At 42.9% G+C, this 144179-nt stretch overlaps 1 protein-coding gene across 2 annotated transcripts; it reads right to left on the reverse strand.

The window, feature by feature from the left end:
- Window positions 1-56050: 56050 nt before the first annotated feature.
- Window positions 56051-104109, reverse strand: CWC22 (CWC22 spliceosome associated protein homolog). Of its 2 annotated transcripts, none has more exons than XM_044426992.1 (20): window positions 104021-104109; window positions 101841-101965; window positions 97493-97560; window positions 95761-95877; window positions 94973-95212; window positions 93896-94024; window positions 89319-89487; window positions 87189-87242; window positions 85330-85465; window positions 85033-85239; window positions 84866-84928; window positions 84150-84257; window positions 81132-81213; window positions 80027-80087; window positions 74105-74182; window positions 73605-73757; window positions 73090-73217; window positions 64725-64826; window positions 63826-64046; window positions 56051-58183 (listed from the first exon to the last, which is right to left on the reverse strand). In XM_044426992.1, exons 2-20 carry the CDS (start codon window positions 101865-101867, stop codon window positions 57648-57650), a joined length of 2679 nt encoding a protein of 892 aa, XP_044282927.1. In that variant the 5' UTR covers window positions 101868-101965; window positions 104021-104109; the 3' UTR covers window positions 56051-57647. The 2 variants fall into 2 exon arrangements, with proteins under 2 accessions (XP_044282927.1, XP_044282928.1); XM_044426993.1 differs by lacking the exon at window positions 104021-104109 and adding an exon at window positions 103070-103284.
- Between the last annotated feature and the right edge of the window lie 40070 nt (window positions 104110-144179).

Below are 144179 nucleotides of genomic sequence, written 5' to 3' on the forward strand. Positions count from 1 at the left end.
CAGGGAAAGAGTGAGGCTGCAAATCCTGCTTGATCTCTCATAGGTTGTTGATACCATCAACCCTGGAATCCTTCTGCATCTGCTCCATGGATTGGGTACCACAGATACCATCATACATGGTTTCAGTCTACCTCACAGGAATAACATCACAGAGTAAAACTGGTTAACTCTTCCTCAGTCCTTTGACAATTAAGCTACAGAATTCTGCAGTGTACAATCTTTTCCCCACTGCTGTTTAACATCTATCTTAAGCTGCTGGAAGTGGTTATTAGGGGATTTGGAAATGTCATCAGTATGCTAATGACACACAGCTCTAGCTCCCTGTGATATCTGAATCAGATGAGGCTACACAAGTCCTGAATCAATACCTAGACTCAGATGGGCTGAATGAGGACCTAATAAACTTGGGCTGAATCCTGGTGAAAGCTCATGGTGAATGATTTGCAAGTGCATGTGGCTGGTCCATTGTCTGTTCTGGATGGGGTAGCACTACCTTAGAAAGATTAGGTTCCTCATCCAGGGGGTACATCTGCCTGCATAGCTATACATCGAGTCAGCATGTCACATCACCTTTGCTAAACTAGAAAGGTGTGGGCCTGCAGCTGTATGGGTAACCACATCTGGAAGGGGAGCAGGACTCAATGACCTTATTATGCCCCTTCCAACTCCTCTTCTCTTCTCCTGGACCCTTGGAGTGCTCCAGCTTTGAATAGTATGCCAGCTACAGGTTCTTGTAGTCATCACTGGCATGCTACTACCGAGCACATCCTGGCCACAATGGAACAGGTGCTAGTAACCTCAGACTGGATTGCTGCAACACACTGTATGTCAGGCTGCCCTTAAAACATCTGGAAACTGCAGCTAGGGTAGAATGCAGCAGCTCCATAGTTAGCAGGAACGGCCCCTTTTCAGTAGGCAACTGAGGGAACTACACTGGCTGCCTACTAGGTTTAAAGATGTTGTTAGTGTAAAGCCCAAAACAATGTGGTACTGAGATCAGCAGGACCAGCATGCCCAGTCCCTGGAGTCATCAGATGAGTTCTTGTGGTTGTGTATGAAGCTGAGGACAAGCTGAAGTCCACTCAGAGAAGAACCTTTAGTGCCTAAGGAACTCCCTGCCAGCTGATGTCAGGCTAGAATCAAACTTTGTTTTGGTTTCAGCACAAAATGAAAGCATTTTTATTTGAACAAGAGTTCTCTAATGATGGGTTTTAGTTCTGTAATCATAATTGCCTTTTATTGTTCACTGCTCAGATATTTTACGGACGCAAATGGATGAATAAACTGCATCAGTAAACACACATACAGAGGGAGAAAGAGAGTGACAGCAATCAGCAATATGCTATTCTACACTGGTCTGAAAATATTGGCTCTATACTCTGCCTTTTAAACTATCTATCAGTAAAGAGCCACAATATTCTCTCAGAATTAATAAATCTATGTTGAATGGAGCTAGAAGTGATAGAAAAAATATCTTTTGCTCACATGTTTTTAAAGGTATGTCCAACTCTTAAACTGAACACACGCAAGGGAGAGACTTAATGGGGAAACAAACAAAACAAAACGCAGTTGATGCTCACTGTGGGAACTGAGAATTACTCAGATTGCTAACTTTCACCTGGGGCATGAACTAGGAAGGAAATGCATCAGCATTCTAAAAAATTAGGTCTGAGAGAGCAAACTTATTTAGGTCCCACAGCAGCTGCGCTGTAGGGATTTGGATTGAAATCCATCATTATCTTTCAGTTAATACCCTTTCATGGACCACTGAGTGGTCATATGGTGTTTACCAACCCTGGACACTTAAACCCACTTGAACAGCCTTTGTGCTATAATTTGTACCTCAATACAATCAGATTACTTCTAATCTAGACGATTTGTGTCCTTTATGAGGACAGATCAACCCTAATCCTTAGAGACCTAAAGCACAGTTTTCAGTTTTTCCATTTTATGGCAGAGAGGACGAACAAGTATTTCTTCATGACCATGCTGCTGATGCTTTAGTTTTAAGTCTCTGGCTCAAACTAAGCAAAATGAAAGTGTTCATTTCACAAAGCTGTATGCACGACAATGCAAGCTACATTTATTTGGAGGATTTTTTAAAAGCAGATTGCTTAATATTGTTCTAATTATATTTATCTCATGCTTAGCAAAAACAATGGTACTATCCAGTTCACATAAGAGATGTTCAAACCAAAGCAGAGTACAGTACACAAACATTTTTATACTGCTGCATTTAGTGAATAAAAGTGATTGAGTTAAAGTCAACATTTGTGTGAATGTGCATTGAGCAAAACCTTCAAATACAAGCTGATTGGATCTGAGCTATCAGGAACTGATGAAGGAAGACGGATTCTTAGGGATGTGGCTGATATCTCAATGAAAATGCTGACACAGTGCACAACTACTAGGAATAAGGCAAAGTCCAACTTGGCATAATTGGGAAATGTATCAAAAATAGAACTACCAAGACCATACTCCCATTAGACAAATCTTTGGTATGACCACACTTAGTATATTGTGTACAGTTCTGGTAGCCACACCTCAAAGCTGTATTACACAGCTGGAAAACTAAGAGGACTACTCAACTGACCAGGGCTTTGGAGCAACTCTCCTAAGAAGAAAGATTAAAACAGCTGACATGGATTAGCTTAAAAAAAAATAAGGAAGGAAAGAGATGACAAAACCGTTCAAAATTATGCATGGTGTAGAAAAAGTGACATTTTTCTCCCTCGTCCAACAATGCTAGAGGCTGGGGTTATCCCATGAAGTTGATTCATGGGAGATTTAGGACAGATAAAGAGAAGCACTTCTTCATACAGCTAATAGTTAAATGGTGGGATTCACTGCCACAGAAAGTAGTCATGATACCAATGCGGACAGTTTTTAAAAGGGACCAGACAAATTCATGGGGCTATAAATGGCCATTAGTTTTAATAGCTAGATGTTACCCCTAGTATCAGATTCAGTGTGCCTATGTACACTAGTTGCTGAGGCACATGGGTGGAAAGGTACTGCTGCATACAGATCCTGCCTGTCTGATCCTGTAGGCAGCTGGCTGTCCACTGCGTGAACAGAAAACTGGACTAAAGAAAGAGCCTTTTGGCTTAATGGGTGGGATTGGAATCTAATAAATACATATGCTTTTGTTTTGACTCATACAAGGAGCTTGTTGCAACCCACAGAGTTTGTGGCATTTTCTGTTTGAACTGGTGGCCCTTTCAGATTCACAGGATTCACGAATTGGTTCTTTGGGTAATGTGACTGATGTGCACAAGCTTGTTATGAGTGATCAGCATGAAGGAAAACTGCTCTGCACATGCTCAGCAACACTCAGTTTTAGAATATCATCAGTGCAGTGTATAAAACAGATAATAAACCTACTAGGTCAAAGGGATAGCTGGTTCCATGGACACGTACTCTTGTAGGATGCTACCCACTCTCCAGTGAAGTAAGTTAACAAAATGAGCCCCAATTTTAATAGAACTGGACTTGGCAGAAGGACTTTTAATCACTGCAACACCAAAAAAGAACTGAGATTATGGACTCAATTGTGTGAACACAGTATTGCTTATCATACAAAAGAGACGGTGTTTATGAAGTTTGGATTATTCAGTTCCGAGGGTAATGAAATGGAAACAAACAACAATCAAGAAAGCTACTGAAGCTATATATACACACATATCCCACAAACAGACATACAGGGTCTTTGTTTGCTTAGAACATAAGACCTTGAGTTTATAATATAATCAAGTGACAGAAAGCTCATAAAGGCAAGGTTGTAGGAGACAGAATGTGCTACTCAACAAATAAACTATGCCTGGGATCCAGAGATGACAACACACATGCTCACACATCCCTTCTATGAAAGGGGCAATAGCCTCTTGCACCTAATTCTGAAACAATGCAACTAGACTTGACATTATTCAGCATTAAAAGGTCTATGAATAGTGCTTGCAAGTGCCAGACACAAAGCTGGCTCAGTGGAGAAGTTGCAGTTACTGTGCTCAGCCAGTGACAATTCACATATTTCCAAGGTCACAAAGAGCCCTGTCCATTTAGAAAGAGATTGCACTTACCGCCCTGGCAAGCATGCCCAGAAGAGGGACTTGGCCCACTGCTGCTCCCCCGAGCCCAGTGCTGGGCTTGCCATCCCCTCCCCAGCTGCGTCTAGCTGCTCCTTGCTTCACCATGCTATGCAAAACCCAAGATGCAATGTCTCTCTTCCTAAAGGAGCATCCATGGTTCCAGTTTGTGTGTGGCATGGCACATCTGGCCACAGCCAACCATGGGAGTGCTGTGCTGCAGGACGGGGACCTGGGTTTGGTGGAGTGGGGACAGTGGGTGGCAGCTGGCTTTAATTTGGGCAGTGCAGCTGGGAGTACGCATGAGTGTCAGCTCAGATGCTGGGCTGCCCTGGAGGCTTGCTTTTGGGTAGGAGGAAGGGAAGGACCACTTGACAGCCCCCTCCTCTTGGACTGATTCCCTGCACCTGCACCCAACCATGACCACCAGCTAAAGGGAATCACACATCCTATTCATGGGGCAATGACAGTATGACCGATACACAGCAGTAGTTAATTCAAGAGAGCAAGATGGGAAAGTGAACTGAAGAGCTGATTTAAGTGACGTGGGGTGGGTCACTTGACTGCATACTCTGGAATGATCTGGGTGAGAAATTAATTGGCTTACTTCCTCTAAAATGTAAATTCCAGCTATTATTCCTCTGTCATCTATAATTAACAGCCTGGCATGTGCACATTTTTGGGATGGTGGAAATCCTCTTTTTTGGTGATGCAGAAGAGGCCAGTTCATCCATACCTGGATTTTGGTTACACTGACACCACTGAAGTTAAAACTTCACAATAAATGTGAAATAGGTTAATGAATATAAATATCTTAAAACGTGGCTGAAGAGGCAGTGGAATCATAATACTGCAATAAAAGCATAGAGAAGATCTGTAATAGCGTCTTTAAGATGAAAACTAATATGTGACAAATGCATAATTAAACTTAATGTTCATTGTACAGTTCTACCACAAAGCATACAATCATGGACTTTTAACACAGACTACCATAAAAAGACAAGAGCATTTAAAATACGGATTAATAACATTAATAATCTCAGGATGGTATTAATATCATGAACTATTTCTTGAATAATTTAATAAATATTAAAGAGAATGTATAAAGAGCCAGAAACTATAAACTAGAATATTTTGGTGATATAAGAGAAATGAAAAATATAGGCTGTTGCAACTGATTATACAAGAAACAATAAAAGGGAAAATTCGAAGAAGAAGAATGGTGCAGCTGAAAAGACTCCAGGAATAGGTTCAGGTAACAGAGTATCACTGTTTAGAGAAGCCTCATAGAAAGACTGTTTAGCCATGATAATGTTCAACATCTGGTAGGAGAAAAACAAGGAGAAAGAGAAGTGGACAAGGAAGAAGAGGAAGCAAGAGTGTTTGTTTTTCAATTTTTATGAAAAAGCCCATATTAGCATGCTTTATGGAAGGAACTCTCCTTTAATAAAAATATTAAGCCTTTATAAAAGACCTCTTCTTTAGTCACTAATAATTACAATTCAATTCAAATTACAATTTAATTCAATTTAAGTACTAACAGGATCATACACACCATGAACAAACAAACCAAACTTTCCCTTGGGCAACAATTAAAATTGTTTTTCTTTAGAAATATGTTTTCTTTTTTTTTCTTTTCTAATTATATTGATTTATCTCATTTCTATAGTGCTGAATAGCCACAGCTTTCCAGGCATTTCACAATAGTTCCTAAAATAAGATCATATTAGCTTCCATACACCCTGAAGTGCCTGATCCTGCCTAATTTTGAAAGCTAAGCAGGGTTAGGCCTGGTTAGAATCTGGATGGGTGACCTATGGTTTTATGATTACTGTTGTAAATTGCCAAAAGAGCTTGGGGTATGGGCTGTATACCCATATAATAATGATACTATAATAAAACAACCATAAAATTAGTCCAAAATACAAATTTTTAAAACAGTTACTAAAATATGATACAGAATAGACTTGCTCAAAACACAGGTGCCCCAGTCATGACATTCAATATCCTCAGATGTCTTTAAATGCCTCAGCCAGAGGGCTAGCTTAACCCAGCACCAAAAGGATGACAGAGTGGGTGCTAGGCAGGCCTTGGTGGAGCGATCATTCCACCACAGGGGGGTCACACCACCAATGAGAAAGGCTTCCCTCTTGCAGCCATCTTCTGAGCTTCCTTCAAAGGTGGTACACAGAGGAAGGTCCCAGGAGTTGATCAAGGTGTCCATGCAGATTGTAGCTACATCACCTGGAGTTTACCAGAGTGTAGATAACTGAAACTGGGCCATCTCTGTCCAGATATGGCCAAAGCTGGACCTCCAGTCAAAGCTGATAGAAGGCACTTGTGCTACTTAACCTCAAGAGACAAAGAGGAGGATCCCCTGAGCTATGAACCTGTGTCTTTGGGGAGGTGCAACCCCACCTAGAATAGGGTGAACACTCTCCATCCAGGCAAAGGAACCACCAGCTCATAGCAACTAAGTCTCATCTGGATTGAGTTTCAGTTTATTACCCTTTATCCAGTCAGGCACTGGTACTAACATAACAGGAACGTTACACAGGTACAGAGGTAAAGCCTGGAATGGTTGGGGATAGAGAAAGGGCAGAGACACATGCATTGTGTAATAACATGCAAGCAAATGCTCTTAAAATGTTCCTTATATTCAAAAGGTGGGGATAATGTAGCGATCTGCACAGTGGAAGGACGGAACGAGTTGCAGCTAGTACAAAGACATGACAGACTGGAAATAATTTTCCAAGTGGAAAGAAAGTGAGCTTAGATTCTAGCAGCAAGATCCCTGTATGTTTACTCCAAAGGAAGTCTCACTGAGCTTAGTGCAGCTTACTTCCAGATAATTGCACATAAGATTGAAGCTTGATCATCTGGCTAAGCTTATTTGACTCATTACACAGCATCAAACCTCCAATCCTGCCAATGATAAGGGTAGGGGAGCTGGCTGGAGGTCCCAATCCCCATAAAGCTGACCAGACCTAGAAAATCCTTTTGACACCCCCTTCTTATGAAACCCCAAAGTGTTACAACAACCTCACAGTTTTGCAACAACAAGTCTACATCTCACGTTAGAAGTCTGTTTATTGGTGCTAGTTTAAAATGATGATACAAGACAGCTAAACCTTCAATACCTATCAAAAATTTACATTTGGAAGAACATTTTGATGTGCAAATACTGCACTTTTTGCCAAAGAAATGTAAGAATATGATCAGGCTAAAGTATAACAAGAAATGACAGACTTGTTTCACATGTTACACTCGCGCAGTGCACACTGGTAAATGAGTCACACGTTCTCTGTTTTATGCTTCATGTTGATGCGGGAAATGGAAACTCATGATTCTTTGCTGTGGAATACCTGTACTGTACACCCCTAAGAGTCATGTATCATTCTGCAGGTGTCACAGGCAGGTTTCTACTTCTCTTATTAAAAAGGAATAGTAAGAGCAGTAGAGGAAGGGCGACCAACAAGGAACTAATCAAATACAGGCAGTGCAAAAGACAAGGAAGTACAAAAGGAGGTGCAAAAGACAGGGAACTAATCAGATCCAAACAAAGAAAAAGCAAAATGTCGCGTTTAACTTTGCAACCTACTTAGGTTTCAATAAAGTTGTGGCCCGCTTAATCCCATTTTTTTGGTGTCTGCATCTTTCTCCTTACAGCAGCAAGCAAAATATCTGCTTTGACAATGCAATCTATTTAGCTTACATGTCTAAAGGAAAGGCTTGTACTTTTAGAAGGATCAAGCAGATTTGCACACTCTAAGAGCGATGCAAGGACAAAAGTATATTGCTGGCTCCCTCTTCTAAAATTAAAATTTAGCAAATGAAAAACTACAAAACTCATTAACTCCATACATACAGATTAGCTACATATAGCCTCAGGCAATGAGATCTTGTTTTACCAATTCCAATTGTCAGTACCAAGTGAACAAAAAGTGCTAACTAAATAACAGATCAGTATTGTTCTGTCTTAACAACATTGCCTGGGTTCAGAAAGAGCTGAAACATAGGTTTTCATTTACTCTGAACCCAGCTATACTAATAAACTATGGTTGGTTAACTATGAACCAATCACAGTTTACAATCCATTTACAAACTATCACTTCCTTTCATGTTCTATTTGTGATTAATCAACCATAGTTAGCTGCACTAGCTTCAGATGACTGGACAAGCCACAATTCAACAAGAACACACACTTAACACATATACAACCTTTGAGTGTAGGTTATTGAGTCATCTGAATCCATTCAGTGTCTTGTTTTCAGCACTTGGTTAAGATTTTCTTTACTATTTGCTAACACATAATAGGGCTTTTTAGTTTTTTTTGAATCAAGTCCTTGTAGTCCTATTGTTTTTAATTTGCTTCCAAACAGTTTGAAATTTTTTAAGGTAAGTTTTATATGCATTTGATGTTGCTGTGAGGCACCCAAAGACCTCTGGCGATTTGGCAGTATGGCAATTAATGAGTGAATCTGCCTGCTTCATGTCACTGAGACATTCAGTCAGGTCACACTCAAAATGTCTTGAGCAGCACACGGGGGGGGGGGGGGATCCGTACAGCCATGCCATGCAGCAACTCCAATGTGTGAGAGCTGGCTGTTGGCATCACCCGCGCCATAAGAATCCTGCGACCAATCCATGCAGTTATAAACTCTCGAACAGGGGAGAAACAGTATGGTGCAGTGGTTAGAGTGCTGGAGTATTTATTTATTTATTTATAACATTTCTCTGCTGCACCCATCGCTGAAGCCTCGGGGCGGCTCACAAGGAAAATAAATAAAGCATAGACCAATATTAAAAATTTGGAGTTCTCAGCGATAATATAAAACCATTAAATAAAACGCAGATTAACAATTAAAATATTGTTTAAATAAAAAGGTCTTGGCCTGACGCTGAAAAACAAATAACGACGGCACCAGACCTCTCTGGGGAGCACATTCCATAGGTGGGGCGCCACCGCAGAGAAGGCCCTCCTTCAGGTACTCACTCTCCTAATTTCCCTCACAGAGTAGGGCTGGGGAGACGCAGGCTGAAATTCCAAAGCTCATTAAATAACCTCAGGCATATTTTTCTCTCTCAGTCTATCATCCCTCACAGGATTGCTGTGAGGATTAAATGGGAAAGGGCAACCACATATGTCACCTATAGAATAGGTGGGATATACATGTAGTATACATGTAATAAATGAAATAAAACATTACAGGTACAGCATGGAAATGCTAAACCTTTCAAACCCTTCGAGTCTAAGCAAGAATCACCTCACAAAGAAAACATCTTAGCAAGTATCTCTGTGATAAGAGGTCATGCAGAAACTGAGCAACACTCAACCACTATTCATATTTCACTTTACCCCCAGCAATGAATTATTTTGCATGGGGAAAACATTTGTGCATGTGTGGATGTTCTTCCTATTTCCATGAATTTCCATCAGAAATCTGCAGCAGACATTTAGGAACACAGGATACTGCCACATACACATCAGCCCATTAATAGGGTGCCCAGTGTCCTCTTTTACATAATTTATGCAAAGGGCTGCCCTGACCCAGGCCACCTTTGAAATAAAGAACTGTAAAAAGGGAGCGTGTTAATGGGGCTGAAGCTGCCCATCAACTGCCAGCATCTGGAAGGCAGATCACACAGGCATGCCAAGTCTTCCACACAATGGTGAGATTTTAGTGTATTTCCATTTAAAGTAATAGAAACAATAATCATTCTAAATTGGAATCGACACATACACATTAGCATCCACAAATGCTATGCAAAGCGATGACCTCTGCTGTTCTCTGTTTCGGTGCTGTCTTTTCTCTCTGTTGGCGACTTTTCAGGAGCCATTCCCATCAGTCCACCTGGTTCGGTATTGCTGATAATGACTTGCACTGGTTCTTCAGGATATTATGCAGAAGTCTCCATGAGCCCAAGCTGGAGATGCCAGAAGCTGAACCTGGGACCTTTCACATGCAGAGCACACAGTCTATCATTGAGCTACAGCCCTTCCATGGCAGTTCCCCACACTTCTGAGAAACCTCCAGCTGCTCACACTTTCTCCAGTTATCCTTGCCATTGCTTTGTAGGCAACTAGCGATCTCAGACTGGAATTTATGGATCACTGATTTCCTTTACCTTTATTGCAGGCAAGAAAGTAAGAAAAGAAAAGCTAATTTGGGAGCGTGGATGACTCAGAATTACAAACCACTACAAGCCAGACCACCCTCTCCTCTCTGTGGGAAATGCTGACTTCTCCCTGAACATCCCAGAGCATCTCCAATTAACTGGGAGGTGTGAGCTCATTCTAGCTTTCCACTTCATTAAGCCATGTATCATTTTTTCAACATAGGCACTGTAAAGCTATAAATCATGTAAGACAGAATGGGAACTAATTAAAGGGTCAGCTAAGCATATAATTTTGAATTGCTACAGATCAGAAAAATAGCCAAAATATACAACATTTTACAGAAAATACTGTATTCTTATGAAGAATCTCTCAAACAGCTATTTTCTCTGCCTGCTACAGGTCAGTCACAGTATTTTCAGCTACAGTGGAAGGTACATGGTTGGCAAGTTCCAAGCTCTGGAATACTAAACCAGAGTCACAGTAGTAGAAGTTGTAGCCAATATGAATAATAACTTTTAGCTGCATCTGTTTGTGTTATTTTGCACTAGAAAAAAGGGTACCATCTCAGACTTGTTGGACAGATATTCAGTATTGTCTTTAGTGCTTTCCCTTTAAGTATGGAAGACCAGCCCTTTCATGAGGCAGCTGCTTTGGGTTGTCATGAAAGGGGAGCAAATTGTTTGTTACGGTATTAGTGCGAGGAAGAGCTGCTTCTGAGATTTTCTATCTCTGCTGCCCAAATAACTTGGCTATTCATGGGTTGTGTGTCTCACACCCTGAGTAAGGGAGTGCTCTATTTGCTCTTCTACTTCAGTAAGGAAAATGTCCTTGGCTGGCCCTTCCTTGCCTACCCCTTTCAAGCGTGCTTTTCAAGAGAGGAGAACTCTCTAACAACTTTCATGGCCCACCTTCCTTGATTCCATGCACGGGGAGATGAACTTTAATACAACAGGAGAGAAATATGAGCATGTCCTGGTAGCCTTAACTTGTGCCAAATAATGTATTAGGCTGAGTTCATCCTATTCCACAACACTGTATCATGACACCCAGTATCTACATGCTATGGCTGCTGCCCACCACATGTAAAATTGTCAAGGACATTGTCAGCATTTTAACAGGGGCATTTCGAAGTGTTTGAGTGCTTACAAGCATCTTCAAGCAGAGAAGCACACAGCTTACAGCATGGCACAAGCCTGACAACAGGTCCCATTCACCTTAACTATTTAGGACAAGAACCACCAATGACTCAACCTCTGATAGTGTTCCAAAGCATTCTGGGGCACAGGGAAAAGACAGATTACAGCAGGCACTCAAAGCCTTGGAAGACCTATATTTTCCCTGTAAGGATTCTGAGACTTGTAATATTCCCAATGTGAATCATTCATTAACATTCTAGGAACACCTGTTGCTGTATTCAGTTAAGTTGCTCAGCTTGGGAGGCCAGAAGACGAGAGGGAGATGTATGAGAGCTGGTGCAGTGTAGTGGTTAAAAGCATGGGACTAGGATTCAGGAGATCTGGGTTCTAGTCCCAACTCAGCTATGGAGCTCACTGGGTGAGTTTGTGCCAGTCACAAATGCTCAGCAGAATCTACTTCACAGGGTTGTTGTTGTGAGGATAAGACTGAGAGTATGAAGTAAAATATGTAAGCCACCACTGCTGTGAGCTTTCCTTCCACCTGGGGAAAACTAATGTGGATATAAATATAATAAAATTAAGATGCTCTGTGAACACCTCCAAGCCTTTGCAAGTTATCAGATTGGGCATTTGCCAAAGCTCTGTGCTTTTTATATCAAGTACTGAAATGCTTGTGCGTGCTTAAAAAATTGTGAGTCATCACACACATCTGAAACACATAATCAAATAGAGCATCTCTTGCTGTAACTGCAGATTGATTCCACCATATAAACATGCTGCACATACAAAAACAAGCACACTGGGGAGAAGCGGGGAATATTCAATCCCCACCACTACCTACTTTCCAACTCAGGATAAGAAAAACATGCACTTTTCCTGAGGCTATTTGTTTCAACTCACATGGCAAAAGTAGCACTGCAGAGTTCAGGCCAGTGAGAGAAAGCACATGAGCGCCTCTGAATGGGTATATTCGCACACAACAGAAATACTATAATATGTGCATGTGCTCAAACACAAGCACTGGGGTTCACAATTTTTATTCTCCCTCTTGCCGGTAAAAATCTGGTTTCCAAAACATGAATATGGCATTGGTTTTGTTTTGATTTTAAGTATGGTCCAGAGTAATGTCTGAAGACACATCAGACAACCAGCATGTTGAAGCTAAGCAAGTCGGGGGCTGGCCTGAGCTTGTAGGGGAGACCACCTGGGAACCATACATAGCTTTCCTTGAGTTCCACAATGGGAGAAAGGTGGGATACAAATATAATAATGAATAAGTAAATTAATGAAAGGAAAATTGATACACACACACACCTGAAAGCTCAGAGTAAATGTGTAAACTGAGAAGCATGGCAAATTCTACAGGAATCTGTAGGAACAACCGGTGCCTTATGTACGGATATGAATTTCACAGTAAGAACATCTGAACAGCTATTGGAAGGACTGAGGAAGCATTCCCCTCCTGGTATTACTTATTTACATTTCTGCTAGCAGTTGTCTGCAAAATGTAAAGCCCTTCATGATGCATGTTTTTTAAAGATTAAAAAATGGCAAATCAAAGAACACTCTGCAGCAAGCAGGACAATGCTGAAACTCACATCATTTTTACTGCAGTATTCCCTCCAGCACCAGTCCTTAGAACAGGATAAGCACCGATAACAAAATCACTCCCTTCAAATGACGGCTTTGTTTAGATCAAGAAGGTAAACATGGGGGAACAGTTGCTATGCACCCCAAAAACATTCCTTCATCCATGCTGAACAATTTTAATCTAAGAGGCCATCAATTTATACAAGGAATCCTGATACACATGACAACTTTTCCACCAATATATCACCAAAAAGGCAAAACAGAAAAGGTGCTACGTACAGCACAAGGTCCTGCATTTAACAAACTTGGCAATGCTAGTCTACTACCAAATCATATCCTTCTGCAGCTCTTGATCAAATTAAAGATGGTTACAGCTAATTCAAGGCAGCTTGCAATATTATTATCACTGAAAGTTGATAAACAAGAAAGCTATTCCAAGGCACTTTCCTCTATTCAGTCCAAACATGAGCTCCTTCAACAACCAGCTTTCCCTCCATCCCATCCTAATACATGTATCACATGTAAACATTAAACAAAGAATACGTCCTTAAAAAAGCATGACCTGCATGCAGACATTCAAAGTTCCTCCACTCAAGCCTCAGTAATTCCTTGCATGGGCAGGCCACCAAATCAGGAAGGGATGGCTTCATGTGACTTTTAAACCTAGGATTGCAGACAACTTAGTCCCAACAAGCCAGGATCACAAAACAGCTTCACACCAGGCTTTGTTGTTAGAATGCAAACCCTGGCTTCTTTGGATTAGTTCTAGTTGCATTTCAGTCTTTCCTCAGAATTTCTACAAGCCAGATAGGGAGTAGAGGTGTACTGACTTGCAAACACACGCATGGAGAATTAAATTCTAGTTCATAACTTTTTTTTTCATCTGCTGCCCAAACACCTGTCAAGATGGGCAAATATTCTGCTTCAGAAACTGCTCTAGGCCTGGCTATAGCAGAGCAAATCATCAGGAGATAGAACAGAATCGTCAGCAATATGTAATTTGTGGGCAGAAATCTTGGAAAGTGATTTTGGTGTGGAATTGACATTACTACAAGTACAAAAAGTGCTCCTATTTTTGTCTGAAATGCTGGAGGCAATGAAGTACCTTGGTACCCCAACTTTCTCCCACCATGAGCTCAAAGTGATATAAGTGGGGTTCCAAATGGTCTCCCAGAAAATTACAAGCTCCTGACCTGCTTCAGAATGGCAATGTAGCATCCACCTTTGGATCATGCATTGTGATCCCTTTTGCCAAATGAGTAAAACGCTCAGGTGACCAGGCAAAATCACTCATCCCAGGCCCTGATGCCCCTCTAATTAATATAAATGTGTGTAGACACACTAGCAAAGGGCAGGAGGCACTAGTATCTTTAAGCAATCATTTGCAAAGTTGGTAACTAAAGACAAAATCTCAAATTACTTACTACAGGATTGCCCTCTATTAAGAAAGATGGGGAAAAGGGACATGTTTTCATTCTCTGTTCAGTAGTATACAAATACACCAGAAATTTATCAGAATTGATCTCGGTCTGTTGATCTGCCCAGCGCTTACACATTTCCACATAATATGTAAAGTTACAATGTTCCTGCTTGTCAAAGCAGGCCTGCCATCTGTGCTCTCTATGAAATCAATGGAAGTTCTACTGGATGTAATATTTTCACGTTCCTGCCCCACCCCCGTATGCCCCTTTTTGATCTCCCCAAGGCCAAGATGCACCCTCGGGGAGGCAGCCTGAGTGGTTCTTTCCAGAAGGAAAGAACAGCTTGAGGCAGGCAGGGGAGGGCTTGGCCTTTGGAATTCCACTGCCTCAGAGCTGGGGATCCTGAGAATCCTATGACCACCAGGCAACACTGGAAGGCCAAAGGATTATGCCTTGAATTGACTGATATTTAATGAATAATTGAAGAGAAAATGGAATAACAATGGGATATTTAGTCCCATGTGGAGAAATGAGGGCCAAAATTGTTGTATTGGTTTTATCCTTGATAATCATCAATAATAGAAATTTTGTAAAGGTTTCTCTATTACAAAAATATTTTTTAAAAAAGTGATACTCTGGTTGTTTAACAGATTATGAGTTGTATCCAGTGTTAGGCCTACTTAAGGTAGACCTATTAGAATAAATGGAATTTAAGTTAGACTAACATTAGACACAACCCTATTTATGACCATGAAATCAAATCCTGTAATAAATTTGAAGCACTGGACAGAGTAAGTCTACTATGTCAACAGGGATGAAGAAGAGAGAAATAAAATATCCAAGTGGAAACAGCATTCTCTCCCATTTGTTATGGAATCTACACCATCCAAACATCCAAAACAGCTTAGACGAACAGTGACTTTAAGTGCATAAAGTAGAAAAAGAATGTGGAAGAGTCCACCCATATTTATGGCAGATTATAGTAATACTTAACACCTTAAAGAGTTATCCTGAGGGCATTATAACAATGTTACTGAATTGACAGTATTGCTAATTGCTGGAACTGAAGCGCTCAGATTGGTTTACAAGGGTTATATATCTACAAACCTCAGCAGCTCAAGTTCTCTAATGCATTTTTAACATGTAAATGAGTAAGTTGTCTATAAAAGGCACGGTCAGTTTTTGCAGCTGATGCTTAAGAAAAATCACAGCTCCACACAGAATGTGTAACAGCTCTGTTAAGGGCCCCATGCTAGCTGTGCAATAAAATGCAACTTCTTTTGAGAATAAACAATCATGGCAAAAATTCTGCAGGAAAAGGTTCATGTCACAGGAAAACAGACAATTAAAATATGAAAGCTAGTGGAATTAATTAGTGTTGGGATGGTTAGTTTTGGCACAAGGAATTCTCTGTAAAACTATTAAGGCTTCCCTATACTGTAAGCCATCCCAAGACATTCTGTAAGGAATGGGATAGAAAAGCCTTTAATAAATTAATAAAATAAACAAACAATTTTTTAAAAAGTAAACCATAATCATTATTACCCATAGCTTTAAGTCACACGTTTTAGAAGAAGTGCTAAAGGACTAGGCATTGTTGTATCCCGATTTTTTTTCTTTTGGGTACAAATGATTTTGTCCTTGTGATTCCATTGCTTACCTTCACTTACTTATTATGAATTTAAAATGTATATACATGACAATATTTATTTATTTGACTTGTACTCTGCCTTTCTACCCAAAATGGTGCAGGTTACAGTAAGGGCAGCTTACAATCACAATCAGCTTACAATATAGCTTGATAAAAAAGAAGAATAAAACAATACACTGACCACAATCTTAAAAACAATGGAAGCAAAAACAGCCTTCTGCCCAGCAGATGCACTTACACACTAAAAGCCCTCTGGAATAAAATGATCTTCACTAAAGAGGTTAAAGAGGAGAGGGGAACCTGGACTCCCTCAGCAGTAAGCGGCCATTTTGCATTACCACTAAGCACATCTCTGAAGGGGGCAGTGAAAGACCGGCTCTGCAGATAATTTTAAGATCTAGGCAGGCTCACAAGAAAGAGAGAAGCTTTTCAGGCAGCCTGGTCCCAAGCCATATATGGCTACACAGGTTATAAAGCAAACTTTTCTTGACGAATACCAAGAAGATGTATTTAGATCCGGAGCTGAGTTCAAATGCAATTGTTCATGCTAAACCAAACAAAATTAAATATCTCAAATAAACTTCTTCACATTCTGTTAAAAGCAAAGAGTACGAGTCAGCAAAAGCCCATTTAATTCCCACTAATCTCAGTGAGAGTTCAGCATGTGCTTTAGAAATTAATGGGTCTAAACAACTGGATTGTTCGTTTTCAAAAAGTAACACAGACAAGCTTATGTTCAATTACAAATAAACTTTGATTCAGGAGTACAGCCAAATTAGAAAGGAATAACAGATTTACATGACTAGCTCATCTAATAGTTAGCTGCTTTCTCACACAAGACTAAAGTTATTTGTTCTTTCAACTCTCTGTGCATTCTAACACAGTGATGAGAATGCTAAGCTAATAGCCCCAGATGGAAAGAAACAGTGATTCTACTGTGAAATTTCTCTTCCAAAATTAAAGCTGAAAATATTTTTAGGGTGGGGGTGAGAAGAGTTCTCTGGCTACCGAGGAATCTTTTGTTCTGTTATAAACTTGACCAAATGAACTTCACTGTGCTGCAAATGCACACTATTCATTCTAGTGAAGATGGCTGTGGACTATACTGATGGAGTAATGTTACATTCATTTCACTTTGCAATACTCAGATAGCAAGGGAGATTGTTTATCTGTCCCATGGGTCACCCTAAGCAGTGGTACAGTGCTATACTTTTTCAGTCACTATCTATTCAAACCAGTTGAATTTTTTAAAAGGGGTATTATCAATATACTGAAGACACTTGGGTCTATTTTTATGTTTTCAAAAAAATCACAAAAGCTGTGTTAAAATGGAAAACAAGTCCTGATGGCAACTCTTTTAACTAGGCAAGTAAGAGCCTTTTCAGGCAGGTATGCATTACAGATAGCAAAAATAGTAAATGTTTCAAATACCTAAGGTTTTTCAAAAATTTCATAGATCCTACTGTCCCTATGTGTGAATATGGAGAGAGAGCCTTGTTAATAGTTTTTCCCTTCCTGTGGCTGAGCATATGTACAACTTCAAGGTTCTCTCTTCAGGGCCAACCCAAGACATACCTACAAGTTAAGATGGCAACCGGTCCTCATTCAACATGCCTGAAAAGTAATTCTAACCTCAATCTTAGCCAATGGAATGTCTTTCATCACGCCAGAAGCAGCAGGTTGTTTAGGAGGACCAGGTCACATTCTCTGCCTTTTTAAATAATTGTAAGCAACCTTCAGGTTAATGGGAAAATGTGGTTTATAGTTTTTAATGGATGGACTCTAACAGTGTTCATCCACCAGTGGAATAATACCCAAAATTAGGAGCAGACATGCTGGGGAGGGGAGGACAGGGAGGTCCCACTGCATGAGAAAAAGTCTACTTTTGCACTGTTGCATGGGACCCATAATGGTTACCATTAAGGTTAAGTCTGATGTACATACACTCAAGAAACTAAGTGAGAACACTGTGTTCTGCTTTACCAAGTAAATACCAATGATAAATTGATTATATTTTTCAGAAGGCTTGAGCTAGATTCAGAATTTAAAGGATGTAGCTTTATTGATGGCAGACATGTTCACTTAAAATTTTCAGGAAACAAAACACAGCCATTGATTTTAATGCACCCTAAAAGGGATCAGAAAAGTACAAGAGAATTTGAGCATGAAAATGATGTTGCAACTGTGACACCTTTCTTGTGAATAAACAACACTGGCCTCATCTTTGCAATTTAACTAGCATATATTATTATTATTATTATTATTATTATTATTATTATTATAACATTTCTATGCCGCCCCTTGCCGAAACCTCGGGGCGGCTTACAACATATTAGAGCAAACCTCTTACTGAAGTTTCATACCCAATTACATGCTACCATTAGCAAACTTTTACTAGATGAAGAGTTCCATCCACGAAGTCAAACATCCATTTCAGTTGGGATGCCAGTGCAACTGCATTATATAATCTCCAATAGCAGTAGAGTCATGAAGATGGCAGCATGGTGAACAATACAAGACTTTCACTTAGAGAGACGAATCCTGACACAATACTTGTTTAAAAACCTGAATGCTGGGCATTTTATCGTTACCTTTTTAATCATGGGACAAGGGGAAGAAGGGAGGTAAACAAATGAGCTTAAAATGCCAAAATCAGTGAAAGAGTTGAGAAGTAATCGAGTTCTCAAGAAAATCCAGTCCTTATGAAATCGTGAAGCTTAACAATAAAGCTAGATAGTTACATGCAGGAAGCAGGAACACTGAAAATCTGCCGCAGTTCCTTTTCAGAAAGCATTCTGCTTGCAGCCCCTCAACAGAAGGTTGCTTTCTGGGGAGAGGAAAGCATTTGGGCCAGCGGGCAAGCAATCCGATCGGCACCCTTGGAACTCCCATGTCCAGTGCCTATGGGCATTCCCATTCTTGCATGCAGAAGCCCTGTGTGTCTTTTTCCTGCAGGTTTTTTCCTGCAGGGGACAGGTTTGCCCCATTTTTTTTTAAAGTTTTGTACTTCTGTAGACCTCACAGTTCCCTCAAGCCTGACAATCTTTCCTATTTGTGCTCAAGTTTGTGCATAGGTTTTATCTATATAATGATCAGCATTATGATGGGGCATGGTCCATATGTTCTTATCAGAACTCACCCCTAAACTTGGCAAGCAGAGGCAATTATAAGTAAGCCAAAATGTGTGACTGAAATACTCACCATCTTCTTATCCCTACCTCAATCTGTGGTTTCGTTTATTTCAAGCTGCAACTTCCTTGAGGTAGGAACTTGTCATGGCTGGGATACTTCATGGTAAATAACTCCTAGCACTACCGATCAAAGGTAATGGGCAGCTATTTCATTTCTTCCTCCTTAATTTCCATTTTTACAGAGGCAAAAGGTGGAAGATGTGATGGGAAAGCATACGATGATTACAAATAGAAATCAATGTTTCTAGACCTTTAAGTCTAGAAGTGTTTGGATAAGCACACCTAGTCATGGGTCCTGGATCTTTCCAGCAGTGCCCCAAACTGAGTTGCCCCATTGCCATCATCTGCCCTAATACAAGCCTCTTCCTTACCTCTGAATGCAGCAGCCTTCTTGTTACTAGGAGACCTTAAGATGCACTGCTTTAACAGACTAATAAAGAGCATGGCATGAATGCACCAGATGTTTAAACTAGAGGGGAGATGGCCCCCTTCCCTTCCACAGTCTGTTCATTATTTTCATTATGTCCAGAGTCCAGAATTGCCTAACAGCACCACTGTCACCCAGCTTTTTCACAGTACGCCTGACTCTGCAGACACCTGCCCAGCCAAATGCTATTCTGCAATTTATTGGGACATTGTAGGCAGCAAGGTCCTGGCAAGGGAAAGAGCAGGTGCACTGGCTGCTCACATATCAGATGACGTGCCAGAGGCCTTCCTTGTCTGCTACCGGCTCAGCCCCCTTACCTTACAGGAAAATAGAAGTGGGCTTGCTTGCAAAAGGGCATCAATAAGCAGCAATGTCTGAATCTGGGGCAAGGTAAAGTATGAGTGTACAGTTTGTCCCAGCTTTCCAGAGAGCTTTCTGGCTCTAAATTGTCTCTCTGGTGTGCACCTGCTGTTTTCATGATCCATGAGTCCAGATTTGGGTGGGCACATGGTCCTTCTTGGCATCTTGGGTTTGCACTAGACTACAGAAAGATGATTAGATGTGGGAAGAGGACAGCCTCTTCTTGCATTCAAAACCTTACTGTGCCTTGCAGTACCTTGAAGACTAATAAATTTGCTGTGGCATAATAAGCTTTCATGGACAGGACTGTACTGCACAGAGAATTATTTTGCAAATAAGTCACTTTCTGCGTAAAGGAAGAAAAACAGCATTTGCTGAATTAAAGATACAGGGACTTGACAGACTCCGCTGCATCCCATCACTCTAGATTGGCTGGATTTTTATCAATATGCACTTCTTCTCCTGCTGCCTCCCTTGAACCTTTCCACCTGTGCTCCTCCCCCCGCCACATACCTGGCACTGCCCCTGTTGGAGCCGACAGGAAGCAGAATGGTGAGAACTGCTTTACTGTTATTAAAGCACCATCTAGATAGATGATGCTAGATAAATGTCATCCACCTAACTCCTCCACAGAAAGCACAGTAGAGGATAGAAAATTTTTACTGCATTTATTTTGTGATAAAAACTGCTACAAATTATTCCTATGACAGGTATTGAACATTTTGTGCGAGAAGCTTTGTCCCAAAGGGATCAGGTTTCTTACACTTGGCCAATAACGGTTGAAAGCAACACCTTCAACTGAATTATAGTTAGTGTGTGTCATGCCAATAACAAATGCGTGTAGAAAAAAAGGGGGACAAGGACTTGCTCCATAAAAGTATTGCATGTTTAACGCTACTAATGGCATGGCACTTCATCTCTAACAATTCAACATGCAATTTTGTCTAGTCACACATATCTCATATGACCCTATAGTTGTTACTATCGATGCACTTTTCCAACTCCATTTGCCCATTCTGGTAGCATTTATGCCTCTTCACGAATCCTTGCCTGCCTTTATGTCTCTGGTATAAAATCAGCAAGTTTCTATGAGTACTTCTTTTTGCCCTATTTATACACAGCCTCTTACAATGTAATTTCTTCATACATTTCTAAGAAGGTTTGAACTTTAATTATGCTGATTGTGCCTCCTTTAAAAAAGGAGTTTGCTTTGAAAAACAAAAATAAACATAAGCTTCCACCTTCCGTAGTTCACAGGATGGGCAGAACTAGAAACAAATAACAGCCAATACATAAATGCACCAGCCACTGAGGAGACTTTCTCCCTTCATTAATTTGCAGCTATGAGGGAGTTATATGAACTAAAAAGTGTGTACATTCTTTCTTGGACCAATTAACTAAAGTGGAGTCTAGAGGACCATGAATTGCAACCGTTTACTAGGCAGATTTTTTCCAAAGCAGGGATCCAGACACAGCATACTGAAGTGCCTTTTTCCCCATAATTTGAACTTCTTACCAGAGAAGCCACAGCACTTGTCCCAAGAAAGCTCTATACAGTGTTGAAGCAGTAGTCCAACTCTAATCCAACACGCATTTTACTGGAAAACCTATTAACCAAGCATTAAGTTTTCAAAACCAAATCGCATAAACCATCAAATTACATACAGGTATTCCTAGATAAATCCCTGCATATAATCCTCTTGATAAAGGACGAATCAGTTGCAGAAACAGACAAGCATTTCTAAATTTATCCTGAACTTTTGTCAACAAATGGCTGGCTGCCTCCATCCACTCTACTGAATAGATTATAAGGTTACAAATCCTCTGTAACCTTCAGACATTTCTTGACCACACAGCTAGCGTAAGGAGATTTTTTTTTTCTGGAGTCATTTTTGAATTAGTGCATTTTAGCAGATTAGAATGCTGCATCAGCTGCTTCTAAAGTCTTATGCTTGGAAGCATTTTTTAACTTGTTGGGAGTACACAACAAGAAGGATCCTATTTTCTTAGAAGAAGAAGAACAACTTAAGCGCTAAGAGCTGGTGGGCCAGGTGTTTCCAACAGCCACTCCTTTGTGGTAGTAGTACTTCCTCCCACTTTACAACGGAAAGTGCAATTGCTAAGAAGAGTCATATCCAACTATTTTCCATTATGCTTTATGAATCTGACAGGATAAGACACCAGAACGCATCATCTACAGTGCATCAACGACCACGGGGTCCTACTTTTGTTTGAGGAGCTAGCCTCTGCAAATCTTCGAACCATGAACATACATGCACACCTGTACTCTGTAATTAGCTCTCAGGGATGATTCCTTAAACTAGGCTAATTCCTCATTTGCTAAGGAAATCGCCCCTTCCAAGAACGGCCTGAGCTTCTTTATCTTTTTTTAAGGCGACGAAGTCCAGCGGGTCTAAGTAGGCTGTAAACGATTACTCCCTCAACGTTAAAATCAACATCTACACTCCTTCAAGCAAAGAACGCTATACCCTCATACCACTTTAAAAAAAAACCAAAAAACCCTCATACCTTCAGAGACACAACATGGTTATGCAAACCGTATGCGTTCCTAAAGTCATTGACCTATTTAGAGAAAAAGGCTTTTCGGAGAATTCCACGCCAGCCTGCAAGAGCAGAGGTTGGGAAGTCTGGAGGCACCGAGCAGAGGGAAACAGAGAGCACGTGGGAATCTCGCTCGCAACCATCCACACGCAGACGGAGCCCAGCGCCGGAGGCTGCCCGAGGCCACCGCAGGGGCCGCTCCGCCACTACAAGGGGCGACGTTCCCGGCAAAGAGGGAAGCGGCTCTTCAAACTCTCGCCGTTCGCTTTTTAGGAAAACTCTGCTGGAAGGGCGCGGAGCCCCGCCCCGAGATGTACCGAGGACGAGCTGGGCGCTTCGCGGCCGCCTCGAAAGAGGGGCAAACCTGCTGCTCGTGCGGCTGGCTTTCCCGAGGATGCCGCTTTGGCTCGCTCGCCGCCTGCAACCAGCCCGCGCCCAGCTGCGGCCGCAAGGCGCCGGGCCAGCTTGCAAAGCAGCGGCCGAACTGACACGCGGCTCCTGGGGAGGAAGAGAGGGGCGGGCAGGCAGAGACGGGCGCTCTCCCGGCCTGGGGTCCCGGCTCCAGGGCAAGCAAGCGAGTCTGCGAACAAACGCCCAACCGACGAGGCACGCATCTCCGAGTCCTCCTCCGAGTCCCTCGGCGCCGCCAGGCACGCTCAAACTTCACTCGCGCGCGCAGCACCCCCCTCCCCAAGAAGTGCGAGGTTTTAGCCTTTCCCCGGGAAAGCAGCCCCAGCCAGGGTCCTTCGCAAGGTGTGCGCCTGCGAGTGGCACAGGCTGCCGCCGCGCCGCCCTTTACCTTGCACGGGCGCAGCACGCGCGCCCCGCCGGCTCGCTCCTGGACGCTCTCGCGGGGGGCGGCAGGCGGCCCGCGGGTCGTGCAACCCATCCGGACGCGCGCGCGCTCTCCCGCTTTCCCCCTCTCTCCTCACACGCACGCACACCCTGGCGGACTCCTTGATCCGGCGGCAGCGAGCGCGCCCGTGGCCTGTCCCGCCAACCAGCCCCAGCCTCGGACCAGAGCAGGGCGCTTACAGCCCGCCCAGCGCATGCGTCTTGCCTGGCCCTGAACGACCCTCGGCAAAGCAGGTGAAGGGAGAGAGCCTGTGCGTGTGCCACACGCACCCGCGATGTACACAGCTGCGTACGAGGGAGCAGGGCCGGGGCTCGGTGGGAGAGCACCTGCGCTACCCGCAAAAGGCTCTAAGCTCCGTTCCCGCTTCTCCAGGTGGGGCTAGGAAAGAATCGTCCCGAAATGCTGGGGAGGCGCTGCCCGTCTGTGTCAACAGCAAGGGGCTAGGTGGACCGAGGGGCTAAGCCAGGTGAAGACAGCTCGCTAGGTTCCTCTGAGAGGGGGAGCCCCTTTCCCACTGTCGGCATTATAGGGATCCTGAGGACCTAAGATTGTGCATCATCGCAACTTTTCCTTTGGCAGCTGAGGCAGTGGACTGCAGTCAGTGAAAGCTGAATGCCCAAAGACAAATCTGTTAGTCTGCAAGCTGCCAGAATATGATACTGTGCCTTGTTTCTTCTGGGTAGGTCAGCCACTTCCTGGTAATATTCCTTTCACGAAAGAACAAGTGCCTGTGAAGCATGTTCTCCTGTGAAAATTTGACAGATTTAGCTTCTGTGAATAAGGAGCTTCTGGGAAACATGAGGACATGAATGCTGTGATGCAAATCGCTCCAGAATCAATTAACACAATTTGCTACAAGCAGCGCCTGCCCTCCCTCTGGGCAAAGTAAGACATGCCACTTCGGGTGGCAACACTTGAGCACCATTCTAGGAAATCATATCGCCAGTTTTTTGCATGACTTAATATCCATTATTATATAATATTAACTATGGCCACAGTTCAGTCCCAGTTAAACCTAAGCAAGCTCATCATGAAATGTAAAAGTATCAAAGTTTTGGTTGAACTTTTTAAATACTTTTCCTAACTGGAATTGTCATTGGTATTTTGCGTGAAATCATCCTGAGGGGGTTGAAAGAAACTTTAAAACGTTTGCAAGATTTATTTGTACCTGTTACCCTATGGACATGTTCATGCAAAGAATGGAGCATGACTTAGTGCATTTCTACCCATTCTTGGCAGTAACTTTTCATATTGCAGCAGTGGCTTTTTTAGCTTCCACAAGAGCCAGTGCGGTGTAGTGGTTAAGAGCATGGGACTGGGACTCAGAGGATCTGGGTTCTAGTCCCCGCTCAGCCATGGAGCCAGCTGGGTGACTTGGGGTAAGTCACAGACCCTCAGCCCAGCCTACCTCACAGGGTTGTTGTGGGGATAAGATGGAGGAGGAGATGTAAGCTGCCTTGAGCCCTTTGTAGGAAAAAGGCAGGATATAAATTGAAAAACAAATAAATAATAAAAAGATTGCTTTCAAGTCACTGCAGCTGCATCCATCAATGTGCTATGTCACATGTTGTTATCCACCACATGAAAGTTTCCCCAGAGACCTATGTCACGAGGACCTTAAATGTCTGGTCTATCACGCCTCTACCCCAAACAGCATCTCCCCTCATAGAAGCCACTGCCTTATGCAGAGCGATCCTGTGGTGCTAGATACCAAGGCAGTGTGAATTCCAGCATAATATAATTATGACATGATGCTTAAACCTGCAGCAGAGTCCACAATGGCTGAAAAAAGAAAAGCCAGGATGGCATCACGCCCCACAGCATCCCCAGCAAGGTTACTGCCACACACAGGTCGTGATGTCCATTGACGGCACTCGCATATTGCTCATGCACAGAGGCTGCCAATCGGTGATCAAACAGTCCTGTATAATCACCCAACCCAAGCCACACATCCCTTTCACACAATGTACAATGTAGCAACCAGAAATCACCCACAGAACTTTTTCCTCTATACAAAGAGGAAGATGAGAAGGCTGTCTGGAAAGCTCAGATGTGCTGGCAGAAAATACCTGGTTCCACAACAGGAACCCTTTCTCCATGCAGAAAAGGTTCAAATAACACTACTCAGAAGGCAGCAGTGAGACCCACCTGTTGGCAAACTCTGCTAGTAACAATAAGTTTGGTTGGAAAAAGAAATAGGCAGCAAGACCACAACCCAGACCTTCTTGCCTACAGAGCGATGCTCTAAGACACAGGCAGGCAACTTCTGGGGCCAACGGCTGTATTTGGAAATCTGAGAAAATGTCTTGGGTACAACCAGGAAATGGCTGCCATGGGTGAGCACAGCTAGCCAGGGAGGTCAAGGAAGCTGCACACAGGCATTCATGGGAAATTGAGGTGGCAGCACCAACAGGCTCCTTGCTCTGAAGCAATCTCAGATGTCAGGAAGAAAATACGCACTGTTTTATAAAATAAACATGGAAGGAACCGCACACCAGGGTGGATGTTGAAGCACCATGTTATCTACCCTTGCTCTAAGAACATGGTCGCAAGAACAAATAGAAGGAATGCCCATGATGGGGCCCTGGTAGTTCTGCAGAGCCAAAGTCTGTATCATCTCATCACCAGAGTTCCCATCCCTACCTTGTGTGATTCTACTCCCTTAGTCATGGAGTCCAAGAGATGTAGCCCCTTTGCCTATGTTTCGATATTTGAGATGTGGGTGCCACGCCATGGGTTTACACGCTCCATGGTTTGTAGTGTTTGGCTGCAGAGTTACTTAGAATCATAGCCTTTATAGTGAGGGCAGAGAAGGAAGAGCTGGCTAGCTGGAGTTCAGGGCCCACCACTGAACCACTGAAATTACACCAGCTCTGGACACAGAGTGGGCCTTTTTCACATATCACAAGTCTCAGCCATCCCCCATGACATCCAGCACATGCCTTGCAATTATAGACCTGTTCTTCTAGCAGTTCACTTATCCGTGAGTGCATGGTTGTTTCTTATTTTGTAGCTTTCCCCTTGCCCCCCAGAACACAAAAGGATAAGCTCTCAATACATTCACACAACACACACACATTTTTTAAAGACAAAAATGTGGGAAACAGACAAGTTCCTTATGAACATACATGCTCGGTTGTATTTCTGGCTTCAGACAGTTTGCCGTCGGTCCTGCTCAGCACTGGAATGTAGCTTCCTCCAAACTGAATTCGGCCTTTGGGCTCAGAGAGGTTATCCTCAGAACAAAGTTGTGCTTTGGGAAGCCAGTTTTTAAACAAACATTCTTGCTTAGAAAAATAAAGGTAATTCTTCACCGGTTCCAATCTTTTGCATTTTGAGTATCAAGCTCTTATATTGAACTTCATGTCTGCTTAACTTCAACAATTTAACATAAAAATAGTTGAAAAAGAGAATTCTAATAATATTTAATAATTAGCAATTGCAATTCAAGCATTAGATAGAATGTTGTGCAGAATTTTCTAGACCTCAAAGCTCTAGCCCAGGGGTCCTCAAACTTTTTAAACAGGGGGCCAGTTTACTGTCCCTCAGATGGGGGGCTGGAATATAGTTTGGAAAAAAAATGAATTCCTATGCACACTGCAGATTAAAAAATTAATTAAAATTAAAATACATTTAAACATAATTATAAATTTAAAAATGTTTGCTCCGCTCCCTTGGGCTGCAGCAGAAGCCCAAGATGAGGTGGGGAAGAGCCTTTTCTGGTCAAGTCACGGCCACCTCACTGAGCCTGGGGGCAGCCACTTGTGGCGGTGGCAGGTTACCCATTGAAGGGTGCAGCTTCTGCGCCCCCCGGGGACATGACTCACATACTTAAAAATGGATTTTAAAAATTATATTTTTCTTACCTTCAATCCATTTTTAGTGTCTTCGTCTCTCTCTCTTCCACCCTCTTCTCTTCTGTTGCCTGCTCTGTATTCCCGCTCTGTATATGCATGCAGTGGTGGGGGGGGGGGGGGAGGCAGTGCACACGCAGCTGAGCTTTTATAATTATGCACGTGCACTGGCTCTCTGCTCCGTTTCAAAGAATGCCTGTGTCAGCTCAGAGCTTTTGAACTTGCTCAGAGATCATTTTCTCTGAGCGAGTCCAAAAGCTCTGAGGCAGGCCAGATGAATGAGCAAGGTGGGCCGGATCCAGCCCACGAGCCATAGTTTAAGGACCCATGCTCTAGCCTTTTATGGGGTTAGGCAGATTATGAATAAGAAACGTATTAAGTAACAAGAGTCAAAACCTGCATCTCAAAATGCAAGCTATTGTAACTTCCTCAAATCCCATCCCTCTTAGTTCCAAATATGTAAATATGAAAGACAGTTCTGTAGGGATGAATGAATCCGTTAGTTTCATTTTCTCTCAGTTTCTTATTTTTTTCTAGTGTAAAGTGATTCTTCCCAAATGTTGAGATTAAAAAGATGAAATTTTTTAAAAGTTCATATTAATATTTGTTCCCATTTTTGTGCACATTGGTCCTACTACATGCATTGAGAGTCTGTCTTGCTTTAAATACACATTTTTGCAAGCAGTTTCCTAATATAATGTATTTTTGAACATTATTTTCTATAAAAACATGCATTTTTGTGTATGCTTCACCCTAATATGCATATTTTTCCATATATTTTTTGCTTGGAGAACTCCACTGCAAAATTCAGGGATGCTGAATTTCAAGGATAACTGAGGTCTATTTTGCATATTGGTTGACAGCATAAAATTTCTTGCACATCCCTACTGTTTAGGCATAGATACTGAAATAAAGATACGTGTTATTTTCCTTTACCAAAAGAAACTCACAAGTTAGGCTGAAGAAGCTGATACTAACAACAGCGGACTTTCAATATTTGGAATGCAATGGTGGAACACATTTTTTTGTATTTTACTTTATGTTGTGAGCCGCCCCGAGGCTTCGGCGAATGGGGTGGCATAGAAATGTTTTAATTAATAAATAAATAAATAAAAATGCACAATGGCCTAGTTTGGCATCTCCAAATGCAACTAGGAAAGACTCCTGCCTGAAACCCCGGAGAGCCAGCACCAGTCACAAAAGACCAGGGGTGGCCAGGCTTGTTAATGAAAGAGCCACATATGGTAAATGTCAGATGCTTGAGAGCCGCAGGCAGGTGCGCACCGTTGGTGGTGGGAGCAAGCAGCAAGCTGCAAAATAAACTCAGCCACATCCGGCTCGTGAGCCTAGGTTTGGCCATCCCTAATATAGACCTGATGAAGTGAGAAGTTCCATGGTCTGCCTCAGCCAAAAGCAGTTCTTTTTCTTCTAGTTCATATAAGCAATAGCATGGGCTACTGTCCTTTTTCAGTATCAACCCATTGTATGCATCAAACTGTAAAAAAAAAAGGTGTTAAAGAACACACAGTTTCAAAAACAATGTTATTGGGCAAATGTGAAAGCTAAAACAGACATGTTTTCAAAATTATTTATCAAAAAAATAGTGACGGGCATGATCTATTCTAGGCAAAGGCTAGTCAATTCCAGTGCGAGAGGCCTATGAACATGTTGTTTAAGTCTCCCGATGACATCAATTGGACTTCACTTAGCTTAATTTCATTAATATAGATCATCCTCTATGTTTGCACTGCATCAAGTCACTAATGTGATAATGATATACTTCAAATAAATCCAAAATGAGCAAGTGTGTTGCTAGTGAAACTTGCAAAACATGAGTGGTAATGGAAGAGAGTATTAAGTTGGTTTTACAGTCAAGTGGCCCACATCCAAGGCAAATGATGGAGCAGACACTTCAGAGATTACTCAGAATAAGAGAGAGAAAATACACTGTTTTCACCAATATTGTTTCTCTTGGCAAAAACAGAGTTTGCAAACCAGAGCAACTCCCATCAGCATTTTCTGATGCTTCTAAGAATTCTTTTGCCAAAAAACCCTCCGAGACTAGTACTTCAACATAATGTCTCACTAAATAACATTTCAAGGTATATACAAAAATGCTTTGCATGCAGCTTAATCCTATGGGTGTTTAGTTTTCTAGAATTTTTACCTCCTCAGAAAACCACTGGAACAGGGCAATGGTATTTCATCATATAAAGAAAACTTAATATTTTCTCTCTCTCACTTTCAATAATTTTTGAAGCATCTGTTCCATCATTTTTGTTGGATGTATATAACATAAACTTAACATTGCAAAGTTATGCTCAAAATCCTACAAGCTAGGCTCCAGCTAGGCTGTGGACCAAGAACTACCAGAAGTACAGGCAAGATTTTGAAGAGGCAGAGGAACTAGAGATCAAATTGCCAACATACGCTGGATCATGGAGAAAGCTAGGGAGTTGCAGAAAAACATCTACTTCATTGACTATGCTAAAGCCTTTGATTGTGTGGATCACAACAAATTGTGGCAAGTTCTTAAAGAGATGGGAGTACCTGACCATCTTATTTGTCTCTTGAGAAACCTATATGTGGGTCAAGAAGCAACAGTTAGAACTGGGCATGGAACCACTGATTGGCTCAAAATTGAGAAAGGAGTTCAGCAAGGCTGTATACTGTCACCCTGCCTATTTAACTTATATGCAGGACACATCATGAGAAAGGAGGGGCTAGATGAATCACCAGTTGGAATTAAGACTGCTGGGAGAAATATCAACAACCTCTGATATGCAGATGATACCACTCTAATGGCAGAAAGTGAAGAGGAACTAAAGAGCCTCTTGATGCGGGTGAAGGAAGAGAGCGCAAAAGTTGGCTTGAAACTCAACATTAAGAAAACTAAGATCATGGCATCCAGTCCTCTCACATCCTGGCAAATAGATGGGGAAGAAATGGAGGTAGTGACAGATTTTATTTTCCTGGGCTCCAAGATTCCTGCAGACAGGGACTGCAGCCAAGAAATTAAAAGACGCTTGCTCCTGGGGAGGAAAGCTATGGCAAATCTAGTTTTTTTTTTGTTGTTGTTGTTAGTCGTGAAGTCGTGTCTGGCCCATCGTGACCCCATGGACAACATTCCTCCAGGCCTTCCTGTCCTCCACCATCCCCCAGAGTCCACTTAAGCTCACACCGACTGCTTCAGTGACTCCATCTAGCCACCTCATCCTCTGCCTTCCCCTTCTTCTTTTGCCATCTATTGTTCCCAGCATTAGGCTCTTCTCCAGTGAGTCCTTCCTTCTCATTAGGTGGCCAAAGTATTTGAGTTTCATCTTCAGTATGTGGCCTTCTAAACAGCAGTCAGGGTTGATCTCCTCTAGGACTGACCGGTTTGATCGCCTTGCAGTCCAAGGGACTCGCAGGAGTCTCCTCCAGCACCACAATTCAAAGGCCTCAATTCCTAGGTGTTCAACCTTCCTTATGGTCCAGCTTTCATAGCCATACATTGCAACTGGGAAAACCATAGCCTTGACTATACGCACTTTTGTTGGCAGGGTGATGTCTCTGCTTTTTAGTATGCTTTCTAGATTTGCCATAACTTTCTTCCCCAGGAGCAAGTATCTTTTAATTTCTTGGCTGCAGTCCCTGTCTGTGGTGTTCTTGGAGCCCAGGAAAATAAAATCTGTCACTACCTCCATTTCTTCCCCATCTATTTGCCAGGATGTGAGAGGACTGGATGCCATGATCTTAGTTTTCTTAATGTTGAGTTTCAATCCAACTTTTGTGCTCTCCTCCTTCACCCGCATCAAGAGGCTCTTTAGTTCCTCTTCACTTTCTGCCATGAGAGTGGTATCATTTGCATATCAGAGGTTGTTGATATTTCTCCCAGCAGTCTTAATTCCAACTGGTGATTCATCCAGCCCCGCCTTTCTCATGATGTGCTCTGCATATAAGTTAAATAGGCAGGGCGACAGTATACAGCATTGCCGAACTCCTTTCTCAATTTTGAACCAATCAGTTGTTCAGTGTCCAGTTCTCATTGTTGCTTCTTGATAGTACCAAAAGGCAAATCTAGACAGCATACTAAAAAGCAGAGACATCACCCTGCTGACAAAAGTGCGTATAGTCAAGGCTATGGTTTTCCCAGCTGCAATGTATGGCTGTGAAAGCTGGACCATAAGGAAGGCTGAGCGCCAAAGGATTGAGGCCTTTGAATTGTGGTGCTGGAGGAGACTTCTGCGAGTCCCTTGGATTGCAAGGCGATCAAACCGGTCAGTCCTAGAGGAGATCAACCCTGACTGCTCTTTAGAAGGCCAGATACTGAAGATGAAACTCAAATACTTTGGCCACCTAATGAGAACGAAGGACTCCTTGGAGAAGAGCCTAATGCTGGGAACAGTTGAAGGCAAAAGAAGAAAGGGTAGGCAGAAATTGAGGCGGCCAGATGGAATCACGGAAGCAGTCAGCGTGAGCCTAAGTGGACTCCGGGGGATGGCGGAGGACAGGAAGGCCTGGAGGAATGTTGTCCATGGGGTCGTGATGGGTCGGATACGACTTCGTGGCTAACAACAACAAACATTGCGTTGATGTCCATATCAGACTCATCTCTGTCCATACAATCCTATGCATGTTTATACAGAAATAAGCTCCAGGTGGCAGGGGACTTACAGTTGCACTGTGATGGATAACTGTTCAAAAATTTTAGCCTTCTATTTATTTTACAGTTAAACAAAAGAACTTAAATCATCACATGGAAAATTACGCTTGATTATACTTTAGTGTCTTTGACTGGTATTTGAAACTCAGGTGACAGCCAGGCGTAAAATATACTGAAATGAAGTCAAATACAGTACACGGATTTACAAAGGCATGTTGTGCAAAAAGAAAGAAAAAAAGTGAAAATTCTTCTCCTCAAGTTAAAGAACCAAGACTACCATCAGAGTAAGGCATTTCCTTAGTTTATCGCAATAGATGGGGAGAGCCCACTCTATCAGAATCCCTCCACAATATAAACAATAGCTCCTTTTACTTCTCAGCCCATCTGCCACAGTCCTCCCCCTTTCCCTCATTGGGTAAGGTACTAGGAGGTTACAGCCTTTCCATCCGCCTACTTCATAACTCCCATCTCTTCCCACTATATACATCTACATACATCATGTGTGTATTATAGTTAGCCCATTGTCTATTCAAGGTGTGTGAGTTAATATTCATCAACCTATTACACCAGCACGCTTATAACTACAAGTTCACTACTTCAGCCCTCTCTCACTTCACCTTCCCCTACCACCCCCTGTCTCAAAACCACCGGGAGGATGAGATAGGAAGTAGCACACTTTCTTTCAAGCCAATTATCCTTTTCTCCCCCACCCCTCTTCAGACAGGCTTCATGGCTTGGTTGTTTGCCTCTCTGTTTCTCAGTCTCTGAGTTACTTCCTTCAGGCATGATACTAAATAGTCCTACTCACTTGATCCCTTGTCTGTGCCCCTAATCATTCACATTGCATCTGCTGCGTGATTAACCATCTTTTAGTGTAGATATTTCACATGGAATCTCATGGGGCAAACCTGTGGTGCAGAGTCATTGTAGTAACAAAGTCTTTATAGGCTGTGACATGCCGCATGAGCTACATGTTACAAAACATAGTATTACTCTAGCCTTGCACTGACATTGACACTGATATGTTACCGATGTGTTTTTGCATGAACACTTAGTGTAAGGGGCAAGGCTCAGAAACTGCAAGTTCTATATTTGAGACTTATCTAAAAATAAATTTCCCTGGGATGCAGAGCTGAAGGATGGTATACTCTGGCTGGGAGAGAGACCTTCCCAGACTCATCCATCAACCAGAGAAGAGGCTGCTGTTCTAGTGCTTGTTTTCCCATTGCCTCCAGATTCCCTCTTCCTGTTGTGTCTCCTTTGATGCTTTATAAGGCTTAAATGCTTTATAAGATAATAAGAATTGAACAGGTTCAGGCGATAGGGCAAGTCATGATGGTTTCTTGCACAGGATGTTTTGCTATGTCATTTGAGGCCCAGTTGTGATATTTCAATGTGGTTCTTTTTGTTTTTAGAAACCATGATAGAAAACAATGGACTGTTCTGTGGTTTCCATGCTTGAATCTTTGTGTTTGAACCTGGCGTCATGGTTTCCATGGTTCTGGCATGCAGCTACCACAGAGTTGCTTGGAAAGAGCAGCAGCTGCTGCAGGGGTTGCTCCAGCCATCCAGCACAGTACTGGATTTCAGGTGTGATGGCTGATGGGATACATGCCAACAGTGGGAGGACTGAGTGAGGAGAGCGGAAACCACTTAAGCCTCTATCATGCCATTTTATGTTGTGAGTATGCATTCAAATTGCAGCCCTAAAGTTATCCATTGCAATTATACTGCCATCACTGTTGAGTTATGCTGACTGGAGGAACTCTGTTGAAGTCCGGCTGCCATCTAGCTGGCATAACTGGTTCAGCCAGGGATCCTCCTGCTTTGGCAAGTGAGAAGATAGTGACTGTAAAGAGGTAGTCAGATCATGAGGACCTTGAGCTGAATGAAGCTCATGGAAGCTTGTCTTAGCCCCACACCCTAACCTTCCATGAAGCATAGCACGAACTCAACTGACTGTCCAGAATGCTGTGGAATGAGGAATGTAGAGAAACTGGTTGGAGCCACCATGCAAATACAAACTTTTGCTTGTGCATGGTTCTTCGGTCTAGTTTTCGGTAATTTCCCCTTGCAGCCCTTGTCATTCCACGACCTCCACTGGGTAGTCCACTGACTGGCACTGGGTAGTCTTTCAATTCTCCTTATAATTTTTCCATGGGGACAGGAGGAAGTGGGGAATTCCTACCTACAAGGGTCCTTCATGGTGCTCAGAATTCAGCCCAGGACCTTTCACTGATTGTTCCCTGATTATGGATTGCCTTCCAAACCAAACTCAACAAGCATCAATTGGCCCTTTCAAAGTTCAGGAATCAGGTGAAGGCCTTCTTATTCTCTAAAGCTTTTTAGTGGGTGATTGATGGCTGCTGTTTATTGTTTGCTTTTGCATCTTAAGTAATTGTATATCTATTTTTACCTGTCTTACTCCTTACTTTGTTTTGTTATACTTTAGCAATTATTTTTGCTTTTTTATTGATAATATTGTGAACCACCCTGAACAGATCTTATAAAAACAATGCATCAATATTTTAATAAACAAACAGCTAGTGGACACTTGGTTCCCTCCATTCCCTTCCATATTTAGCATTTTAACAGACTTTTCAAGATATTGCAGACTGCCTGAAGTTGGAAACCCATTTTCTTTGCAATATAAATTAACCATGCTTATTACACTTATGAAATCACTATAAAGCCCTTCCCCACCCTACCGCACACACAAAGAAAGCAGAAATGTTTGCAAGAGTGTCCTTTGAAACAAGGCCAGGGGACTGTGCTAGGCAAGGCACAGAGTGGAACACAATCAGAGGCCAAATTAAAATTAAACTAGTTAGACAAATATTTAAGCTGTCTAGGGGTTGTGATTCTAAATGGCAGAAAAAGAAGTACCATGCTTAATCCATTTTTGTTGCTGCTCAGCAGCAGTAAAAGAAAAACACTTTAGCACTGATTGGATAACACTTCCATTGTACTTCAATCTGTACTCTTGAAAAACTGTAGTTCTACTTAATAGCATGAAAAATTACATCACATGCTGTTTACAGTTCCATTTATAACATGACATAAAAATCCCTCTTGCTTCAAGTTTATGGTGAAATATTTCTCATCTTTGGCCTTACTTCTTTTCTAAATTAAGATGCAGTGTTTTCACCCATTATTTCCCCTCAGCTGAAGCAATTCTGTTATATAGTGAACACATCTGGGGCTCTGAATAGAGGAGGAAAAGGTCCAAATTCATGTGCAGCCATAAAGTGCATGGATGCCCTTGCCCAGGCCACTGCCTTAGCCTAACCTTCCTTAATGACTGAATGATTAGAAGCAAGCAAACACACAAACCCTGCCGATTTAAAACCAGAGCTAAGGCTCTCTCACCTTTGCTCAGGCTCCACAAAGCCAGGGAATTGGACACTTAAACTAATGTCTTAGCAGACATTGAACTCCCCAAGGATGTATGCCTGGTTCAACTCTTTTACCTTTTTGGTGCCAAGTGAAAACCTTTTTATTTTCCAGGTATTTTAATAATTAATTTTCAGCTTTAATATTGTATTTTAATACATACTATGCATGGACCTCAATTAGGGTTGCTGTGGGCTTGTTGTAGTTACTGGTGCTAAACTGTTATTGGTACATGGTATTTTTGGTATTGTTTACATGTTTTTCTGCCTTTTGTTAACCTCCCAGAAAGCCATTCAGCTGTTGGTGGGTAAAATAAATAAGTAAATAAATGTTGTGATCCATAATGATGATGCACAATATCAGATGCTGTGCCTGGGCAGGACGCCTCAGCGGGGCCCTCCTTCGGGAAGGCTGTCTTCTCCTCACCATGGTCAACAGTTCACTAGTACTGGGTATAAAAAGCAATTGCTCCTTGGGAATGATGAATTCCCCACCTTTGTTGCTGTATTCAGAATTAAATTTGCTCCTGTTGCTTAAACTTCGCCTGCTTGTGTCTTTCTGGGACTGACATACCAGAAAACAAACATAGCTTTTTGCTACAGAATCACAGTGTCAGGGGGTAGCTAAGTAGAGACCTTTCATTCAGAGCCCCCGAACCTCCAGGAGGCCCTCTGACCCACCCCTGCTGCCTGTGGGCACTTGCCAGAATAATGATAAAGGGGCCCTAATGTTTTCTGTTGTATCTGATCCCCTTGGATTAGCTGGCTTTTTGCCTGCACGTGCTTCACCTTCTCCTGCCCCCTCCTCCTTGAATCTCCCTGCCTGTGCCTTTTTCTTAAATCAAATGTCCTCCTTTCCTCTGTCCATACATCTTTTACTTACACATAGGGGTGTCCTTAGGAGACAAGGTGCTTTAAAGACACGCAGAGGAAGCTTTAAAGCATGTACATTTGACATATGCTGTGTGGGCCTGAGCCCAGGATCTTTTTGGCACTTAGCAGCATCCCTGCTTGCCTCACATGGTTCTCATACATATTTAGCTACAAATACAGCATATTCAGGTGGTAAAGCAAATGCAGCCTCTTGGCAGTCTGTGAAGGAAAACTGAATTATAGGTTGAACCAGGTTGATGATATTGCATGACTTCTAGAGCTTGATTCATGGTGGTGAGGTTGAAAGGTACGCTATTTTTGTCTGTCTTAAAAAAAATTCTTCAGAACAATGCTTGAGCAAAATGCCTTGCAACCCAGAGGTGATTTCTTCATACAAAGAAAGTGATTAGTAAATAGAAGTGAAGAACAATTGGTTCCAAATGTTGTGAGGTAAAAAAGCTGAAAAGTTTCTGCATTGCTCTCACAAGCCATCCTGTTAATTAAGCTTAATTGTTTGTTGACTTGTGCCAAGTGGGCTTTGTATAAGCTTTATCTATATATCTAATTGTTCTTAAGTATCTGAGAAAAATGGCACTGACCTTGGGACTGCATTGCTATTTGCCAAAATGCCTGGTGTAATTAATTTCATTTGCTGCTTTTATGTTATGAGTTGTTGTTGATTAAACCCCACCGGAAACAGAGGAGAAGGCAACACTACATTCCAAACAGTTTCTTGGGCATGTTTTTTGTCAGTGCAATAAACACAATAGTTATCATAACTACATCCATCGCATTTAGAGCCCTTCTTCTCAGGCTGTATTTAAATATTGCACGATCCATGTGGAAGGCCCTAATAAAGCCCTCCGCACTTTGGTCCTCCCATAGCACATGCAACACAGTAGGCACCCTCCACATGTTTGGGCCAACTCCTGTCAGCTCCAGCAAGTGGATTACATGCCTCCCATGTAGGGTGGGCTGAATTCAGAGCGTCTCAGTGCAACACTTGGGCCACAGAGGGAAAGCACCTGGAGCACCTCCGGGATATGCCATATCCTCGTATAAACCCATTCTCCTCCCTTTCTTGTCCACCCCTTCTCTGAACTCAGTCTTATGACCTCGGAGGCACGGCTGATGTGGCTCTTTCTACACTGGCTGTGATGGGGAACGAGGGATTCAAGTGCAGATCCCAAGCTCCAGGGCCAGAGCTGTGTCTCGGACCTCCAAGCTGGGGATCCAGACAGTCCTGTGGCCCTCTAGACACAAGAGGAACCACAGGAATGTTCTGTTGTTAAATGTATTTAATTTTTCATACAACAACGTCATTAGGCTTTTTACAAGAATGGTAAAAATAATTGTAATTCAAAACATCTGAAGAGCAACAGGGTGACCTACCCAGCTTACCACAGATGTAGTCCGTGTCACATGAAGGATCTGCATGGCTGTGCAGCATTTTCATGTGGGCCCTGGAAAGAGAGGCAAGGTACGGAGGAAGGAGATGTTAAACCAAGGTTGAGGAGCTTTAGGCCTGCAGGCCCGTAGATACTGCTTCAGAATTTATTAACCCCTTTTCTAACCCCCACGTTCTTCCCCCAGTCATCCATTCTGTGTTGGTTCCAAGCTTTTGTTGAAGTTTTTTCACCATTCTGAAAACATGAAATCCACTGAGGCAGTAAGCTCAAATATGCAATTCTGTCCTGTTTTCAGGAGGTTCTTGTACAAAATACAAGCTGCTCTGCTCTGTTTGTGTCCATGTATCCTGAGTCTGGACTATATTCAGACAGAGCCTCAGAGAGGAGTTCTGAATGCTCTTCCTCCGACTGTGGAAAGAAAAATGCAGGATTCAGGTTTGGCATAGTACTGTCACCAGTTTGGTTACCATTCTGCATACAGCTTTTGGCTTTGGAAGGAGTGGAAATACTTCTTTCATAGGCCACAGTCAGTTTCAGAAGCAGAGGTAGGTTTTGAAAAGCTCACCTCGAAACGGCATCTAACATTGGAGGACTTCCTCTTGCAAGGCAGGAATTCTTTTTGCTCTCTTCTTCCCAGACACACAGATGCTCTGGATGGTCACCATACCCACCAGAGCAGATGTGGAAAGATATAGGTAGGTATGGTGGAGCAGAGGAATCCATTCTTCCAGAAACTTCTGTTCCACTTGTAAAGGGAGAACACGGGATACAGTCCTCAGTTTCCAGGACAGTTTAGCCTTTGCTCCTCCCAACAGCAGAGGGGAAATGATGCTGGAGAAAGGACTGCAACACTGAGAACTGGACATGCTCATATGGCCTCTTTTACATACCACAGTCCTCTATTTGAAGGGCCATTCTGTCCATTTCCTGTTGAAAGAGAAAGAATCCTCAGAAGGAAGAGGTGAGCCTTGTTGCTGCCCATCGACAGCACCTGACTGCAGACTGAGCAAGGCACATGGGTCACCCGGTCGCAATTCTCCACAGTGTAGTGATAGCTACTGCATTCCTGTTTATTTTTTTAATTATTGCTAAATTGTATGCAAATTGTATGCAGATCAACGTCTTCTTTCATTCTCTTTTGGAAAGCATTTCCTGTTTGTTGGCAATCCTCAGGTGGCCATTTGACTCCATAGTAGCTCATCCATCACACTTAATGGGCCTGTATCTAGTGCAGTAGTGATGGCAGGTGCCGAATGTGTTCTTCTACTCACCGAGTAAGCATAACAGCCTCCATTTATCTGAGATTTGAGGGGAAAGGTTGCCATGGCATTCATAGCCGTGGCACCTCTCATTTTAGAAATTAAACGCTGAAGAAGGGAGAAAGAGATTTTGAAAGTTCTGACTAGAGTTAAAATAGGCATCAATCTTGTCTTTCAGAAAGGCAATTCCATAACGACTCTATAAATTAACAATGTCTATGCTGCTGACCTTGAAAATGGCCATTTCAACCAGGGACACAGCTCCCTTCAAGGGTTTCTTTGTGTGTGTGTGTATGTGTGTTTGTTTTGCACAAAACTACAGCCATTGTGTTTATGGTTATAAGGTCTGCTATAAATAGTGTGAAACTGAGCGCAATTTAGATTATACAGGCCCACAAAATGAAGTAACTGCTAGTTATATAATTTTCTGCCCTTTATACCAAAACCAGTAATTATGTCCACCACATTTGTCATCAAAGAAGGGGGTAGATTGCAGAATGTGGCACACACTGCCACGGGGGCATGGCAGGCTCAGGCCCATCTTGATGTGTACGAGACGGCACATAAAATACCCCAAGGCAGCAGGAGGCCTCTGACAAATAACTGCCCGCTTTGCAAATACAGTAGCATTTCAACGCACTGACAGTTCCGTTCTGGACATGTCAACTGAAGAGTGAGCTCCACTGAGTTTAATGGGACTTACTTCCAGGTAAGTGTGCTCAGGATTGCAGGTTTGATAACTCAAGAATGCATATTCTGCTCCACTTGTTTCTTTGAGCAATGCACAGACAGTGCTTCTTACTAACATAAGTATCAAATGGGATAGCAGTCAGGGTGTTGGACTGGGATTTGGGAGACGTCTGGGTTCTAGAGGCATGAAGCTCACTGCGTGACTTTGTGCCAGTCACAAACTCCACCTGACCTACCTTACAGGCTGGTTGTTGTGAGGATACAGTGGAGAGGAGGGAGGGATTATGTAAGCCACCTTGGGCTTCTCGCAAGAAGGGAAAAAGCAGGGTATCAATTTAAAGTAAAAATAGCAATTGCAAAAGGAAATTTGTTTCTCTGCAGAATCTGGAGATTTAAAAAATCACACTAAATCCTGTACTCTTAAAATATGGGATGTAGCTAATACCCAAACGCTAACATTTAAGATAGAATTGGAAGTAGTAGGGATCTTTTTTTTCTCTTCAGTGAATGCCAGTCATATACATATGAGGAAACACACAAATAGTAATAAGTAATAGTAATCCTGTGGCACTTTAAGCACTAAACAATTTATTTTGTCATTAGCTTTTCACAGTCTAACCACTGCATCAAAGGCATGAGAATTCAGGGTTTTTATACAGTACATGTGGGTGTGGGGAACAATGGTAAAGAATAAGGCCAGAGGGAAATTCAATGCAGAAAGTACTTTACAGTGACAATCACATCATTTACACAAAACAGCAAAAACTACTATTTACCATCGCAGAGTGAAAGATTCAACATTTTAAGCCCCTAACAAGAGACTGACAGAGGTCCCCAATGTGCCACAGATTTTCACTCCCTGTCCCCTTCCAAAAAGTTTTTTTTTTTTTAATTCAAGTTTAGGGCAGCCTTATCTCTCTTTCTAACCTTGCTATTTCTATCCACTCCTACATCTTTAGCTCATGTCATATCCTCTAGTCTTATTCTTTCTTTACACATTTATGCACGTTTTTTGTCTTTGCCCCAGCCTCTATCCTTACACATTTACATACATTTTTTGTCTTTGCCCCAGCCTCTATCTTCAGTATTTTTCCTGCCTGCAGCAGACTTTAGCCTTGTCCCCACAGCTCCCCACAGCCTTACTCTTTTTCTTCCTTCTCTCATAATTTTGGCTGGCCTGCACAACACCCATTATGTGAGAAGCCACACCTTCCAGGGGAGCCATTTTGTGGTGGTGCCCACAGCAGGTGCCCATGGGTCCAAAAAGGTCAGAGAGCCCGTTTTTCACTGCCAGTAATTCTTTTAGATGAGGTTTTTTCCCCCCATCAATAAGAATGAGGAGGACTGCTTAATCACAGCTGAAGACTTAGGAAGGTAAACTTCACTGAAATCAACAGGACTCGTTTCTAAATAATGCTGTGCAATGAGGTGCAGACTGAAGGCAATTCCAAACATCCTGTAAATGTTTATGCAGCAGCAGTTGGCACCCGAAAGCATGTAGCTCACTTCGGCTTTTGCCCACATCAGCAGAGTGTGTCTGAGTGAGGATCTACAGGATGAGTAGTGGTCAAGGAAAGACATAACAGAAGTTGGTTCAGTGAAGATTGGGAGTTCTGCAAAAGGATTTCATAAAATGCATTTTGGATTATGACCTATTTTAACTAAAATGATAAACAAAAAAATTTACTGCCCCAAACCACCAACAAACCGATTTATTATCAAGTGATTGCACTGTAGGTCTCTAGAGAAATTCTGCTTATCCTGCCCCAGGTTACTGGGAAAGACTAGAATGGCTGACCCCCTGCCAATTTCTTTGTGGAGGTGTGCTCCAAATTGGCACATGTGACACCAGATTGGATATTAGAGGTGACAGAACTGGAGTTCTGTAGCTCTTAGAAAAGGGGGGCTTGAAGATGCAATCATGTCTGAGGGTACAGCAGAACAGGTGCTTGCAGGTGTGAAGAGGGCACAGATCCCACTGGCACTGTGGCAGGAACCTCTGGCAGGATTATCCCACGGAATGGGCAGCTAATGTTCTCATTAATGTCCCATGGCTGTGACAATGGTCACAACAGGACAGAGGGGATTATCCAGCCGCTGAAGCACAACAAAAATATGACATGCAAGGTATATGGACAAACAATCCGCCAAAACATTAACAGTTGTGCTACAGCACACTTTGCATTAAATTGGAAAACTTAAACTGATGTTGGAATCTTGAATATGCTTGTTTTTAAATAAACACATTTAGGATTTGACAAGGCGAACAGCAGGACTCCAAGCACGAAGGCACTGAAAAATGTTTCATATGCTAGTAGGTATCTGACATTAACTTTTAACTAAAGTTTAATTAAACATTAAAATTGTGACTTCACCTAAGACTGGTCAACATAATATATACAAGCTATATTTTCTTCAGAACCCATTGAAGAAAATTTCCCCAAAGTTGCTGCAAAAAACATTCAAAATAAGTGCTCCTCCTTATTCTGATCCAGTTTTTCTTTGGCCATGCTGTTAGTTTTTGATGAGATGCTAACAGGTTTTATATTAAAACAGTAGGAACAATGCATTATTCTGCCCTCCTGCAGTTTTATCAGCAATTAATTATTCATTCGCTAAAACCCAAAACTCTAGAAGACTAAGGGTTAGATCTAAAAGCTTCCTTCCTCCATGGAAGAAGTTTCTTCAGATAGAAGGACAGAGAGAAAAGAAAAAGGGAAAGGGAAAGAAATCAAAGAAAAGGAACAATTGGATTCCACTCAAAGTAAGTATCCAAAGAATTCTTTTGGAGAAAAAAAAACTTTGGATTTGATTTAGGATTTTCCCCAGACCTCAGTGAGGAAAAACAAGTTCAAAGCTCTCTTGGGACTGTGGAACTAGTTTAACCTTAGATGTGAACCAGTCCTATCAAAATTATGAACAGAATCAGTTCAGGTACTTTTATGGCATCCAACATGGATTAAAAATTAGAGGGTAGTATACAGTTATCTGCCCTGCTAGGGCACTTCCCATTTTAGGTATGTCATTTTCCAACCCTAAAAGCCCACCTGTAGTTACTTCTAATGGTTCTATATACTTTATGGGACCTCAGAAGCATAACAAAATACTCTGGGATGGGATAATATTGGCTGAATGCTCAGCTTTCCGAAAAAACAAAACCAGAAGACACACACCTGAAGAACCAATATTGCTATTCTGGCTAGTGTCTTGCATGTTACTGCATACACATAACACAAGAAACCCTGAGTTGGTTACAGTGGTTCCTGTTTTTTACCATGAGCTACCTGACAGATGATCAAGAGATTTTGACTTTACCATGGTTTCCATCCTCCCAACTCAGTCTTCCCACTGTTGGCAAATACCTCATCAGTTACTGTACTTGAACTGTAATCCCAAGGTGCATTGCACCCTGCCTATATCACCTGCCTCTTCCTCATCAGTCCACACATAGAGGCTACATGGCTAGAGTGGTTCCTGAAGTGGCCGCTCTTTCCAGAGGACTCTGTGGTAGTTGCATACTAGGACTGTGGAAACCATGATCTTGGGTTCAGACAACATGACTAGCCATGGTGATACAGAGAAGCCATAGAGCAAACCTGTAATGGACCAAGTATGCCATGGTGAAATACCGTGACTGGATTCACACAAAAGCAGGTTGCTTACCTGTAACTGATGTTCTTCGAGTGGCCATCTGTGCAATCACACATATGGGTACTGCGCCTGCACACTGCCTTTGGCCGGAAGATTGATAGCTACAGTTTTTGGTGGGAAGCTCCGCTCCCCCTCCCCTTTGTGGCCTATAAAGAGCGGAGCGTCCGCCATTTTGTTCAGTCTTTGCGACCGAACGTACGGTATCTTAATGGATTTTTTTTTTTGTCAGTACCGTAAAGGAGATGATCGGTACTGAAAATGCCCCCTCTCATCGACATTGAGCTGTCCATGCATCCACTCACCGACACCGAGCAGGGCCGGCGGGCAGGTTGTGTGACTGCACAGATGGCCACTCGAAGAACATCAGTTACAGGTAAGCAACCTGCTTTTCTTCGTCGTGGCCTCTGTGCCTCACACATATGGGTAGATTAACAAGCTTACCATCAAAGGAGGAGGGAAGGTGTCCTCATCGAAGGACGGAGGAGAAAACAGCTCTACCGAAGGAGCAGTCCTGCCGAGCCCGAACATCAAGACGGTAATGCTTGGCGAAAGTGCAGGGATTCGCCCAAGTAGCAGCTCTGCAGACATCATCAATAGGAACCCCAGATGCGAATGCAGAAGATGTAGCGACAGCTCTAGTAGAATGGCCTCGAGGAACTGAAGGCAATTTGAGCTTAGCTAACTGATAACACAAGACAATAGTGTGGACTATCCATTTAGAAAGCCTTTGTGGAGTGACTGGGTCACCCTGATCTCTAGCCGAATATTTGGTGAACAGTTTCTTGGATCGCCGAATAGACTCCGTTCGCAATCGATAAAAGGCTAAACAACACCGAACGTCGAGGGAGTGCAAGGATCTTTCCAAGGGATTCGACGGTGATGGAAAAAAGGCAGGCAGTACAATGTCTTGTCCTGTATGGAAAGGTGTAGAGACTTTGGGCAAGAAAGATGGGTCGAGACGTAAAACGACCTTTTCTCTGTGGAAGTTTAGATAAGGAGGGTCGATGCGGAGGGCACAAATTTCACTGGCCCTCCGGGCTGACATGACAGCTACAAGGAACGCCGTCTTCCAAGAAACTAATTGGAGATCCACAGTCGCCAAAGGTTCAAAGGGGGCCTTCATAAGGGCCTGTAGAACTACAGAAAGGCTCCACGTGGGCATAACCGGTCTAATCGATGGATTAAGATTATACAGTCCTTTCAAAAATCTCTTGAGGATAGGATGAGAAAATAGGGGTGATCCGTCGACTAAGCCATGGTAGTAGGCTATTGCGGCCGTATACACTTTAATAGAAGATGGCTTCAGTCCAGAGTGATGCAACTCCAGAAGGAACTGAAGAATTTGTTCGATTGATGAGACAAGTGGGGAGAACGAATGAGACTCGGCGAAGGTGGAAAAACGTTTCCATTTAGCCGTATATGACTTCCTTGTGGACGGCTTTAGGGCAGAGTCAATAATATGCTGAATCACAGTGTGCAAGAGCGTTGGGTTCAAATTCGAAAGGGTCTGTCTCGAACCGGATGGTATGGAGAGACTGTGGCAGTGAGAGGCGCCCGCATGGTTGGATTCGAGAATCAGAACCGAAGTGGTCGAAGTAATCGTCGATACCGATGGATTAATAGAAGCTGTCGGATTCGAGGCTCTCGAATCCGTCATCGGCCCCAATGGAAGGGGCCGAATCCGCCACGCTGTCAGGTTCAATGAGAGCAAGTCTGGGTGACGAAGTGTGCCATCCATTTGCGTTATAAGGTATGGAAGTGCCGGAAGATGAAGAAACTCCCCGCGGGAGATGTTGAGCAGTTTCGCAAACCATGCTTGACATGGCCACCAAGGGGCAACTAGTATCCCCGATGCACGGTCGCTCACTATCTTTGCTATGACCCTCATCAGAAGAGGGATCGGAGGAAAAGCATAGAAGTTGATGTTGTCCCAAGGGATCATGAATGCGTCCCCTAGGGATGCTTGTCCGATTCCCACTCTGGAACAGTAAGTCTCGCATACCCTGTTCTGTCGAGTAGCGAATAAGTCCACATCGGGGAACCCCCAGCGCCTGAAAAGGTGGTTGCGCGTACGAGGATCCAGTTCCCACTCGTGAGAAGTGAAGATGTGTCTGCTGAGAAGATCCGCGTGCACGTTGTCTGTGCCAGCCAGATGAACGGCCATCAGAGTAATGTGTCTCTGAATGCACCAGTCCCAAATTCTCATAGAAAGCCTGGCTAAGGTCGGTGACTTTGTCCCTCCTTGCTTGTTCAGATAAAAAAGGGTCGCTATATTGTCCGAAGTTATCTGAACGATCCGATGATGAAGGAGGTCTTCGAAAGAACGAAGGGCTTTGAAGACTGCCAGCAGCTCTAGGAAGTTGATATGATTTGTGGATTCTAGACGAGTCCACGTTCCCTGGGGAGACAGGCCAGAGCATATCGCCCCCCATCCTAGGAGAGACGCGTCGGTACCGAGAGTTATCGAAGGAGGTCGCGCCCTGAAGGGGACTCCCATCACGAGATTGGTCGGTTTCAGCCATCAGCACAGGGAGTGGAGCACGGAAGACGGGATCCGAATCCGTTTCGACTGTGGGTCTCTTTGTGGATGATACACCTTGTTGAAGAATAGTTGTAGTGGGCAAAGCCGAAGTCTGGCATGTGGAACTATGGCAACCGAGGAGGCCATATACCCCAGGACCCTCTGGATGGATCTTGCCATAACTGTTCCCTCTCGTTGGATTCGATGGATATGGCGAGTGAGAGTCTGCTGTCTGTCCTGAGGGAGGAAGGCTTTCTCCAACGTCGAATCCAAGCAGGCTCCAATGAAGGTGAGCGTCTGTGTCGGAAGAAGAGAAGATTTCTCTGTATTAATACGTAGGCCCAGCCTATCTAGTAAGGTACGGGTTGTATGGATGGTGTCTAGGAGTCCTTCTCTGGATTGCGAGACCAACAGCCAGTCATCAAGGTACGGGTAAATTTGTATGCCCTGAAGGCGTAGGAAGGCACAGACAGGAGCCATGCATTTGGTAAAAACTCTCGGAGCCGTAGCCAGTCCAAAGGGTAAAACTGTGAACTCATAAAGTTGGTTTGCAACAGCAAAACGGAGGAAACGCCTGTAAGTTGGATGAATTGAAATATGAAAGTAGGTGTCCTTCAGGTCCAGTGAGGCGAACCAATCCCCTCTCCTTAACAACGGCAAAATGTTTTGAAGGGTGGTCATACGAAACTTTCTCGGTATAATAAACTTATTAAAGTCCCGTAAATCCAAAATCGGATGTAGACCACCATCCCGCTTGGGGACCGTAAAGTATCTGGAATAGAATCCGTGAAGTCCGTCAGATGGAAATACTTGACGAATCGCTCCTTTAAGCAGAAGTTGATGTATTTCGTCGAGAAGTACCGGCGAACATGAAGTAGACTGGATCGGACTCGATGGAGGAACGATGTCGAATTCTATTCGATAGCCGTGTTGAACGATGGATAATACCCACCGGTCAGGTGTGATGGACTCCCAAATGGGGAGTCGGCTTTGGAGCCGATCCCCAGATGAGAGGGGGGTGGGTATTAAGGAGCATGAGGAGTGGTTCGCCAGTCCCGTCAGCGCTGCCTCCGATCGTCGAAACAACGGTGGCCTTGTTGGAAGCGCTGTTGGGGCTGAGGGCGGCGGCGCTGTTGATGCTGTTGTTGCTGGTGGTGTTGCGGCAGCTGTCTCTGCTGGTATGACTGCCTGTAGGATGGCCAATTCCAGGACCACTTACGTCTGCTGTGTGACTGGATCTCCATCCTGCGCGCCGTCATTCTTGACTTGTGCAGTTTCTTGAGTTTGTGGTTGGTACGTGAATGGAAGAGCCCGGAACCATCAAAAGGCATCTCTTCTATTGCCGCTTGGTTTCAGGAAAGAGCCGCCACCGCGTGCAAGCAGATGCAAGCAGACGCGCGCTGCCACGACATCGACGGAAGCCAGCTCCAGCGGCCAGCGCAGGCGCACGCGGCGCCGGAGTGCGTTGCCCGCCGCCCCAGGTGATCGAGCATGCGCAGTGCACGACTGGGCGGGACTCGGAGGCGCCCTGCAGCCGCAAAGCAGCGGCCGGGGCCGGTGGCCGAAGGGTGGTGGCCGAAGGGGTCGCCGCCGTTTGGGAGCCGTTCGGGGGACAAGGGGGGGGGCTGGGCTGGCCAAGGACTTTTGTTGAAATAGGCTTGCCTACCGCTGAATCTTAGGGAAGGGGAAGGATTTTTTTTCTCTTTTTCTTCTTCTTTTTATCTTTCTTTTTCTCCTCTTTCGAACTGCTTTATAATTTTACCCTGCTTTAATCAGTGCTTTTGAGTCATCCCTGGCCATGTCGACGTTTATATATCCTGGGGAACACACGGGCGCTGCCATTGGCGTGATCACGGGCAATGGTCGTTACAGCAATAGGGGCTTAACGTGTCCACGTAGAAGAAGGATGGACAGATGGCTGACACCTATCCCTCCTTCTGGTTCTGCCCCCAACCAGAGGGCGCCAGGTAGCCTCTCAACCACCCCTCGGGCCTGACGGTGCTGCTGCTCAATGCCAGGTCGGTCAATAACAAATCTTCCCTCATCCATGACTTGATTGTGGATGAGGGGGCCGACCTGGCTTGCATAACGGAGACCTGGGCGGGAGAGGGAGGGGATGTTGCCCTCTCCCAATTGTGCCTGCCTGGGTATCTGGTTCAACACTGTTCACACCCAGAAGGGAGGGGAGGGGGAGTCGTGTTGGTTTACCGAGCCTCCATCTCTCTCACGGGTCTTCCGGTCCCTTCGAGACCAGGGCTGGAGTGCCTCTACTTGGTGTTGGGCGAACGAGACAGATTGGGGATTCTATTGGTGTACCGTGCACCCTTCTGCCCAGCAGTCTCCCTATCTGAGCTGACAGAGACCGTCTTGGACCTGGTGTTGAGGACCCCCAGGATGTTGGTCCTGGGGGACTTCAATCTCCATGCCGAGGCTAGTCTGACCGGGGCGGCTCAGGACTTCATGGCCTCTATGACGGCCATGGGCCTGTCTCAACACGTCATTGGCCCGACCCATGAACATGGACACACTCTGGACCTGGTTTTCTCAACGGGGCAGGAAGAGGATGACCTGAGGGTGAGGAATTTATGTTTGACTCCCCTGTCATGGTCAGATCACCTCCTGGTGAGGTTTGTGCTCGAGAGCAGCCTCTCCCTCTATAAGAGTGCGGACCCGATTGTATGGGCCCGCCCCCAGAGCCGGATGGATCAGGATGGATTCCTGAAGGCCCTGGGGGAGTTTTCGCCTGACAAGACTGGTGCTTCTGTTGAGGCTCTGGTCGAACTGTGGAACAGAGAGATGACCAGGGCTGTGGACATGATCGCTCCTAAGTGTCCTCTCCCACCGGGCAGAGTCCGCTCTTCCCCTTGGTATACACCTGAATTGCGGGCGATGAAGCGGGTTGGGAGACAACTAAAGCATAGGTGGAGGAAATCACGAGATGAATCTGACCGAACACACTTGAGAGCCCACTATCGGGCCTATGCTGTGGCGGTGAAGGCGGCGAAAAAGAAGTTTTTTTCCGCTTCCATTGCCTCCTCACAATGCCGCCCGGCGGAGCTTTTTCAAGTGGTACAAGGCCTGGTTCACCCGGGTCCTAAGGAAGATCCGATGCCACCCTCAAAGGCCCGCTGTGACGACTTTGCCAGGCATTTCAGGGAGAAAATCGCTCAGATTCGTCACGAGCTGGACTCCACTAATGAAGCAGAGGTTTCTGGGGAGACGCCAATGCTACCGTCTGGTCCAAAATTATTGGAGGAATTTCAATTATTGCGGCCCGATGATGTGGACAAGGTGCTTGGACGAGTACGTCCCACCACTTGCCTATTGGATCCTTGCCCGTCTTGGTTAATAAATAACTCCAAGCATGGGATTGGGACCTGGATCTTGGAAGTGGTTAACGCTTCTCTGAGGGAGGGTCGAGTGCCTGCCCCTTTAAAGGAGGCGGTAATACGACCGGTCCTGAAGCAAGCGTCACTGGATCCAGAGATGGCCACTAACTATAGACCTGTGGCCAACATCCCGTTTCTGGGCAAGGTGTTGGAGCGAGCGGTGGCGGGACAACTCCAAGCACTCTTGGATGAAACTGATTATCTGGATCCTTTTCAGTCCGGCTTCAGACCCGGGTACGGTACTGAATATGCCTTGGTCGCCCTGTACGATGACCTGTGCAGGGAGAAGGACAGGGGGAGTGCATCCCTGTTGGTTCTTCTGGACCTCTCGGCGGCTTTCGATACCATCGACCATGGTATCCTTCTGGATAGGCTTGCGGGATTGGGGGTCGGAGGCACTGCTTTGCAGTGGTTCCACTCCTATCTCAATGGTCGATTCCAGAAGGTAGTGCTGGGGGACTATGTCTCTGCGCCATGGCAGCTATGCCATGGAGTACCACAGGGCTCCATTCTATCCCCTTTGCTATTTAACATCTATATGAAACCGCTGGGAGAAGTCATCAGGAGGTGTGGGCTGCAGAATCACCAGTACGCTGACAATACCCAGCTCTACCTCTCATTTTCCACCAATCCAGGTGAGGCAGTGGCTGTGCTGAACCGGAGCTTGGCCGAGGTAATGGAATGGATGAGGGCCAATAAACTGAAACTCAATCCAGACAAGACGGAGGTCCTGTTGGTTAGCGGATCGGGCTTCGGAGAGGGTGGATTTGACCTGGTCCTGAATGGTGCAACACTCCCTCTTAGGGACAAGGTCCACAGCTTAGGAGTACTCCTCAACCCGGAGCTTTCTTTGGAAGCTCAGGTGACAGCAGTGGCGAGGAGCGCCTTCCTTCAGCTTCGGCTGATTAATCAGCTACGCCCCTACCTGGAGTGCGACTGCCTGGCGACGGTGACACACGCACTGGTGACTTCCCACCTAGACTTCTGTAACGCGCTTTACGTGGGGCTTCCCCTGAAGACGGTCCGAACACTTCAATTGGTGCAAAATAGAGCTGCCAGGTTGCTGACAGGGACAGGGCGTTATGCTCACATGACTCCAGTCCTCCGTCAGCTTCACTGGCTTCCCATTGAAGCCCGGGCCCAATTCAAGGTGTTGGTGATGACCTATAAAGCCCTAAACGGCTTGGGTCCTGGCTACCTGAGTGAGCGCTTACGTCCGTATATGCCCGACCGCCCCTTGAGATCTGCGGGAGAGTCCCTTCTCCGGGAACCCTCCATGAAAGAAATTAGGAGAGTAAGTACTTGGAGGAGGGCTTTCTCAGCGGTGGCGCCCAACCTATGGAATTCACTCCCCAAAGAGGTTCGCCTGGCACCATTGTTACTGGTTTTTCGGCGCCAGGTGAAGACCTTTTTATTTAAACATCATTTTAATTGTTAAAATATATGATCTGGCCAGGGCAATTTCTTCTTCCTTCTCTTTTCTCCTCCTATATTCTTTATTTACTTATTTTATACTGTTAATTTTAATTTTATATTATTATGTTTATATCTCAGTGTATTTTTTGTATTTTTGTATTTAGTGTTAATTTATTATGTTCTATTGTATTTCAATGTATTTTATTGTGTTGTAAGCCGCCCCAAGGCTTTGGCAAGGGGTGGCATAGAAATGTTATAATAATAATAATAATAATAATAATAATAATAATAATAATAATAAATAAAAATTACAGTTCCGAAGCCATGCGTGTCTCCGGAGGGAAACGGCACCAACCAAGGCCCGGGAGTCAGTGTCCACGTGGTGACGTGCCGTGGACAACTGCTGCACCGCGACCTGCATGGCTTCTTTGATTAGGACCTTCGCAAGGTCACCCTGGTGGTCTGGGAGGGTGGAGGCGATGTTGTGGAGGCGCTGCATAATAAAATATTGATATCGCGCCAACGTCACCTCGTAGTTGGAAATGCGAAGTCCTAAGCCTGAGGCAGCATAGACTCGCCTGGCCAGGGAATCTATTTTCCAGCCCTCCTTATCCCTCGGTGCCGTATGTCCTCTCGCCTCTCTGCCTTGCGAGGATTCGACGACTGCCGAGTTTGGTTTTGGGTGCTTTAGCAGGAAGGGGATGTCTTCTTCCCGGACCCTGTACATAGACTCATATCTCCTGGACGTCGGCTGAGGATGTGAAGGTAGGTCCCAGGGCTGCATCATCGCCTGCCGCAGGGTAGTTATAAGCGGCAGAACGATGGAGGTCGATTGCTCCCCGCGGACGACGTCGTAAAACTTGTCCGTTGACGGTCCCGGGCACTGGGCAGCGTCGATGTCCAGGGACTGGACAAGCCTCGACATCAGCTCCACGAAGGAGACGTGGGACTCATCGGGTGACGCAGGCTCCTGGGATGTCACCACGACATCCGGGGAGGTTGAGTCTACTTCAGAGTCATCCGAATCAGCACCGTAGTATGGTGGAGCAGAAGATGATGACTCCGCCGGCGAGAAGGAGCTGCTGCTTCCGCTTTGCGGGGATCGAGGTGGCACCCTCGTCGAATCCACAGACCGTGTTTGGTTGCGGGGCGGAGGTGAGGATCGCGCCCTGGGAGCAGGGTAGTACCCCACAGAGAACGGGTCTCCCCAAAGTTGGTAGTAGGGACGACGCCAACTCTCCGGGCTTTGCTCTACCAAGCGGCTCCTCCGATTCCCTGGTGGGGACAGGCCAGCTTCTGTCTCCAATGTCACCACGGGCATCGGTGTCGGTGACCTCGCTCTAGGAGGGGAGTCCTGGATTTCCCCATCCGAGATAGACCCCCATAGAGTTGGAAGGGGTGCAGGCGGGAGGTCAACTGCACGTTGGGGAGACCCTTGAGGGGTAACCCGCATGGCCTCCTGAAGGATCAGTTCGGGCGGGGTCAGTATCGTAACCGCCACCGGTACTGAGGGTCCCGTCGGCTCCGAGTCCCGATGTCGGGAACGGTCCGTGGACTTAGCCTTCTTTGGAGGCTTAGAGGCCTTCTCCTTTCTGGCCTTCTTATGGCCTGCCGGCTTCTCTTCGGCATGCTTCCGCTTCTCATGCCTCTTTTTTGGTGAAGCAGAGGGGGCCACTGAAGTGGACGCACCTTCATCTGAAGGGCATGAGGGTGGAGCCACAGAAGCGGAGCCAGGTTTTGGGATAGAGACGAGCGGGTCTGATTGCATCAGAGCCCTATCCCAAAGGAGCCTCTGAAGCCGGTTCTCGTGGTTCTTCCTAGCCTGCTTTGAGAAGGCTAGGCAATGAACGCACTTATCTGTCCTATGCCCTTCTCCAAGGCAGAGGAGGCATAGGTCGTGCGGGTCAGTAGGTGCCATTTTTGACCCACAGTCTGCACATTTGTGGAAAGCCGCTCGCTGCGCCATCGCAGAAGAAAAGAAGAAAAAGAAAGATAGTGCAGAGGGTAAGTGTGTATATATATATATATATATATATATATATATATATATATTGATAGATCGAAGAAGAAATAACAAGAGAAAAACTACACAGAAGCGGGAAACAAAGTAAGGGGAAAGTAGTATAAGGGCAATATATAAGGAGAGAACCAAGAACAGCCAAAGTGTAAGTTAAAAGCGGCACAAGGCACAGCGAATGGCGGTCGCAAAGACTGAACAAAATGGCGGACGCTCTGCTCTTTATAGGCCACAAGGGGGAGGGGGAGCGGAGCTTCCCGCCAAAAACCGTAGCTATCAATCTTCCGGCCAAAGGCACTGCACAGGCGCAGTACCCATACGTGTGATGCACAGAGGCCACGACAAAGAACATACCAGACCAACAATGGTTTAAAAAACCTCGTCATGGCTTGTGTTATTTGAACCCAGCCCTTGAGGTTGCTGGTTGAGATTCACTCAAAGAAATTTGGATTGAATGGGCTAGCAGACAGATAAAGAATGAGAAGGTGCCTTGACATGGCAGAATGGAAATGAATGCACTTGGAATTAAAGAGAAGACTTGCAGGGGAAAATAAATGTGGTGGAATAAATTTAGGAATGATTTTGCAAGATCAACTTCTCTGAAATAGTACAGGTGGTTTTGCAGCAGAGGACTGTGGGATCATTGAAATCATTTTGCTGATTCAGTTTGTTTGGTACTCAGATGCCTGGGTAAATAATAGTAATTATTATAAAATGTCTTCTCTTTTAGCTTCTCCCATTTTCCTGTTTATGAAAAGATGGTCTCATGAAGCACCAAGCTCTGAGACTGGCCACAGCCCTAGCAGCCATTCTGCAGTCGTGCTCAGTTTCTTAAAATCCTGCATACACTCATGTGCTACAGAAGGTTGGAGGAACCTAGATTAAATAATGGGTTAATATTTTCAGTTGTTGACTCTATTGATCAAGACATGTAAACTCACATTTTCTTTTTTGTAGCAGTAAAAGATAGGGCTTTTAAAATTCTTTTTAGCAAAACCATCTTAAGTCCAGTTTTGTCCAACTTTGAAATTATTTAAGGAAAATACCATTTAAAATCCTAAGCTAAATATAAGATCATTTTATTTTCAAAACAGATGTGGCATGAGTGCATCTATGCCTCAAGAAAAATTCTGCTAGGCATACTTTTCAACTTGGCTGTGCCGAAATGGGCCAGTACTATTCTTAGCCTAGTCCGGGCATTGGTTATGCACAAGGCAGACTAAATCTGATTGATTTCAGAATGTGTGGAATACTTGCAGTGGTCTCTTCAAACAACTGGGGTGCTGCAAAGAATATCTGATGGATACTGTGTACCACTTCTGTCAACAGAAGGGACAGAGATCCTGTTGAGTGTCCTGCTGAAATGAAGAGTGGGTGGGCAAAGTGTTTTTCAGTAGTCCCTCCCCATGCTCTTCAAGGGGTGCCAGGGGAATGGGGGTGGGAAACAGAAAACACTTTTTGTGTCCAATGGGAAAATGTAAGGAATAGAGTTTCTCTCATGGGAACTCCAGAGCCAGTTCAATCAGCTGTATTGTGACAAGGGTTCTTGGACAAGGGTCCAATAGGTCAGCTGCAAGAACTGTTGCCATCAGCTGGCAGATTATACATAAACACATACAAACATGCAGAGAAAAAAAAAAGAGTATTTTTGGTGGCATTTTCTGTGCTTAGGATCTTGGTTATCATAACTCATGTTAAATTTGACATCCAATCAAGAATTTGAGAATTTTGTCTAACAGTTGAGATTTTTTTTTAAAATAAAGAGCTAAGAATTTGCTTTAGTGAACAACCAAAACTTCTGGTTTGCAAAAGCCCAATCAGCCCATTGACCTTTGTAGACATTTGATTGATTGATTGCTTTTATATACTGTCCACCAATTAGGTGAATTAGAAGTTTTAATCACCTGTAACTTACGAACGTGCTACAAAGAAGCATTTCAGCATTATTGTGGGACGTGTAGTTTAATATTTCCTTGATAGCTTTCAGTGTATTCACTGGATTTGTTCTGGCAGATTTGGTTACATCATATCATCACAAACTGCAGTACTCACTAGGGATGCACGAAGAATCCATCATGGATGGAAAAGCTGCCAGATTCCCACATTTCAGCTTCCCTGGCTCTGGTCTGCTTTGCAGCAGCCCAAAGTCCAATTTCCTGGCAAGCATGTCCAGGGCTCACAGGGCACTCACCGGGAATTAAGCCAGCCGGGGCAATCAAGGAAGGAGGCTGGTCAGCAGGAATGGCTGCTGGCATGCCCACCTGCTACACCCCTCCCCAAGCCCTGGTTGTGCAATGGGAAGCTTTTTTCTGCATCAGAAGCAGCAGCCTGGTGTGGAAGAGACACATATGCAGTATTTGTGAAGGCTGGTCATGGGATGCCCGTCCAGAGAGCACTCTTGGCCATCATTGGAGCGGCTGCTCTGGAGCACGAGTGGGTGCTGCTACTGGTTGGCGTGGGGGGACCGCTTTCCTGGCTGCCACCCTGCAACCAAGCACCTGCCAGGAAAGCAGCCTTCCAAATGCTAAACAAGAAGCACCTCTTTTCCATACCAGCAACAGGTGGACTTTTGGGCTGCTGCTGATGCAGATGATTGGAAGGCCAGGCTGAGCACAAGAGGAAGCCAGCAGATGCTTGTAGGGGCAGATTCCAGCAAGTTTCATCCATCGCTGGTACTCCCTTTGAAAAACCTATCTATTGTCAGTTTAGTTCCACCAAGTTGAAGCATACCTGCTGCTGTGAACTGGCATGAAAAACTACATTTTATGTTAACTGGACAATTTTACATATTGTAAAATTCGTGCCTATTGGCTGAATTCACAAAACATAACCAGCAACCTTGCATGCTGGAAAGGGTTTGTGGGTTTTTACCATCATATGACAGAAATCCAGTAGTTTCTACTTTCCCATGGTTTCCATTCTCGTTGCTCAGGCCTCCCACTGCTAACTTATATCCCATTTACCACTGTGCCTGAAATTCACTCTCAAAGTGTATAGATTCCTGCCTGTGTCGACTGCTTCTTCCTCACTGGTCTACACACAGAGGCTAGATGGCTAAACCATTTCCTGAAGTTGGCGCCGTTTCTAGAGAACTATGTGGTAGCTGCATCCCATGACTATGGAAACCATGAGCCTGGGTTGAGACAACACAAAACGTGGTGGTACAGAGGAACCATAGAACAAACCATTGTTTCTTATCATGATTTCTAAGCACCAACTTTACCATGGTGAAATAACACAACTGGGTTCACACAATACAACAGACCAAATATTGTAAAACAATAATCCCATGGTTTGTCATGTTGCCTAAATCCAGCCCTGGAGATTAACTGTAGGTTTTATAAATTGAGTAGAAGCATGAGCATTGTTTGGTTTAATATCAGAAACAGATACTTCCTGTGGCAGCTGCAAATTATTAAAATTCCTTTTTAGAGATATAACTCACATTTTTTGGTAGATGAAGCTATTAAAAAGTTGTTTTTATGAAAGAATGGGCACATCCAATTGGTTCCTAAGAACTCCTTTCACAACATGTTTCATAAAAGTTACACTGGACTTTATTTTAAAAGGAAAGAGATTTGAAATTATGCAAACTGTAATGAACAAAAGCATACTACATTTGGGGGAAATTTCTTTTGTACAAATTCACATTTATGTTTAATAGAAGTAAACCAATCTTTGCAGTCATCTGTTTCCACTGTGGCTTCACTCTGTACTCTTTCTCCCTGGTATTGCTCAACCCAAGTAATTCCACAGATCCACCATATTTTTATTCAAATAAACAATTACTGAGAGAAATTATAGAACAATGTATCACTATTTATATGGCTAATTGCTCAAGCAAAGCTTCTCTATTGCTTTTCTAGTATTTTAAATTCTGGTTTTGATGCAATAGTTGAAGCATTCATTCTAACCCCATTAATAAAAGCTATTAAAAATTAAAAAGTGGTTTGTGATCTTAAAGTTAGAAAACAAATTATTGATGATATCAGGTTCTGAATGACAGTAATTCTAGAATACCAATACAGTGTGTTGACTGTAGTCATTATTGTACATACAAATAGTTTTCAGCAAAAGTAAAGCAATACTGCATAAAATACACATACCACCTTTTTATAACTTTCTCCTAAGCCATAAATCATTTTTGAAAAAGGCTAAACCTACCTGAAGAGCTTTCTTTTGTGGCACTGCAGTCATAAAATGAACTTACATAGAACCACCAGCAATCTTTAGTTACCATACTCCTTATTCAACTTGATGTTAACCAATTTTACTTTCAACATGTGGCACACTGTTCTAACAGTTTTAGTTTTTTAACTGTTTCACTTAAGGAGTCTGGCATTTGCACCAATTCAGCAGGATGCTTCTAAGCTCTGAAGAAAAAAAAATGTTTTTCTCAGGTGCATGGAGCAGCTTTTGATTGGCATCTATTTGCAACTGCTTTCAGCTGAGAGCCCAGCTTAGCCCAAGCATGAATTATTAACACTGTTTATGGAGTTCATGCTTTTTTTCTAAGTCCTAATGAAACTGAAGTCTCATTTCTTTCCCCCTTTTAAACTTTATTCCCTAGTTATGATCTTCAAAACCCCCCCAAGAAAACAGGAGATTATCAAATATGACAAAGTACATCATAAAAGATTTCTGTAAAACCTTTAAGTTCCAGGCAAGTGGTTTGCAATATTCATCAACAGAAAAAATGAACTATAAGTTCTGTTTTATTTCAGAATTCATATATGCAGAGGATCTGTTATTTCTGAAGCAAGATTTTTTTTACATCTGCAATGAAATCTCAAAATCACCCAACAAATGAAACCTGAGGAATGTCTAACACATTTAAAAAGCATAAATACAATTTAGAAAAAATAGCAAAACAGTACTATTTCAAATAAAATGAATATTTTCCCTGTTTTATTCACAAAATAAACAGATTTATTTTTTATTGTCTCCAAACATCTCTACATAGCAGGTAAGCAAAAAGCATCAGCTATTAACAGTGATCATAAAAAGATGGAATACTGGAAACAGTAAAGGTCCACTGAAGTTTTTAAGTGTTTTGTATAAAAGATCCTTTTAAAAAATGGTTTACTACATTGTAAAATCCCATCATCATCACAAGGTAACACGCCTAGAGTCACTTGTGTCTCTGTGGGGAATGCCCCCTTTGTCTTCTCCTGCCCTCATTTTTTCTTGACTCTTTAAACTGGTCTGGATATCGGCTGTGTTTTTCATCCTCCCTGGGACTGGGATAGTTAGAGTGTCTTTCTCTAGACTTGGATCTTCCCTTTCTTCTGTGGAATTCCTCGTCTTTACCACGCTGTCTGTCCCTCCCTTCATCATCTGAAAAGGACCGTCTCCTTTCTGCTCTTTTCTTTTTAGAATGGCTACTTTTGCTTTCCAAAGGCATATTTCTTTCCTGCTCCCTGTCCTTTCCACTCCAGTGGCTGTTTCTGTCATGAAAATAATCTCTTTCATAAAAGTGTTTCTGTGATGCCTCAACTCTGCTATTTGAGTCCCTTGCATTCCTTTCTAAGTTTTTCTCAGCACCATTTTCCTTCTCGGGCAGCCACTTTTCTTTTTTCTTTTCAAGTTGTTTCTGTTTGCTTCCATGTTTCCTCTTGACACTTTTGTCTGATAGCTTCTTCTTTTGTGACTTCCTCTTTTTCACATCTGAAAGGACCAAAAACATCAAATCCGGCTTTTAGGTTATTGTATTTGCCTTCCTTAATTCACGTATCAACTTCTATTCGCTTGGATTCAAAGATCCTACACTAGGGGAGGACTGCTGATTTCCTGGCCCTGGAAGCCTCTCTCAAGGGTTTCCAAACTCACTTAAGCAAATGTGGGAGAAGAGGACAAAGGTTACAGAAAGGGAAAAAAGATGATTGTCACCATACTTGCACAAGCTAAAGTGCCTTCCACTCATATAGTGAGATCTTTGAATCCGACCCACAGAAAGCTAATTTACCAATAACCCAACTTTATCCATTTCTTCTAGCCACAGAGCTTGAATACTATACTGTGGAGATGTTCATTTCCTCCCCTTTCCAAAGCAGGTTGGGATGAGATTGCTTCTCTCTTTGGACAACCAGTCCGAGAAAACCATGTGATACCAGTACCCTCTGCACTCTTACTACCTAAAGATGGCACTGCTTCACTAGATCAAATGCTGGTAAAAATGGTTCACCTGGCAGCAATTCAGCCTCCTTTTGACTTGTGAATACACCATTGTTACCTGAGGGGGCTTCGAGGCAGAGGTGTCGGTAGCAAGATCACTTGGGAGGGAAGCAAGAGAAGCTCTCTACACCCGCCTCGGATTGCTGGGCTGTGGATGTGCAGCCCTGCATGCATGCAAAGCCCCAGCGCCAACATAACATGGGGCTGGAAAGGTAATGCAACCCTGGGGGTGGGGTTTGTGTGTCTGGGTATCATGTAACTTAAGATAACATTTCATGCATCTGATTAAGTGGACTGCAGTCCACAGAACCCTCTGCCATAACACAGTTATTAGCCTTTAAGGTGCCACAAGACTCTGTGTTGCAGCTGACTAAGATGACTACTATCCCTCTGGAAAATATTTAACATGAAAGCTGTAATTCTCAAGAATCTTAACAAACCATTTGAAGACCACATTAAAAAGTTTCCATCTTTGCTCTTGATGCTAACATTTAGATGCTCCTGTGTTGCAACGACAAATTTACACATGCCTTAAACTGATGGTACTCTTTGTACTTATTATTTTAAGAATGTTCAAGCAGAAATTGAACTTAAAGATGAGCTGTTAAGGTATATAACACTACTTCACTGCTGGCAATAATATGCTAAATAAATTCATGGCTGGGACAAAAAGATGACAGCACATCACTGAAAACTGATCTTTCTTTTTCCTATTGCAGATGTTGTGGCCAGATCTTTCTTACTGTCTTTAGGTAACAAAGAATCATCTGATCTGCATTCAGAGGCAATGAAACCTGCCTTAAAATTGATAGTTAAGGCACAAGGTTTGGTCAACTTACTTTAGAGAGACTTTAGAGAGGGTGTGGAAGAAATGCTACAAAAAGGGAAAGAACCAGAAAAGCCCCCTTCTGTAAGTAGCAACCTCACATTAATCTGGATCCAAGTTATTATGCATCATATTTCTATAAACTTTGCAACAAAGCTGCAAGGTCAACCAGAACTGTTATCCCTGAGCCAGAGATATAGCAACCGAGATATGGACTGCAGCCTTCCTGCTCATGCACTCAACTTTTATCCCATAGCAGTAAACTGAACTGTTTCTTCCCATTAAATAAATGAATAACACACTCCCCAATACAGCAGCTGAAGCCTCTGTTGTAATATGAGGAAATGCAGCTTTCAATGACTACAAACGTAAAGCAAAATGACCTTACTTGCAATCTTCCCTTTCAGGCTTCTCACTTCCCAAATTTAGTTTTCAAAATTCCTTCTGTCATGAGACTTTTGGGTTAATTCTAGACACTGCAGTGGGGCAGGGGGTATGTATGTATGGTATGCATGGCTGTGAGAGTTGGACCATAAGGAAGGCTAAGCTGATGTTGGAGAGTCCCTTGGACTACAAAGATATCAAATCAGTCAATCCTAAAGGAAACCAACCCTATTCTTTAGAAGGCCAGATACTAAAGCTGAAACTCAAATACTTTGGCCACATAATGAGAGGGAAGGACCCAATGGAAAAGCCCCTGATGCTGGGAAAGACTGAAGGCAAAAGCAGAAGGGGAGAACAGAGGATGAGATGGTTAGATAGTGCCACTGATACAATGTGCATGAATTGGGGTTAATTCCAGGAGGCAGTGGAGGACAGGAGGGCCTAGTGTACTGTAGTCCAAAGAGCCGGGCATGACTATGTGACTGAACAACAACAAAGGGGGGTTGGCTCGTACCGCCGTGCAAATGTAACATACTGCCCACTTTGAAGCATAAGTGGTTAGGCCACTGTTGTGATTTGGTATGCTATGGCTTGGAGGCAATGCTGTATCTAAGGGGATCCACGTGTGCTTTCCTTAATTTAAGTAATTTGTATTGAACACAGAACCCAACCTTCACCATTTGCAGAAACCTTAAAAAGCCACAGTCCCTTTTACTGAATACAGTCAGATCAGCAGCTTTAGACTGCTGAGAAATTTCTATGGCAGAGCTCCTTGAGTTGTTGGGCACAGCAGCCGGAGTCTGAGCACTGCCAAAATGGAAGCGACATTATCTGCTGCTGCTACCTCTCCTGCTTAGGTCAACTTGTTCAAAGAATATCAGCCGGAACAGGTAAAAAAACAAGCTCAGCCATGCTGGGAACACTCTGAGAAACCGTCTCTGAAATACTGCGACATACCCATTACGGCAGAGTGAGAGGAAAATAAAGAAGCGCCGACTGAATGCCAACTCTCAACCAGCCCAAAGGTTACAGAAATGGCAAACAGAAACTGCCTCACCCCCATCAAGCAGTTTAAGTATTGCTGCAGTCAACCATTTTGCAACACTTCTACTTGTGGTGTACAAAAAGCAACAATATCACGGCATACTGCTGAGACTATCAAAATGACTTATTACAGATTTTTTTTCTCCTCTGTGGGAAAAGAATAAAACATTAGTATAGGATGCATTACATTAAAAACAAACAGGACATGCAGGGCAGCGCGGGGGACGGGGGAAGCTGTGCGCATACCAGCAGACACAGTTCATTTGTTGCCAAGGAATGACTTCCTCGGTTCCGACCTAGCTTCAGCTGTCTATGCAGAACCACCTGGCTCTCCACCGAAACACCACTTCTGTCCCTCCTCCATTATGCCTTCTTTTAGCGTGTTGGCGTTACGAATGCATTCGATGTTTAGGAAGAGGCAGCAAAAAACAACCAAACAAACAACCAAACGAACTTGCAATAAATTATACTGGGCCTCTTATCACTGACTGTACCTGTGAATCAGAAGATATTGCTTTTAAGACTGTCACTGAATCTAATTTATTCTCAATCAGCATGTTTCTTAAATGCAAAAGCTCATGCTGAGCTCTCATCTGCTCTCACAACACTCATGTCCAAGAGTGGACAAGCAGGCACTAATGTTAATTATATTTCTTACTAAACTAGCTGAAAAAAATCAACAGAAGTGTAACATGAACATTATTATACACTATACTGTCAAAAAGATTCTGGGTCAAAAAAGGACAAGGCACTGTATTATATTACATTTAATTAATTACACTATCACACATATATTCTGCACAAGAAAGCACATTGTGTGTGCGTGTACACACACACACACACACACACACACACAATGCAAGAGGAACTATGTCTTATATGTTTGATGGGCAAGAGGGCAGAGAAAATGAAGAATGTGTTCCTATGCCAGCAAGGCTTGCTGGAGGAGATGCTGCGATAAGGATCGGAGTCCCCAGATTCCCTGGCATTTTAGCCACACATGCACTGCAGCTCACGTGATCAGGGCAGCATTTCAGCACTGTGTGCCTTGGAAGGAGTACTGTACTTCATCCCTTCAACTAGAGTACAAATATAGTACAACCACAGTATGAGGCCATGTTTTGATTTGCTTGGCAAACTAGTACAATATTAAATAAAGATGTATTTCATCATGTGCTCGGTGATTTCACTGTATGAGAACAGATTAGAGAATGGCTAAGTTTGGGGTTGTCAGGCCAGCAACTCTGAACAAATACACTGTGGGCACGTAGGCCATGGATGTCTTCCATTTTATGGGCAAAGCCTCCATATTCTCTGGCTCAGCTAAACAAGCCTGGCTTAGCAGAGAGCATAACAAAGCCTGCCTTCCAGACCTAACTAGCTTATGTGCCTGTGGGAATCTGCTTATCAGTCGGTTGCTTAGCTAGAACTGCAAACTTGCTAGGATTCGAAACTTCCAGGTTGTTTAGATTGCAAGGCTTCATGGCATTAGCAACCAAGAGTGTATAACTAGATGCGTAGCCCAACCGCCCCCCCCCCCCCACCTTTGGACATTCATTTCTCAGGCAGCCTTTTCTGACCGTCTACGATCCAGCCGATTGAAGCCTGCCTTGGAGTCCAAGGTCATGCTGCACGTTATAAGTAACTGGCTGCTAAACACTTGGTAAGCTAGCCGATTTGTACACTGAGCACAGTAAATAGCTCTCCTCGTAAGTAAATCCGGCTCGTGCATCTCATTTCCTTGGCATACCAGCAAATCCTTTCAGCTCACCACTGCAAGGAGCTAATGAGAGGAACTTGGGAAGTATCCAGTACTGCTGCTCCTCTTACACAACTGATGCAGTGCAAGGGGAAGTAACCTCCAGCAGAACATCAGCAGCGTATGCTGCATACACTAGAGAAGTGCTCCATCAGCAATGTATCAACACAGCAGCTGGACAATGCCCTGTGTCCACGATCCTAAGAACACCTGTACTAGGGAGGAAGCCCGATCGAACACAGTATAATTTACTCTTGAATAAACACACACAGGATTGTGCTGCATGAAAAAGATAATCCATGTTTCAATTAGATGCAACGAATCCTTGATAGTGGGCCTGTACCACATCCATCCCTTTTTACACTGGGGAAGTCATTTGTCCCCTAAAAACTTTGCCTTAGCTTTTCAACATCTGAAACAGGCTAGTTTTGACAACTTTTTTCTGTGATGAATCCTAGCAGCATTTAAACTAGCAGCAAGAAACTCGCATCCTACAATGTGAAGAATGTACACACTGATGTAAGCAAGATGGTTCTGTCTTCAAAGTAGATTACTCAACAAATTTACTCAGAGCAAACAGGACTAAGGTAAGATTTTCAGAGCTTGCCCTGGAAGCACAAATGATGAAACTGAGGCTGTCATACCTTGAGCACATCATGAGAAAGCAAGACTCACTGCAGAAAACAATAATACTGGGGAAAGGTGAAGGCAGAAAGAAGGCAAGGAGCACGCGTGAGATGGATCGGTTCCATAAAAGAAGCTACAAGCCTGAGTTTACAAGAGCTGAACAGGACTGTCAAGGACAGGACCTTCTGGGGGCAGTTATTCATAGGGTTGCTACAAGTTGGAGGTGATTGGATGGCACATGGCAATGTATTAACACAGCATATTATACAGTACATGGCTCTAAGTAAAATTGCTCCGATATTCTGGAAAAGCATATATGTAGATATATTACATCTGTAGGCTGAGCCTGCATTCTTTGAAGAGTCCTGCAGGTTTCAAATAACGCACAGAGCAAGCAATACAGGAAGAAATAGTCATCACTATTTTCCCTCAGTGCACGTGCATCAGGTCATGCAGAATAAATAAAAGAGATGGATTACAAAGGGAACTTAATACCTGAGTCACTGCTGTGCTCACTGTCAGAAGATGATTCACTCCCACTGGAGGATGCTGTGGAGGAGCTGCCACCGCCGCCGCCACCACTGCTGCTGCTGGCATCATCACCTGAACCAGACGAATCAGATTCTGAAGACGATGATGAATCTGATGACTCCACATCTTGTTTCTGTGTCATGATGATTTTGGGAGCGTTTTTCAGATGTTCACGCAGTTCATCTCTAATTAAATACATGCAATACAGGCCATAAACTTACAAATTTAATTACTTTTGAGAAAGGTCAAGTTTACCCTCTTTTGGCCATATCTCACTCCAGCCAACTTTTTGTTCTAGTAAAACTGACTGGGAATCACTGAACCAATCTTTATTGGGATAGCTCTGCCCTAGAGTTAATTTCTTGATGATAATATTCATTCATTCATTTTATATTCTGAGGACTCTCTAAGTGTATATACTATACACCCCCACCCCATATAAAGTGGATATATATACTAGAACATGATATTAACATGCAGGCTGGATCACATGATTCCCGCTCTTGATTTGGCCCACACAGATGGTGGGGGGGTGGCTAAGCAAACACATTTCCAACATTTCCAGATGTCTGCACAGGGGCAAATGATCTGAATAGGGCTTATGCACATAGGCTCAGATTGCTCTGCTGAATGAGAGTCAACTTCACAAAATGGGGTATGTGCATTGAATTTCATATGGGTAGGCCTTATTTGTATGTTATGCTCCTGCACAGTCACCTGGGGATGGAGGAAAAGGGGCAGGCAGGTATATGTTTGTACCATACCAGGTACAGAGGCCAGATCAGGGACAGCTATCATTTGATCTGGTCTTGTGATAGAACCCCAGAACTGTTTTTCACCTATAACAAAATGGGCTTCCTTACGTTAGTCCTCCAAGACCAATAGAAGTGAAGAAATTGATGGCAAATCTGGTGTTCCTTGGATTATCCCGAGGTAGCAATCCTTCAAAGAACGGCTGCAGAGTTCTGTTATAAACCAAACATAGCAATTATCCCCAAGCCACCAAACTGTTTCAAATTCTTCACAGAACTATTTAACTCCAGATGTTATTTATACTTCCCAAACATCATGTTTCTAACCCTGACAAACTATCTAGCCAAGCAGAACCGGGAAGCTGCATTTACCCAACTGCTGTAGGTGTTGAAATCTGTGAGCTACTGAATTGAAGAATTCTTTATTTAACAGACTAAAAAGGAAGTTAACTTTCTTCAGTAAATACATGCAGCTACTTTGGATGGATACAGTTTATGGAATGCAACCTCCCCCACAGAAAATACATAAAACTATCAAAAGTTTAACACAACTGGCTCTCTAAAGACCAAGAACTAATTGCCCCTGGCATTAAACTTGCAAAATCATTTTTAATTAACCCTCATCTCTTTAAAAATTTGAGTACAAAAAATAATGGATCCATATCTTGTTCTTTACTAGTATAGTCAGTAATCCCAACTTTGTTAATATTAGCCTAGTTATTATATTAACTCTTTCTAAACTGAACAGGCGTTATGTGATCACTAGCTAACTAAAGAACCAAACACAGGCATGCAAAAAGACAGATTGCTTCCCTGTAACTGGATCTTCCAAGTGGTCAGTCATCTGTGCATTCACACATATGGGCGCAGTACATGTTGAGCCTTGGTTTGGGAAGTTTCTATAGCCAAAGAATGTTTGCCAGGAAACCTGCGCCCACCCCACCCTTGACAGTTTCCTGCCTCTTCCCTCAGTTCACTAAGTCTGCCTACTGAGGCCTGGAACAGAGAGAACTTCAGAACAGAGAGGCAACAGTACCTATGACATTAAGCAGCCTGTCCGGTTCTACAATTATAGCAAAGTGGGGGCAGTGGACAAGCTGTGTGAATGTACAGATGGACCACTCAAAGAACTACTGTTACAGGCAAGCAACCTGTCTTTCTTCTCTATGGTCCCTGTGGATCATGCATACCAGTGACTGACAAGCTAATTACCAGAGGTGAGGGGTCAGTGTTACTAATGCAGAATGGATAATAACAGTATTCAACCTAAAGGGCAGTCCACTCTAGCCTGCACTTCTGATTGGTCATGTTGACACCAAGGGCGTGTTTTCAGTTGTGCAGCTACTTGACGTAACTCAAGCAACCGAGATAACTTCATTAAATGTGGTTAATGCTGCAACCATACTTGTGCATTGAACTTAGATTGGCACACTGGGCTGGAGACCCATAAGCAGTTAAGTCAAAAGTTTAGTTTGGTTGACCCAGGTGACAGACATTGAATAAGAACTGGCAGTCCCTTGTTCCGTGCCCCATTAAGAGATTTTTTTTTTAAATGCAGCAATTTCAATGAGATTCAGATCTTGATTTTAAAAAGGAAGAGTGTGTCTAACACTGTTTTAATTAATTAATTTCTAGCTTGCCCCATTAGCCACATGGCTCCCTGGGCAGGTTAAATTAAAGATAAGCACAGTTCTCTTCACTATCAGGTGAAGAGAAGGAGGCAGGCAAGACATTTTGACTGAGCTGAAGGTAAGATACCATTTTAGGGAAGAAAGATATATCCAGACAGAGTATATTCTTCTCTGTGTGAAAAGTCAGATATGAGGAATCCATTCACAAAGCACAGACTTCAGTGTACTGACAAGCTAAAGTTATAGTGGTTAAGAAGGCCACCTTCCATGAGAGCTATCATAGGTCTACAGTAGCCATGGGCAAAGTGGCCATTCTGATTTTTTTGGAGGTAATAAAGGTCCTAGTTCCAGAGCACTGTTGGGGTAATACCCAAAGAGAGAAGATGGACATCAAAATCAATCCAGTAACTTCATTGAATAACAGATAAAATCTAGGAATCTGTTACAATTGAGGCCTACATTGGAAGAAACAAAGACAGGCTAGATTCATAAGTGGGACTGACAGGCAGGAACATGAAAATGATGGGGAAATCAAAGATGTTGCTTGGAGGCAGGATCCCCTCTTTTCCCATCTTGATGATTCCTGGGGGGAAGGCATTGTCATCTGGAAGCCATATGGAGAACCCTGTCAGCAAAATGATCTATGTCTTCTGAGAGCCAAATTGCACCCTTTGTTCCAAAGATGCTATCTGGTGTAGGGAGAAATGGTACCACAAAGGAGTAAGAAGCTGTGTCCAGCTGAATGTGGGGACTCTTCAAATCTCTCCCCTTGATTAGATCTTGGGACCAAAGGCAGCAGTGAAGAACATGAAAGAGGACAGCTGTTAGTCCTCACAGAAGTTCTCTGGGCTGAAGGAGAAGGGAGCTGAAAATTACTCTGTCTATTGGCACCAGGTTGTAGCAAAGGCAGAGCTGATTGCCAAAAAAGTCCACTTCAGAACATTTAGAAATGGCACCCCATGTGATTACATGGCATCCTGAAGGCCCTAGCAACTGATAGCCAGTACAGGCCAAGTGAAGAACATAACCCCAAGCTTCTTTCCAGTCATCCCACTAGGACTTATGCAGAGGCACCAACCAGGGTGCCCATCCTAGTTTGTGAAAGGGGAGCATGAAGAATCATGTTCATGTTTGAATTTGGAGATCCCAGAGATCTCACATGCTGTCATAATGGCAGTAGAAAACAGGCAAGAGGAGAGCGGTCTCTGGTTTCCTGTACAGAGGCTGAGGGAGCCAGAGCTGGCTCCAATACTGGATGAGAGGGCATAACTGGTACAGAAGACTCACGGAGTGGTGACAGAAGCAGAACCAAAGATGGATGGATAAGCTTCTTTGCGTGGTCCTTAAACTCCTTCCTCCTCTTCAGACTCAGCCAAGGAGAGAGGATGGGTCCTCTTGGACACCTGTTTCACCAGATAAATGGCGCGGGATCCAGAAGTAGCCTGAGGGTTGGATCCAATGGTGCAGCTCTGCCAGTAGGAGAGAAACTCCTGGTGGGATGAGTAGCTCTCCCTTCAGCAGAAATCCTCAGATCTACTCTGGACACTTGATGAAACCTCCAGGCAGATTTGGGGGCTTGCAGGAAGAGGAAAGGACAGGAAAGTTCTGCTGCAGAAGGGAATATCTGCTCACACAATGTTGGATCCAACCCTAAACATGATTTTAAGAATCTGCAGCTACATTCAATGAAACTCACTTATTATCCAGGTCTTAGCAGCAGTGGTCAAAAATACAAGATGCATCACTTTGATACCTACCCATTCTGCCTAAGTGAAAATTATTTTGCAACTTCTAATTTCTACACCAATAGATGAATAAATGATGGCTTCTTATATATTTAGTATCACATTTTCTGAGACGAATGCAGCAGCAACTGCCTACAAGACGGATAGGTTCATCACAATTTATAACTGTTAATTTAACATAATTTTTTTTTACGTAGTGGTAAATATCAGCATTCATGATGTAAATTAAAGATGAGGCTAATAGGAAATCCTGCTGTGTCAGTGCTTATTCACCGTCTGGTCATGGAAAAGAGTAAGTCAGAAATCTAGACAAGATAACTTTAGATGTGTTAATGGCTGGTAAAACTTGTGGTTTGATCCTGGGTTGGTATTGGGGTTTGGGGTGAACCCTGTATTTCAGATGAGGCATTTCCTCTTTGCGCATGCACAGCTTCCATGTAGCTTGAAGGGCCTGATCACGCCTCATCTTGGAAACTAAGCAGCATCAGGCCTGGTTGGAATCTGGATGGGGGACTTCAATGTTGTGAACCACCCAGAGAGCTTCGGCTATATGGGTGGTATAGAAATATAATTAATAATAATAACAACAACAACAACAACAACAACAAAGAATGCCACAACCTAATTCCAATGAAGAATTCCATTGCTTCCTCACAGTGCCGTCCAGTGGAGCTTTTCCGAGTGGGGTGAGGCCTGATACATTCTGGCCAGGAGAAGGAAGTGGTCGCACCTTTGGCAGCTACTGTGATGACTTTGCCCAGCATTTTAGGGGAAAAATCGCTCAGATTTGCCACGATCTAGACTCCACAGTTGATTTGAATCCAGTATGGGAGGTGTCCAGAGAGCCGTCTGGTCCAGCATTGTTGGATGAATTTCAGTTATTGCAGCCTGATAATGTGGACAAGGTGCTCGGAATGGTATGTCCCACCATCTGTCTCTTGGACCCCTGCCCCTCTTGGCTACTTAAAGAAGTCAGTTACAGGATTAGTCCCTGGGTCTGGGAGGTTGTCAATGCCTCACTGAGGGAGGGCTGGGCCCCTACCCCTTTGAAGGAGGCAGTGATCTGGTCTATTCTGAAGAAGGCATCCCTGGACCCAGAGGTGGCCGCCAATTTTAGACCAGTGGCCAACATCCCATTTCTGGGCAAGGTGTTAGAACATGTGGTGGCAGGACAACTCCAGGCACTCTTGGATGAAACGGATTATCTGGACCCATTTTAGTCCAGCTTCAGACCTGGTTATGGCACTGAATCTGCCTTGGTCGCCCTGTACGATGACCTGTGCAGGGAGAGGGACAGGGGGAGTGTGTCCCTGTTGCTTCTCCTGGGCCTCTGTGGCTTTTGATACCATTGACCATGGTATCCTCCTGGATAGGCTGGCTGGGTTAGGAGTAGGAGGCTCTGCTTGGCAGTGGTTCCACTCCTACCTGGCTGACCAACTCCAGAAGGTAGTGCTGGGGGACTATAGCTCTGCGCCATGGCAGTTGTGCCATGGGTTCCACAGGGCTCTATTTTGTCCCCCATGCTTTTCAACATCTACATGAAACTGCTGGGAGAGGTCATTAGGTTTGGGTTGCGATGCCACCGGTATGCGGATGACACCCAGCTCTACCTCTCATTTACATCTACTCCAGGTGAGGCGGTGGCTGTGCTGAACCAGTGCCTGGCCAAGGTAATGGGCTGGATGAGGGCCAATACACTGTTCAGCTGGTACAGAACAGAGCTGCCAGGCTGATGACAGGGACCAGTTGTTATTCTCATATAACGCCGGTCCTCTACCAGCTACACTGGTTTCCACTTGAAGCCCGGGCCCAATTCAAGGTGCTGGTTTTAACCTATAAGGCCCTGAATGGCTTGGGACCAGGATACCTGAAGGAGCGCCTCTTCCCTTACATGCCCTCACACCCCTTAAGATCTGCGGGAGAGGCTCTGCTCCGGGAGCCCTCTTTAAAGGAGATAAAAAGAACAACTACCTGGAGCAGGGCCTTCTCTCTCCCAGATTATGGAATGTGCTCCCTGGAGGGGTGCACCTGGTGCCAAGTCTATATTCTTTTTGGTGCCAGGTTAAAACCTTTTTATTTAATGGCCATTTTAAAAATTGATATTTTATCACTGAACAGTCAATTTTTTGCTTTTGGTTTTTTGTTCTTATGTAATCATTTATTGAATTTGTTATTTATAAAGATTATTTTATTGTTTTTAATTGTATATATTGTAAGCCTTCCTGAGATGCCAAGGTATGTGGTGACGGCATACAAAAGTTTTAAATACATACATACATACTGGGTTCATGCAACACAACAACCCATACTCAAGGTTGCTAGACACTGCATGAAAAGCCATAGTGGCTTATAAGGCAGGGGTGGCTTATGATGTTGTCTGAACACTGCCAGCATGGTTAACAAACCACCCTAGCTTTTAAACCACCCCAGCTTATTGTGCTGTGTGAACCTTGTCAGTCACACTAACAAATTGCAGTTTGCAAACCATGAACATCTCACTGTTCATCATGCAACAACAGACAATGGATTCTCCTCAGGGGTTGTTCATAGTTAACAAACAATGATTTGTTAGCGTGGCTCGATTCACACAATACAACAACTCACCTTTCAACAGTACATGACCAAGAAATACTAAATCTATATAGTCAGCCTAGCTGTGTTATGTGATCCAGTTTGCACAATCAAAACATGCCACAGTGTCTTAGACACTGTTGCATGTGCTAACCAAGATTTGCAGAATCAGGACCAGCTGCAGCTTGGTTCAGCATCATGATATACCATGGCCATGCCACAATTGTGCAAGTCATACCAGTGGCAGATGTACAACTCACAACAATGGCTTCTTTTGATTGTGTCACCCAAGCCCAGTACATGCTATGAGAAGAACATCATCAAACACAGTAGACTGTTAGGCTTTTTCAAGGGTTGCTTAACCTTCAAACAACATGCAGGTTTGCACAACGTGACAAGCCAGCCCCTCCCTTCCTGGCTTGCATGTGATCGTTGCACATTTTGGATCCCTGAAAGTTAATTAATCTATGGTGATTTATTGTGACTTTGCAACCAGGTAGGTCAGCATGTTGGATTGTGAACTGCCCTTTCACTAAAAGAAAGTACAATCCACTTGAGGCTCCCACTGGAAGAAAGGGGGGGGGGTGATTTTCACTGATTTAGCCTTTATTTATTTAATTATATACCAGCCCAATAGACGAGGCTCCCTGGGTAGTTAACAAAGTTACAATTCAACAAATTTTTAACACACACACATGACAATAAAATTGAAAGAACAAAAGCATAACTGCAACTGCTATTATTTAACACAGAAGCACAGCACTGGAACAGTAATAAAATGGGGTACATAAAAACAAAGTTAAAAAGTTAGATGGGTAAAATGCTGGGAAAGTATGCTGGGAAATGCCATCTTAGTCACCTGCCACTGAAAAGCAGACAACGCAGGCACCAGGTGCACCCCTTTAGAGAGTTCATTTGAAAACCTGGGTGACACGACTGAAAAAGCCCTCCTCCTAGTAGCAACCACCTCACTTCCTTTGGAGGGGGTTCCCAGAGAAGGACCCCTCAAAATGACCTCAGTCTCCAGGTAGATATATATGGCAGGAGATGATTCTTCAGATAGCCTGGCTCCAAGCCACTCAGTGCTTTGAAAGTTAGTACTAGCCCTTTGAATCAGGCCCAAACTTCAACTGGCAGCCAGTATAACTAGCAGAGGACTGGCGTAATGTGTTCTCATGAGCCAGGCCCCATTAACAGTCTTGCTGGTCTGTTTTTGGATCCGCTGAAATTTCTGGATCATTTTCAAAGGTAGCCCCAGGTACAGCACATTGCAGTAATCCAAACGAGAGAATACCAGAGCGTGGATAATTGCAGCAAGGCTCCGCCTGTTCAGACAGGGTCAGAGCTGGCCTATCAGTTTAAGCTGATAAAAAGGTGCTCTGTGCCACCTATGCCTCAAGTGAGTGGGGGCCCAGGAGCAGCCCCAATCTATAACCCTGTCCTTGAGGGGCATGCAGCCCCACCCAGAACTGGTTGGATATCACCCGACTGGAAGACGAACCACCCACTAGCAGCACCTTGTCTTGCTGGACTGAGTCTCCATTTTTTGGCCCTCATCCAGGCCATCACCATACTCAGACACTGATTCAAAGCAGCCATGGCCTCCCTTGGGTTTGAATAAAAAGAGGGGTAGAGCTGAGTGTCATCTGCATATTGGTGACACCTTGGCCCATACCTCTGGATAACCTCCCCCAGTGGTTTCATGTAGATATTAAATAGCATAGGGGATAAATAGGGTCCTGTGGCACTCCATGGCTCTGTGCCATGGCACAGAGCAATAACCCTCGCACCACCTTCTGGAAATGGCTGGTCAAGTGCCTTGCCCTCAAGCCTCTCCAGAAGGATACCATGGGGGATGGTATCAAAAGCTGCTGAGAGGTCCAGGGGAATCAACAGGATTGCACTCCCTTTGTCTTTCTCCTGGCAAAGGTCACCCCACAGAGCGAACAAGGCAGTGTCCATTCCAAAATCAGGTTTGAAGCATGACTGAAATGGATGTAGAAAATCAGTTTTATTCCAGAGTGCCTGGAGCTGTTCCGCCACCACCCACTCAAGCACCTTGCCCGGGAAGGGAATGTTGGCCACTGGGCAGCATTCCCCACTCTGGCTTCTGCCAGCAGAACACCCCATGAAGGGATTCCTACTTACGGGGACTTTAGATCCAGGTTAAGGTAACTACAAACTTTGGCTTCAGAACTATTATTCTTACTAACATGGTATTTTATATGAGAAAATAGTGTTCCATCTAAAACCATATTCTGATACGCTTCAGTTGAATAGACTCCCATGGTAGGGCAATAACAACAGATTATATCCAGTGTCAGTCTAATTTATGTTTCATAAATTTTAATGGGTCTACTCTAAGTAGCACTAACATTGGATACAACCAAATGTTAAGACTAAAAACACTCTCAGAACCGAACTGTAATTGTAATGTCAGTGTTAACAATAAGGTCAAACACTTATACATAAAATCACTCATATAAAAGGCACCACCAGAATAATTTACAATGTGAAACATCTACTTACTCATCCTTCAACCTGGCATTAAGATTAGGAAGTCCCATGTATTCACTAAGTTCTTGGAAGAATATTTTAACAAAAATCCTACTGGAAGAAGTTGTTGTTTCTTCACTTAGGGTTATGCATTCAAGGACCTACAAATTGAAGCACAAGGTCAAAATCAATTTTTCCTTTCAAAGAATCCAATTTACCACCTGTTCCCAAAGTACTATTTTCCTTGAAATGCGACAAATTCATGCAAGTGTGGGGTAACTTCGCAGCCATCATTGCAAAGTGTTGACATTTTCAGTTCATGTAACTATCAAGTCCTGATTCTCAATGGTTTATCTGAATGTTTCTGCCCCGAGGTGAAGCAGTCCACTAGGGCAGTGCCAAAATTAAAGTTGCACTCGGAAGATGATTGTTTTAACTGATTATGCCTACATTTTAAGTACTTCAAAGCAAAAAAACAAGCAAAGACAGATTTTGCCTTTTCAGAAAACAGGTTCATAAAGCAAGGGATAAAAATTTGTTCTACTTACACTCCACGGAAGTGAATCTGTATACAGAAGATGCGCAAACATCTTTGCAACATTCCTCAACTTATTTGTTTCTAACCGGTGTATCGTGTCATACTGCTCTTTGAAAATGCCTTCAAATGCTTCCATATATTCTTTCTTCAACATACAGAAACGCTAAAATGGAGGGACACAATTAAGAAAAACACATTTTAAAAAAAAACATGATGTGTACTAAATAGATAAATAATAAAAAGAGTGCAGAGGGCTTACTTTTCAGATTCTGGCTTGGAATCAAAGATTCCTGGGTACCCAAGGAAGACAGTAGGTGAGGTGAGAAGGTTAACGTGCACATAAAAATGCAACCGGGTGGGGGAAATCAGTGATCCCCATACAAGTATTCAACATGGCTCTCTTTCAGTGACAGGGACCTCTGCATCCAAGTCATAGAGAATTCTAAGTGCATTAACAAGATGAAGAAAGAGCAGGTCATGCAGGTTTTATCTCTGAAGAAAGCAACTTACCCCAGCCAATAAACCAAAGAATTTTTCATATGTTCTCTGTTGAGCACAACAATCAAGTATCATGTTGCACAGTTCTTTCTGTTAAAGGAAAGAAAAAACTCCTAAGGAAATCCTGAATATCAACTGAAAACAATTCCTAAGTTTCTAAAAAAACATATTACAAAACACCTTTAACACAGCAATGTAATATGGAAGGCACAGATGTATTCAGTTAAAAACAAACCTTGAAAACTAAAGCATATGGGTGGGAAAATGAAAGAATCAAATGTAAAACATGTTCAGCATACACTGGTGCTATGTATCTCAAACAGACCAACCTATTCTGAGTTATTTTCAGATTAAATTATTTTAATCATTCTGAAAGAAACATCAAATTTGCCACCCATAACAGGTTATTATCTAGTTGCTTTATTCTCCATATCACTTTATGCATTTTATCAGTACAAAGTGGGATTGGATGCAAGTGCAAGCCATCATATTAAGGGCAATTATTTTATATTAAGTAAAACAAAAAAGCACCATCAAGTAAATATCCAGAAAGAAATGAATATCTTTTTTTGATGCTAGGAGTTGTGGGGAAGGGCTAACTATCAATACTTTAAGAGCTTTCCCCGCTAATAATTACATTAGTTTGATATATGGGAACATATATTAACTTTTTATATTGCTCTATTGCAGTAATGTTGCAGTCAATCAGTTTTCATACAATAAAACAGGGCAAAATGCTGATGCTCTTGCTAATGGAGTCAGCATGACTTGCAAAACAAATTACTTTTTGGTCTCTTAACTGCAGTTACAATATTATAATATCCCCGAGGGTTAAAGTAATTAAATATTTTAACATTTTAATTAAATATTACAATGTTTTTTAGCAGAATATCTCGTGTAAACCATGTGCAGGAAAACAGATTTGCCTATAAAGATACTCTTGCTAGTTTATTCAAAACAAGCTGAGGTTATATCCAAAGAGTCCATCTTCCAGATTAAATGTTAAAATGTTTTTTAATTATTTTGCATGAATGTTGCAATGACAGTCACACAGCTGTTCTAGTAGCACATTATAGCTTTAAAGCTTAATAGTATCTTCTGTTTCACTTGGTGAACTCTTCTGCCGAATCCTACATATGTTTTATAAATCCATTGGCGGATCTGTGTGGCATCTGCATGAAAATGGAAGAAATTAAAGCCTATGCGAGAGCAAAGCAAATTTGAACATATTCATGTTGCACAGTCTACTGAATTTCTGCTACTCATGTGCAAGGGAAAAAGAACTAATTATCAAAGTTTCAAACCCTCACCACCAGAAGTCCTACTCAGGCTTCATTCTGGCTTTTAGAGTACACTTGGTGTTGCTCGTATTCTTTCAGGACAGCCTTTGTCACTTTAAAAATAAAATAGAGAACCGACGTGGAAGATATTTTCAAGTTACTGAATTCTAAACCAACAAATTCCTGTGCTTGTGTGATACAATTCCTGCTTCTTCCTCTACCCTTCTGGACATTAAAAGGCTGTGAGGCAATCTCCCATTGCTTGCATGGAGATTAGGGAAATGTTAGAAATAACTGCACAGATGAGTCCTGTTTCTCACCTTCTCCAAACTGGCGCAAGTAAGACCAAGCCCTTACATCCCACTAAATACCCTATTCTAGTATTTAGGCAACAGATTCATCTACAAACAGGACATGCAGAACCATACATCTCCCAGATAATTGTATAATGCAAGCTTGGTAGTGCTGAAATGTCTGCGGATTTCTTACTGAATATACAGATGACCCATCTGTCAAGTGGAGAAATAAAACAGTACTAAGGTGGATAAATGAAGGTTGAGTTACTAAACGTGAGTTACTTTCCATTTCTTCTCTATGAGTTAGATTGTATTAGACCAAAATCTGAAGGATGAAAAGCAGTACAGTGGATGTCTTTTCTTATCTCTCCTTTCAATCCCAGACATAAAAATGCATAGATACAGAACCAATACTCCCAATTTCTAACCATGCTTAAGAATCTGGAATGGGTCACATGCTCTCCTTCTAGTCCCCTCTATTGTGAGACACTCTAGCCCGCACACCCAGTTAATGCCAGCCAGATTCCTTCCAGATTGACTTCATAAAGGAGGCCACAGCCTTGAATTTATAAGAGCTCAGAAAGGCTGTCACAGATAGAAGAAGCAGTATCATGTAGGGGTTAAGCATGCGGGTTGCGGACTCAGGCAAACTAAGTTCTAGTCCCTGCTCAGCCATGGAGTCAACAGGGTGACTTTGGGCCAGTCACAGACTCTCAGCCTAACCTACCTCACAGGGTTGTTGTTGTCGGGATAAGATTGAGAGCTACAGGAGGAGAATGATGTAAGCCACTCTGAATTTGTTGGAAAAAGTGGGATATCAAACCAATACATAAATAAATAGGACATTTTGGAAGGCTTTGATTCATAGGGTTGCCGTAAATCAGAGATGACTTGATGACACATAGCAAGAACAGATTCCTTTTTAAACAGAGTCTGCAAAATGGATCTTCCACTTTGTTGCTACAGAAATTTGGGTTTGTTTTTACCATGGTTAACACTGGTGCAAAGGTGACCTCATCCATATAGGAAAGGATCCATAAGCAGGCAGTCTTGTTTCCCACTTCCAATTTCTTACCCACATTTAGTCTGCCCTGGACCACATGTGGTTCCTTTGACCACATGCCAGCTTCTACCCCACTTCCAAGAGCTTAGAATAGTATTTGCTTCAGCTGGACAATTAAAATGGTCAACACGAGAGACACTTCATCAAACTAAAGGTGAGTAAGTAGTCCTGAAAGGTAAAGAGGGAGGACAGAATATGTTTATAACTGCAGGTGCTTTGCCATCCCTAAATGCTTCCTCTTAAGTTTTACTCTGAAGTCAACACCATGTGCTATTATTTGCCCCAAAGCATTTTGCTGCTAGGCCACTTCTCTCACTCAGCATTCAGGATGCCTCAGATGGAAAAAAGACGACATTGTCAAAGGCAGTCTTTTAGCAGCATCTGGTTTCCTGGCAAACTTTATAAGCAATTGTGTTGGCACTGCTATTCTGCACCCTTTGGGACTGTCATTTGCTTATTTCTGCTGACAGTTTTCTTAGAATTTTTGTTTTACTTAAATGCATTTTCCTTCATTTTAACTTGATTTTCTATTCTAATTAGTGCAGGATAAAACTGTCACCCCTTTCCCAGCAACAGCAAATTAGGCCTGCAATTTTAACAGCTCAGTAAGGAAGGTGGCATTGAATATATCAATTTTCTAAGATCAAGCATGACATCATGACATAGCCATATTAAAAATTTGCATTGCATGAAGGAAGGTCTCCTTCCATCAGCAGAAACTTTTGATGCAGCAAGGGGATTCTGCTAGTTGCAAGGGAAACACCTCTTGTCAAACCCCCACCCCCCCAAAAAAACCCCGTTGTACCATCTTCCACATTGTTCTGAGGAACCTCCAGTTTCCCAGAACAGATTTCTTAATGGTGCAAGTGGTTGGAGGGGAATATGCAAAATCTGGCTACATCCTTTTACTGATGGATGTGGCCAACATGCAACCATTTATGTATGAGTGTCATATTCGATAAATTTAAATTTACATTCTTACGGTATATTATAGCTGGCCACACTTTTGTCCATAAGAACAATTATTTAAGAAGCATTATTAAAATTGACTCCATATTAAAAGAGTCTGTATTTGGATGGGAAATTCCATGTACAGATGACCAAAACACTGCTCTTTTCTGTGGAACTTACTTCACACTTCCCCCTCACCTTTAAAGTAAGCTAATTCTTTCTGCATCACTTTATTAGGTTAATACTGGGATCCCAACTAAAGAAAACCCCCAAATCATGCTAATCTCATATTATAACAAGAAATGTATAGATCTTCTAAATTGGTTCTCTTCTTCTAAAGAGTATAAAAGAGAATTAATTATACAAATCTTAAAACTAATACACATGAATGTCTGTAAAAGTTATCATGCAAAAACTTAATCTAGTGAAACAGTATCAAGCATGTCTGCCAAGCTATCCCAGGCTTCCTCATGTGGAGCGGGGGGGGGGGCAGGGGCAGAGGAGGCACTACAGTTTAACTCTGGATAGCTAACCAGAGTTAACAAACCAACACAGGAACAGAACCCTGTCATATCTACCATGGTGCTACCATGGATGTCCTACATCCCATCTTAGTTGGCCCCAAAAATCCTATTGCCTCCGTTTCCCTTTAGCAATCTGGAGAGTAAACAGCTAGCTGAACAGATGCAGCATAGGTTTAGCAGCCATCTAACATTTCATATGATGGAAATACAAAAAATTAAAAAAGCAAATGTTTGGGATGTAGTCAACCAAGCTTGCTTATTCCAGCTGCTTGTCCCAGAACCCCATTTCTCCAATTGCGTTTGCACAGCTTTGCTTGGTGCTGCGTTTATCTGTCCAAGGAAACACAACATACAGCTATGCTGGCTACATTCGAGGAACACCTTTTCCTGCCTATACTCTCTCCCTGACCAGGTCAGAAGATACTCTTTTGCTAGGTACCTATTTGTGCTAGTGGCAGGCAGTTGCTACAACCAGGTGGGCCCATCGAACAATTTCGAAAACTATCTTAGGCACATCCACAAAATGGCTGCCATGGGAGGCATGGTGAGTCACCAAGAACAAGTAACCAGCCCAAAAGGCCAAATTAAAGGCAGTGTTAGGAGGAGCAGGTACTGTGGGGTCTCCAAGAAAGAGTGCCAGTGGGCACCATGTTGCCTGCCCCAGAGTTATGCCTTAAATGGAAGAAACTGCTGGATAAAAGAAAAATAAATTTACTGGAGAAATTTACTCATCTATTTACAAAAATGAGTGATACGAGTCAAAGAAAGTCATAATAGTAGAAGAATGTGCCCAGACAGAGATTTCACATCAGTGTGCAAACCTAGAGAATGGCCTATTCTTGGACATATCATGAAAACATCATCATGTGAATAGGCGAGAAATTTGGACTTGCACACCTTCCTTCCATTCTGCTAAAATTGTGCGATTAGAAGCCTATCTTTCACTAGCTGCTGCTACATCTGAAAAGAATGTGCTGAGGTTAGTCTAAATTGTGGCTTTTCAGTAAATCAGGATTTGTAAACCATGGTTTGATCCTGTGTTGTTTCAATGAACTGTCTAAATTAACCACTGCATGGCCTTTTTGGATGCAGTCAGCAAAGAACTGGAAGCTCTTTGCCTCTTTCCAGCCTCCTCATAGCTTTGACAAAGGAGGGAAGCTTGCTCATATAGCATAAATAGGAGTCAGTTACTCATAGGGCAAGGAAACACTGTTCCCCTCACTTTCCCTACTGAGTGTAGAGAGTGAAGCTAAAAGGCTCCTTGAAAGCTCCTAGCCCAAGTGTGAAAATACTTCCTATATCCTACCAGGAGAACAGAAAGAAAGGAAACGTGCTTCTGAGAGGATGCTCGAAAGAGTTCTGACTTTCTTCACCTTGACCCTTTGTGGGCAGGTGTGACTTCTGTAGAACCATTTCATAACAGTCAGCAAAGCAACACACAATATAACTTTCCAGAAATATTTGCTTTCAGCCTCTAGAATTGCTCAGTCACAATGCTTTTCATCTGTTACAAATCTGCATTTCAGCAGAGCAAACATTTTACGCACAGAGCAACACAGCATCAGCTTTCAATGTTCTATTTTGAGGGCATATTACTGGTAAGGAAGAAAATCATCAACATTAACTACTGCTTGATTTACTATTCATACTTTTTTAAAAAGTATCATTCTGGAAAAGGTACAGATTTAATCAAAATTTAGCTGATTCCTCATGTATTAGCCAATATACTATGTAATATGATGAATAGTGTCAATATCAAAATAATAAAAAGATATTTCATCCAGAAATAGAAGAGCAAAAAAGGCATGAGGGAGAATTACCGTTTGGCTCTCAGGAAAATCCATCTTCAGCAATTTATGCGCACATTCTTCAAAGTCTAAACTATAAAGGGGGGAAAAAAGTGTGTCCAGAACTGATTTTCAACCATAACAGCTTATAAAACTTCTGTGTTAACAATATGTTTTGTATTAAAAAGGCAAAATCTGGGGGGTCATAAACATCCAAGTGATAATGCATTTAAGCATTCTTTTAGAAAAACAGGAATTAAGTCATCTATTTTCCAAGTTTCAGATGTGAGAATCTCTTCAAGAGGTACAAGAACCTCTGAACAGAACCGCCAAACAGCCTACCTCCACCACAGATTTCCATTTATCTCCTTTCACTTATCAGGGGAAAACCATGCAAATCCATGGACTTTAGATAACCGGCTAGCATGGGCACAGTTGCAAAAAATCCATTAAAAGGGAAAAGTGCATAAATCAATACTGTCGCTGCAGTTAACTGAAAATCCACCACATTTTCTCCTCAGACGTTTCATTAACAAGCACAACAAATTTAACAAGCTTTTAACAAAACTGTTGTTGAAAAACAATTCTATTTTAGTAATTTAAATATTTGTATATGAAAGACAGCCAAGACCAATAGATTTTCAGACAGACTAAAAACAAAATGACTCCAATTTGTGAGTCATTATTGCTACAACATCATCCTAAACAGAAATGTGCCATGTCTAGCAAATAAACAAATGAGAACATTTTGGCCTTCTAAAACGTTGTTTCAGGATGTCTTCATATAAAAAATATTAATGATCAGTGTAAAAAGGACAATAAAAACATCCTGTTCATTAACAAAGTCTCTTAAAACCAAGCAAATCTCTTCAAACACTGTTCCCTGTCATTCTCTACCCACCCACCCCTGATGCAAATACAGGTACACATATTGACTAAGTTGCTTTTTTCTTCTAGAGATATTCCTTTAACAGTATTCTAGAGCCTATAAAGAAGAATTCTGCTTCTAAGGATTTAGATCTATGAACTCTGCAACCAGAATTTAATCCTCCCACGTCTAATGTGCTAGCTTGCAAAAATGTCTGCAATTATAGAGGAAGAACATCACATTTCAACTGAGAACTATATTTCATCTTACCTTGACTGAATTGCAAGGTAAATGGTTCGTCGGAAGGAGACCAAGTTAATTTCTGTTTTATCATGGATGGTCACCTTTTGTCCTTGAAGAGTGCAGGGGCACACAAAGAATTAAGATACAGAAGTTAGAACTGAAAGCATTATAAATATACTGTTTAAGACACAATGGTTTGAAAATGCATCATCCATGATTAAATACCAATAGATTGTATTCAATTGTGGTGTTGCACTAGCTGATAGCATGAACACTTCCATAATGTGCGACATCTAATTTATACCTCCATACCCCCTCCAATCTACTCCTGATGTTTGTGGATGATATGGGTATATGCCATGGAGAGCTGAAATAGGCAAAGGGGAGTCAGTGGAAGTGGGTATTTTGGCAGGCTTCACCTAACACAACAAGCAAATCTGCATGGTTCCAATGTTTCATGGGTATTTTACCATGATTTACCTAACAGAAAATCAAGTGTTTTCTACTTTATTATAGTTTCCAGCTTCTCTGCTATCTCCTCCCAACTGTTGGCACATATTCCATCAGCCATTGTGCCTGAAATTCAATCCCAAGGTGCATCCCTCCCTGCCTGTGCCACCTGCCTCTTTCTCACCAGTATGGACAAAGAGGCTGGATGGGTGGAGCAGCTCCTACACTTTCCTTTCCTTCCAGAGGACTCTGTGGTAGCTGCCTACCAGGACTCTGGAAACCATGATCATAGGTTAACAAAATAAGCCATGGTGGTACAAAGAAACCATACAACAAACAATTGTTTCTTATCATGGTTTTTAAGGAACAAATTTACTACGGTGAAATACCACGGCTAGGTTCAGATATCACAACAGACCAACAACGGTAAAAAACCATCATGGCTTGTCATGTTATCTGAATTCATCACTTGTGTGAACAGACATGCTTTGCACTAACACAAACCCACTACCGGATATAACTCAATATTTATATATCTTATTACAAAAAGGTATTATGAATTATAGTACGACAGCCAAGCTAACACAAAGATGAGTGTAACAATCAATCTATCTTTGCTTTCCTAGATGGAAACACCTATATTACCACCTAACTAGCCTTGCAACTACACTCACAGAAGTTACTAGCCCACAAAAATGCCGGGTAAATAACTTTCCACCCACATAACTACGTACTTGTGCCACAGAAGGAAAATGAAAGAAAACCAACTGTTGGAAACCTACCTAACTTGCTCAGAGCAAGCAAAAACTGCTTCTAGACAACCCACCAAGCCACACTCCCAATGTATGCACATGAGCATCACATTGTCATAAATGTATTTAGGGCAGACAGAAGCAGTTCAGATTGTGGGGAAGAAAAAGGCTGGGCTTGGAGACTTTTTCGAAAAAACATATATCTTCAATTATTTCCTAATGTATCTCACATCAATTTGCTAATTAAGAATACGCATTAAAATTATAGATGAGAAAAACAGTACCATTCATAATTACAGCTATTTAGCGCAATACTCTTCATGGCAGAGGGACATGTTTGAAAAAAAATGAAAGTATTCTAGTGCCCTGACCCAAAGACACATGTGCACTAATATGTGCAATGCCTGCGCACACAGACTGCCACATTAATTCAAAAAGGGAGCCATAACCTGTGCATACAAACTGGTTCTGGGAGAAGGGGTTCTCCTGTTATGGTAAGAGCACAATGGATTGCGCCTATAGGCTGAACAGCATAGCACTCATAATATCAGGCCCTAACCAAACTACTCTGAATTAGAATACTGTCCTACTTTTTGTGGGAGTTGCCTCTAGAGTTTCCATATGAGCAATGCAAGCGATGACCAACTTGTGTATTTGACATGTGCTATTTTTATTATTTTCTGGGAATCAAAAATTTTTCAATTCCTAAGAGCACTGCTGAAAGTGCTAGGAGGCCATCTCAAACTCTTCTTGCATACTTGTCTAACCACTCTCTATTTCCAACAAGTCTGTGACATTGTTTTAAATTACTATAGAGTTTCATCAGTTGTTGACTTAAAGAAAATGAAATGCTGCTTTCTTTTGTAAGGCATACTTCCCTAGTCCTAAAGAATGAAATAGGCTTCTAAAATCTAAACTTAACATTTAAGGCGATAAGGGATGCATGTGAACTTCAAGAAAGCAGGACTTACACCCACGGTTTTGAGGAAAGGAAGTAGTGTTAAGGTGCAAGTGCTTACCCAAATTAAACATTTTAAACTTCATTGTCAGTGGACTTATTTAAACTGTCTTAACTTTTCTATTGAACCCAATGGATCATTAAAGTGGTGCTTAGTTTTGGCTTGATTATGTCCATTATATAGCCAAAATGAGGATGATAAAGCACATCACTTCATAACAGTGGTTATTAAGAGAATCTATTTCAGCAAAGAAAAATGAAAAAAGTGATATGCTTCTGTATAAAACCTTCAAACAACATCCATACATACTTTTACAATGATACAGATAGGTGGGAAGAAATCTACTTTGAAATGTCAGTAAAATAAGAAACCTGGGATAGAACCTCTTCTCTCAACAAAAGTAGTTCCAAATGACCAAGGAAACATTGGGCTTGTGTTTCCCAAATATTTGAAGTTGAAAGGACTTTCAAAAGCAAAGTATGAGGTGTACAGAAATCTCTTACCTAATTTAAAGATCCTGCTAGGAACCACAAATGTAGATACTTGAATCCAAATTTAAGGAAATGCAATAGATATCTCAAATCAGGCTTTTGTCAAGAATTTTGCCCAGGCAGAACCCTGACTTGAGAATGGCAAGTGCAGTAAGTCGGATAGTCTATTATTAACCTAAAAGCACTTCTGCATTCAAATCAATCTACACATCCATAGTACTTTCAATGAAACTGACAGGAAAACATGCACTAGTCATGTAAAGGCAAAACCAAAATCAAACTTTTGTTCCTTCAAAAGGAGTGACAGCTTAACCTAAACAAAAGTCAATTTACTATACTGGCATACTGAACTTCCACAATGCCAGGTAGCCCATAAAGCTGTTTCACCCTTACCTTCTTCATCCTCCTCATCCTCTTTATCCTCCTCCTCCTCTTCTTCTTCCTCACTACTTCCACCATCTTGACCAGCTTCTGAATCACTGTCACCTTCATCAAGAATTTCTACAGTAAAGATAAAATTAAGTAAATGTTAGATCGTGCAGAGCTAAGTCAGAAGATGACATTCAGAATCAGATACCCACGTATTTGAAACAGGATGCTTCAGAGCTGAAATAAGGAATGTGGTAGTTTTAGGATGCAATCCTAATTTTATTTACTCAGGAGTAAATCCCATTGCTCTCAGTGGGACTTAATTTTGAGTAAATAAGTACAGGATTGCACTGTTCATATCCTGCAATACCCCAGGACTTTAACATATATAAGCCTGAGGGGAGGGGGTTCAATACGATAACTGAATCATTTAAAGACACAAACATTGCTAGAAAGGCAAAACACTCCCCAGCTCTAGATCAAAATAAAATCCGGATAGTTTTCCAAAAGATGCACCATTATTAGCATAAGACAAATAAAAATTAAAACACTGTTTTTGTCTTGATCGTTGTTTTCACTTCAACTACATCCAAAGTACTAGTCATAACATGCTTACACTCTTATCATGAGCTTCATTATTGTTATTATTATATTTTTATACTGCCCATAGCCAAAGCTCTCTGGGCAGTTTCCAACAATAGTACAACCATGCAAAACTAAAACAACTTTGAGCCACAAACCTTTTCTCAGAGCTTTGTACTTCTCTTCATTCTCCATAAAGTTAGGATCCATCTTGAACACATCTTCACAAAAAAGAGAAAAGAAAAAGGCCAAAATTATGGCAGGCTCCTTAAAAGAAATTACAAATAACAGAGACTGAAAAGTTCAATTTCAACATCATTCTCACTAAGAACATCTTCTTGATTATAGTCATCTTCCAAAGGTAGCATATGAGTGACTTGATCTTCCTCCTCCACAAGATCCAGTCCTTCTGGAATTATTGGGTGATCTTTGAACCCATCTTTACGCACAGCAAACATTACTTCTATCATGTACTGAACTCGTTTGTCTGTTTCAGATTCATGCAGAATGTGACGAAGGCGGTCAAAGATGGCTGTAGTTTTAAAAACAAAAGCAAGGTGCAAGTTAGTTTAGTGAGATGGTAGGAAATCAAGAAGGCAATCTCTCAGCAGTACATACATACCATTAACACCTCTAGGAGACACTTCAGTCAATTTAAGGCCACATTCCTTTAAAAATCCAATTGCTACTTCAATACTGTCATCTGTAGGTCTTTCCAGAAGCAACGTGAGCATTTCCAAGCATAAAACTTCATGAGCCTTACCAAGAAGAACACAAACTTTGTTACAAATTAAATTCCTCTTATTGCAGATATTTGAAATATATACATTTAAAGTAGTTAACAAAACACAGCACAGCTTCAGAGAAAGGAGCAATTTGCTCTGCTCCCCAAGAGGTGCTCTGGACATAAGGGTCCTAACCAGGAGCCCCTCACTTCACCCCATTTTGCAGGTCAAGGGAGTTTCAAGAGCAGTTTCAGTGCAGGAATTTGCTGGTTGAAGTCATGTCAAGCTGGGTGGATGGGTGTGGCACAGGCAGCTCTCTGATCCTCTTTTAACAAGGGCTTAAGTGAGGCTTGAAAGGAAAACACAATAGTTCTATCAGCAGACTCACCCCCCCCCCCATGAATCAAGAAATTATAAAGAGCTCCCTTAACCCTCCTCTCGCCATGACTTTGACTGGGTCCTTCTGCCATGAACCTCGGCTGTGCATTGCTACTTGCCTCATTTAGTCTTCAACAAAACTGTTGAGGTGCATAAGGGAGAGATTCTGGCAAAGCCCTTTCGCTGTTCACACCATTGTGGGGGAGGGGGAAGGCCAGGGTCTCCAATGTAACTTCTCTTGACCCACAAGTCTCCTTTCCCCTAACTTTTATAGTATTACTCAATATTTAAATTGGAAATATCCATTGAACTGGGAGGCCAGCATGCTGCAAAACAAAATCCACACCAAATTTCTTGCAGACCCCAACTCTTTCCTTATACCTAGGCCCTTGGAGATGCTATTTTTTCTTACAGTCATGCTATTTTTTCTTACAGTCCCACTGGTTTGCTTTCTGGGAAGTAAAGTGTTTTGTTACCGGCCATGGCAGCTGTCTTATGAATGGAAAAGTGCTCCTTCTATGACAGTCATTTTGTGAGAGAGCTCACAGCAGTCTTGCAAATTTCCACATTTGCCATCTGACCCAAAAAGGCTGGGCATCATTGGCTTAAGGGGTATGCATCTTAACCCCGAGACACTTTTTTCATCTGCACATGGGGCAGGGAAGAACAGTGACAAGGTTGGTAGCACGTGCAATCAGAGATCTGATGAACAACTCTGGAAATGAGATTAAGAGCCCCTCCTCCAGTTGCTCAATCTGCTCTGGATTGTAACTATTTGTTTATGTACAAGAACAGGATTATTATAGCTTCTTCTATTTAAACTAGAAACAGCTGTAAGGGATAGAGCTTACACACTGAAAATGGAGGACATGCACAGTTCACTCTCCTGTGGAATGTTAACACACACACACACACCAGAGAGGCAAACAGACAGAGACACTGCCTATATTTGAGAAACACATCCAAATTCTGTGATTAGTAAAGTTAACTGAACTCATTATCTTGAAAAATGAGGCTCGCAAAAGTCAAATAAACAAACATGTGAAGCATGGGTCTTCTTTATTAGGGAACAGTCATTAATGGTTGCTCTTTCTATGAAACAACTGGAATGTGTTTGGCACTTGATTACTGAAGCAAACTGCTTCATTTCATTAGAGCTGCAATTCTGCTTTGACTTCTTCGGGTGCAGACCTTATTCAGGTGATCTAAGGGGGGAAATGTTCTGTACGTGTGGATGCTAAGTCAGCTAGATGGGAAATTGCAGGTAAAAGACTGCATTCTTAAAATACCAACCATGAAACCTTATTACTTGGCTATTCTTTGATATTCAAAGCAACAGTGACTGCAGAGATGCTATTAGGGACACAGAATATCTTACCACATTCTGATTCATAAGATGGGCAACAAACTTGGAAGCTGTTAGGCAAAGTTGCTGCAAAACAAAACGTAAAGTTACATATTACTCTGAGTGAAATTCTTATGTCTGCTTTTATATCCTATCCTAACCCTAAGGCTCCAAGTGACTTACATACATATTTAATACGTTACATTTTTTAAGAGCCTTCTTCCCTTGCTATTAGGGAGGAAAGGAGCAGGATTTGGGTGGGGGGGCGGGGGGGGGGGAAGAAACATTAGGCAGTAGTTCATCTTCAGGTCAGTAGTAGCTCATCTTCAGGCCAATAGAGTACAGTTATAAGACCCATTAAATACTTAGTGTATTCTATTAGTCTTAAGTAATGAGTCTCATTTACTTCACAGGTTCTACTTTAAGTAGGGCCATATCTGGATCTAAGCCAGTGACTGCATTTCACTGTGTCTTTCAGTAAGTTACAACCTGCATTATTTGTGTGGATGTAGACAGGTTGTTCCCTTCTGCCAAACACATAAATTACAGTTGCGGTGAACAGATTACGAAGATGATGCACTGCACGCTGTTTCAGGACATTCTTCAAGCAATGCGCTCAGCAGCCACCAAGCTCTAGGCTATTTGCCAAGATGCAGCTTGCTGCCCCTGAGGTAGCAGCAGATTTCTGGAAACACTTAAACCAGCCTTCACCAGCTTGGTGCTCTCCACACATGCTGGACTAGAACTCCCATGCTGGCTGCAGGATGCTGGGAGCTGCTCTCCCACATATCGAAAGGACACCAGGCTGGGGAATACAGGCTTAGGTGATCTAGCACTCTTGGGAGTCCCATTACTCAGTAGGCCAGTTCAGGCTCTAGTCTCAAATTCCTCTACATACACAAATTTCACTATATATACTATAGCAAATGCATCCTCACCTGATGGATGTAACAATGTTCTTAAAAACTGTTGTTATCAGGATAAGATCAGTTGTAATCTTGTAAAGTAAGGGCGGAGTTTTGGCAAAACCATGTTACCTGGCAAAACCATGTTACTTTTTTGACAGAAAAGTGGGGGTTAGGGCAAGGTTTAAAGTACAGCTTTAGATTTGTGGCATTCTCTGAAATTTGTTTCTAATAATTATGCAAGACCTTTTCAGCCTATGCAGGGCTGCTTTTCCACAAGCAAAACAGTCAGGGGCCAGCACCAAAATGGGTGAAGCTAGAGTTTCAGTGGCAGAGACCTGCTTCCTGACTGTGATATTCCACAAGAGAGAGCTGTGGGGATAAGAACAGTAAAACAACTTGCAAATGAAAAGCCTGATCTAGTTGCTTAGTTAGAAATGTTTATTCTCTTGGTGCTATCTCTGCCACCCTGCACAACTCTGCAGCTATCCGCTCATATTCCTCTAGCAATGCCATCACCCTCTTGTGCCTTGGGTTCCACTGGAATGTATGTGAGCAGAAGAAGCAAAACTGCTAGTTGACCATTTTAGGAATATACAGTCTCTGTAAGCCAGCCTTCCCCAGAGGCATTTGGACTGCAACTCCCAGAATTCCTATCCAGCAGGTCCATCGACTGGGAATTCTAGGTGCTGCAGTCTAAACATGTCTGAAAGGCACAAGTTGGGGAAGGCTGCTATATAATGTATGTTTGTACAACAAAAGTACCACTCCATTATGTTGGAGACAGACATTGCAATCATCTCATTTTCACCTCACAGAATTACAGGTTGTTTTGCATTATTCCTAATCCAAAATGCTGAAAACATAAGGCATTTAAGGCTAGAGGACTTTTAGATTTAATATAGCAAACAGCACAGTTATGTACTATATTATACACAATGAATTTCATGTTATCGTAGTAGTAAAATAGGTTTAGAATTCCCAGGACAATAAGGATTTCATGGGGTTTTTTTCCAAATTGCCTTTCTGGGAGGAAAGGGTACAGAATGTCCACCACCCCGGCTAACAAATAGCTTCAAAATTCCCAGATATTTTGCTTTTCTGGATTTTTCCTGATGATCACATAATGCATAATTCTTAAACATATTAATGCAGGAATAAATTTCACTGAACATACAGATGTATCTCATAATATAAACAAGACAGCATTGCCATAAATCTCATCCTGTCATTTGGCACTGTAACTTTTCTTACATACCTTATCATTTCTTCTGTAACCTTTGCGGAAATTTAAAATAAGCCTCTTGAGTATCAGTTCACCAGTATTTGGAAACTTTGAATTGATGATTGCTACAACTGCTGCATAAACATGAGTGAAGATTGGTGAAGCACTCTGTGCTTGGAGAATGGACCTTGACAGCAGTCCCCTGCAAATGAGAACGCAAATCACTGAAGCAACTTTCTAAAAGAGAAAGAAGTCTGTGGGATAGATCCAGATTGCAAAGCATCTCCAGGGGCTGCCAGAAGTCATCATTGCCCCCAAAATACACAGCACCCAGTCCAGCCTCCTGAAAATGTCATATAGAGGGCCAGGGCCCTGCTGAACAGGCTCCACTGAGGTGCAGAAGGGAATTCCCCCAAATTGGGTGGCACCACCATCTGTAAGCAGGGCTCCTTTCATGGAAGGTAGTTCTGATTTTCAGGGATTCCTGAACATATATCCTAGCAATCTCAAGATATCCAGTGGCTTTCCTAGATGGCATTATTTTGAATTTCTATTTTATCAATTACCAACTACAACTACCTAACATTCCCTAAGAGTGTTTTCGGCTTTCCACCTTTTTTGTTGCTTCACTACCCCTTATCAATACACATCTATATTTATTTTTATTTATTTAGAACATTTATATGCTGTCCTTTATGACAATGCCTCAGGACGGCTTACAATATTGCAAGCCAAGCTTTCCAAGAGCTCCAGTGTTATACTCTGAGCAGACCAGATTAATCTGTAAGAGTGTTAAGAAACTAATACTCAATATATCTTTGCTCTTATTTAAAAAAAAATACCTTTGTACACCAATTCCAAACAAGTGACAAGTAAATCCTATTTGCAAAGTATTCCCTAATCAATTGATACTGTTCTTTCATCACTTAACTGTACATTAATGTTTCCACTTAACAAATCAAGTTTCTATCAAATGCTACTGCATTTTTCAGAAATACCAAAAAATACCAACTGATCCAAAATAAAAGTAAAAGAACAATCCACTGCCTTTGTGCCTAACAAAAAGTACTGCCATAATCCTGCTATACAGATCAATTAAAAAGGTACAACACAAGAAAGCTTCTCAAAGTACCAAGCAATCTGTAAGCCACGCGTGTATGAATGTTAAATATACATGAGTAAATTAATTATAACAAATAATTCAGCCCTTATGTTATTTTCATGACCGTATTTAAAACATTATATATTTACAAAACCACCAATGTCCTGTAGAATCATAGAATAATAGAGCTGGAAGGGGCTAAGAAGGATATTGGGTCCAACCCCTTGCTGTTACAGGTTACAAATTTATACCATCCCACTCAGATGACTGTCCAGTTTCTTTTCTGAATGTCTCTAGAGTGAGAAAGCCCATGAGAAGCAAACTATGTTTTAGTTAAAGTACTAAGGAAGTGTGTCAGAGAAGGATCTCTGTGGATTAGTTCATCTAATGCTACTGCTTACTTTACTATTGAAGCAATAACTGTGTGGCAGTAATTTCTTCTTCCATCTAATCACAATTTAAGAAGAGAGAGACAGTACAAATCAAATGCTCTATCCAAATCAAGGAACAATGTTCCTTGTTGTTTTACAGGAACGAACAAATCATTATGAATCACAGGCCTTATTTTCATTCACTTGTCTCTGCCTGTTACCACTTGCTGGAAAGACTCTAGAACAGAGGTGGGCAGAAGGTTGATCTCCAGATCCTTTGGACTTCAGCTCCAAGGAGCCCCTGCTAGTACTAACAATAGGGATGCTTGGAGCTAGTCCAAAGAACCAACTTTCTACATGCCTTTGCTCTAGAGGCTTGTGAGTTCTACTTTCTTTTACTGGTATGACAAGTTCTACCAATAAAAGCCTGTACAAAAGACACAGGGTTCAGTCTGTCTGAGTCTAGGAATTCTGAATATTAGAATTACACAGAGTTCATGGTCCCTCCACATAAAATTCCATTTCTTTCTTCAGCAGTACCAATAATGGGAGGACAGGGCACATTCTTCTACTCGTATTGATAAACAACTGGGGGTCAGAAACCCTTGCTAAACACTCAAGTCTACATTCTGTTCACCCCTGCTCCAGAGGTCACAGGACAGTGAATTTAATCACATACCTTCCTTTACGGGCTTTTATTAGATCTGTACCACAACTTTCCCTCAAAGAATCCAGGGCAGTGAACAGAATGAGGTGAAACTGAGTGACCCAACTTACAAAGACACTCAGTTCAGTTCAGACAATCAAACAACCCATGGTAAACAAACCATGGATTGTTTGTCAGTGTAAGGGAGCAAATGAGTTCTCAACTGCTTCTGCTTTGCTAAACATTCCAGGGGTGTGTGACAAGATTCTGGATTTGGAACTCTGGGTTGTTTAGTGAGAAACAACTTACAAGTTTTAATCAATGCTTTGTTTGAGATAAAACTGTATTGTTTCTCCCTTAACAATCCAGAATTCCAGGTTCAGACAGCATGGCACACAAACCAGGAATAGAAGCAGGAGCAGCAAGAAACAGCATGCTCCTTCCAACCACTCACAAACAATCCATGATTAACCAACTGTGAGTTATCTGATCATCCAAACTGGATCAGTGAGTTCCATGGCTGAGTGGGAATTTGAACTGTACTCTCTACAGTCACAGGCAAACACTCTAGCTAGCACACCATACCATCTCTACTAGCAACTGCAAATAACTAACTTGTACTTGAAATACGACAGTCCTATAATTTGTCTGGGATCAAGAAAAGCTATGGAAAGGCCACTGCTGGCCCTCTCCACAGGGAAAAGGTGCACAGGGGCTGACTTCCTTCTGCCATTAGTGCCTCCTGGGTGAAAGACATACAGAAACTGGGCAGGAAAGGAGGAGCTGTGGCAGAGAACAACCCTCCTGAAACTTGTATGCTAGTCTATAGGATGTAGTGAGCAGCGGTTTCTGAAAGAGACTTGAAACACAGGCATCTCCAATAAACCGGGACCAGAATAAGGAAGCATAGTTTAAAAGCTAAGGTTGCTATTGTAAAAGAAAAAATAGTTCATATAAACCTGTGCACATGCACAGGCTACATCTTCACCTTCTAACTCTCATATACACACATACTGCCAACTGATTCTTGTAAGGAGAAGACAAAAAAACTAGAGTGATGATAGATTTTATCAGCCCAAATGTACAAATGCCTAGCAATGGCAACTTTAAAGATAACCCTTTAAAGAAGATGAAAGATGCAGAACTACGCACATACTGTTTCCTAAAAACTGATCCAAAGAATGCACAAGTTTCAATTCTGTCAACTTTCCAAAAGGAAGTGTGAAACTGGGACAGCCTTTTTGAACATGGGTGGTATATAATCAAGAGGACAGTCTCATTTGTGATTAGGAAAGAAACACAGGCATGCAAACAGTCTCTTACTTAAGGCCCAAGCAAATTACTGTAAGGCCCCTACAGTATCAAAAGAGAATGGGCATCTTATCAGTCCAAAACAAGTTAGACAGATACGAGCAGAGCTTCCTTCCTTATCCTGTAGCTGTTCTCAGACACAGCAATGAACTGCAATCAGTTTCCCTGGACACAGAGAAAATTCAGGAATTCCTCCTCAGCTCACAAGAAGCTCACAGCCACAAAGAGCTGCCTAATCACAGCATATGTGAACTAAGAGACAAAAGGTAAAGAGCTATTACATGTTTAGCTGATACATCTATGTACTAAGTCTTCATTTCTTCAATTTCTACTTCTTCAGTTAGAGTTTTGGCCATTTAACAGCTACAGGGGTCCAGATTCTACGTCACTGAAAGTGAAGACTATGATGCCTCATAGCAAAGGGTACAATGAGGTTCTCCTCAAACTCTGGATTATATTATTGTATAGTTAACACTAACTATCCTTATTTTCTATACTGGCAGATTGTTTTCCTCTAGCTTTCAGCATTCCCCACCCATCCCCAACATTTCGTGTATTGACACCCATTCACTATAATCACTATAAGCTCTGCTTATAGATCAGCATGTACTCAGTGTAACTGGGAGGACAAAAGATGATTTCCCACAACAAGATTCCAGATCTTTAAAAAGTCTGTTTTTTATAAAAACATTATATCGTAAATAGAAACTGCTTAATAGCTACGCTCTGTAAAAAGTCTGGTTCCAATTCTTCCCCAATATTACCACTGAACTGTAAGTCTATGAAGCCTGCCTGCATAGCTATACATTGAGTTAGCATGTTGACTCGCTCTTGCAAAGTTGGAAAGGCTCAGGCCTGCAGCTGAATGATTGACCACATGTGGAAGTGGAGCAGGTATTGGACTCAATGGACTTACAGGCCCCTTCCAACTCTACTTTTATTCCATTCCATTCCATTCCATTCCATTCCATTCCATTCCATTCCATTCCTACTACAAAGTCTTCAAGATAAGCATGATCAAAACTTTCTGCGTCCAGTGGGTCTCACTCTCATTACACTTCAATTCTTTTGCAGGTGTATAAAACCCTAAAGCTGACCAAAAGAATACCAGAAAAAGCTTTTTATAAGATGCTTGACACTTATTAAGCAGAAGCTTGCATTTTAAGTATTTCATGCTTACCTTCCTCTCACAATATTTTCTTGCAGGAGCTCGTGGATAATATTCTCAATATTTGAAACATTCACCTTATTGATGAGACCATTGATGGATTTCTTCAGGGCTTCCCAACTCATCCTTTGATATGCTAAACTGTTTTTTAAAATATTACAAATGCACTGATCAGTAAAAATTGCATAGAAATGTATTGCTTGGTCAACTTGAGGTCTCAACAGATGTGTTTTTAGACAAAAAAATCCATTAATTGCCAGTATTCCTCAGGTAGCTGGGATTTGTGAGGTTTCTTTTTTCACTAAACATGCATAGGATTGCACTTTTCAGAAACCATATCTACCTGTCTTTCAGAAAGTTGCTTTCAGAATTGTTAGACCTAAACGTTTAACTGACAATATATTGCATCAACAATGAATCTGTCTGTTGAAAATAAAAAAGCATTATCAAGAGAAAGAACTAGGAGGGGCACATATCATATGAGGATGCCATTATACACAACAAATCTAAAGATCCCTGTCTGGTTTATGCAACTGATACTCAAATAAGAATAGCATGAAAACCAAATGGCAACTTAAGCATGGGAATTTGAGGCACATAGATTTGTGTTGGAAAAACTATCCAAACTATAAAACAGGGATAGGCTACTTGTGCCCCCACCCCCGCCCCACGATGTTTTGGTCTACAACTCTAATCAGCCCTCATCATGTTTTGGTCTACAACTCTAATCAGCACACCATCAGCTAGAGCTGTTGGTGGGCTGCAAGCTGCCCAACCCCGCTCTAAAGCAACTTTAGAATAAAGACACATTGCACATATCTTCCCAACATTTCGAATTTCAGAGGCCAAATGGGATGACCCATCACAGGCAGGATTTCCCTGTCACCAGCCCTGCCAACATGCAGCAGAATCCCCACTTCCCACCTCTATCCCCCACCCCCTGGCAACTGCACCCTTCCCTCTAAGATGAGAAGTTTTGGCACATCAAGTATGACTGTTTCTTGGTGCTGGTTAGTTTGAAACGTCCCGTTTTTGAGTACAGTCATTTCAGTTAATGCAAGATATGAAACATGTTTACATTTGGCCCACCTATTTTTATCAGTGATTTGTGCTTGCATCATCCTAAGCTTTGCTGGAGGGATGTATGCACCACCGGTACGGGTGAGAATGGGATCTATATCATCTTTTTTCTTCTTTGGAGGAGGTTCTTCAGGAGGAAGAGAACTCTGCAGTGCCGATCTCTCTGCTGCATTTTTTCTGTCAGGTGAAGGAGATCTCCTGTATCTTTTCCCATCAAATTCCTTTTCTCTTTCCTGTCTTTCTCTTCCCCTAAAAGTAGGAAGACATATTAAAAGATCAAGTCATGAGAAGTTAAGCAACTGCCAAAAATTGTTATTATTTCTTATTTTTAAGCAAAAACAACATGGAACAAAACCCACTAAGAGTTAAACCAGGCATAAGAAACCTCTGCCTCAGTAGCCTAATCAGCTCCATGGACATTCCCATTTGGTCCTCAGGTTCCTCCAGTTTGCAGACAACAGCTGGGATCTGGCTTCTTCTGGCCTAGCTGGGATGATGAGCAGCATATAGAGTAAACAACCACAGGAAGCAATGATTGAGCAATCACACACTGCTAGCCAGCCCATTCTTGATAGCACATAACACAAGAAGAATGAGACTAATTTGGCTAATTCTCCAGACTCCAACCGAGTCTCTTTCTGGGCAGAGAGGAACATAGAACTCTGCACAGAGAAAAGCAAAATGGGCAGGGTAGCTTTTTTTGTCAGCTCATCCACAGACAGCATGCAATAGGTGCCCTACTCCTGAGTTAAATTAAATCAACATTCCCCCCACCCCCCGAATCACTTGACATTTACCTTGTTTCAGTGTGTTTGTCACTGTAGCGTTTCTTTTCTGCATATTCTTGGTCAGATCTGCTGCGATCTGAATAACCTCTGGCTTCTGGTGACCGAGACTTCCGTCGCTCCATGTACCTAGCCCAAGATTAAGAACAAGAAACTGTTAGTAAATGTTCTTAAAGGAAAAGGCTATTTCACAGAACATGGCATTCATGTGTTACAGAATTGCAGAAGCTTTGGTATTAAATTTCTAATAGACAGTTTCCATCAAATGTGCACATACACAGCGAAGTGGGTTTTCCAGACATTTTTGAAAAGGAACACTTTCTAAAAATGTCCTGTTAGTTGCGCAGTGTCATCAGGAATTTCTGATGCCATAAAATGAGCTAATTTAGCATGCTTACTTTATATGCTTTTAGTAAATAACAAAGCTATTTTTGTGTGTACCAATATAGAAATATTTGACTTGAAATATTTGAGGACAAAAATGAAAGCACTTGAGTATTATACTATGCAGATTTTACTGAAATACTTGAAAAAAATTAAGGACAGTAACATTATTCAAATGTATGGAAAAGTGGTACTGAGAAGTTTGACACATGAATCCAGCTTTTCCAGACCTGGTGCTGGTGCATGATGCTGGGAAATGTGGTCCAACACATCTTGAGGGCATGAGGCTGTGGAAGGCGGCACTAATTAATTTTAGCAACCCCCAGAGTGGTGCATGATACGCTGATGACCATTTATCTGTTTCATCTGACTTCAACAGCCTGCCATCAAGGATGCTGGGGCACTTTCTGTTTCAGTGCCACTACTTTTGGTTTTATATTACACAAAAACATTTCTGTATTCTAATTTGCTAGGCAAACATCACCTGAAAAATTGGAATTACACTTTTTGAACTGCCAAGCTGGTATAATGTTCCCAGTCAGGATCCATTTGCTCAAAATGGATTTGTAAAATAGAAAATGTTACTAGAAGAACAGAGCATTCTGGAAAATTTTCTTCTCCACCTCACAAAATTTATGATCTTTCATCGTATAGAACAAATTGGAACTGCTTATGCAAGCACAATAGAAAGAAAAGATAATTATAAAAGGGATTGCAACATGTAAGCTTTGGCAATTATGCATCCTTTCTATTTCTTTAAACAATTCCACAACTTGGTCACAATCCAGCCCTTCCCACTTTCCCTTCTGCTAATCAAGTCTTATAAGAATGAATCCCTCCACACCCTGCATGAAACAAATGTACATTCTGCAAGTTTAGCAAATTCCTTAATAAGAACTTTGAGGTGGAAATGAAAAATTCAATGACGACCAGAAATGGATATTTGTGTTTTCCACAGCAATATTATGGCCTACCTGGTTTCAACTGACCCTTGTTTAGAAATGTTTCTGACTGGGATCATAACCCTATCCAGGGGTTGCGTCTTCCAGTGTTCAGTGAATGTGAAGAACAGGAGTAAGAATACATGTGACAGACCTAGCCCAACATCTCCATTGGTTTCTGACTAACATGTGGGAAGGCAGACTTTAGCTGAAGAGGTTCAGAATTTGTTCTTCCATCAGGAACCCTTACAGTAGCAACCTGCTCAATCCAGGTCACCTGTGGGGATGGTATATGTGAGGACCAATGCGGCACTGCATTACACTCCCATGCCCTCCAATGGTTGTAATTTTTAACCCCCGAATACAGTTCCATATTGAATTTCAATTGTGTACTTCTTTCCTGAAGCATACAGTACTACCTTTCTTCTGGAGAGGAACTTCTCCGCCGAAGACTATGAGAATCCTTCTTTTCGTTAGTAGAACCAGACTTAAAATGAAAAGAATATATATTTTAGGTAATTAATGTAAAATTAGGTATCTCAAGCACAAGGAAATTATACACAATGCAAAAAAGTTCCTTAAAATTCTGCACACTTAACACTTCTTCCTCTAGTCACTCCTCACAACTCCCACAGCAGCCAGTTGCAGTTTAACAAAACTTCTCCTGACCATTAGGGGATGTTCTGGAGGCCATTTATTACTAGAAAAATGTTTGCGGTTAAAATAAATAAGTGTTAGACACTTCTAGCAATTTGGGGGTGGTGACAGAGTAGGCAAGAAACAACCTGAGACCCGCATTTCTTCACTTTGATGAAAACACATGAATTTTAAAAAGCACAGTAGAAGGATCACAGTGACATTCAAATATTAAGGTTGGGTTAGGATTAAGAAAATGGAACTCTCTTTGCAGTCTGCATGGCCTAGAAATGAACAAGACTGGGCAGAATTGAGCACTCATGAGTCCGACGACTGGGCAGCCAATCTGAACGCATAAAGACTTTAATATGGCTGCTTGGGTTTGAGTGAAATTTCAGGGTAGTATTAGAGTTAGGGTAAACTGGAATCCTGTGCATGTGAAGTGGCCTGGAAATTTGTAAGATAAGGCAGAGAACTGAGCACCCACAAAGCACACCCTGAGAAGGACATTTCTGTACTTGTTAGAGAGACTATCTTGTGCTAAAGTTAAGAAAACCAGGCTGCCTGTACAGCTCCTACGGCCATGACATTAAAGTAACTGGTCGACCAATCGAAGCAGTGACAAAGAGAATGCTCCATCTGGGGAGAGTATACAAATGGGTAGAAAGTCTGTCTGTCTGCTCAGCTGAAGGAGAAACTTCACATTATGCCTATGGACAGGGTTAGCAAATCATGGGTCCCTCTACATGGAAATTGCAGACATAGAGAAGGCAAGTGGACGCTCCTCCTGCATTTTTGCACTTGTGTGATTCAACATGCATTAAAATTTGGACTCTATTGAATTTATATGCCACTCTCTTTTTGACTAATTGGCAGCATATATAGTAAAAAAGCAAATAAAAATGGGGTGTAACTGCTGCAGTGAAACTCTTAGGTTAGGGTTTGGATTCAGTTAGGAAAATCAGGCTCCTTCTACAACCAGTGGGCCCTGGACTCAGCAGTCACGAAGAAGACTGTGAATGCTACATTTAGGCAGCCAATGCTTAAGCACAGGAATACTTTATAGCAGCTATCAGTGGCATGAAACTTCCAGTTAAGGTTAGGGTTTGGGAATCTCCTCTGCAACTCCAGAGGTTTGGAAATTACGGAAATGGGACAACTGAAGCACTCAAAAAGAACAACTTGCCACCTGCATATCTGCACATGCATGCATACATGCATGCATGAAAATAGGGTAGAAATGATTCAGGGAAAATCTCGGACTAGGATTCAGGTTAGGAAAAACAGATTCCCTCTGCAGCTCCTGAAGCCTAGAAATCAATGGGATGGGGAGCCAAACTGAGCAATCACATATAAGACTGTGAATACTGCATTTTGGGAGCCTAACTGAATCCACAGGTATTCTACATACCTGCTACAGTGAGGTGAGAATTCAGGTTACAGTAAGAGACAGGGGTAGGAAATCTTGAATCCCTCAGCATCTCTAGAGTCTTGGGAATTACTGAGATGAAGGAGGGAAGTGGCGTACACAAAAACAAACAAACAGCCCGATAGCTGCATTTTTGCACTTGTGTGAAACTATATGCTTTAAAAAGGAGGAGAAATACTGTAGTGAAAATCTCATGTGAGGGTGTCAGTTAGGAATATCAGGCTAGCTCTGCTGCTCCTGAAGCCTGGAAATCAGTGGGATGGAGAAAAGAAACTGCGCAGCCAGGAATGAGAGTGTAAATATTGCATCTGAGGAGATTAGATGAAAGCACAGGAATTTTGTCTGGTTGCTAAATTGCAGTGCTATTTCAGTTTAGCATTCCACTTAGGAAATCTTGGATCCCTCTGCATCTCCAGAGGCTGGGAACAAGATGGGGTAGTCAAGCAGAGTACACAAAATGTCCAGCCTGACAGATGCACCTGCACACTTGTGTGAAGCCACATGCGTCCCAATGGGGGAAGAATTATTGCAATGAATATCTCAGGATAGGATTCAGATCTAGAGGAAAAGTTGCTAAGACCAAGAAATCAATAGGATGGGTCAAACAAACTAAACAGTGATGAATATGAGAGCAAGTGGTGCATTGCTGGGGGAGGGGGACAACTGAATGCATAAGAATTCTATACGGTTGCTATGGGGGTGTGATATTTCAGTTTAGGCTTAGGGTAGATTTAGAACATCTTGGATTCCTGTGCATTTTCAGAGGCTTGGGAATGACTGAGATGGGGGAGAGAATTTCAGCACACAAAAATAACAGCCTGGCAGCTGCATTTCTACACTTGTGTGAAAATACATGCATTAAAACGGGGGAGAAATATTGCAGTAAAATCTTTGTTTAGGATTGGGTTAGGAAAGCTGGGCTCCCTCTACATCTCCCAAGCCCTGGAAATCAATGGGATGGGGTAAACAAACTGTGCCATCATGAAAAAGCATGTGAATCCTGCATTTGGAAAGACCAGCTGAATGTACAGAAATTGTATAAGACTGCTAATGTGGGGTTATAAGTTAAAGTTGGGTTTAGTATTAGAAATCTCATTCTGTCCACATGTCCCAAAGATTTGAAATTACTGAGATGGAAGAGGCAAACAGAGTTCTCAAAAAGAATGAACTGCCTCATGCATTCCTGCACTTGTGTGAATTTCCTTGCATTAGAATGGGGTTGAAGTATTCCAGTTAAGCTCTTTGGTTAAGATTAGGAAAACTGTGCTCCCTTTGAAGCTATTGAAGGCTGGAAATGAAGAGGACTGTGAAACCATACTGAGCATGCATGAAGAAGACCAGGAGTCCTGCATATGGGCAAACTGCCGGCAGGGATAGGAACTGTATATAGTTCCTTGGGTTGGGACGAAACCTCAGGTTATGGCTAGAAAATCTTGAATCCCTGTCCATGTCCAGAGGCCTGGAAATTTGCAAGGAAGGGGAGGCAAGTTGACCACACAAAAGATACAACCCATGATCTACATTTGTCCACTTCTGGGAATGTACATGCTTTAAAATAGGGTGGAAGTATCGGAGTAAAAAGCTCAGATTAGGCTTAGGAAAATAAGGCTCATCATGCAGCTCCTGGGGCCTGGAAATTAAGAGGACTGTGCAATCAAACTGTGCTGTCACAAGGAAGTGCATGAGTATTGCTCTTCAGTAGATTATCTGGATACATATAAATATCATACAGCTGTTATGGCTGGGGTGAAATTCAACTTAGAGTTAGGAAACCTTACATCCCTGAGTATTTCTAAAGTTGAGAAATGTGGCAAGCAAGGTGAGAATACAAAACATACAACATTGATATGCAGCTTAACACTTATTAGATTAGCATGCATGAAAATGGGTTGCAGTGAAAATTTCAGCTTCTGGTTTGGGTTACGAAAAAGGGGTTCCTTTTGAAACTCCTGGTTCTGTAAATCAATGGGATTTAGCAACAGAACTTAGCAGTAATGAAGAAGACCATGCGTGCTGCATTTGGCAGCTTATCTGAAGGCATAGCAGTGTTATATGGCTGTTAGGGATCAGGTGAAATCATGGATCCTTTTGTATGTGAGGATGTTTGAATATCTGCAATACAGGGCAGGAACACTGAGCACTGATGAAGTACAACCTGAGACCTGCATTTCTGTACTTACATGCGAGATCCCTGTGCAGCTTCTAAGGCCTTAAAATCTAGGAGAGCAGACAACCAAACTGAGTGGTCATGAAGAAGTCCATGAGTGCTGCAGTTTGGCAGCACTTAGGTGAATGCACAGGAAGTCTATATGGCTGTAACGGTTGGGGTGAAAGTTCAGGTTAGGGAACCTTGGGTCTCTGTGAATGTCCAGAGACCTGGATACTCACAAGATGGGGCAGGCAAGTTGAGTGGTCAAAACTAGCTGTAGTCCCAGGTCACATGAATCTTTCTGCAAAGAGAAGAACCTACAGGGGAGGCTTTTTGCATCTACTCTCCACCACTTTAAAGCTGTAGGAGACACATCCACATCTGGACTAAAGGATGAAGGCTTCCTAAGTATATTATTGTCTGTAACCTGTCCAGGAAGCCAAGTGGCTAATTGGGGCGGACTAAAAATCAAATAATAAAGAAAATATTGGCTTAGAACCATCAAAAGCCAACACTGAAAGCATTTTCTAAATTAAAATCAGAAAATACTTACATTCATCTGTGCTACACCACTCTTCATTTTTTTTCTTAAATGCACTTCAAACTCTTGATTAATATTACCAGTTTCCCAAAGTCTCTCTGTGGAATTGTTCTATTTTTCTATGAAACAATGCTCATCTGTAAAGGAAAACAAGTAATACTTTCTGAAATTGCACAAACATGTTATTAAAATAGATCAGGTACAAGCTATTATCTATATTAACAGAAGTTATATCACTAATTGTCTATTTTTTTTTACTCAAGCATTAATGTTCATGACTGTTTTCAGTAAGAATCTAAACAACTATAGATATTGTGAGCTGTCCAGAGAACTCAGATATGGGCTTTTGCAGTGGCATATAAATCTATTAAACAAACAAACAAACAAACAAAGCTTGGTGATGTTATCTCTTAAAAGAGAATTGTGTCAATGCACCTCCCTCCACATACTATCCAAGCGGAGGAAGGTTTAGGTGTGGCTGGAATGGGACTGCATTGGCCACATGTAGAATAAGTGAAGCACACTGTTACATGAAATCTCAGATCACTGTTATTAATCAATTTGTATCCCAGAACTAAACATATTTTAAGCACTTTACAGAATCAATATTCAAATACAGTATAAAAATGTATTAGATGTCTCCAGAATTCACTAGAATAAAACCAATAAAGGTGGTTCATATTTCACCATCAGTCTTGTCCCCTGACTTCACTTAGCAACAGTATAGCAAGCAAATCCTTATAGTTTTAATAAAATATTCCTTATTGTTACTGGAAATTAGCCTGATGCCCAAAGCAAGGGCAGGCAACTTGTGAGAATTGGCTCACCATTGGCTATGCTGGCTATGACTGAGGAGAGTCACAGCCAAAGCATCTGGAAAGCCAGACCTTGCTCATCCCTACCCTAAAAATTCATGCTTACATTTTAATAAACAAAACTTAAAATTATGTGTTTTCTTATGTTGTTTAAATTTTAAGAAAAAACATACTAAAGCTAACACAATAATTAATTGTAATAATCCAAAGTACTGTGTATTATATACTGACAACATCTAATGTATTTCAAGAGAATGCAGCTCCCTTCCCCTGAGGATCACTTCAGATTTGCTATCACTACTTACTGGTTCTGAAGAATACTTCAGATAGCTTTTTGGAAACTACAGTAATCAGGGGCAGGTACTTGGTGGAGTACAATGTGCACGACCCACAAAGATGAGTTCAACAGCTAGATCACCTCCATACCTTGCTCTTATCTTTGGATTTGCAAATGACAGTCTGGGAGAAGGAGAAGTTGGCTTTGGGTCTTCTATCTGACAGTGTGTTGCATACATGTCACACACAGAGACATGCTTTGTAAAAATGACATCAAATTGTTTCCTACAGCAGCCATTTGCCAAAAGAAAGATGAGCTTTACAAGTGTCCTTTTTTACAAAGAACCGTTGTAACTAGAGTTATCTTTGGCATACAGTTTAAGACAACAATTGCAACAAATCACAAAATGCAACAATTGGAAGCCTGAAGCAGCAGCCATAAAATCACTAAAATTCCACAAAGCCATCAAAATAACACCAGCAAGCATGTTTCTACCCTCATTCTAGGCATGGCTTTCGGTTCAGTAAAGCACTTGATGCACACTTTGTGGAAGACCCCCCCCACCCCACACACACACACAAGGAAGGCCACATATACTTTATTCTGGAGCAACATATGCAGAGCTTAGCACGTCCCCAGAGAACAGCTTCACAACAAAGCTTCTTCTGAGAAAGAGATAGAGAGCGGTGAAGAGAAAGGCGATGGTGGAGGGGCAGGGAACCCAACAGGAGATGCTAAGTAAAGTTTTACTGTGGCAGCGTTGACCAGGGTGAGCAGCTTAATTGTGCGACTTCCGTGGCCTGTTTACGTGCGTCCTTTTACTTGTGGGGCCGCACACACGTGTCACAAGGAAGCAGCAAACCCGCGCGTCCCAATAAGTCGCCCCCCTAGGAAGAGAAGAAGCAACTGCCTCGTGTGGAAGGCGGCCCAGCTGGGAGGTCCGCACCGAGCCACAGGGCGCCAACCGGCGGCTGCTTCCGCCCACTCCCTTCCAGGGGCATTGAAGGGGCCCGAGAAGAGTCGAAGGGCCCCGCTGGGGAGGGGGAGACCGAGACGAAAAGCCAGTGTCCCCTCCCTCCTTCCTCTTCCTCCCAGCTTACCTGCGCCTCCCGGGCTCCGCCATACCGTGTGTCCCAATACGGCAATGACGCCAATTCCGCTGGCTCGTCCTCCAATCAACGACCGGGCAGAGGCGGGGCTTCCGTGAGAAAGGTGCGGGACCGTGGCCATCCCGGCTCTCTGGGCGCGAACGTGAGGCCGCGGCGACACGTCCCCCGGGACCGGCGCCGCCTTCGCGCGGGCTCGGTGAGGAACTCCGTCTTCATCAAACGGCGGGGAAAGGCTCGAACTACAGTTCCCAGCGTTCTCTGCCGCCAGCACCGCGTTGACTACGTTTCCCAGCATTCCTTCTGGTCGTTGGCTGTAGAGGGCGAATTTGCTGGCCCTTTCGGATTTAGCTGGAGTGCAACTCCCATCAGCCCCAGGCAAAGGTGAGAAAAGAAGGGGAGTCGTAGTACCACGATAACAGACGGACTTCTGCTGAAAGCCTTTCTGAGCAGGTGCATGAAGTAAAGCCCGACTTCTAAAGCGAAAGTGCACCACAGCGTGTTAGAAGCCTAGGACGAAGTTGCCACTTCTTGCAAGGCCCAGGAGACTCTTAAAATGTCTGTGACCACATAGAAATCGAATAGATGCGTGCTTGTGCAGCCTAAGACAACCCATTCTGATTTTCAATAGGTTTTACGCCCAATGTATATATGACAGCAGTCTCATGATTCTGCTTTCCCTTCTTGAAATAAAAATAGAATAGAATGCTTCACAGAAATGTTGTGAGCTTGGTAAACATTACAAAGCATTGGGGTGTAGAAATGCTTGAAAGTAACTAGTCAGTTTTCAGATGTATTTTCCTTTTTTGCCCCATTTATATATTTCATTTCAGAGGCAATAACTAAGCACTTATCTTAAGTCTTTTGCAACCAAATGGGTGGGTATAGCCTGAACCCATACCCAAAATAGATGGTAAAGTAATGTGATAGCTCTATGCCTTTTAAGGAACTGTTCAGGCAGTTTTTGTCTATGGCAAATATGCTGCGTTGCTAATTACATTTGCATTTGAACCCAGTGAGATGTTGATGAAACAGCCACAATTCGGTTCTCTTGCAGAAACTCTAACTGTTTGAACACCTATCTCATAGGAGGAAGCATAACACTTATCTTCCTGGATGCTATAGCTATAAACCATTCTGCTGATGAAGCAGCAGGCGCTTTCGCCACAAGAATGCTACCGCTTGCATTTTTTTCCCCTGGAAAGGAGAGACCAAAGATGCTATGGCATACAGAAACCATCTATGGAAATCTGGGTTAGAAAGAGAAAAGAAAGATTTGTCTGCAAAATTCTCTTGCTGCAGCAGATGGCATAAAATGTGCCTTTCCTTTTGGTGTACTGTGTTTTCAAAGTATTTTATCTCTAGAAGCATCATTCACTTTACTGAAGTCAGCACCAGCAAAACATCTCCTAGTCCCTTAAACTATTGCTAGGCTTGCTTATTCACATCCTGTTTTTCAAACTTGCCCAAACTTTTCTGCTAATTCATTCCCTCTAACTTTTCAGGAGTAAAAATAAAGGCCACATTTTTTTTAACTTCTTTGTTACTTTATCAAAGCCCAAGGAAGTCTTCCTCCATCCCAGTCCTCTGCAGTCACCATTACACATGGCAGAAGGTTCTGATCTTTCTGCTTTATGTTGTATTCTTTTACTACTCATCTGAACTTCACTGATTTCAAAACTAAAAGGGTGTATCTCCTTTGGGTTAAAGTAACACAAAATGGGGGCAATATCCAACAGTGCAATTAAGTGATGCTGCACAGATGGAGACTGCACACACACGCACACACTCTAATGGATTTTGGTTCTGATCGTGCAAGCCCCACTGGTACTCTACTGCCTGTGCCAACCCTACAGGAGCATTGCTGGCCAGTGCATTGTGATCTGCTTGTGCAAGCCCCATGTTGCAGGTCCCACTGGTCTGTGTTTACTTACTTCATTTTATTTTATTTTGACATTTGTATGCCACCCACTACTCCCTGCAACACTTAAAATTACAGAACCATTAAAACAAACTAACAAGAACAATCAATCTTATAAGCATACAATAATAAAAACAATCAGCTATCATAAAAACAGCAATTAAAAATCATTACAGTAAACCCACTAAATCCACTGGAAGGAACAACCATAAGATGATAAATTATTACAAACATTAAAGTTAGTTGTTAAAATGTATTGTTAAATGCCTAGAAAAGAGAAATGTTTTTGCCTGGTATTGGAAAGAGAGTAATGTTATCACTGGGCAAATTTCTCAACGGACCTAATTCCACAAGTGGAGGCAGCCACCCAGAAGGTCCTTCTAATTTGCCATCCTTCTCACCCCTTTGAATGATGACTGCTTTAGGAGGATCTCCTGCTCTGATCTCAGTGCAGGTATATATAGAAGAAGGTGGTCCTTTAGGTAGCCTATGTAGTATTGGGTACATTGGGAGAATGCGCTGTGCTTGTACAAGCTCCACTACCATGGCTTAGTTCCACTTGTGTAACCAACAGTTTGAGAGGCATGGTGCGAGAGTGAATTCATTTGGTAGAATGACATAATTGGATACTGCCAATTATTCCACAAAAGGTTATTTACAGTTTAAAAGACTTTAGCATCTGCTATGTATTCAACAGCCACCTGTGTACCACCATCTTGATCAGTTTGGGTGTACAAAATGGCAAGTAATGCACTATGCTGTATTGTTCAGTTCATAGCGTTATATAATTTGCATGCATGCTTGCCTTACCCATAAGCAGAGGAACTTCACTAAAATATTCCCAAACTGGGTCTCTTTTACAGCCTGTCGCTGTTATAAGTTTTTTCTCCAGGGAGAGAATAATGTGATAAACCTCAGGCTGTACACAAAAAGATCCAAACACATGGAGTACTCTACTCAAAAGGTCTCATTTTCATTTTTATTGCTTGCCTCTTCCCACTCCCTCCTTGTCCAGATCTGTTCCGCTCCCAACAGCCTTCTTCTAGTCATTGAACTTTCTGAAACTTAGTGCTTAAGAGGTAAGGGATTGATTCCATGTACATAGATTTATTTGCAAAGGAACAATGCGATTGAGGTCTTTTTCTCAGCTCTGTTTATTTATGTTATAACATTCTTGTTGTGAAGAAAAGGCATGTGATCTCTGGAGACACAAATTCACAGTTTTGAGAACTGTAAAACCAAGCATCTGTAATAATACCTTCAAGCTAGAAAAATTGCCCAATAATCTTACAGAAACTTCTGGAAGAGAATGACATTATGAATGGATTAATGGAATTCATTTACCAACACATTTAAACACTGCAAGAATATATAGCATAATGCTACATAATTAAAAGCTAATCCTTATTTCATAATGAATATCCTTTGGACTATATCTTAAATAAGAAACTATTTTAGGTAGTTTCAAAAAGCATTTTATTTTTAAAAAATCCAATTTAAAGAAAAAAGGATGGAAGACATGCTAGGAAAATGTAGGTGATGGAACTTAAAGACGATCTTGTTTGAGAGTTTTAGTTCAAAACATCTGGAGGGAACTAAGTAAAACTAGGTGTATACCTGGTAAAAACAATGTCAGGGTAGATCTTTGATATGTAGAGTCTAGCTTATGCAGGTGAAGAGGACACGACAGGCACGACTAACACAACATTTCGTCTCCTCTTCTACTGCACCTGCTCTTCCTTTCTTCTCAGAACAATTAGAGCAGAATATTTTTTAAGCACAAACAAGCACTGCAGCTACCAGGATGCACCCCTTTTCCTTAGAATAATAAAATAAGAGGACATGATAAGCAGTCGCAAGGAAGATTGGTAGTCAAGTAACTTCTCACAGTCTCTTCTGATAAAGTTCTCGCCCTAGGAGAATTGCCCCCTCCCAATGCTGCACCAACTCGTGTGGCTGCCTCACTTTCTGCTGCCTAGAAAGGACAGTGTTTCCTCATCCTTGATCATTCATTCCTGATTCTGCTGGGAATTATTGACCTGGTGTGATGGTTGCTGCTGGCTTGCCACGCAACAAGGCTGGCATGGAGCAACCCTGCTGACAAGACCTAGCAAAATTGATGTGCACATAGTCCATTTTCACTTGGATCAAACACCATCTGGGGAAGAGTTTTAAACAAACTTTATTTAACATTAACACAGGCTGACAGTGCTGGTCCCAAGATGCTTTCCCATGCCTTGGTCTGACTGATGAGGGTTTTCCTTATTCCAATCTCCTGTGCAACCAGGTAGTTAAGTATAAGTCAATTTACAGTTCAAGTTTCCTGTTATTGGCATAACAGGAGCAGGAGAACAGGCAGTAGCAACCTGGAAACAAATTATTAGCCCATATATGCCAATAACAGGTGTTCCTTTCCTGGTGTTCCATTATATAACCTCTAAGTGTCACTGTGGTATAACAGAAGAAACACACAAGAGGAAATCACACTTTTCTTTTGTTTGGGCAATTAAATGCTGCATTAAAAGCATGGGTTTGGCACAGAAATTAGACTGGGGGATCACATCATCATCTAAAGCAGTGGTTTTCAACCTTTCCACAGTGGGGACCACTGAAGCAGAAACAAAAGGTACCATACACATAATACAGTATTTCTGTGTATTAATTTCACAGAAACTGAGCAAGTCAGAAGGGGCCTCCTGGGCCATCTAGTCTGACTCCTGGCTCTGCTCATGACATGCCTACCATGTGCATTTCCAAACACAGTACCAAGGAAGGAAGGAAAAGAAAAGAAAATTCTCCAAAACAACTAGAAACCAAGCAAGAAAAAATTCCAACAAAAGAGCAAAATAGCGAAATCAGCAGTGTGGCTCCCAGCTGGCTCCCATCGAGCCGTCTCTCTCCTCCATCCCCCTCCTAGCAGCACTGGCACAGCCCCTGCAAACACAGAGCTAACCAAGGAAGTGGTGGTGGAACACAGCCAGCCCCTTATGCTGGTCCAGGGCAAGCAGGATGCAACCCCCACACAGACCGGTGCCAGTCCGCAGACCAGTGGTTGAAAACCTGTAAACAACTCCGAATGGGAAATAACTGTCTGGGTGCATTACAAGGCAGTTTCCATAGATTTCAGTAGGGAAACATGTAGAAGTTTATTTCAGACAAGATGAAGATACAGTGGGTTGGAAGCATAGTGTTTGGTGCCTCCTTTTCTTTCCACACCATCATCAAGTCTAACGCTTTATGTGATGCAAAAATAGTGCTTTGATGTCCAATCCCTGCTTTCTTTTTCAGGGAGTAACATAAATGCCTTAATACAGAATTTTCTATGTTAGCCTATTTAAATCATGATGTATTAAATTGTGTTTGGCCCTGCCACCTGGCACCATGTCATGTCAAATAAAACAAACTGATGGGGCATTATGTTACTCAACACAACCAGATGTTTTTGGAGCAGATTAAAAGGCAAGTAGCATTCTGTATCATAAAATGGTGCTGTTACTTTGTATTTTTACTTTGATGCTTTGAGTAAATCTGAAATTAACAAAATGACTTTGGCTTGTCCTTGATGAAATTCCTTTGGGGTTCCTGTGCAGCAGTTAGATGGTTAATGACTTAGTTTTGAAATGTCTCCTGGAATTAAACAGTTCTGTAGCATGTCTTCAGTTCTTTGTAACATCTAAACACAGTGTTTCTGACCTTGCTTTGTGCTGATTTTATACCAGGATAAGGCTACTGACTTAGCGGAATGATCTCCTTACTTCTGATTTATGCTGATGTAATTGAAGGCAGAATTGGCTTGTGCATTTTTAAAAAGAAGAGTGTCTCTGCAACATTAAAATAGTGACAGCCGATTGATTGATAGCCATCTATTACAGTAGCAAGAAGGAAGTCACAAATCCTCATCAGTAAAATAGAAATCATACAGGCCACAGGGCAGTTGCAAAGAATGTTATAAAGCTGGTTAAAACACACAGAGAGAGCAAGAAACTTAGGTTTTGGCTTTTCAAAAGCCCCTTTAAATGGGATCTGAGGAATAAACCTGGATCAGATATAAGGATTCCAAGAGCTGTTGTAAGGGCATACCATTGATCAAGCAAGCATTTTTTGTTGCCACAGCCATGCATGCTGTTGCATTGGTGCTTCCCCTCTGCCCCTTCTGGGTTGAGTGGCTAATGGCTGTCGGATTTTGCGGTTTTCAGCAGGTCAAATGTGCATTAGCAAGGGTATTAGTTTGAAGTAGAGTCTACAGCATTTGGTGGGTAGAGAGTGGGTTCTAGAACCCAGAAGGCTCACATAAAACAAATTATAATGTCACCTGATAAAGCCTTCTTCGAATGTCTGCAGCCACCATCAGATTTGGTAGAAAGAGCTGCAATTGCAGGAGCCACTCTAGCCATCCAGTTTCTATATACAGGCCAATAGGAATGTCTGCAGCCTTTTTCCATTACATCTCAAGATTGTGATGGTCACTGAGACCATGACTTCAATACCAAGTCGGAGTCTTTTCCTCTCCATGCCCCAGAAACTGCTTTTTGTAAAGTCTTGATTGACAAAGAGATCTGGAGATTTCAAAAGCTTGCACATTTTTGTGGTTGGCCAAATAAAGGCATTGCATTAATATGGATTTTGGAGCACAGTATGCCTACTGCTTCAGGAATTTTGTTGAGAGAGTTGTGTTGCTTTAGTTAAACATTGTGGATCATATCCAGGATCTACCTTCCATGAGATGAAAGCCTCATTTCTAGAAGGTTCCTTCCACTAAACATTTGGAGTCTTCCCTCCTCCAGTTCCCCCATTCAGCAGGGTCACTTGACTCCTCTGCAGCATTTTTAGGGGACTGGAGTGTTGGGAAGTAGAAGGCAGGGAACTCCACTTCTACCTGCACAGTTGGCCCAGCATAAATCTGGATCCAACCCTGTATTAGATACCTACTGGCAGAACACATTGCACATTTTAAAAATCAGGTTTTTAATGTCACCAGGAAGATTCTGCATTGGTTTGTTTCATAAAAGTTAGGGGATGGAAGTATGGGGGACCCTAATCAGATATGATTAAGCATTTAAAAAGAAAAATATGAGAAATAAATTCATGGAACTGGGTATGTAAAGCTAAGGAAAAGGAAGATTAAGGTAAAACAGGCTAAAAGTATTTTCAGATAGGATAAATAACTCAGATAATAATTGTTTTTCTTTGGTGCTAAGGCCATGAACACAGGAGACTTGGAATAAAAATGAAGGTTTTTATAGTCCAATAATATTGTTCCCTTGAAATAATTAATGGATTAATAACCAGTTACTTAACATGGTATATTGTGCCTGTGACAGTGAAGTCTCTGATAGAGCTGGCTGAGAGTGGATGGGATATTCACAAATTTTCCTGCTATTCAAGTTCCAAAGCTGTTGAATATTTTCAGTCTAGCTGCTGTGAAGAAAGGCAAAATCCCAAGATAGGCTAGGGCAGGAATGGGCAATAGTACCCAGCTGGTTTTATCCTACTGAGTATTGTTAGTCGTGAAGTTGCGTCCAACCCATCACGACCCCATGGACAACATTCCTCCATGCTTTCCTGTCCTCCACCATCCCCCAGAGTCCACTTAAGCTCACACCAACTGCTTCAGTGACTCCATCTAGCCACCTCATCCTCTGCCGTCCCCTTCTTCTTTTGCCATCTATTGTTCCCAGCATTAGGCTCTTCTCCAGGGAGTCCTTCCTTCTCATTAGGTGGCCAAAGTATTTGAGTTTCATCTTCAGTATCTGGCCTTCTAAACAGCAGTCAGGGTTGATCTCCTCTAGGACTGACCAGTTTGATTGCCTTGCAGTCCAACGGATTCGCAGGAGTCTTCTCCAGCACCACAATTCAAAGGCCTCAATTCTTTGGCGCTCAGCCTTCCTTATGGTCCAGCTTTCACAGCCATACATTGCAACTGGGAAAACCATAGCCTTGACTATATGCACTTTTGTTGGCAGGGTGATGTCTCTGCTTTTTAGTATGCTGTCTAGATTTGCCATGGCTTTCCTACCAAGGAGCAAGCATCTTTTAATTTCTTGGCTGCAGTCCCCATCCGAGGATCTTGGAGCCTCCATTTCTTCCCCATCTATTTGCCAGGAAGTGAGAGGACCGAATGCCATGATCTTAGTTTTCTTAATGCTGAGTTTCAATCCAACTTTTGCGCTCTCCTCTTTCACCCGCATCAAGAGGCTCTTTAGTTCCTCTTTGCTTTCTCCCATTAGAGTGGTATCATCTGCATATCTGAGCTTGTTGATATTTCTCCCAGCAATCTTAATTCCAACTGGTGATTCATCTAGCCCCGCCTTTCTCATGATGTTCTCTGCATATAATAGAAATAGGCAGGGTGACAATATACAGCCTTGCTGAACTCCTTTCTCAATTTTGAACCAATCAGTGGTTCCATGTCCAGTTCTTACTGTTGCTTCTTGACCCACATACAGGTTTCTCAAGAGACAAGTAAGATGGACTAGTACTCCCATCTCTTTAAGAACTTGCCACAATTTGTTGCAATCCACACAATCAAAGGCTTTAGCATAGTCAATGAAGCAGAAGTAGATGTTTTTCTGGAACTCCCTAGTTTTCTCCATGATCCAGCGTATGTTGGCAATTTGATCTCTAGTTCCTCTCCCTCTTCGAAATCCTGCCTATACTTCTGGTAGTTCTCAGTCCACATACTGCTGGAGCCTAGCTTGTAGGGTTTTGAGCATAACTTTGCTAGCATGTGAAATGAGTGCAATGGTGCGGTAGTTTGAACATTCTTTGGCATTGCCCTTCTTTGGGATGGGAATGTAAACTGACCTTTTCCAATCCTGTGGCCACTGCTGAGTTTTCCAAATTTGCTGGCCTATTGAGTGTAGCACTATTACTGCATCGTCTTTTAAGATTTTGAATAGCTCAGCTGGAATACTGTCACCTCCACTAGCTTTGTTGTTGCTCAGACTTCCTAAGGCTCATTTGACTTCACATTCTAGGATGTCTGGCTCGAGGTCAGTGACCACCCCATCATGGTTATCAGGGACATTAAGATCTTTCTTGTATAGTTCTTCTGTGTAATCTTGCTACCTCTTCTTAATCTCTTCTGCCTCTGTTAGGTCTCTGCCATTTTTGTCCTTTATCGTGCCCATCTTTGCATGAAATGTTCCCTTCATATGTTCAATTTTCCTGAAGAGATTTCTAGTCTTTCCTGTTCTATTGTTTTCTTCTATTTCTTTGCACTGTTCATTTAAGAAGGCATTCTTATCTCTTCTAGCTATTCTCTGGAATTCTGCATTCAATTGGGTGTATCTTTCTCTTTCTCCCTTGCCTTTCGCTTCCCTTCTTTCCTCAGCTATTCATAAAGCTTCCTCTGACAGCCATTTCGCTTTCTTGCATTTCTTTTTCTTAGGGATGGTTTTAGCTGCTGCCTCTTGTACAATGTTGCAAACCTGCGTCTATAGGTCTTCAGGCACTCTGTCTATCAGATCTAATTCCTTGAATCTATTTGTCACCTCTACTGTATATTCATCAGGAATATGATTTAGGTCATACCTGAGTGGCCTAGTGCTTTCCCCTACTTTCTTCAATTTAAACCTAAATTTTGCAACAAGAAGCTCATGTTCTGAGCAACAGTCAACTCCTGGTCTTCTACTGAGTATGTGCAGTGCCAAACAATAGAACAAGCTGTTCCAGTGTTATGTTTTTGACAAAGATGGTGATCAAGCCAGCCATTAATGCCAAAAGACATCAGCTTGTATTTTGGTTTTGTTGATGGTAGAACAAGCCTATATTGGAAGGAACAGAATCATCTGCAGTTAGAGACTGATTCACAATCAAGGACCAATAAACCTACTTTCCTGCTCATTTGCTTTCTCTCTACATATGGGATGTTATTGGCCTTTTGCTTTTTAGTGACACAGTGGATCTCATTTATAACTAGCTGTAGTCTGGCAGTAAACTATCCACACTGTTGGATCTGTAAGATCCCTCATTTCTTGGCCCCATTAACATGACTGATTAAAGGCAGTGCTTGTTGAACTCATATAAATCCAACCATACTTTGTGATGATAAAAGCTGGGCTCACGCATATCATCAAGCCATTGTGGTTTCCACTGTGGGGTGGTCAGTTGTGTTGTATGAAACCTGTTACTTCTATCAAACTTGGGGTCTTTTTTATGATTGGCTGGACTTGGCTTAGATTTAAAGATGTTTTTAAATTTTTATAAATTAGTTTGAATTGATTATAGAATGTTAAAAAGATACGTTATAAGGGGCTGACCCAGTACATCCGATGTATTTGATGATTGATGTTTTTAGTTTAAAAATTTTAATAAAAATCTTTATAAAAAAAAAGAAAGAAACCTGTTGTGGACTTGCTACATGATACATTTGGTTTCATTTCTGTGGAACCATAGAGAGAAACAATGCCATGTCGTATTGTTTCTACACTTCATCATGGCTTTTTCAGTTGTCTGAACCCATAAGCATGGTTTCCACACAGCTACCATAGAGCCTGGTGGAAAGGATGGCAATTACAGGAGCTGCTCTAGCCATCCAGCCTCAATATGCAGGCCAATGAGGAAGAGGCAGGTGATGTAGGCAGGAACAGTGCGCCCTGGGATTGAATTTCAGCCACAGAGGCAGATGGAATATGTGCAGCCAGCAGGACGACCAAGGCAGGAGGGTGGAAAGCATGTATGCTTGGAAACCATGTGACTGATGGCCTCACTCAGGGAAGCAGCTGTGCCATATATAAACCATGTTTAGCATTACATGGGAGCACAGCCAAAGTGTCATTTGACCCACGCAGAACTATACACAAATTGATCCCCATGGAAAGTGCTTGCCTAGTCATGTGAATCTGGCTTCTGCTGTTGGATCAATGGAACCCTTTTCATACTAACCATTTCTGCTGTAGAATACCCATCTGTCTGGTATTGAGTTATTGCAGAATATTGTCCATACTGTTTTGGGGGCATACATTCTGGTAAAACAGGTGCTGGTTGTGACAGCTCACCACTGCACCTACCTGACTTGATTAATAATTTACCCTGAAATTCCTAGAAAATTCCTCCAGATTCCTGGAGCTGTAGTTTGATGCTTCTAGAGTGCAACAGGCTGAGGAAGGCTGTTATACATGAATCACAATGGTTTTCAACCAAGGCACTAGTAGGTTTTGCCCAAGAGAAGGGAATAAAAATGCAGAATCCATCCTTCCTCAACCAAATATCCTCCTATTTCAACTCCCTTGAGCTCCAACTACCTCAATCCATTATCAGGAATGCTGGGAGTTGTAGTCCAAGGCATCTGAAAGACATAAGGTTGATGAAAGCTGGCATACGTGATATTTGACCCTTCCAAGGCTTTTATGGGAATTGGGGGTGACACTTTTCCTTGTTTTGAACATCTCATTTGCAAGAGAGTGATCACATATTGGACTTCACAGGTCATAGTGGGGCTTCACTAATCAACTTAGCCATATGTACTCAGAAGTAAGTCCCAGTGAATTAAATGGAGTATGCTTTCAAATATCTGGGTATATGAATGCAGTATTAATGGGTCAAACTGAATGAAAGGACCTTACCTTGCATACTTCAGGAAGAAAAAGTGCAGTAAAAGGCAACCCAGTGATCCAGGCACTGGGACATCTTCCCTGCAAAAGAAGGTTAAAGCATTTTGGGGCTTTTTCATTTTGTAAAGAAGATGCCTAATGGTATGGAAAAATAGAGCAGTCTGGCTTTGGATTTCAGTGCTCACTGGCATCAGCCAGCATTCTGGGAGATGTAGTCTAAAACATTTAACCTGGACAGCACCAGGTTAGGGAAGACAGAACCAAGGGGGCATGTCAAGACAGACAAAAATGAAACAATTACACATAAATTATGTTTCCACAATGACTCATGGAATTCATCTGTACAAGGTGAGGTGATGGCCACCAGTTTACATTACTTTAAAAGAAGGTGAGACAGATTTGTGGAGTCCATTGGTCTATTAGTGACTACCACTCACAATAGCTAAATGGAAGCTCCTGATCTGGAGGTAGATCAGTTTCTTGCAGTACACTGGTGTGGTGACGGGGGAACCGGGGAAGGCTATTGCCTTTCATCCCTGTTGGTAGCTGTCCATGGTCAGAAGCAGTTTGCTGAGCTAGAGAGATCTGATCCTCCAAGATTCTCCTTACATTCATTGAGTTATGTTCTTACATTCATTGAATAATCTGGGGAGCTTGCCACTCTCCAGACTACAGACCCCAGCATCCCACAAAATGGTCAGGGATCATGAGAGCTGTAGTACAACAAAGTATTCCACATTCCAGGTTTAGAAAGAATTTGTGCACGTCACAAGGATGTCTGATCAAGCTGTTCTCCTCGCTCAAGGAACCATGTCCACTATGTGCCACTCTCCTAGGCCCATCGCCTTTTTTCTGGGCAAGGCTTATGTGCTTAACAGCTGCATGGCTGACTAACAGAAATCAAACAACTGTATTTTCCACTAACATTGAGGTACACTATGATGAAAGTGTCCTCTGTCGGTAATGCAGCAGTTGGAGGCAAAACGCTCTGCTGGAAAAAGGTGGCTACCTGAGCTGTTCCCCACCATTCACACACTAACCCCATCTGCTTTATGCCTGCATATTCATTCATTTCCCATAGAACATGCTGTACCCCTCAGATTACCTAGTAAAGGAAGCAAAGTCAGCAGTGAGAACTGAAAAGTACCTCAGAGCACCCTGCAAAGTGAAGATTTCACAATTGGCCTGCCTTGTGTCCAATCAAGAGCCTATAATTTATTTGATTTTGCTTTTGATTGCAGCTGGAACTCAAAACAGTTTTCTCTGTATGCTCCACAGACATAACAGATCAGGCCTTTTATGTGCCCTCACACACACTCACCCTATGAAGAGACACGCAAGCTGTTGTGAAATACACAAATATCAAATTCCACCATGGACTTGAAGAAGCTTAACAGTACAATGAAAATGCTTTTTTAAATGGACAAAAAGGTATTCCTTTAAAAGAAATTTTAAAGACTATTGAATGATTATTTCCCCTGAAAAAATATCTTGAAAATGTAAAGAACATTTATGTTCAGGAAGGACATGTTTTAATCCTTTCTTAATAGGCACTAACAATATACAGTATTATTGTGTTGGGATGACTCTCACAAATTAAAAACCTGAAAATTGTTCCTAAATAAATTTTCATGCTTTCTAGCATGCAGGTGTGCACATGTGCAGGACAGATCAGGTGTTTGTATCAGAGTGTAGGACATTCCTGGCTGGTCAGCATTAAGCCCAGGCAGGCTAATCACATTTGCAAGCATTATCTATGAAACTGGAGTGGCCAGGGATTGAGAAATCCCTCACCAGAGCTCCCAGCCTCCCAGGTAAATGTAGGTGCTACCTTAATTCAATGTAGCAATCAACACTCACAGCTGGAATTCCAAACCAATGGACATCTGCCCTCACTGATAGATGTGAAAGGATGATTTGAAACAAGGGAGTAGAAAGATTTAAAAAGGTAACAAAGAAAATTACTTAGCCCAAAGGAGAGGAGGGGCTAAGATCAGATAGCACAAGGTGAGAGAAAAGGCAGGATGGCCAAATACTGACTCAATGACTTCCTGATTGTTAATTGACAAGCTTGGCAGAACAAAATGAGCCTATTGTAGCTCACCAGGGGCAGGGCTGGATTGGGAAGAAGGGCCGGTGTTGGAGCAGCACAGAGTAGGCAGGCGGAAAGATTGTAACCTCCCGGTACCCCAGCCAATAGAGGGAAAGGAGGAGGGAGAAGCAGCCAGGAGCAGGGTTCAAAAGGGGTGTGTGAACATGTGCTCAGGTGAACAGGAAAATGGGAAGGAAACCATTTTTTCTGTTCCCTTTGTTGCAATAAAGTTTTAAAAAGAACTCTCTGCAAGCTCTGGATATTTTTTTCTTTTCTGACGGAAAGAGTGATTTTAGCATCACTACCTGGTCAGCAAAGGTATAAAAGGGGACTCCACCATATGCTCTGGGATGATTGCCCTTTTGCTTGTGTTCAGAGTTATTCTCAAGAATACAATACAGTTTTGTTCCCCTCATTCTTGTCATACTTGATTGGGTCCTTCAGAACTTTCTTTGCACCCCTGTGAATGCCGGCCACTAGACTCCCTTTCAGCTTTGATCTGGTTGCATCATCTGTGACAGCGCTATTCATACTTGCCCCTTGCTCTTCCCCAGTAGCTGGCTGAGTGCTTTTCAAACTGGGAATCTCCTGGCACTATATCTTGTTTTGAGAATGGGAGATCCTGGCTCTGACTGTTAATTTTGTTTGTTTCATTTTGGATTTTTCATCATAGTGTTTTCAAACTTCTGTGTTGAATCATAACAATTGCTATTATGGTTTTGTTCTATTAAATTGTTGTGTATGTCTTTTAAATTTCTGTATGTTAACCTTTTTGAACTGCCCAGTGAGCCTCAGCTACTGGGCGGTAGAAAAATAAGCAAACAGACAAGGGCTTGTTCTTCTTATCCTGGAATACACCTGGTGGTTCTAGTAAGGCAGTACTAGAACATCCAGTCAAGAATACGAAAAGGTAGGCATTATTCAAGGTAGACAATGATTACCTTGTCTGAAGGTTAGCATTATTCAGATAAAATCTGCGCAGTTGCTTTCCTCACAAGGAAGATATGAGGTGGATTACAATGTTGAGTACTTCTCCAAGTTAAAATATTCCTTCCTGTAGTTACTTTGGCAAACTGCCTATGTAGAAGTAAGCTGCTGACTCCAGCTGAATTTACTCTACCTTCGGTGCCTATCAGGTTTCAGCTTTAGAAGTCATGTCAAAGTTTAATTTGACATGAAGTCATTACTGCTCTTTAAAAACAAATATTCTGGACTGATTTCTATGGCAGACATTTTGCAATTCTCAAATACATTTTCTAGCTTGTGCAGCTTTTACTGTCCTTGTAAAGTACAAAAATATCTTTCCCTATGTAGAATGAGGATAATTTCCAAGTAAGCCTTTGGCAATATTGCTGAACAAAACTGAGATCAGGTTAAGAACAAATTGGCTTTGTGTCTCTCCCTGTGGAGCTTTTTGGGAGAAGGGGGAGAATGGTGATTCAGCAGATAACACCAGGTCAAAACAAGGACAACTTGTTTCCTTAAGGCCTGAAGGTTGAAAGAAAGACAGACAGACAAGCAAAGCCCCAAGGCATGAGGTACATGTAAGGGCTTTCAGAACTGTTCTTAGCTCAAGAATCCTCTAAGCAATTATTGCCATGAGCTGCTGGAGGCAAAACAAGGTCTGAGTTTGAACATCTTTTTATGTATAGACTACTTTTCAGTTATATATTTATGTATTTCTGCTCAATCTTCAGGGAAAGCAGTGCTTTTGCATGACAGAAGTAACATCTCTCCTCTTAATTTAAGCAACATTTAATTCATGCCACTTACATTTTTGAAATGTTACATTTAATATGTGCCCTTTCCAAATGGAGGTTCAGGTGACATCTTGAATCACCTGCATGATGGAACCATGCTTAGCACAGAAATGTGTCCTACAAAGCAGAGCGGAGTGTGCCATTAGATCAGCAAGGCGGATCTCCTCCCCCCCTCAATTTCCATCTTTCCTGGGAAAGAACTTCCATATGTTCCCATACCTGGGATGTTCTGGAATCATAAATGTACTCCCAAGAGTGTAATACTTTATGTAAGTTCATTATCGATCAGGGTAATGACCACATATAGTGCCAAAATGAGACGCCCAGTCTTGGCTAGTATGCACCTTGACCTTAGGCAGGAAGGCATGGTTTGTTCCTGTATTGTAGGCAGCAAAATATTTTGAACTGGTCCGGCTGCACATACTACACCCCCACCCCTTATCTGAAAGGAGCAGCACAATCTTATGCATGTCTACTCAAAAGTCAGCCCCAGTTTGGACCATTTGGACCATTTCCAGGGAGATGGGTATACATCTTAAACCTGCTTACTAGGGGATTTGCCATTGGAAAATAGGACATATTTCTGAGCAGGCATGCATAGAATTGTATGTAAGGCTGCAATCCTGAGGCTCTTTAATGGGAAGTAAGTCTCACTGGATTATTTTGTAACCGTGCTTAGGATCACACTCTGCATTGTCAATCCCACGTGCACTCCAGTAGGAAGTATTAGCAGTCAAGTTCAGTAGAACTTACTTCTGAGTAACCGGGCATAGGATGGATATGGTTCATAGTGTAGCCAGGCAGCCTGACCTTATGCCTATCCTGTGGCCAGAGGTAGATCCCACTGAATTTAATAGGAAGCACTTCCTAGGAAGTGCCCTTCGCACTGCAGCACAGCACCATCCCACTGGCGTTTAGTGAGCTCAGTGGGATGTTCTTTTGCATCTGTTGCAATATTTTGTCCATAATGTGAAGCGATCCTGCTTAGATTCCTATTCAAAGCATCTGTCAACTACTGCTAACAGGAAGGTGTTCAGGAACTGCAGATGCACAGTGCAGTTGCTACTGACCAGGTGACCCTTGGGCCTTGAGGCTTCTCTGCAGGAGGCATTTGGCCTGCCACTTTACTGAGGCATTTTCTGCTCTCTTTGTGTGCTTTTGCTGCCCCCGTGTGCTTCTGGATAAATGGGATCATTCAGTAATATTTAAAAGTTAATATGTGGCATGAGCAAATGAAGGAAACTTGTTATACAAAGCAGGTCTCTGTGCTTAGTTTTCAGAAGGTTAAGCTCCAACTGTCACCCACAAGATTCATTTTCCAAGTCATTGTAAGCTGTAGGCAAGGCTGTGAGAGCAATGCTCTTTGTAGATGTTTATGCCTCTTCTGGTGGGTTCACTCAGCTGCAACTGGCAAGGCAGAGGTGATGTCATAGGACTCCTTTTGCCCTGTTTTACCTGTGACAGTTCACTGACATATGCAAAACAATCTTCCATATGGTGGTCTTCCAGTGATGGGCTTGCATGTGTGAACCAGCCTTTAGATTCAAACTTTGTCCCACTCAATCTTCTTTTTGCCCCTTTGCTCTTCCTCTCTTTTTTTGTAGAATTAGGAGAGCAAAGGTACCATGCTGAAACACCACAATAGGGTTCAGATGACACAATTAGACCATCCTGCACAAGCAACCATTGTGGTTTCTTGTGTCATCCAACCCACTCTATAAATGCTGAACTTTGAAATGAAATGCTCACTGTTCATTGCATTCCACAACCCCGCTAGATTTTTTTTTTCTGGCCAATAATAAGCCAGCATTCTGGGACGACTGAGCAGGTGGCTTTTGCGCCCCACTTGAGGCACTCACAACTGGATTTCAGAAATAAAGTGAATAGAGAAATTTCCAGTCTCTGTTAATTAGGATTATGCAGAAGGCTGTGTTGGAGGACCCAAGGAAATGTGGGTCTGATGATGGTAGTGTTAAACAAATGAGTTACAAGGAGACCCAGTTATAGCATAAAATGAAACTGAAGGCACTTGACTTAGGGTCAGTCTACTCACTTATGCTCATTTTATCATATGGAAGAAAGGTTTCCTCAATCTGTCCAGAATGTCCTTTAGGAAATGATTACATTCTTGGTGTCATCATGATATGAGAGTTCCCAATAGATGGTGCTGCAGCCTCAGAAAATGACGATCTCCTTGCCTTCCTGGTTACTTTTGTATATAATCATGATTTACTGGCTATTCAGATACATACAAAAATCTTGACAATTCATGACAGCAGTTGTGACTCAATCACTTCTAATATTCATGATGCTTAAAAACAACTTGATTCACTGTACTGTATGTGTGGGTGGGTGGAGGAAAGGTTGGGTACACTTAGCATTTTGACTGTGCAGCCATATGTACTGGGAATCTAAAATTGTGCTCGAGTGTGCATTCAGCTCAGTGATACCCTTTTTCTGTTTCCCACTGTGTCCAGTGGAAGGAGAAAGGCCTCTCTTCATGGAGGAGATGTGGCTAGCACTTGGAGGAGCATTCCCCCCAGGTGCTGGACGAGTGCCTTCCCCTGCTGTGCTGCTCCGAGTGGTCTAAAAGAGCCCAGCCCCACAGAGACACAGCACCAGCACAGGTTGATTAGGAAGGACCTGACATTCTCTGTTGACCCCACACCTGCTCAGGGTTCCCTCTTCCCCCTGAGCTTAGCTGGAATTCTCACAGCCCCTGTGGCAGATGACTTCCCCCCACCACGTATTGTTCCCTGTAGTAATGCACAACACTCTGGGGCAGCTTGCTCTTGGAATAGGCATTTAAGACCTATTGGCTTTGCAAAAGACCTGCTCCCGGCAGCAACCAAAACTGCTCAAAGAAGTTTGCTGATATGGAACTTCTCCTTGAAGGGGTGGTTATGGGAAGGTTCATGAACTCCCAAACGGAGCCCTGTATGGCTCACCACCCCAGTGAGAATGGAGTGTGGGGTATCAAGGAGATGGCCAGTCTGGCTGGTGCTTGGAAGGAATGTTCCCCCCAGTGCCAGCGGAGTCTCTTTCTTGCTGCAGATGGAGACACAGCTCTGTGCTACTCTCCTCACACAGAAAAGAAAAATGGGCAGAGACACTGGGCGACTTCACGGGAGGAGGCAGGGCTTTGGAGTGGTGCTCCATCCTCCTCATGTCATCTGGCCAGCAGGAATGAGGGGAGCAATCCAGCCCCAGACCAAAAAGCTCCCCACTTTTGGCTTTCATTACTGCAAAATAAGACCCCAGTCCTCCAGGGAAGTTAAGCTTGGTGGGAGAGCATGCCAGGATGGCTAAAGACAAGTCAGTCACCAGGTTACAACACAGCCAGCCAGTCACTGGGTTGTTCACTCAACAGGACAAGCTGCCAGTGCTTATAAACCACAGTGGGTTGCCATGTGTTGTGGACTAAGAATGGGTTTGTCGGGGTGGCTTATTTTTGGCTTAAAAGGTACCCTGGTTCCCATGCACCAACACTTGCAAAGTTCTTCGTATTCAGAAGAGAAAAAACTTGACATTAAAAGAAAGATCCATGTGGGAGAAGGCAGAATGGATTGGCTAACCCCACGTCAAGATGAGCAGGCTCCCCCTGCTCCTTCATGGTGTGCTCTCCCTCCTGCAGGAGCACGGCTCCTCCCTTGGCCCTCAGTTTGGGCGAACCGGTGCAGTGAGGGGAGGGCTATTATCCCCATCCAACAGGTCTGCTCTGTGGGGAAGCCAGGCCCCTCTTAAGTCCTACAGGGCTGAGGTAATACCGAGTGAGCTTTCTTTGTTACAGCCCGTCAGCCGCAGCCTGAGAAGGGGCTTTCAGCAGAGAACAATGCTGCTGTGTCCGATGGCAGCGCATACGGCGCCCTGCCGTGACAGTCTGCTAAATAACATCCTTTTAATAGCTGTGTCTATCTGTGGACCTTTCCTTTAATATATAGCTCGTTCCAGCTGTAACAGACACTTAAACTCTATTCAAAAAATCATATTTGAAATGGTTTCTGAACCTGGTTCGTAAATCTGGTTTATAAATCCCTCCTTTATAGAGGTGCTGGGTCATTCTTTTACATTCTGCCTGCGAGAGATTCTTTGGTCATGTGGAGTGCCTAGATTAGGGTGCAGAACCTCCCACCTGAGCCTCCAGATCTTCAGGGGTCACAGAAGGCCAGAGGCCTTTCATTTGTTTTCAGCTCCTTTGCTTCCAATAGGAATTGTTCAGCCTAGGAATTGTTTCATCCCTAGGGTTGGGATGAAACCTGGCCAAATTCATCCCTCGGGCATTCACAGACTTCCTCTTGTGCTTCGCCTGGACTTGGAAAGCCAGCAAAGCTGGGAAGAGGTCTGTAAACACTTGGGGGATGAAAGCTGCACAACTGGCACCCTTCTTCTGAGTCGGGCACAGCAGCGCAAAGCCTGCTGCAGGTGGGGCAGAAGAGCCCTGTGCAAACGACCTTCTTCCACATCAGATGCAGCAGCACAAGCAGCTGCCGTGCAGGGTGTGGAAGCGGGGTGCTGCTTGCATAGCATGTGGGGCTCAGTTCTTGGCAAGTGCCCCGCAAGTGCGAGCATGCTCACCAGGAACTTGGACTCATAGCCACTACAACGCTATGGGAGTCTGGAGAGCTGAGCCCAGGGAACCCGAGATTCTCACACCCCACCTTGATTCCTCACACATCTATCCTTCCCTCATTTGAAACACTCTGCGTTGCTCCCCTAGGTTTAAGTACCAGAAGCTTTAAGCTAAGCTATACTGTTACTTCTTTCCTACCTGTAAGGCCCTGGCCTTTTCTCTTAGCACCACTCCTTTTGTGCTTGGTCGCATCCCCAGCTGGCACATGCCCTTCAAGAGCACCTCCAAAAGGGAATTCTGCCCATGGGCTGAGAGCAGTTCTGTACCGCCGGCCTGTGTCATTCCAGCTCCATCCTCACCTGCGCCCCGGTCTACTTAAGGCGACTCTCTCGACACCTTTCAAGGCTCCCCAGGCCTGCTGCTTACCAGCAAGTGAGTTTGCTGTAGAAGAGCTTTTTGTTGGTGCTGAAAACTGTGGGCCCAAAGGTGGCTTTGTGTGTTCAGGCTCAGACCTTTGGGAAGGTCCCTTGTCCTTTGATACACTTGCCAGGCAGCCTTCTTGTGGTACGGCCGAGGACGGCTTCTCAAATTGCCAAATGTGCTCCTGGCCCAGAATAGAGTTATACATTTTTTAAAAAGCTGCCTTGTACAAAGTACAGGGTTCATCCAGCCCTGTATTTCTTCTTCTGATTGGCAACTACTTGCCAATGTTTTGGCAGAACTCTTGGGGATACCTAACCTTGCAATCTGAGAACTCTCAGCCAGAATCAATAAGGACTGAACTTGGAAAAGTGGGCTGCACACAGAAGGCCCCCAATTCAGTCTCTTGGCAACTCTGATTGGAACGATTATGCAAGAAGCCTTGGACTGGGGCTATGGAGAGCACTGACAGTTGGAATAGGCTGTCTTGGATTGATGGGAAAATAATCTGGTTTGGCCTAAGCAGCTCCCTGTGCTTTTGAGACTTTATAGATGCCAAACTGTGCACTGTAACAGTTTTTCTGATCCCTAGAAGCTGAATGGGCTGTGTGCAGCTGCTCAGTGCTGCCTGTTTCCATTCCTTCTATGCAGCAGGGCAAAGCAGGCTGCCTTAAAGGATGGGATTTACGAGACAGTAACAGGGATAAAATTAGAAAGGATGGGAAAGCCAGGGAAAGTCAAGCTTGCTGAAATTCTCTAAATTTCACTTCAAACCTTGGCTTGGATAATTCCCATTCTCATTTGTGACTTATTATTTTCCTCTATTTGAACAGGAAAGCCACATTTTCAGATGGGAAAATGTGATTTTTTCAAAAGTGTGCATTTCCCCCACATTAATTAAAACATTTGCACAGTTTTAAATTGCAAATTCAAATCCAGAAAAATTTTCTGAGGACATGTGTGCCTGTTCAGGTTTGCAGATGGGGCATTTACAGTAATTATGAACGGAAATGAAATTCTTGTTCATTCCTAGCAGGAACGGATGCAGTATAATGTGTGAGACAGACTCCACATCATCCTTGTATTCCTATTCTTTTGCCAAGATAACAGTTTCTGGAAACTACTGTTATTTACTAAGTGCATAGTTCTCACTTTCCTGTATCAGGGAGTTTACACAGAAAAGGCAAAACTCCTTTCGCTGTGTGCTGCTACATTCTGCAAAGCGACTGTCTCTCATTGCACACAGAGAAATGACATCAGGGAAACTCACCATTAAGGCTGACGGTGATGTACTTGGCAGGAATTCAATGTGTTCTGCAATTCTTTCTCAAGGGGAAGAAGAGCTGCATGCAATGATGGGCATTTCCCACAAGATGGCAGTCATATAAAGAACTACTGTACTTGGAGAAAGATATATTTTTCCATGCCTTCTGGGCTATATGTTAATTTACTTCCTTGTCACGTTTACATTTTTTAGGGCTTTCAAGAAGTGCTTTGGGTACTTTCATGCACAATGCTTGTAGGGTGGATCAAACTGAACCTGGTCGCTGTAAGACTGAAGTGCCAGCTTTCTAATCATCCCCCACCCCCCTTCTCTGAGGGAACCTCCTGATCTGGGAGGGTCCTGCATGGAACAAGGTGCAACATGGCACATTACACACAGAATAGCCCAGTTCTGAAAGTCAATACTGACCTTGACCTGCATGCTAGATGACCGATAGCTATAGTTAAATGTGATTATATCCACTGTTACCGCAGATTGTGCAATAATTCTGCCAGTACTAAACAGTTACCAAAAATTGCCATGTATCTGGGATCTGCAATGTGGTGCCCATGGGCACCGATGCCCACCCTGGATACCTCTCTTGCATGGCTCCCTGTCCATCCTGATTTTTATTTAAGATTTTAACCTTTTAACTGGGAGGTTGGCATGCTGTTGAGCAAAGGGCCACTGTCCACTACCATCTTCATTTAAGTTCGAAAAGGTATTAGAAGTCAGAGCCCGGCTCAGCTTTGTATTAATCTCTTGGACAAGGTACTTTTCTTTTAGTTTCACCAGTTTACCTTCTAAGAAATGAGTGTTTTGTCAGCAGGTGTGGCATCACGGCAGGAACTTTCTGAATGGGTGAGCCTTCCCATGGCATGGTCTCGCAATTCCAAATGTGCCCACCAAGTCAAAAAGGCTGAGGATACCTGTCATATATTCATTACTTAAAGCACAATTCAGTGTCAAAAGCCAGATGGAGAAATTGTTCCATACAAGTGTATAAGCAGAAAATGTTTGGCTCACGCTGATATTATATAGAGAAATACTCAACATCAAACCTAGCAAAGGGATTTTTTTTCAGAGCAAATGAATTTCAAGAACCACAGTTACGAGATATTTTCACACCCAACTTTCAGCTACCAGAAAGCGGCCAGTTCCTCTATGTTAGCATTTTGCCACTTCCTTCACCCTCTCCGTGAGTGACATCATGGGTGACCTCCATATGCCCTGCATGTATGCTTTCTCAGATACATGCAGGCCATTCATTGTTATTCAAAGGTGAGGAAATTCACGCACATGCTCAAAGACTGTCTTGTCTGTATCATTGCCTCCAGTTGGACAGGGCTGAGCTGTGATTCTCCAAATTAAAACAGGTTCAAGAGCCAAGCCTTGGTTTCAGTTCAGCTTTGGGATATTCTTTCATAGGGCATGGTGGGTGGTGAAGGATACTAGGCACAGGGTTTGCAGCTGTACAATTCAGTGAACTCCAAGCTCCCAGCTCTGTGTAGCAGGACCTCCCTTGTACCAGTCTGAAAGATGGTCTGCAGTCCATATTACACTAGTGAAACTCTAGCATGAATTGAATACAAACTGTTAACATACTACTCACAGCAAGTCAAGGATCAGTCAAGGAGCTTCTTGACTCATATGGTTGTTGGAACTGAGGACCGTGTGAATCCTGAATGTTCATGGAACCTTTGGGTGCAAGTCTGTGCAGAGTAAGTCCTACAGCTGCAGCTGGGGACCCCCCCCCCCATACACACACATGCCAGGAGTGGGCAACACATGGTCCTGCCATCCTCTGGCACTGGCTACCTTGTCCTGCAGCTGAATTCAGAGGCCAGTAAACCAAAAAAGTTTTAAATCAAAATATTGGCCATATTAGTACCACAGAGAGCTAAAATGGGTTACATTTCACTTGTTTTGAAGCTAAATTTGACTGCACTTTGGCTAGAAGCAGGCCCACAGGAGAGGGCTTAGAGGTTAAAATAGGCCAGTTGCTCATTCTTGTTCTAAAGTGTACCGGAAGAAATGCTGCAGTTGAGGAGCAAAGAACTTTAAAAGGATAAAGAAAGGGAATACTCCATTGAGAATTTTGGACAAACAGGCTCTCAGTCCCAGAAAACTGGAAACCAGTGAAGGAAAAGGGAATATAGAACCAGTTACACTTCAAAGGAAGGAAAATAAAAACTGTGCAGCTGGTGACAGATTTGGATCTGAAGGTGGAAAAGGAATAGATGGCTCAGCTGGAAATGGACTTTGATGTTGAATTACACAAGGTTTAAGAACGGGAGCTTTTAAAAATGGCACCAGCTGTTAGAGATGCTGGAAAGTAATGAAGAGGCTGAATGGGGCTGCGATCTCTTATTATTTGAGAAGCAGCAGTGCTTGGTAAGTCACCTCTGTCAAGGGAAAGGGGTGGCATTTAGGGCCGTGAACTAAAATAGTTTGTGGGGGAAATAACTTGCCATGGGGCAAATAAAGCAGTTCTGGACAGTTACTTGAGAGCTTGCTCTCATCACTTTTCTGATTAGGGCAGGGGTGGGAGATGCTGGAATTTGTATTTCCACACATACTGAAGGCACCAGGATAGGGAAAGCCTGTGAAGGGAAGAAGGTGGATGCCCTTGCTCCCGGCACCGCAGGCTGGGATAAAAAATTGCTTGGGTTGAGCAGTAGCCCAGCAAGGTAGGCTGCCACTACCGCTTACATCCATCTCAGCCTGTGCCAAGTGGATCTCAGATCTTGCAAGACATCCTGCCAGGGCCATGAAATGGGAGTGGGGGAACTGGTGCACTCTCCTTCTAAGGTACAGGACTGAAACCTTCAAGAGTAGCAGTAACTAAGAAGATGACTCAGGAGGCAATTCAGGTGAAGCACATGCAACTACCTGGAAGGGGATTGACACTTGGAGTCCGTTCCGTTTAGCAGGGAGTGCTGTCATGATACTTACGCAGAACACATTTACCACTGCTGGGGCTCACGCTAATGAATGCAGCACAGTTTCCCCCATGCTGAAAATGTGCTCTTGTCTCACACACAAATGCACTCGTGGGAGAAGTAGGAGGAGCTAGAAAGAGGATGCATGCAGGGAAAAGGCTCTTTTTAATGTTCTTTTTCCCATCCATTAGCTAGGCACAAATACAAAGGAATGAAGAGGCAGAGATTTTTTTAAACGAAAAAAAAAGACAACTGCTCCTATCTCCTCCCAAAAAATAATGGAGATGGCAGAGAGAAAAAAGGGAGGCTGAGGCAGGCCTTGCTGCCTCTCTCCCTCCACCCAAAAGCCATTCCTCAAAGCAACATCAGCTCCTCTCTCATGCTACTGGAGTCAGTGTGATTTACTTCAGAGTAGGCATGTATATAAGCATCACTGACTATAGGGTTAGGTTGAGACCTAATGGGATCCGTCCCTCTAGCATTTGTGGGCTTCTTCTCATGTGAGGCCTGGCCTTCCAAAGCAACCTGAGCTGAGAGGAAGTCCTCAATCACGAGTGCAATAAAGGTTGAACAAGCAGCATCCTTCTGCGTCAGGTTGCTGCACTGGCACAGAAGAAGGACACGGCTTGCACAGTGGTTGTGTGGGGCTGGATTTCTGGTGAGTGCCCCATGATTACAGGTTCTGCCCACCAGGAATTTGGACTTGGGGCTGAGGTAAAGCGAACTGAAGTCTGAGTAGCTGAGCACAGGGAATCCCGTGGGTTCTCACTCCCAGGATGTACTCCTCACACATGCCTGATAGAAGGCAATGGGATATGCTCTTGAATGAGCAGCACTACAGACAGTGTGAAGTTGCTCCTTACAGAGGAGAAGAAAGGGGAAGCAGCACAGCATTTACTCTCTAGGGCAGAGAGAGAGGGAGAGTGGGAAGAAAGGAACTGCAGGTTGATCGAACTTCTCTCTTTCTTAGAGTCTTTCTGTTTTGTTGAAGGCCCAACAAGGCACTTCCTCTTGCAGCTCTGCTCCACCCCAGCCTCCCAAAACCTCACGTCCTTTCCACAGAACGGGACTGTAGGTGTTGCACACAGTGGAGTATGTCCCCCCGACCCAATGCAGCATTAAAAAAACGCCATGCTAAAAGTGGACTGAAGAAATCTCAGCTGTAATGGCAGAAAAAATGATTTGGGGAGGTTTGGAATGCCATGCGACACATTAGGGTAGGTCCTCCCTATAAGAGGTGGTAAATTTATTTACCAAGGGGGAAAGGGGATAAATGCAAGAACTTAAGTTGGAAACAATACTTCAAGGCAAAAATAACAACTCTTCTTAGAACTGTGGTTACATATCTAGACCTCCAGGTCTTCAAACATAGTCAGGTCTTCCTTCTTCAAACAGAAGAAATTGTTACTTTGCTGAAGAATATGTCATTCAAGGTTTCTAAGTAGCCAAGAAGATGGAATAACTCCAAATTAAGCTACTGTACTGCAAATATCTGTAGATTCGATTGACTTTCATCTTAAGACAATGGAAACTAGAGTAAAAAACTTGGAAGACAGTCTACAATGTCTGCCTCCCACCACACAATCTCCACTCGTTTCACTTTCAGAAGCCTCCTCCCGGAGGGCTACATTGAGACTGCTTGGCTTGCCTCAGCAGCCCTTGGAGACAAGGTTGATAGACTCGCGGGATTTGGTCCTGTGTCAATTTTTGGAACCTACAGAAGGTTTTCATCTTGGTATTGATGAAATATCTTTGCTACGGGTCAACATACAAGTGCATTGAATATATGGATCATATTCTTGGTCCTACCTGAGGCGTGAGAGAGAGATCTGTTGTGTACATAAATGTTCTAGTACAGGCAGTCCCTGAGTTTTGAATGTTAGAGTTAAGAACAACTTGTACTTACGAACAAACTGCCATAGAGCCTATGATCTTTAAAAAATATTGTGGAAAATCACCATCACCATAGAGAGAAGAAGCAGAAGGGAGGAGAGGTAGATCTCTGAAGTATGCTTTCCTGGCCTTCCATCTGGAGAGGGAAATCTCTCTGGCATCTCCTTGCTGCAAAGAGGAGCCTCGCTGGTGAGTTTGGGTGGTGGAAAAGGGCTAGAGCTAGACATATTGGCACTTTTTCCACTTTTACAGGGTCCTGCATCCCTAACCCCATAAATGTGGAGGGCCAACTATACTTGATCTGGCTTACACACAAATTTGACTTTTTCTCAGAAATGGAACTTCTTCATAACCTAGGGGCTGCCTGTACTCCAGTTTGAAAAGATGTGTTTTTACTGACCAATAAGTTTGTCATTACATTTGCTTATTCATGCCAACACCAGTCTCTGGGTAGAGGCAGGGCCGTATGTAAGAAGTGCTTATGTATCTCTTCCCAGATACCTGCATGGGGATGTGCCAGAAGGACGATTGCAATGCAGTTGATCAGGATAAGAAAATTTCCCTTAATACAGAATTATTGGATGTGGAACCAGCAGTCCTCCAAGACGGTCTTACACTATAATTCCCAGCAGGTCCAACTATTTATGCCAATGGTCAGGAATGATGGGAGGAGTAGTTCTATAACCTCTGAAGAGCCATGAAATGCCCACCCTGATTTAAATTCTGATTTTTTTAATGACAAAAATCCAACAAGTGAATCCAATCAACCCATTTATGTCATTACGTTTTGGTAAATGTTTAAAGATGGTTTAAATAGATTGCCTTATTCTGAGGTCATTGAATCACTGCCGCTTGCTACCTTGCATAGGTGGGACATGCTAATCAAGGAGAACTTCCCTTGGTCTCTAATGGTGTTTGTACTCCTGGTGTCCCAGCTAGCACTAGTAATGTTGGGCTAACACACATTCATGCTGGCCCACAACTACCACAACAGAAGATGTGCTGGCAAATCCCATTCTTCCTGCTTTCCTGGTTACATGGTGCAAGCATTGATTTTTGCTAGCACAACATCATTAGCAGTAGCACTGGATCCTACCTACTGGCTTTGGGTGAGTTGTGCCATATCAGTTGTGACCAGATCACATGCATTTCACATTCACTTAGGAGATGCAGTAAAACTCAACAACCAAATATCTTTGTTAGCACTGGCTCCAGGCCAGGACTGTACTTGGGAAATCTCCGAACCTATCGAGTCTGAATCATAGGCAGTCAGGCCAAGCTGAAGGGCAAAGCCTGGAGTTAGAATCAAAAAAGAAACTCAAGCACCTCTGTCTGAGGAAGGTCTGTACTAGGTAAGTCTATCATCTGAGATCTAAGTCTCCTACTTCCACAAGCTTTACGGCATGGGTCCTCAAACTACAGCCTGCGGGCTGGATCCAGCCCACCATGCCCATTGATCCGGCCCGCCATAGTTCGCCATGTGTGCATGCGCACACGCATGTGCGTGATGTGGTGCCAGCTTGCTTGCAAGGAGATCGTTTTGGACTCGCTTGGAGAAAAGGATCTCCTTGCAAGCAAGCCAGCACCTTGGGGCCAGGTTGCTCACAAGATCGTTTTGGACTCGTTGGGAGAAAATGATCCCTTTGTATACATGCCCCTGCCTTTCTGCGCATGTGCGTGCCCGCCCCCTCACCAGCCCAGCCCACCCGCACTGCCCACCCCTGGCACCTTTCAACTGGCCCCCTATTCAAAAAGTTTGAGGATCCCTGCTTTAAAGTTTGGATGGGACAAGCGAGGACGCTTGTGTAATTTTCCAGTCATCCCGTGCTCTCATAATAATCATGCTGTATCATCACAATGTGCAATATCCTATTGGGTCATTCTGCAAGTGGGACTGGGGTCCTCTTCTGATTCTGGTCCTCAAGCGGCACCCACTGCTGGATTTAGTATTTCCTTTATGAAGCCCCCAAGTTAGAAGAAATGCTAATTTCTGAATCAGGACAGGTTGGTGTAACTCCCTTATGGGAGCTCTGCCGATCTGCCCCATTGTGAAAATGTGCATTTCCACTCATTCCCCATTCCCAGAGGAACCACTAAATCCCTGTTGGGTAAGTGGCAAGCAGAGCTTGTGGAACGGGGCTGGCAGTTGCTCCCACTTGGGTAAAGGGCCGCTTGGAGATAGCCTCATAGTACCAGAGAAGCAATGCTCAGAGCAGAGCATGATAATACCACTGAACCGAACCCTCCATGTGACCTGGACTGAGCAACCTTTTTCCTGCTGGGGGCTGCACTCCCTCGTGTGTGATCTCTCAGGAGCGGATGGGGTGAAGCCATCAGTGGGCGACCCCCTTCCGCCACTCCCATTTTTCCCACCCCCTCTTTCTCCCATGCAGTGGACAGTCAGGGAAGGAATGAACCAACTCTACCAGAAGTCTAAACCGATCGCATGCTTTTGCAATTAGGCCAAGGGCCGGCTTGAAATTAGATGTAACCAAACTCAGTGATCCCCCAAACGGCAGGATAATTAGAAGTTCATTATTTGTATTATGTTGTATTGATTTGGGACATTGCAGGGGACACATAGCAAATTAATATAACAACGAAGAGTTTTAGGTAGCCATTTGGAGAACGTGATTTCTATTGCTTGGCAAGAGGGGAGAGTTTTCTGCCTCAACTCTTGCACACCAATTGTGGTAATAAGTAGGTTACCCCTTGTGCCAGAGAGCAGCGTGCCTCAGCATACTAAAGTTACGTAATTTTCATACAGGAAGAGACTGCAGAACAAGGCAGAGGGGAGCGGGGTGACCGACCCTTATAAATTAAAAGTGTAATCAATCATTTTCATGGATTCCCATAGAAGAGCCTATTGTGACACTGAGATATAGGCTGGCTAAGATAAGGCTGTCTTCTCACATTTCATCACTGCACTGCCCGCTTGACTGGCTTGCAGTTGAAGTTCTGGCAGCTTAATCCTAATTTCTAAAGCAGTGTCAATCGCTATTTCTTTCCTTGGAAATGATACGATGGGGCCCATAAGTGATTTCCAGCTCAGAATACCTCTCTGCTCTCTGTTTTATACAACGTGAAACCTGAGCAGACATCCTGAACTACCCCCTGGATATCCCAAACTCCTGCGGACTAAACCGCCTCCTTAAAATGAACAATGGATGCACTTTCCTGACCGATGTGGGTGCATTAAAAAGTCACCCATTGCAATGCAGTTCTAATCCTGATTGGCACTAATGTGATTGTTCATAGCTCTTCGTCATGCTAATTGCCCTGGCTGGGGTGGGGCGCTGAATTTTAGGAGACGAGCAGAAGAGGGGCAGTCGAAGCCCGCTCTCCTCACATGCTGTTGCAATGGTGCCTCGCCTCTTGGCGTGGGGCTTGGCATTGAATTGAAAGAAAATGATGACATAATTGCTAATCCCACTGCTATTATATAGTCAGGCTCACAAAGGTCTGTAGAGCACAGCTTCACCAGAATCTTTTAAAATCCTTGCAAGGGCACTTTAACTAAGACCCAGTTTCCCCGTCCATTTCCCCAGGCACTCTTCTAGAACATAATGCATCATTCCATGGCCCATAGCACATGCTCACCGGATGGATGTATCGCCCGCTGCGGAGTGGCCCGGCTTACTTCTTACTGTTTCCCCTCAGTGTCCTCTTTTACACAGGACAGTCCTCTATCTGACAGTATGCCCCAGGAATGTCTTCCGTTTTAAAGAAGTCCCGAATGCCGAGAGCTCTCTATCCTTAAAGGTAATTGGAACAGAGAGCCTTAAGGGGGCCTTGCTGCCGTTGTCTATCAGTTGCTCAAACCCAGGCAGCAGAGTGGGCCAGGCACACAGCATTCATAAGCATCACATGCTGGGGACAGCTACCGTATCATATTTCTATTAAAATTATAATAGTTCTTTCTAAATGTAAATCAATATGTAGCAATTAGCATATGCAAACATTATGCAAATTGGTACCATCTTTCATTCCCTGTTTTTGCATTGTAATGCATTTCCTCGTCTTTGGTGATTCACAAGCGGCCACCCTGACATCAGTAGAAAACCTCTCCAAAAAAAACCAACCACCAGAAATTGAAGTGGGGGGGGGGGGGCGCGGGAATGAGTTAGGAAAGGAATTTATCAAGCCCTGGGATAAAGTACTTTGCTTACAGGAAATCCCTGGGAAGGCAGGACATTAAGGCTGGAGTGATGCTTTTCTTTGTGTGCCTGCCCTCTGCTCTCAGCAACAAAGGTCTCTGCTTTGGGGCTGGCAGTCCTCTTCTGCCACATGGCAGAGACGTCTGAGATCTTGGAAAGCAGCCTTCTTGCTGTCTCCCCACTTAGGCTGATCCTCCCCTTCCAAAATGCCTGAGGAGCCCTACAGTGTGTTTGGCCCTGGGCCTACCAGGATGTGGCAGGCCTCCTTGGCACAGGGTCTAGTCCTAACCATCCCTGAAACAGGGAGGTGCCACGTTGCAAAACATGCTCGTGGCCACTCACGCTCAGCCCTCTGAAACCTGCCCCCAGGGTAGCCAAGCATTTATAGGGGTGCAACAGTGTGCACCAAATGCACCTTCTTTTTAGCTGTGTGTTGGTTTTCAGGCCCGATTAAGAGTGGTATGGGCCATGGAGTAAGGTGCCCGTGTACCAGGTGACCAGAGCACTCTGCCGCCGCCACCCCCACACCTTGAGCCATGGACAGGGCCATTCAAAGAACTGTGGAGGAGGTCCCGTGCAAACCCCAGGTCTACCTGGGGACACCAGGGCTGGGATTCGGGGCCTGTTCCGTGCATTCCACCACTGTCCCTCCACATACATGTGGGGTGAGGGAGCACATATGCACTGGCACTCTTCTTCCGGCTCAGGGCAAATTTATTTATTTAAAACATTATATGCCATCCCTTATGCATAGCATCTCAGGACAGCTGACAATCATTAAAATCAAAATATGATAAAACAATCCAGTATAATAAATAACATATATAACCAGTAAAATAAATTAAACCAAAAGCGACTGTTAAAACATCAATATGCTTTTTTTTTTTTTAAATCACGATTGAATAAAAAGGTTTTGACTTGGCACCGAAAAGAATATAAGCTTGACACCAGGCGAACCTCATGAAATGTGGCTCTCACAAATGTGGCTCTCACGAAAATAAGACTGCCTAGTGGTGGATGGATTGGTTTGGATCTTTAATGTTCATGAGCAAAAGGGGTCCTAATCCCCACTGCAGTTTCCTGCTTGTGACAGGCTGCAATCCTTCAGAGAGAGGGCTCAGTGCTCTGGAGAGGAGCGTAGGCGGAAAGACTATACAACACATGGGACTGTCAAGTTTCCCAGTCCTCGTGGCAGAGCCAGCTTGGAGATTTGGATTGCCCTTCCTTATCCTGAAGTGCAAGTATAGCAAAGAGCATCCCCTGTGAATTATCCAAGATTCACCGATTCAGAAGGTGTCGAACTGTTTCATACACTGCCGGTGCTGGTGCCTTTCAGGGAAATTTAGCAGGCATGTGCCATCTTTCAAGTCACAAGCTGCCCTTACTGCACTGCTTCCTTGCCTAGTGTGGACAGTCTGGCCATTTGTAAGCTAGATTAACACTTCTGGCTTTAAGTATCCGAGGAGAGCCTTAAAGGGGCCTTGCAGAATTCAAGCTTGCTTGGATTCAGAGGCTTGTATCCAGTGCTACCCCTACTTAGAGCTGACTAATTGAAATGCATGGGACTTAAGTCCAGCTTGCATGAGCTGCAATTCCAGGGAAGGCAACTCAAGGCTATTTATTGCACTGACGCTGTTCATTTTTGCAGATCGCCATTTAAGAGTTTTTGTAGACAGACTCTGTTTGAGACACGTATTGTGAAATATCCTTCCCTATAGGAAGATAATGGATGCCGTAGTACCTCAAGGATTTTTCCTTTTGCATATAGGCACTTGCTGCATTACACAGATAACATGACCACTTGCAGTGCGTTCTCTATTCCTGCACTTGAAATATTAGGCCACATTTGATTTTTGCTATCAGAAGTGAAAGCGGCAGGTATTCACTTTGACTGATTTCCCCCCTGACTTTTTCAGACATGTTATAGCATGGTTAGGTTCTGCTCATCGCCAGCTATCAGGATCCAATAACACATTCACATTCCCTACCTGGACAAAAATGGGAGCTTAAAAAAATCAATGAATGATGTAGCAAAGAAGCAGATGTTAATCTTACATTTTATACAACCCACTTCAGTGGTAAGGCTTCCCAGACGCTTTCTAACCACCTTGTATAGGAAGCTTTATTGAGCAGAGCCATATTCGGGGACAGCCAGCCAATAGGAAATATGCTGTACAACCACAGTGAAAATGAGTCATTGTACCTGCTTTTCTCACTAGGGCTGGACAATTTAATAATCTTCTTTTCTCTACTGGACTTAATGCGTGTTAGCAGGGACCATTATTCCTTATGCAGCATCACTGGAAAGTGGATTTCATACAGAAAATACATCTTCCACCTTCTTCTTTTTAACTATCTCACAGAGTTTCAGTGGTAGGGCTATTGTTAGCAGACCCCTCTATTCACAGACCTCCTATTCACTTCTTGGCTTAGTACAGCAATAACTTTATTGAAACATCCACAGAATCTTCCTGATCCAATTTCTCTCTGGGAGTAGAGAACATTTGTAGGAATACCAAATTCTACCAACAGTTGGCCTCCTGCCTTTTGGCTATAACCCTCAAAATGACTTCCAGTAATGATCTAATGTAATAACATAATATGCAATATAGCTCTACAAACCCAGTAGAAGACAGTCACAAAACTCATGTTTACAAAGGGGTTGTATCCCATGGTTACATGCATGGAAGGAGCTCATAAAATCCATCTTTTTCATCTCTTCCTCCCTCCTGAAGCCCCTTGTACCCACCAAAACGCTCTCTAGAGCTCCTTAATAGTGGCATTGGCATCATATAGAGTTGCTGTGAGGAAAGAGAATTGCTAGAAATCAGACAGTGGGATCTTTTGCCTGGAGTGGCAAGTCCTACTGAGTGGACATGGCAGTTAGCAGTGCAATCCTGTGCACACTTACTAGTGAATTAGTGTGACTGTGTTTGATGGGACCTATTCACAGGGGAGTGTGCACAGGAGTGCATCTCTGAAGACCTGATTTCAAATGCTGGATTAGCAGTTGGTTCTGTTTTGACTTTGCATAGCCAGATACAAAGGATCTAAAGGAACGCTTGCGTCCATATATGCCCTCCCGCCCCTTGAGATCGGCAGCAGAGGCCCTTCTCCGGAAGCCCTCTGTGAGGGATATTAGGAGGGTGAGTATCCGGAGGGGGCCTTCTCTGTGGTGGCGCCCCACCTATGGAATGCGATCCCCAGAGAGGTCCGCCTGGCACCGTTGTTATTTGTTTTTCGGCACCAGGCCAAGACCTTTTTATTTAAAAGTTATTTTAATTGTTAATTTATGAATTGTATTCATGGGGTTTTTATGTACATGCTGAGATGTTTCCGGTTTTTTAACTCTAATTGTATAAACTGTTTATTTATGTTTATTTATTATTGTTGTAAGCCACCCCGAGGCTTTTTGCGAATGGGGTGGCATAAAAATGGTTTAAACAAACAATCAATCAAACAAACAAATAAATAAATAAATAAATAAATGCATCATCCAAATCGCAAAATGCAAGAATACCTATGAAAATAGGAAGGGTGCCTGACATTGGAGATTCAGGCAGGGTGCCAGAGACAGGCAGGGCAAGAACAAGTTTGGTTTCAGATCAATATTAGAACTAGAATTTGAGTCCTGGGCTGAAGATGCTCTGTTCTGAAGTGGTCTTGAGGAGGAGGAGGAGGAGGAGGAGGATTTTATTTACTTGATTCCTGCTGCAGTCTGTGTTTACCTTGGTGATTTTGCAAGTCTGCCTTTCAACCAAGATTGCTTCTGTGAATTGACCAGGAAAGAGGCCTCCTTTCCTTGCAAGCCCAGTGACAAGGACTGCCTTTACCTTCTTTGCCATGGCTGGTCCTTGATGTGAGTCACTTAACTATTGTAATCCCTGCATTGGTAACCACACGTCTTGAAGAGGTGCACCTGCGTAGCATGCAGAAGGTCCCAGATTCGCTTAGCACTACTGCTAATTTCATCTACAGTGGATTTAAGCTAGTTTGGATTTCTGGGGATTTACTTGTGGATTTTGCAGCAGACTAGCTTATGCTAAGTCATGAGGACAGGGTATTGGTGTTTACTTCTGAGATAGGGATTTCCAGAAATGCACACTTCCATAAATACACACAGGAACAGCATTCTTGTATGTCCTAAGAAAACCCCAAAATCAGTTGGCCTGAATGAGCAGAACAAAATATGCCTGACAATACGTGAAACACATTTGGAGTGGATTAAATAAAATCCATGCATCCTGTGTACAACAAGCAAGAAGGTGTGGTCAGCTCCTGGGACCTAGAAAACAGGCTCCTTGTTCTTTCTCATTTCTTTTTGCTGATTTTAGATCGCATGCTTACAATATTAGCAAGGACTAGATAGATAATGTATATGAATGAAATATCGGTGGGATTGCTGACCTGAAGTGGGTGGGTGCCTGAGGCCATGGCTAACCCCAGCCAGGGCGGCAGCTTCCCGCTTCCATTCCGGTGCTCCGTCCTCGCCATATTAGCTCACCTTGCAGTGGCCTTCTCCGTAGCTGCTTCTGAAGCTGGCATGGGTGTAAATCGATCATGACCCTTTCCTGAAACACAGCAGCAGCAAACATCCTGGAGAATGTTTGACACAACACTTAACTGCAGAAAAGACCTTGCTGCACAGGGTCCCCTGAAATGTAAACTCTTTCAGCAACAGTCATTAACTTGGTCAGCAGCTCAAAGGGAAATGGGGATGGGGGAAGTCTTAGGCTGGAATTTTATATTTAGGCAAACAGAGAAAGGTTTTGCTTTGCCAGGGGCTAAGTCTGATCAGCTCATTTAATGGCAAAAGGTTTTGTACACAAAAATGACTGTTGTCCTGTCATATCGAATGGTTTTGCAGAATGTGGAAACGTAGGTTATTCACGAGAGGTGCCTTAGTCTTCTGGTGACGGGGCCAAATTGTTAAGAATGCCAACAACAGTGAATAGTGCATCACATACACTGGGTTTTTTTAAATGACATCCTAAATCTTCTTCAAAGGTCACACTAATGTCTCATAAAGACCAATATGATTAATCTAGCACTGGGAAGATCCACATTCAGGCCTGGGTCAGCCATGAAGTTCACTGTCTCTCAGCCTAACCCATCTCACGAGAGCTTTGTGAGAATGGAAGGAAGCAAAGGTTGGAAGAAGCTGGGATGCAAGATTTACATGCTAACAAACACAATAACTCTTGCTGTTGTTGAAAGGTATGAGAAAATAGGAGATGAGAACATTTTCTGCACGATGACACGTTCCCCTCTGTGCTTGTGCAGCTCCTGAAACAATATTTGGCTTCAGGGAAGGAAAGAGATGAACCTGGTAGGAAGGGTTAGAGAAATTGCTCCTGGAAGGGCAGTTTTAGCAGAAAAAATGCTGGAGGGGACAGAGGGAAAAAGCCCCTCCTCTGTGCATTCATCTTCTGGTGCAGAGTGCAGGATCTCTGGCTGAATTTTGTAAAAGAATAAAATCCTGGTTCTCTCTCTCCCTCCCTCCCTCCCTCCCTCCCTCCCTAATTCATTTATGGTAGCATTTATGTTCTGCCCTTTAGGGCCTTCCCCCAGCCACAAAAACAGGAAAACACTCCCAGAATGGCTTAATAGTCCCTGCCCTCCAGGTTACAATCTAAATTTAAGACATAACACATAAGAAAGAAGGAACAGAAGTAGGTGCAGGCAGGATTTACACAATTAAATTTTTCAAAAGTCTATTTGAAGAGAAAGTGGTGGTGACATTTACTTTCTCTGCATCTCTCGCTTACAGTGCAGGTATTGGAGGGGCCTCTGGGATAGGGGGAAGGGATCAGAGGATGTGGAGGCCAGAACCTCTTGGAAGAAAAGGCAGCGAGTTGCCTGGCTGGGTTCTTTCTCCTCCTCTCCTTCTTCACTGGGTTGCTCTGTGGGCACCTGGGGGAAGCAGAAGCACTGGTAGAAAAGGAGAAGGTGGTAGATCACCTGGCTGGCTGCCTCGTCCTCACCTGTCTGCCACAGGTCATTTGCCTCCAGTCCTCCGAGACCCACTTACCTACTTGAGCTACTTATCTGCTTGTTCCCATGGAATGTTGACTATTCTTAATGGACTGAAGGGGACTTGCCATATAACCAAAGCAGGAGAGCCCCTGTGGGCTTCCCTCATTTTTAAAGGCCATCTTATACCAAGATCCAAACCTTCTGCTTCCATTTACTCTGAGGCCACAGGAAAACTTTCTGTATTTGCCTCATTATTTAACTGATGCCAGAAATAGGCATGTGTATTCAGAACGACCCTTTCTGCTTATGTAGCAAAAGCTAGCCAAAGGCAACCTGAAGGGCAAATACATTAAAGCTCTTCGAGATGATCTTGAACAAGTGCATTTTGTAAACAGACTGAGAGATAAAAAAAGAAATAAATGGCATCCATGTATAAACATCTGGAGGCTCGTCCATGTTTAATTCTCAGTGCACCTTGTATGCTTTTTACTTTACATGGCAGAGATTCCCAGAGCAGCTGCATCCAGAGTGGCGTATCACAAACTAAGAAGTAGAAAAACAACACCACGGAGGTCAAGAGTTTCTCCGGCCTCCCAGTGGAAGCACATAACAGACAATAATAAGTTGATGGCCAACTGCAGAAATGACACACATGACGAAAGCCAAAGTGAAAACACAAATGTATGGGCTGACATTTTACTTCCCCCGACCTGGACATTATGGCATTGAGCCAAAGAAACCGGATGATTATGCTGGGCCAATGAGTTATATGCCACATGGCATGAAGTACTGAACCAAGTAAGTACACTGTAGAAGTGTCTATCAGGAGGGATTAACCTGGTGCCCTCTGGATGTGTCAGACTACAACGACCGGCATCAATTGTAAACCAACACATCTGGAAGGTTAATGATTAGCCTCAGGATTAATGAGCTGGAGGCCATTCTGCAAATGATGTCATCTCAGATCTGTTTCATATTATGGTGGCTGTCTTGCCTTATGATCTGCAGAGGCCTACCAAGTCCTCTTTGGGGGGTCTCCTGAAGCTGATTCTCTGTGTGACTGAAAACACTTTCAGGCTACTTTAAATGTATCTTAATCATGCGAGGCCCAGCTTGAGGGTTGGGAGGGAGATTTTTTTTTTTTTTTATCTCGCAACTTCGCCCCAATACCTACTTTGGGATTACTGGGAGTGGTTTGATGCAGTATGAGCAGTGAAGTTTGTTCACTTCACTCCTCTCCCAAAGATGGCAAACAGTTTAGTTAAAGTTCTTGTTGCTACAGATTTACATGGACAGTTAAATACAGTTATATGAGTGCTCATGTTCAGCTGCAGAAACAAATAATAGCAGGTCACTGAAGAGACAAATCCACAACCAAATACTAACTTTCTTGCTCAATTTAATAATTAGAAAATCACATCTTTTGTGAATGGTTTGGGCACTGCTATGAATCACCCCACATCAATAAAAAACTAGCACTAGTCACATTTGGGGTCATTCTTGACCCCAGAAAAAGGACCTCAGGCATGGCAAATCTGCATAAAAGGCCTTTGTTCTGGCTGAATGTTTCCCTCAGGAAACGTAAGTGTGACTTTCAGCAAGATTTAAGGCTTAATCCTTCTTGAGGGTATGCAAAACAAGAAACTGTGCAAAACAATGTTTGACTGGTTGACATTTTTTCTTTATAACAATAGTTTAGCCTATGAACTTTTAAAAAAGCACACAAAAACTTTCCCTCAATGGATTCTTTCTCACCACCTTCTCAGGCCAGGCTAGGCCAGGCCCCACTGCAAAGGGACACAAATACTGAAAAATAACTGAGATTCTGTTCATCTATTGGTTTCATCTCTTGCCGTTACATTCTGAAAGATCAGATTCTCAATTGCACATATGTAGCGATAAGAGAACCAGGATGAGAAATGAGAGCCGGTTTGCCTACATTTTATCAGTAACGGTAAGAGGTATGTTCCCTACAATTCTCTTACACAGAAGAAAGGCTCTCCAGGGCTGATACATTCTGCTTATAAAGCAGCGTGAAGTGGGATAAGTCACACTGTCAATTTAATGGTCCAGTGTTCGCTGCTTCTGTATTATCAGCAAGATTATTTTTCGTGTTCAGACAAAATGGATAGGAGGAATATATAAAAGAGATCCAAAGTATTTCTGTATAAAAAATAATAAAAATGCCAGTGTCTTTTGTTACTATGTTAATAAGCTGACACAAGGTACACAAAACAAATGACTTGCTTTGTTTTGCACCTTTTATTATGGTGATGCATTAGAAGTAATGCTGCTTTCTGTCACTGAGCAACATGGCAACAACATTCCAGGTTTAAAACAATGTTCCATGTCAGAGTGAAATAATAGTGAAATAATACCAGTTGAGCTGTACTTCGAGGAAACCCCCGCCAACAAAGGAGCATCAATGCTCTTCAAATGCTTGCAGAAAATCCATGCAATTGTATCTTACATGTGATGAGTTGGCACGGGAGCCACAACTAATTTGCTTGTCATTTTACAGTTCAGAATGTTGTCATGAGAGAGCATACTTGTCATTCTGAAATAATAATCTATAACAATATTTGTCTGTCTTATCCGCCCAAGACTGTGCAACCTAGATACCTGGAATTTGTTGTGCTTACAAAGGGTACCCTAGCAGCATGCACCTTGGGGTTATTTTATTTTTCCAAATGAATTAGTCAGTTGAAATGATTGTAAACATGTTCATGCAGTAGCATCGTCAGTTGTTACACTTTCCTAAGTAGCACACAGCTTTATGGCTATACAGTTCAGCAGGCTCAGAGAGAGAATATATGCTTTCCCTCTTCTGGTGCTGTGGCACATGCCCCAGGAATGGCATGTCCAGACCCCCCACCAGGAGGGCTACAGGGGTACATTGAGGCAGGGACCATGCTATGGGGTACCTGGAGGCACAGAGGTCTTGCTTTCATTCCATGTGTCCAACTCGGACATCTGTGGAAGTTGGCTTGAAGGCTCTGCAGTATCAAACTGAAGGTTATGCTAGTCCATGCAAAGCCAGATATCCTCACTAGTAGCAATAAAAAGCAGAAGAAACAATGCACAGATAATTAGTCTTGATATAAGCCAGATATGTGAGGTTAAGATAATACCTTTGCTGCAAAGAATCCTATTGTGAACAACAGAAGACACATTTTTAAAATTTCAAAAGGCAACCAAAGAATTAGGTGCAAATATTGGATGGAAAAATGCAATTAATGACTGAGAGCTGACATGATGTGGTGGTTAGAGTGGTGGACTAGGATTCAGGAGTCTAATCCTAGGTTCTAGGGTTCTAGTCCCCATTTGGCCATAAAGCTTACTGAGTGACTTGGGCCAGTATCTGACTCTCAGCCTAGCTACCTCACAGGGTTGTTGTGGGGAAAATGGAGAAGAGGAGAGGACCATGTATGCCTTCTTGGGATCCCTGGAAGACAAGTGGGTCATGAAAGTAGTATTTCAAACAAAATCATGGGTAGTTTGACCCCCAACCATGGTGTCAGAGGGCTAGCTGTGGGGCAGGAAGGGTATGTGGCCACCTGTGAGAAGGTTTCTACCAACCTTCAACCTTTGGAGAAAAATACAA

Source organism: Varanus komodoensis, unplaced genomic scaffold (genome assembly GCF_004798865.1).
Source record: "Varanus komodoensis strain SLA01 unplaced genomic scaffold, ASM479886v1 scaffold18_1, whole genome shotgun sequence".
NCBI lineage: Eukaryota > Metazoa > Chordata > Lepidosauria > Squamata > Varanidae > Varanus > Varanus komodoensis.

Excerpts from the sequence above, each read along its gene's own strand:
- CWC22 (XM_044426992.1), bottom strand. The coding sequence starts at position 101,867 with ATGAAGAGTGGTGTAGCACAGATGAAT. Across the intron at positions 80,088-81,131 it reads TACCTTGCAATTCAGTCAAG|TTTAGACTTTGAAGAATGTG; the intron begins GTAAGATGAAAT and ends CCCCCTTTATAG. Across the intron at positions 73,218-73,604 it reads CAGATTCACTTCCGTGGAGT|GTCCTTGAATGCATAACCCT; the intron begins GTAAGTAGAACA and ends TTCAATTTGTAG.